The sequence below is a fragment of the Staurois parvus genome, unplaced genomic scaffold (genome assembly GCF_062004578.1).
Source record: "Staurois parvus isolate SC_StPar_1 unplaced genomic scaffold, SC_StPar_1.0 ptg000610l, whole genome shotgun sequence".
Taxonomy (NCBI): Eukaryota; Metazoa; Chordata; class Amphibia; order Anura; family Ranidae; genus Staurois; species Staurois parvus.
In genome coordinates this window covers 260596-404774 of record NW_028318406.1, presented here as the reverse complement: position 1 = coordinate 404774, position 144179 = coordinate 260596, and the positions used below count along the sequence as shown (strand labels likewise).

At 42.7% G+C, this 144179-nt stretch overlaps 1 protein-coding gene and 1 pseudogene across 2 annotated transcripts; one reads left to right on the top strand and one right to left on the bottom strand.

The window, feature by feature from the left end:
- Positions 1-2743: 2743 nt before the first annotated feature.
- LOC149449603 (uncharacterized) lies at positions 2744-3462 on the bottom strand (annotated as a pseudogene).
- Positions 3463-29511: 26049 nt separating this feature from the next.
- RMDN3 (regulator of microtubule dynamics 3) lies at positions 29512-141700 on the top strand. Of its 2 annotated transcripts, none has more exons than XM_089693018.1 (13): positions 29512-29585; positions 37665-37866; positions 38000-38156; positions 42211-42354; positions 79276-79546; positions 87341-87443; positions 94841-94901; positions 123762-123837; positions 124041-124118; positions 127938-128036; positions 130445-130498; positions 133680-133760; positions 134313-141700. In XM_089693018.1, the coding sequence occupies exons 2-13, from the start codon at positions 37674-37676 to the stop codon at positions 134379-134381; spliced, it is 1386 nt and encodes a 461-aa protein (XP_089549144.1). In that variant the 5' UTR covers positions 29512-29585; positions 37665-37673; the 3' UTR covers positions 134382-141700. The 2 variants fall into 2 exon arrangements, with proteins under 2 accessions (XP_089549144.1, XP_089549145.1); XM_089693019.1 differs by having other exon boundaries at positions 29517-29577.
- The last annotated feature ends 2479 nt before the right edge of the window (positions 141701-144179 follow it).

The window sequence follows — 144179 nt, the reverse complement described above, 5'->3', positions numbered from 1 at the left end:
TGTGCCCAGATTACCCTTGCCTGAACTGCCCCTATTGTGTGCCCAGATTACTGCTACCTGAACTGCCCCATTGAGTGCCCAGATCAGTGCTGCCTGAACTGCTCCTATTATGTGCCGGGATTCATACTTGCTTGAATGGCCTATTACGTGTCTGGAGTATCGTAGCTACCTGGACTGCCCCCGAGTGCTCGGGCCATCGCTACCTAGATTGCCCTATCGTGGGCCGGATTACAATTATTTTGGGCTCCTCCCCTCTCTTCCCCTTTTTTGGTACCTGGACACTACATTCCTACCGATTGAGTGCCTTCCATAGTTCAATAAAGCTTTGTGTGTTTACCATCTTCTTTGTGTGCTCTGTCCTGCCTACGCTTCCGTCACAATGCCAATATTCCCTCCCAGTCTAAGTCTTGGAGAGCAGCTTTCAGCCTTGAAAAATTATCTCTCTTAAAGTTGAGCATTTTATTTTTCCTGTATGTGCTTGCTGTTTACAGCTAACAATAAATTAAATCACGTTATGGTCACTGCTACCCAGATGTTCTTTTATATGGACATTCGTAATAAGCTCTGCATGGTTTGAGATTACCAGGTCCAGCAGAGCATCATTCCTAGTTGGGACCTATATGAACTGTACCATAAAATTGTCCTGTAGTAGGTTTATAAATTTTTGCCCTTTAACTATTCTTGCAGTACCATTACTCCAGTCAATTTCCGGGTAGTTAAAATTCCTGCTTATTATCACTGTCCCAGCCCTTGCACCCTTAACACAGCCAATATAGCCTTTGACAAATAATGCTCGTGAGTGTCGGAGTGCACGTCCAAAACCTGTTCTGGAGGAAAGGGAGCTTTCCTTCCCTAAAATGAGTTGCTTGCATGAATGCCACATCAGAATGTTTAATTTCAGATCAAGTAGCAGCATACGTCGTTTCTCGGGGACATTGAGTCCTTTTACATTACCAGATGTAAGATACAGAGTATCCATAGTAACACGGTGGGGAAAGGAAGGGAGGGTAGAAAAGAGAGAAGCGATCGAGACTAAAGGGAAGGGAAGAGAAGGGGAACAAGAAGAGGGGGGCGGGAGGAAAAAAGGAAGGAAAAAGAAAAGGAGTAAGAAAAGAAAGATAGGGGGAAGGAGGTGAGAAAAAGAAAGATGGAGAAGAAATGAAAAAAAAGGGGGGGTGTCAAGGGACTATCCCTGAAGACCCACTATTTTGGATCTAACAAGAAGTTTTGGAGAGCACTCACTATAGTATAACACAAAATGCGTGAGGGGGGAAGAGGAAGGATACAGCCAAGGAGTAGAGCCCTAAGCACTCCAGCAATAGTACATGAAATACAAGGTAATAACTATATATAGTGCAGCAATAAGTCAAGTTAGTAGGTATACAGTAGAGCAACAAGCTGTTCGGGGGAGGATTTCAGTACTCCTGCAGTTGATGGTTTTACTACAGCCCGTAAGTACCCACGCCGAGGTAGTGACAGTACTTCTACAGGTCCATCTGGTCATGGCAGACCCGGCATGTTGCCAAGGGTCCCCCATACCCAGATAGAGCTCCCCCAATGGGGGGGGACTATTCAAATAGATGTGCTAGGGGTAGATCAAGATTGCATTTAAGCGCACGAGCCGAAAGGGTGCCTCAAAAAGGGTATAATAAAACGATGCCTGTACAACAGTAATTCAAAGATGAAACCTAAAAGTAACTGGGTATAACGAGAACCATTAAATGGCATACATAGCTGAGGATCGTGAGTAAAGGAGCACATGTTAACCTGGGATCAAGTCTGGATAAACGAGGTCCTGAAAACAGATATGTGCTGATTAGAAATAAGAAAAAATTGAGCAGCTAAGCCCTCTAGGTAGCTGGTAACAGTGGTACAATCAGAGGGTATACAGTCCTGAAAACAGTCATTGGCTGCTTCTATGGAGGGAAAGAAAAAATTGAGGAGCTAAGCCCTCCAGGTGTCCGTGTAAATGTAAAAGAAAACAAAAAAAGGGCGCTCTGGCCTAGTGTTACCATAAAAAAATATTATTTAATGAAATGATAAAAAGTAGGTATCATACTCACAATGGACATGTAAAACACAGGCACATCACAATAAACACCGGTGTTTAATCCATATAGGATCCACAACAATGGAACCCTGAATAACCAACTGGCTAACGCGTTTCGAGGACTCAGCCTCTTCCTCAGAGCTCTATGGATTGAACACCGCTGTTTATTGTTACATAGTTACATAGTTTGGCTGAAAAAAGACAAAAGTCCTCCCAGTTCAGCCATAGAAACTTGTGATGTGCCTGTGTTTTATATGTCCATTGTGAGAATGATACCTACTTTTTATCATTTCATTAAATTTTTTTTACGATAATACACTAGGCCAGTGCACCCTCTTTTTGTTTTCTTTTGCATTCAGTGACTTTGGACTACCCCGGTCCATTGAGGGCAGCAAGGAGTGCATATTCTAGGATATTTATATTGTCACCCTAGCCTCTGCTGAGTCCATCCCCAGCACAGGAGTATAGAATTTGCTGTGTCCATGTAAATGTCACAGTGTCTCTGAGAGAACAGCAGCTAGACTATCGGGCAGGAGGAGGTATCACTCGTGCTTATCAGAAAGCTTGCAGCACCATCTGTGAGGGGTGTCAGGATTCTTGGCCCAAACACAAGGGAATAATATGGGAGCCACATCTACTTCTAGGAGGACGAGGAGGGAGACCCATGTATGTAGAGGCAGCCCATCTGGAGGATCAAGGGAGCGACTGCAGCCAGTTTGGGACTGGGATGATTTCTGTCAGGAACATGAACAGATCCGGTAGATCATCTGGATGTTGAAGGATGAAGGAGATGAACCCTTATGGACTGTGAGGGATAGGGGAAATCCCTGTGGTATGTGCAATTCCGATGCTGTAGTTTGTCCAGCAAGGGACAGAGCAGAGTCTGGTGTTGCAGGGTGGCTCTGGAAAGGTCTGGGAGTATTTTCACAGAGGCCCCATCAAAGTCAACCTCCCCGGCTTCCCATGCTTTACATAGGATGAGTTCTTTGTGGGAATAGCAATGGAGGCAGCAGATAATATCTCTGTCTGTTAGGGTCAGCGGAGCGGGAGCTGAGTACTCTGTGCACTTTACTGAACTTCAGTTGCAAAGCTGGGGTAGAGTCCAGGAGTCTGTGGAAAATTGCCAGGACCGTGTCCTGAAGGGCTTCCTTGCCAGTAGCCTCTAGGAGACCACGGAGCCTCAGGTTATTACAGCGGCTCCAGTCCTCATGGTCCTCCAGGTGTAGTTGCAGGGCTGTCATGTAGGTCCCCTGAGAAGCCTGTGTTGCCTCTAATTGAGTGATACGGCTCTCTAGGAATGTGACTGAGGACTCTCCGGTGGCAACCTGGTCCGCAAACTGCTGCACTTCTGTGCGGACTGAGTGTATGTCATGGCGATGTGCTACTTCTAGTCTGAGAAACAGTGCCTCCATGTTGACAGTAATTATAGCACTAGACTCCTGTGTAAATATAAATTGGTGACCTGTAAAAACTTTTAAAGCTTCGCCTATTGATATTAAAAATGTATGTACTTTGTCGCCATTGCACAGGCATGCTCAGTTTTAAAGCATGTCATGTTTGGTATCTATTTACTCAATATAACATCATCTTTTATATTTTATCAAACAATTGGGCAATATATTGTGGTTTTGTGCATTAAAATTCTAAAAAGTGTATTTTTCCCAAAAGATTTGCGTTTGAAAAATTGCTGCGCAAATACTGTGTGATGTAAAAAATTCAACACCCAATGTTTTATTCTCTAGGGCCTCTGCTTTAAAAAATATATAAGGTTTGGGGGTTCAATGTCATTTTCTAGCAAAAAAAACCCATTTTTTTCATGTGAACAAAAAGTGTCAGAAAAGACTTGGTCTTCAAGAGTGGGTGATGTGTGGCATAAGCTTCTAATGTTGGCCCTGAGATGCCAGGATAGTAGAAGCAACCCCCAAAATCACCCCTTTTTGGAAAGTAGGCACTCCAAGGTATTTGCTAAGAGGCATGGTGAGTACTTTGCAGATCTCATTTGTTGCCACGTGTTTTTGGAACACAAGGAAAGAAAACAAAAATGTACTTTTTGTTTTTCAAAACCCTGTGACAAAAATGATATCTGTAAAATACTCACCATGCCTCTTATCAAATTCCTTTGGGTGCCACTTTCCGAAAAGGGGTCATGGGGGGGGGGGGGTGTTTGTACTAGCCTGGCATTTTAGAGCCTCTGAAATTGTGATAAGTAGTAGGAAAGTGATATGAGGAAATATGCCCTTTGAAAGCCTGGAAGTGGTCATTGATTTTTGGGGGCCTGTATATAGCTAGGCTGCCAAAAAAGTCTCTCACATGTGGTATACCCATATTCAGGAGAAGTAGAAGAATGTGTTTTGTGGTGTTATTTCACATATGCATGAGCAACATATTGTTTAAGTGACAACTTTGTGTAAAAAAATAAAATGTTTCATGGATTCAACATGCCTCTCTGCAAAATCCTTGGGGCATCTACTTTCCAAAAAGGGGTCATTTGGGGGGGGAGTTGTACTGCCCTGACATTTTAGCACAAGTACAAACTTTAACTTCCAATATACAGTTAGGTCTATATATATTTGGACACAGGCACAATTTTAGATTTTTTTTACCAAAACATATTCAAGCGATAGTTATATAATTGATATAGGCTGAAAGTGCACACTCTCAAGTTTAATTTGAGGGTATGTACAAGTACATCCAAATTGGATTATTCCAAATGAATAAAATCATATATAAAATGTTCATTTTTAATATTTTGTTGAGAATCCTTTACTGGGGATGACTGCCTGAAGTCTGGACCCATGGACATTACCAAAGACTGGGTTTCCTCCTTTCAGATGCTTTGCCAGGCTCTAATTGCAGATATCTTCAGTTGTATTTTGTGGGTCTTCCTGCCTTAAGTATTGCCTTCAGCAAGTGAAATGCATGCTCAATTGGGTTGAGATCAGGTGATTGACTTGGCCATTTCAGAATATTCCACTTCTTTTCCTTCAAAAGCTTCTGGGTTGCTTTTGCAGTGTGTTTTGGATCGTTGTTCATCTGTACTGTAACGCACCGTCCAATCAAATTTGCTGCATTTGGCTGAATCTGGGCTGACAGTATATCTCTAAACACTGCAGAATTCATCCAGCTGCTTCTGTCTTCTGTCACATTATCAATAAACACCAATGACACAGTGCCACTGGAAGCCTTGCATGCCCATGCCATCACACTGCCTCCACCATGTTTTACAGATGACGTTGTGTGCTTTGGATCATGAGCTGTTCCAAGCCTTCTCCACACTTTTTTCTTCCTGTCATTCTGGTACAGATTAATCTTAGTTTCATCTGTTCAAAGAATGCTTTTCCAGAACTGGTCTGGCTTTTTTAGATGTTTTTTGGCAAAGTCTAATTTGGCTTTTCTATTCTTCAGGCTTATGAATGGTTTGCACCTTGTGGTGAACCCTCTGTATTTGCTCTCATGAAGTCTTCTCTTGATTGTAGACTTTCACAATGATACTCCCACCTCCTGGAGAGTGTCCTTCACTTGTCTGGATGTTGGGAATGGGGTTTTCTTTACCATAGAGAGGATCCTGTGATCATCCAGCACTGTTGTCTTCCATGGATGTTCATGCCTTTTTATGTTGCTGAGCTCACCAGTGCATTCTTCTTTCTTCAGAATGTACCAAACTGTTGATTTGGCCACTCCTAATGTTGCTGCGATCTCTCTGATGGATTTGTTTAGTTGTTGAAGCCTTACAATGGCCTATTTCACTTGCATGGACAGCTCCTTTGAAAGCATGATGTAGGTTCACAGCAATAGATTCCATATGCAAATACCACACTTAGAATCAACTCCAGACCTTTTACCTCCTTAATTGATGAAGAAATAATGGAGTAGCCCACACCTGGCCATGAAACAGCTTTTGACGCAATTGTCCAATTACTTTTGGTCCCTTGAAAAAGGAGGGATGGCTACTCTTAAGAGCTGTAATTTAGATGTACATACCCTCAAATTAAACCTGAGAGTGTGCACTATCGGCCCTTATCCATTATAGAATGATAGCTTGAATATGTTTTGGTCAATACCTGAAAAAAACTAAAATTGTGCCTGTGTCCAAATATATATGGACCTAACTGTATATACCATAGCTTGTAGACACTATAACTTTCACAAAAACCAATTAATATACATGTATTGGGATTTGTTTACCAAAGACATGTAGCAAAATACATTTTGGTCTAAATTTATGACTAACTTTGAGTTTACTGAATATTTTTTATAACCAAAAGTGAAAAATATAATTTATTTTCAAATTGTCAGTCTTTTTTTGTTTATAGCGTAAAAAGTAAACACCGCATACGTGATCAAATACCACCAAAAGAAAACTCTATTTGTGTGAAAATAAGTGCATAAATTCAGTTTGGGTACAGCATTGCATGACCACACAATTAACAGTTGAAATAGCGCAGTGCTGAACATCACAAAATGGCCTGGTCATGAAGGGGGGGGGTAAATCTTCCGGAGGGCAAGTGGTTAAAGCGATTCTAAAATTTTTTTAGAAAATAACAAACATGTCTTTACTCTCCTACTGTGTGCAGTAGTTTTGCACAGAGCAGCCTGGATCCTCCTCTTCTTAGGTCCCCTGCAGGCTCTCCTGGCCCCTCCTTCCTGCAGCTTGCTATGGGGGCCCGCCCTGCTCCGTGTGTCCATTCACACATGGAGCCCCCCCCTCCTCCTTGGCTGACTGGCTGTGATTGACAGCAGTGGGAGCCAATGGCTCCCGCTTGCTGTCTCAGCCAATGAGGAGGCAATGACCAGGATAGAAGAGGATATTGTGCACATCGCTGGATCGCGATGAGGCACAGGTAAGTATTGAAGGGGCTGGGGGCACTGCTGCACACAGGTTTTTTACCTTCATGCATAGAATGCATGAAGGTAAAAAACCTTGAGCATTTACAACCACTTTAACCGCTTCCCACCCAGCCACTGTAGATAAACAGCCAGATGGGACAAGTACTGATTTGGGAGGACATGCCCTTATGTCTTCCCACTTCTGGGGCTTACGTGAGTGGTGTGATCCTGTGATGGCTGTGTCCCGTGGATGCGCATGTTCAGCCCTGAGCAGCTCATGCCCAGGTTCACGTGGTTGGTTGGGGATGAAAACCATTGGCTCAATTGCTTAGTTTAACCAACCCTCTTACACTACTGAGGGCCAACTGTGCTTATGTTGTCAGCAGTGGTATCTTGGGCACAGCTCTTCCGCTGTGCTTTGTCCAGTACTGTGCTTTGGCACTCTGAAAGTCTCTTCCCTCACCACTGCAAGCATAGAAGGATTGTGCATTATCTGTCAATTTTAATTAAAGCGGAGTTTCAGGTGAATAAAAAAACTAAATAAGTCAGCAGCTACAAAAACTGTAACTGGTGACTTTTAAAATACAGACACTTACCTGTCCCTCAGTCCAGCGGTGTCCTCACCACGGCTGGTTTCCCTGGCCATCTCCTCTCCCTGCCACTGGCATCTTCAGCATGGGCACCTGGCTGTAACAACTTGCGGCTTCGTAGCCTGGTACCCACTGCACATGCGCGAGTAGCGCTGTGCTTTGTGAATGGTCCTGGAAGACTACAGGGAGGGGGAGGACAAATTCCGCTTCCGATTGCCTTAGGTGATCGCACCAGAAGAGGGAGAAGGTACCTGTCACATTCGGGGATCGTGGAACAAAGCCTTAAAGCAGAACTTCCCCTTTTGGGTGGAACTCCACTTTAAATAACTCTTACAAAATAATCCACCTTTAAAACAAGATTCAATTCACATAGCCTGATATAGTGCCATCTTCAGCGTACAGCACCACTTATCCAAACTTGCTCTTATGCATTTAGACCACTGGGCCCCTGACGATGACCAATTACCTCTGAGGAAGTTGTGAGGATGTAAAGTATAAAGCAGAGACAGGCATTGCACATACTCGAACCTGGTAGTGACGCTTCAGCGGGTGATGGCCCAGGGTGGTGTAAAGAGTTATCAGATAGTCCCATGGAGGCAAATGAGTGAGAGTTTCGGTTGAGCCATCTCTCCTGTGCACTGATCTTAGTGCCCTTTATTTGTGTGTTTTTAATATTGTTTTAATAAAGAAGTCTGATGGCTCCTGTTTGTGTTTCTTGGCCTCTGAGCGACCATTTATGAGAAACATAAGTATGTCCAACCTATCTTATCTATTCAGGATTCCTGAGGAGTGGAGAGTACCTTTGGGATCATCACCTCTGCCTGAAGGACTGGATGTACTGGACATAGAGCATGTATGTAAAAAGATTTGTATATGCGTACAGGGAATAATGAAATTGGATTGAGAAGATTCTAGAAAAAGAATAGCCTTGAATTACATTTCTAATTATATTTATGAACTTTGTAAATCCACCCACTGGACTGGCTTATTTTTATTATTTTACATATTTCTATTTATGTTGTACTTAAACTGGAACTAAACTGTATCTGAGTACCACAAACTGAAAACTCTATTTCTTTTTTTATATTCAAAGCAAACTCATCTATCCATCCATGTCTCCATGCTTTATTTTTTAAGAATTAACTCTGAGCCCTGGTTTACATATACAGTTGCAAGAAAAAGTATGTGAACCCCTTGGGATTACGTGGAGTTTTGCATGAATTGGGCATAAAATGTGCTCTGAACGTCATCTAAGTCACAACAATAGAAGAACACAGTCTGCTGAACATAATACTACACAAACATTAGATGTTGCCATGGTTTAATTGCACATAACATGTAAACATTCACAGTGCAGGGAGGAAAAAGTATGTGAGGCCCTAGCTTAATGACTTCTCCCAGAGCTAATTGGAGCCAGGAGTGAGCCAACCTTGACTCCAATCAGTGTGATGATATTGGATGTGTTGCTGACAGCTATCCTGCCCTTAAAAAACACACACCTGTTTTGTGTTTACTGGTTTCAAGAAGCACTGTCTGATGTGAACCATGCCTCACAGAAAAGAGCTCTCAGAAGACCTACAATCAAGAATTGTTGACTTGCATGAAGCTGGAAAGGGTTACAAAAGTATCTCCAAAAGCCTTGATGTTCATGTGTCCACGGTACGATAGACTGTCTACAAATGGAGAAAGTTTAGCACTGTTGCTACTTTCCCTAGGCATGGTCGTCCTGTACAAATTACTGCAAGAGCACAGCGCAGAATGCATGAGGTAAAGAAGAATCCCAGAGTGTCAGCTAAAGACCTAAAGAAATCTCTGGCACATGCTAACATTTTTGTTGACACATCTACAATAAGGAAAACATTAAACAAGAATGGAGTACATGGGAGGACACCACGGAGGAAGCCATTGCTGTCCAAAAAGAAGATTGCAGCACATTTGAAGTTTGCAAAAGAGCACCTGGATGTTCCACAGCACTACTGGCAAAATATACTGTGGACAGATGAAACCAAGATTGAGTTGTTTGGGAAGAACACACAACACTATGTGTGGAGAAAAAAAGGCACAGCACACCAACATCAAAACCTCATCCCCACTGTAAAACATGGCGGAGGGAGCATCATGGTTTGGGGCTGCTTTGCTGCTTCAGGGCCTGGACGGATTGTTGTCATTGATGGGAAAATGAATTCCAGCGTTTATCAAGACATTTTGCAGGAAAACATACGACCATCTGTCCGCCAACTGAAGCTCCGCAGAGGATGGGTGATGCAACAGGACAATGACCCAAAGCATACAAGTAATTCAACAAAACAATGGCTGCAACAGCACAGAATACGCCTTCTGGAGTGGCCCAGTCAGAGTCCTGACCTCAACCCGATTGAAATGCTGTGGCATGACCTTAAGAGAGCGATTCACACCAGACACCCCAAGACTATTGCTACACTGAAACAGTTTTGTGAAGAGGAGTGGTCCAAAATTACTCCAGATCGTTGTGCAGGTCTGATCTGCAACTACTTGAAACGTTCGGTTGAGGTTATTGCTGCCAAAGGAGGGTCAACCAGTTATTAAGTCCATAGGTTCACATCCGTTTTCCTCCCTGCACTGTGAATTTTTATATGTTATGTGCAATTAAACCATGGCAACATCTAATGTTTGTGTAGTATTATGTTCAGCAGACTGTGTTCTTCTATTGTTGTGACTTAGATGACGTTCAGAGCACATTTTATGCCCAATTCATGCAAAACTCCACGTAATCCCAAGGGGTTCACATACTTTTTCTTGCAACTGTAGGAGGTGGTATCAAAAAGTTTTGAGACTAGCTCTGTTTACAGAAAAGTACTTTATTTATCTATGTTTACACACTCTCACCTTCAAAATAAACACAGAAAAGTGGCGGCAGAAAAAGACCGAGTGGTCCATCGAGTCTGGTTTTTTTTGTGAGTTTTTTTGTTTTCTTTTTTGGAGGGGGGGTTTGTTAACTTTTTTGTCTGAGTATAGACGTGTCTCATATGCAACAAAGTGCCAGTACTAGTGCCGCACTACCTTTTGGTGAACTGTCAAGCACCAGCGGCCTAGTATATCCTGTTCTTTTTTATACCAGCACTATGGTATCACTTGGTGTCCCATAAGTGCAGAACAAGCTTGTGCGGTGGCAAGCACAAGTAGTGTTCCGCAGCCACCAAGAATTTGCACACAGGCCCGTAGAGCCCATAGTATCCTTTCGGATGTGCTTGCAAATCCTGATTGGCAGCCCACAGATTCTGCAGCACCCGTACTTCCCCCATTCACTGTCCAACCTGGAATTCAGGTGGAAACAGCAAATTTAACTCCCCTTGATTTTATGGAGCTGTTTTTCAGATTTGTAGAATTTGATTGTGGGCCAAATTCAAACCTTGCCAGACCATTTGCATGGAAACCTATTACGGTTTCCGAATTTAAAACTTTTTTAGGCCTAACCCTCAACATGAGCATTACAAAAAAGAATGAGTTGCGGTCGTATTGGTCCACAGACCTGATTCATCATATGCCCATGTTCTCTATTGCCATGACCAGGCAAAGATATGAGACAATATTGCACTTCATGCATTTCAGTGATAACACACTCTGTCATCCTCGGGGTGACCCTGCACATGACCGGCTCTACAAAATTTGGCCCCTTATAAACCACCTCACTGAAAAATTTGCAGATGTGTATACGCCCCAGCAAAATATCTGTGTGGATGAGTCCCTCGTTCACTTAACTGGCCACCTTGCATTCAAACAGTACATCCCCAGCAAGCGTGGCACATATGGGGTCAAATTGTATAAGCTCTGTGAGAGGGCCACAGGCTTTACGAACAAATTTAGGGTTTGTGAGGGAAGAGACAGTGAAGTAGAGCCCCCCAACTGCTCAGACTACATGGGGAGCAGTGGCAAGATAGCTTGGGACTTGGTGTTGTCTTTGTTCCATAAGGGGTACCACTTATACGTGGATAATCTCTATACAAACATGCCACTATTTAGACATTTGGACAATCTTGGAATTGGCTTATGTGGCACCGTGCGACCTAATCGCCGGGGCTTCCCCGACAGCTTGCAAATACCCGACTTAAAAAATGGGAGAAAGCCTGGTTGAGGAATGATGAATTGCTTGCAGTGAAGTGGAAAGACAAATGGGATGTTTTCGGCCTGCCTTCCATTCATGCTGACGTGACAGTGCAAATAAACATGGTATCTGACATTGTTGAGAAACCCCTCTGTGTCCATGACTATAACCTTAACATGGGAGGGGTGGACTTCAACGACCTAGTTTCCCAGAAAGCTTGACACTGGTATAAAAAGGTGTCTATTTCAATTGGCTATATATAACGCTTTTGTAATTTACAAAGCAACTGGATGAAGTGGATCCTTCCTGAAATTCAAGGAAGAGATCATCACGGCCCTTTTGTATCCAGAAGCTGCTGTGGCCCAATCCTCAAATCCACATACTTTTTCTGGCAGAGATTTCTTCTCTTTTTGTATGCAGCCCTCAGGGCCACAGGCTTTACGAGCAAATTTAGGGTTTGTGAGGGAAGAGACCTCAGGCTGCATACAAAGAAAAGAACATAGCATATACACCCAACAAGGACCAGTGACATACTGGTATATCACTGGACTTTGAGTGGTTTTACCAGGATGATGCCTGCAGCTGAAGGCATCAACCTGGTATCGTTTTTTTCAGCCAGCAATGGACGTTCATGTAAAAGCAATCCTAGTAGCTAATTAGCTGCAGGATTGCTTTAACAAGCAGTGGGACAAGATGCCCCCCTTCCCCCGCTGCCTTCCATGGCCTTCTCGGGCAGTCCCGTGCCTTCGGGGGAACCTGAGAATGCAGCCGGTGTTTCTGCCAGCTGACCATAGAGCTGATTGGAGACCAGAATGGTGCCAATCATCTCTATAGTCTAAGAAATTGCAAGCTACAAGCATTTCATCACTTCAGTTTCACAGGATATAAACAGCGTCATTTGTAAATTGGGAAAGCATCAGATCACACCGCTCCATTTCCGCCACCTTCCTCTGCCAATCCCTCCACTGGCTTCCGATTGCGTAACGGATCAAATTCAAAATCCTAACACTGACGTACAAAGCTGTCCACCATACTGCCCCGAACTACATCACTGATCTAATATCCAAGTACCGCCCAGCACGCACACTCCGCTCCTCACAAGACCTCCTTCTCTCTAGTTCCCTGGTCTCCTCCTCGCATGCCCGCCTCCAGGACTTCTCCAGGGTGTCACCCATCCTCTGGAACTCCCTGCCCCAACCCATCAGATTATCACCTACTCTCCTCTCCTTTAGGCGCACCCTGAAAACCCAACTCTTCAGGGAAGCCTACCCCACCCCCTGCTAACTTGCCGACCTCCTCCACTCTTCCTACCACTCCATCCCCCACAGCTATCTCCTCCTGTGCCACCATCCCCTCCCTCCTAGATTGTAAGCTCAAAAGAGCAGGGCCCTCGATCCCCTCATGTTTTGCATTGTATTGGTATTGTTCTGTCACATATTCTGTCCCCCTTTGTAATGTACAGAGCTGAGCGAACCATTGGCGCTTTATAAATACTGTATAATAATAATCTTGGTGAGATTAGATAATGTAAGGGCAGAGGAGATATCTAGAGTCTGATAGACCCCAGAAAAAGAATATATGACAATGCACATTGATCAAAAAAAAAAAAAATGAAAGGGACAGTATAAAAATAATTTGAAAAAATAAAACTTGGAAAAAAAAAAGCACCCTCGCCCCCCCCCCCCCCACGTGTGCTCGTGACCCTGTGTCGGTATGTAAACAGAGGTTGCACCATCCATGTGAGGTATCTCCACGAACGTCAGATCAAGGGCAGTAATTCTAGCACTAGAATCTAAAATGGTATCTTGTAGAGGCTTTTAAATCGTTACCTATGGATATTAAAAATGTATGCAGTTTGTCACCATTGCATGGGGCATGCGCAGTTTTAAAGCATATCATGTTTGGTATCTATTTACTCAGCATACCATCTTCTTTTATATTTTACCAAATAATTGGCCAATATATTGTATTTTTGTGCATTAAAAGTAAAAAAAAGTATTTTTTTTTCAAAAAATTTGATTTGACAAATCACTGAGCGAGTACTATGTGACATAAATAATTGCAGCACCCACCATTTTATTCACCAGGGTGTCTGCTTTAAAAATATATATATATATATATATATATATATATAATGTTTCAGAGTTCAAGGTAATTTCCTAGCAAAAAATACTGATTTTTTTTCATGTGAACCAAAAGTGTCAGAAAAGTTCTGGTCTTCAGGTGGTTAGAAGAGTGAGTGATGTGTGGCATAAACTTCTAATGCTGGGCATAAAATGCCCCCACCCCCCAAAATGACCCCTTTTTAGAAAGTAGACACCCCAAACTATTTGCTGAGGCATATTGAGTCAATAGAAGAATTTATTATATTACTGTACAAACGTTTTTATTTATTAAGGAATAGGCTGCAAAAACAGCATTACGTATAATATACAACAGAAACAAGGCACATCTGTAATATTCATTCCAATATGGTACAATCATGTAAGGCATAAAAGTAAAGTACATGAGTAAGGTAGGCAGAGCAATAAGGCTACCAACAGAAACTATCAATTAAATCATGAATATTCATTGGTCAGATAGTATATGTCTGAGTTTTCCAAACATCTCAATTTCTGTCAAATAAATGCATCCTATCCAGTAACGTATAATGAATATGTTCCATGAGCATCACCGCATCAACTCTTCATAGAACTGAGGCTAATGGTACCGTGGCGATTTCCAAAGAAGGGCAATGGCCCATAGGGTTTAAACAGATGGTGTGAATTAGCCTCATAGTCTCATTCCGTATTCCCGAGATATGGGCTCCCAGCAGGCAAGTCTGCATAGAGAAATGCACGGGGGCATCTGCCTTAGCAGAGGCAACTTCAGAGATTTTGTACCATACCAATGAAAGGTTTGGACAGGCCCAAAATATATACACAAGGGTACCAGCAAGGCCACAACCCCGGAAACAAAGGTGGGACGTCCCTGGAAACATGATGTGTAGTCTAGAGGGGTATAATACCAATGGGTTAATACTTTAAGGGCCGTCTCAAGGACATAAAGAGATCTAGACCTCTTTCGTATGTTATCCACCATGGAATCCCGGTCCTCTTCAGAATAGGTGACACCACTATCAGCCTCCCATTTCAGTCTATACAAGGGGGGGTGAGGGAAAGATAGTTACCAAAAAAAGGCGATACAAATCTGAGATAAGACCCCTACCCCTAGGAGAGTCACGGCTGATATGTTCAAAAAATTTAATTGGGGATGAAGGTATCAAACCAAAATGTGAATTGAAAAAAATGTCTTATTTGCAGATAACGATAGTATCCGCAAAGTGGGATATCCAAAAGTGTGCGTAACGTCTCAAAAGTGATAAAAGACCCCCATTTTTGAAAATCAGATAATCTGATAAAGGATCGATTGTACCACCAGCGGAATGCCTGCGGAGACGAAAATGTCGCAATGAAATTCGGGTCTCCAAAAAATTATGAACCCGGTGAAACAGAGGTGACAAGATCTAATTTAAATTTATAATGGGACAAAAGTATCAGTGAGTGGGCAACAATTGAATTATGGGTCAACAACGAGCAAGGGGGAATTTTCGTCCATAATAGACCCGGTAGATAGAACAGGCGTATAGATTGAGATTGAAATCTGATCCAAGGGACATGGGAGTAAATAGTCGCCCATTGCGATAGTTGTGAAAAGCAGGCTGAGAGGAAATAAAACCAAAATTTGGGGAGTCCAAGGCCACCCGCCCGTTGCGACTAATATAGGGCGGATGAAGTAAAACGAGGACGTTTATTACGACAAATACAATTATTAATCATCTGTTGAAAACGATCAAGGAATGTTTTTTTCGAGACCGAGATTGGGAGTGCTCGGAATAAGTAAAGTAATTTTGGCAAAACATTAATTTTCATCGCCGTGCCCAAAAATGAGATAGGGTATCCATGCCAGATCTTTAACAAAGTAGAAAGGCATTACACACATGGTGGGTAATTAGCTGCAAATAGTCCTGAGTAGCTGGGTGTAAGATTGATACCTAGATATAAGATCTGGTCTGTGGCCCAACGAAATGGGAAGGCGCTACATAGGGATGCACTCAGGGATTCAGTAACATTAATAGGCATGACAACTGATTTAGTAAAATTTACAGTGAGACCAGATATGGATGCTAAATCATTCAATAATGTGCATAAATTGGGCAATGATACTAACGGGTTAGTAAGGAAAAGCATAACATAATCTGCATACATACATTATTTGAATTGTGAGACCAAAAGTGGGTACCCTGAAATATCCGGGTGTGTTTTTATAGCAATTGCCAAGGGTTCCAAAACTAGCGCAAATAGTAAGGGTGAAAGTGGACAGCCCTGACGTGTACCTCTGCACAGTGTAACAAGGTTAGTTGCAGCCTGGGAGTCTAATTCTTGTTTGGGGGGAGGCATACAGAGCATGTACACCAGGTAGAAATTCGTCATTGAAGCCCATTTTCTGCAACAGAGAAAATAAATAGAGCCAGAGGACACTATCAAAGGCCTTATTGATGTCCAGGCTCAACAATAACACTTCTTTAGAATGTAGGTTAAGGTTAGTGTCCTGAATAACATTTAGTGTGAGACATATGTTTTTCGTGATAAGTCTGTCCGGCGGGATAAATCCCGATTGGTCAGGTGAGACCAAAGAGGAGATAATAGGGGCCAGAAGAATTTATTTTTCTACCACAAGTTTTTGGAAAATTACGAAAAAAAAAATGTATTTTTTTTTACACAAAATTGTCACTTAAATGATTTATTGCTCACACATGCCATGGGTATATGTGGAATTACTCCCCAAACTACATTCTGCTACTAGCCGAGTATGGGGGTACCACATGTGAGAGACTTTTTGGCAGTCTAGCCAAGTACAGGACCCCAAAATCCAATCAGCACCTTCAGGCTTTTAAAGGGCTTTATTTCCTCATTACACTTCCTTACTACCTACCTATCACAGTTTCGGAGGCCCTGAAATGCCAGGATAGCATCAAACCCCCCCCAAATGACCCCTTTTTGGAAAGTAGACACCCCAAGGAATTTGATAAGAAGCATGGTATTTTGAATATCTCGTTTGTTGCCACAAGTTTTTTGAAAATGAAGAATCAAAAACATATTTTTTATTTTCTTTTTTTTATATTTCAAAACCTTGTGAGGAAAAATGAGACCTGCAAAATACTCACAATGCATCCTAGCATTTCAGGGCCTCCAAAACTGTGCTAGGTAGTGAGGAAGTGAAATGAGGAAGTTACGCACCTTCAGGCTTTCAAAGTGGTCATTGAATTTCAGGCTCTTGTATGTGGCTAGGCTCCCAAAAAGTCTCCATACTCGGTAGAAGTTACAGAATGTGTTTTGGGGTGTAATTCCACATATACCCATGGCTTGTGTGAGCAATATATCATTTAAGGGGCAGCACAGTGGCTAAATGGTTAGCACTTCCGCCTAGCAGTACTAGGGTCATTGGTTCGAATCCCAGCCATGGCACCTCCTGCCTGGAGTTTGCATGTTCTCCCTGTGCCTGTGTGGGTTTCCTCCGGATACTCCGATTTCCTCCCACACTCCAAAGACATGCTGGTAGGTTAACTGGATCCTGTCTAAATTGTTCCTAGTATGTGTATGTATGAATGTGAATTCAGGACCCTAGATTGTACACCCCCTGAGGGTTAGGGACTGATGTGAATGTACAATATATATGTAAAGCGCTGCGTAAATTGACGGCGCTATATAAGTACCTGAAAAAAATAAAGAAAAATTTAAGTGACAACTTTGTGTAAAAAAAAAAAATGTTTTGTCATTTTCCAAAGACTTAAATAAATCTTCCATGGACTCAATATGCCTCTCCGCATATGGCTCGGGGTGTCTACGTTCTGAAAAGGGGTCATTTGGGGGTGTTTGTACTGTCTTGGTATTTTAGCACCTCAAGAAATGTGATAGGCAGTCAGAAAGTAAAAGCTGTGTAAATTCCAATATCTGTCCTCAAACTGCGGCCCGCCGAGGACATTTATCCGGGGCGTATCTGCCGTGAGGCAAATGACTAGGGTTTGGCAGGTTGGGAGAGCTCAGCAGGGCTCGGGCGGGAGGCAGGAGGGCGGGATCAGCAATTCTAGAACAGGGGCTACTAAGAGATGGCAGGAGGACACAGTATTCTAAATGAGGTCCTAACTAAAGATCTATAAGGGAATCAGAACCTCCTTCCTCCTGCTGGTGACCCCTCTACTGATGCATCTATTCGCTCATTTAGCAATCATCTGAGATAAGTACCTCCAAGTCCTTTTCCTCTGAAGTGCTGGCCAACACTGTACCCCCAATGTAGGTGGGTTGTTTTACATTTAGAAACATTGAACTGCCATTTCCACTTTTTTGACCAACAAACAACATCAGTCCCCTTGCACAGCAATACAGCGCTCCCAGCATTCCTGCTTACTCAAAACACCTCAAACGACTCAGCATTACCGTAAACTTGCCGAATCATGTCAAACGTCACTGTGGCAGATTTGCCCAGTTTCACACAGAATTTCACATTTGCTCTTTGTTCTAACTTGCTAATGTAACTATACATTTATAGGTAAAGTTGACCCAGGGTATATCCGATTGCCTCTCGGGGGATCAGGAAGGAATTTTTTTCCCAGCAGGAGCAAATTGGATTATGCTTTGCTGGGTTTTTTTTTTTGCCTTCCTCTGGATGAACGGTGGATATAGGATTATAACTTTTTTTTTTAATGGTTGAACTGGATAGACTTTTGTCATTTTTCAGCCAGACAAACTATGTAACTGTCCATGATGAAAGATAATGCATGTGATCAGAACAGCACAAGTTGCACAGCTCCCGATGTACACAGGATGATACCTTTCGGCAAACTGACATGCACACTTGACGTTTTTACAGCGGCTGCTTTTGGCGTTTGACGTGTTTTTCTACAGCTAGTAAACATTTTTTGGCTGGAAAAAAAACCCAAGACTAGTGGGTTTCTAGAGCAGTTTTTTAGCTGTAAAAACACTCTAATACTGCATAACGCGGTAAAACGCCACAAACCGGCATTTTTTGATGTTTTTTTTACCAAAAAAAATTATTTTTTGTAACAAAAAAATGCTATAAAACACAAACGCAGGAAAACACTAATTGAAAAACTCACGTTTTTAACGTGACTTTACACAGCAAACAATACCAGCGTTATCAAAACGTCCAGTGTGCATGAGGGCTAAAGGCCGGTGCTCCCTGTGACTCTGCGTGCATCCTTGTGCTGCCGTCTGTTGGTGTGTTACAAAACTAGTCTCTAAACTTTTTGATACCACCTTGTATACGAATTGGATGCGTTTTGAACTGCATCTGATTTGCATGGCATGTGAACCACAGGGCTTTTCTAATGAGCCAGTTCATATATGTGCGGGCCAGCTGCAGTGCAATTTTAAAAAGAATCCGGCATGATTTTCAGCCTGGTTCAGGTGCGATTTCCAATGTCATACACTTTAACAATTCAAGTAGGTGTGTGAAATCAGCGCTCAGCAAAGAAACTGTATAGCAGTTCACATTTAAAGTGTTACTAAACCCACCCCATAAAATCAGTCTGTATATGCAGTAAAGCATGCTGGCTAAACTCACTGTGGAACCTAAGGGGCTAATCCTCTGCATTGTGTAAAAAGGCCATTTGATCCTTTCTTCTCTGAACCACCTCTTGTTCAAATGTCCACGTTTTATCTCCTGATAAGACAAGACTGAACAGTAGGCATTCTGCACATGCTCAGTTTAGTGTGTATTGATGGAAAGTTTTTTGTTTTTCTTGGGTGAGTGCATGTGATCAGCACAGGGCCAATCAGCACTGTCCAGACAGAGGTCAGCGGTTTTGCATCCTCCTACAGCAGAAAGAAAACTCCTCCTATAAGCTTCAACCTGTGCTCTGCTGAACACTGATAGAATCACAAGACTGCTCATGATAAAAAGGTATTTAGCAGTTTATATTTATTAAAATAATTGCATTTCCATGTTGTGTGTACTGTGGGAGACCAGAAATAGTGAATGCAGGGTCCTGGGTTTAGTAACATTTTAAAGGTCAATATGCCAAACCCTTAAAAATAAATATATATGGTAGTGCAGCGCTCACAAAATGTGGATATAGTGCAAAACGGAAAGAACCATTTATAGAGTAAACCAGTAGCAAACAGGTTCTGTGATTAAATCAACAAATGTTTCTTAAATAATAGATGTTAAATTTGAAATCATTAATTACATAGTCTGGCTGAAAAAAGACAAAAGTCCATCGAGTTCAATCATAGACAAAAAAAAGTTATAATCCTATACCCACAGTTGATCCAGAGGAAGGTAAAAAACCCAGCAAAGCATGATCCAATTTGTTCCTTCTGGGGAAAAAATTACTTCCTGATCCCCCAAGAGGCAATTGGATATTCTCTGGATCAACTTTACCTATAAATGTTAGTATCCAGTTATATTCTGTGTATCTAGGAAAGAATCCAGGCCTTTTTTAAAGCAATCCACTGAGCTGGCCAGAACCAACTCTTGAGGGGGTCTATTCCACATTTTCACAGCTCTCACTGTGAAGAAACCTTTCCGCATTTGAAGATTAAATTTCTTTTCCTCCAGATATAAAGAGTGCCCCCTTGTCCTCTGTGATGACCTCAGGGTGAATAACTCTACACCGAGTTCACTATATGAACCACTGATGTATTTATACATGTTGATCATATCCCCCCTTAATCTCCTCTTCTCAAGAGAGAATAAATTCAGTTCCTCTAATCTTTCCTCATAGCTGAGCTCCTCCATGCCTCAGTTTAGTTGCTCTTCTCTGTACTTTCTCCAGTTCCCCAATGTTCTTTATGTGAATTGGTGCCGAAAACTGAATTGCATATTCCAGATGAGATATAACTAATGATTTGTACAGGGGTAATATGATATCTCTCTCTCTGGAGTCTATACCTCTTTTAATACAAGAGAGGATTTTGCTCGCTTTAGAGACCACAGCTTGGCATTGCATGCCATTATTAAGCTTGTGATCTACCAGAACCCCCAGATCCTTCTCCACCATTGATTCCCCCAGTTGTACTCCCCCAGTATGTATGATGCATGCATATTCTTAGCCCCCAAGTGCATAACCTTACATTTCTCAACATTAAACCTCATTTGCCACATAGTTGCCCAATTAAACAGTGCATTGAGGTCGGCTTGTAAATTGGAGACATCCTGTAAGGACGTTATTCCACTGCACAGCTTGGTGTCATCTGCAAGACTGAAATGGGATTTATAATCCCAGACCCTATATTGTTTATAAATATATTAAATATAAGGGTCCCAACACTGAACCTTGGGGTACACCACTCACACGACCCTAGTCCATTAAGAGTATGAATCATTAACGACTACTCTTTGAATACATACATACATACCAAAGTCCATAAAAAATAAAGTGATATCTATAACAGTTCAGGGTTGTGGGTGTTTTTCCTTTAACCACTTGCCATCCAGAGGATTTACCCCCCTTCCTTACCAGGCCTCTTTTTGCTACTTGGCGCTGCACTAATTCAACTGAAAATTGGTCATGCAATGCTGCACCCAAACGAAATTTACGTCCTTTTTTTCACACAAATAGAGCTTTCTTTTGGTGGTATTTGATCACCTGTGCGCTTTTTATTTTTCACGCTATAAACAAAAAAAGACCAAAAATTTTGAAGAAAAACGATATTTTTTACTTTCAGCTATAAAAAATATATAGTAAACTCAAAGTTGGTTATAAATTTAGGCTAAAATGTATTCTGCTACATGTTTTTGGTAAAAAAAAAAATCCCAATAAGTATATATTGATTGCTTTGTGTGAAAGTTAGAGCGTCTACAAACTATGGTATAGATATTGCAATTTACGCCATTTTTTTTGCTATACAGCGCTGCGCTAGTTTAATGGACAATTACACGGTCATGCAATATGGTACATAAATGAAATTTATGTACTTTTTTTCACACAAATAGATCTTTCTTTTGGTGGTATTTGATCACCTGTGCACTTTTTATTTTTGGCGCTAGAAACCAAAAACATTTTTGAAGAAAAAACATTTTTGTTTAAAACAACAATATTTTCTCATTTCGGTCATAAAAAATATCCAGAAAAAGCTAAAATTTCATCATACATTTAGGCCAAAATGTATTCTGCTACATGTTTTTGGTTAAAAAAATCCCAGTAAGTGTACATTTATTGCTTTGTGTGAAAATTATAGCGTCTACAAACTATGGTATAGATAATGGAATTTACACAGCATTTACTTTCTGCTTGCCCATCACATTTCATGAGGTGCTAAAATGCCAGGATAGTACAAACACCCTCAAATGACCCCTTTTCATAAAGTAGACACCCTAAGCTATCTGCTGAGAGGCATATTGAGTCCATGGAAGATTTATTTTTTTGCACAAGTTTCTGGAAAATGACAAAAACTTTTTTTTTTTTACACAAAGTTGTCATTTAAATGATTTATTTCTCGCACAAGCCATGGGTATATGTGGAATTACACCCCAAAATACATTCTGCTACTTCTACGGAGTATAAGGATACCACACGATACCAGACTTTTTGGGAGCCTAGCCACATACAGGAGCCTGAAATCCAATGACCACTTTGAAAGCCTGAAGGTGCGGAACTTCCTCATTTCACTTCCTCAATACCTATCACAGTTTCGAAGGCCCAAACATGCCAGGATAGCACCAAACCCCCCCCCCCCCAATGACCCCTTTCTGGAAAGTAGACACCCCAAGGAATTTAAAAAGAGGCATGGTGAGTATTTTGCAGATCTCATTTTTTCTCACAAGGTTTTGAAATATAAAAAAAGAATAGAAAAAATGTTTTTGTTTTTTTTTCTTCATTTTCCAAAAACTTGTGGCAACAAATGAGATCCGCAAAATACTTACCATGCTTCTTATCAAATTCCTTGGGGTGTCTACTTTCCAAAAAGGGGTCATTTGGGGGGGTTAGGTGCTACCCTGGCATTTTAGGGCCTACGAAACTGTGATGGGTAGTCTGGAAGTGTAATGAGGAAATAAAGCCCTTTAAAAGCCTGAAGGTGCTTATTGGATTTTGGGGTCCTGTACTTGGCTAGACTGCCAAAACGTCTCACATGTGGTACCCCCATACTCAGGAGAAGTAGCAGAATGTATTTTGGGGAGTAATTCCACATATACCCATGGCATGTGTAAGCAGCAAATCATTTTAGTAACAATTTTGTGTAAAAAAAAAATAATTTTTTTTTGTCATTTTCCAAAAACTTGTGGTAAAAAAATAAATTCTTCTATTGATTCAGCATGCCTCTCAGCAAATAGTTTGGGGTGTCTACTTGCCAAAAAGGAGTCATTTTGGGGTGTGGGGGTGTTTTATGCCCAGCATTAGAAGTTTATGCCACACATCACTCACTCTTCTAACCACCTGAAGACCAAGCCTTTTCTAACACTTTCTGTTCACATGAAAAAAATCTGTCTTTTTTGCTAGGAAATTAATTTAAACCCTCAAACATTATATATTTTTTTAACGCAAACACTATAGTGAATAAAATGGTGGGTACTACAATTTTTTATGGCACATAGTACTTGCACAGCGATTTTTAAAACCCAATTTTTTAAAATAAAATACACTTTTTTTTTTACTTTTAATGCACAAAACCACAATATATTGGCCAATTATTTGGTAAAATATAAAAGATAATGGTATGCCGAGTAAATAGATACCAAACATGACATGCTTTAATACTGCGCAAGCCCCATGCAATGGCGACAAACTGCATACGTTTTTAATATCCATAGGCAATGTTTAAAGCCTTTACAAGCTACCATTTTAGATTTACAGAGGAGATCTAGTGTTAGAATTACTGCCCTTGATCTGATGTTCATGGCAATACCTCACATGCATGGTGCAACTGCTGTTTCCATACTGGCACAGGGTCAACGCTCATGAACGCAGGTGCGCGCATGCACGGGGGGGCGAGGGTACTTTTTTTAAAAGTTATTTTGATTTTTTTAATTATTTTTACACTGTCCTTTTAATTATTTTTTTTTTTTATGACTTTTAATGCTATCACAGGGAATGCAAATATCCCCTATAACTTCAATGGGCATTGTCATAGATTCTTTTTTCTAGATCTCTCCTCTGCCCTTACATTATCTAATCAAACCAAAATCGGTGTGATCAAATGCTTTCCCAATTTACAAATGGTGCTGTTTATATCCTGCGAAACTGAAGTGATGAAATGCTCGTAGCTTCCAAATTCTTAGGATATAGAGATGATTGGCACCATTCTGGTCTCCAATCAGCTCAATGGTCAGCTGGCAGAAACACCGGCTGCATTTTTTTCAGGTTCCCCCTATGGCTCGGGACTGCCCGAGAAGGCCGTGGAAGGTAGCGGCCCCCCCACTGCTTGTAAAAGCAATCCTGCAGTTAATTAGCCACTAAGATTGCTTTTACATGAAAGCTGATCGCCAGCTGAAACAAATTATACCAGGATGATACCTGCAGCTGTAGGCAATATCCTGGTATAACCACACAAAGTCCAGTGATGTACCAGTACTTCTTTGTTGGGTATATATGCTACGTTCTTTTGTTTTATTTTTTTTATGCAGCCTGTGGACTGAATGAAAAAAAGAGAAGAACTCTCTGCCAAAAAAAAAGTGTGTGGTATGCCCACCATTAAAATATACCACCCTGCATCCACGCACTTCTAATGGTGGACACACATTAGGTCACACTTTGCCACAAGCACCAGTTCCAAGATTGTACAAATGTCTAAATAGTGGCACACTTGAATAAAAATTGTCCACGTATAAGTGGTACCCCATATGGAAAAAGGATGACACCAAGTCCCAAACTATCTTTCCACTGCTCCCCATGTAGTCTGGGCATCCGGGGGGCTCCACATGACTATCTTTTCCCTCGTAAAACCGAAACGTATAAGTATAGCCTCAACATACAAAATAAAAATAATATTATTAATGAATAATAATATTTAGTGCTGCGCTCCCGTGCTAAATTAATTATATAAAAAAACTTGCAACAGTGATTATCAGTTCATAATCAAACTATATACTCAAAAACATATTAAAATAACAAAAACAATCTAATATAATAGCCTTGATGCAAACAATTTCTATGTTAAATGAACAGTACTCTTGATAAATCCAAAAACTCGTGTCACCAAATGGGGAAAACCGCCGATGAATATTAATATATATTGCGCTCACCTCCAATTTTTGCCTAATATATAAATAGGCAAAAAACACTTTTTGTCCTGACAGGACAGATGAAAACTACTGCTCCAGATCTCTCACTGAGCTGGTTGCTTGTTGTTGTATGCTAATGATCCACCTGGTGTCTCTCCACAATGCTGCTTAATAAGATGGATATTGAAGGATTCCTCACTCTCACCTCCAGGGGTCTATTTGTCTATATATCCCCCCAGAACTCCACATAATGGTATCAAAAAGAAAATGAGAAATAGTGTCTTATCCTTTTAAACATTTTAATAATCAAATGAGCAATTGCACTCACATTAAAAACAATCAAAATGTGCCTGTGATAAATGCCTTTGTGTGTGGTCCTCACACTAACAATACTCGCCGTTAGCTAGCCGACAGAACGTGGTGACTTCAGAGCCCCTCCCCTACGCGTTACGCCACAGGGTCATGTGGCTTCATCAGGGGGTATAAGTATAGCCTGTTGCCCTCTCACAGGTCTTCTACATCTTGATCCCATATCTGGCACGCTTGCTGGGGAGAAATTGTTTGAATGCAAGGTGGCCAGAAAAATTAATTAGGGGCTCATCAATGCAGATGTTTTGCTGGGGAGTATAGACATCTGCAAATGTTTGGTTAAGGTGATTTGCGTGGGGCAGAATTTTGTGGAGCCGGTCAAATTCAGGGTCACCCCGAGGATGACAGAGTGTATTGTCATTGAAATGCATAAACACGTTATACTCTCATATCTATGCCTGGCCATGGCAGCAGAGAACTCGGTATATGATGAATCGGGTCTGCGGACCAATACAACCGCAATTCATTTCTTTTAGTAATGCCCATGTTGCGGGTTAGGCCTCCAAAAAAAGTAAATTTGGAAACTGTAATGGGTTTCCATGCGAATGGTCTGGCAAGGTTTGAATTTTGGTTGGCAGCGATAAATTGTTGTGCATATAAATTGCTTTGATCCACAATTAACGCATACAGATATTCCGTGAAAAACAGCTCCAAAAATCAAGGGGAGTAGTTAAATTTTCTATTTCCACCTAAATTCCGGGTTGGGCAGTGAACGGGGGAAGTACAAGTGCTGCAAAATTTGTGGGCTGCCAATCGGGATTTGCAAGCACAGCCGGAAGGATATTAGGGGCTCTACGGGCCTGTGTGTGAATTCGTAGTGGCTGCGGGACAATACTTGTGCTCGCCACCGCACCGGCTTGTACTGGACTTATGGGAATCGCCACGTCACCAAGTCATACTGCACTGCTGGTATTATTATTTATATAACGCCAACAGTTTGCTCAGCGCTACAATATAACGGGAGACAATACAGTTCAATACAAGAGGGTTAGGAGGGCCTGATCCTGGGAGCTTACAATCAAAGAGGCTGCATATGAGAGTCATCAAAATTTACCGGCAAGTGCTAACAGAGATCAGGCCTGATTCTGCCAACACTGCGGTTTTGTGTGCAATATATCAAGTGACAGGGACCTACTGACACTGCACTTGCTGGGGGAGAAGGGGGGGGTAAGCGTAGGGGCTAAACGTAGGTGCTGGCAGGTGTCAGGGCTGATCCCGTTAATGCTGCGTTTTTGAGGACGCTATACTGATGTGAACGCTGGTATAGTGCTGATCTGATCAAAGATATTGATCCGTTCAGACACTATACTAGCAATGGAGATTTATTGTGTATGAGCGTGTTCCTGGCAATCAAGGGGTTAAATGTGATGACTGGTGTACTGAGATACCGCTATCTGGGAGGGGCGTGAAAACCACGGGAGCACAAATCACGTGTGTGTGTGTGTATATATATATATATATATATATATATGTGATTTTGCCGCCCTATAGCACAAATTCTGGAAGCGGTTTGTGTTACATCGCTGCGTTACTTTGACAATTGCGCGGTCGTGCAACACTGCACCCAAATTAAATGTACGTCCTTTTTTTCCCACAAATTGAGCTTTCTTTCGGTGGTATTTGATCACCTGTGCAGTTTTTATTTTTTGCGATTAAAAAAAAAAGGCTGACAATTTTGAGAAAAAAAAAACAATATTTTGGACTTTTTGCTATAAAACATGTCCTATAAAAAAAATTTAAAAATCAAATTTTGTCATAATGTATTCTGCAACATGTCTTTGCTAAAAAAAAAATCCCGTGTAAATTAATTGGTTTATGTGAAAGTTATAGCATTTAAAAATGGCGGGAAAGATACTGGGAATTTTTTTTTAATAATAATTGCAGCAATCAGCGACTTAAGGCGGTGATCAGCGATATATGACAGTGATTAGCGACTTATGGCGGGACTGCGGCGGACATTTTTACACTGGGGGAGAACTGACTTGGGGTCACCGACATCCCCAGTGACACCAATACAGTGATCAGTGGAAAAAAAAAAAACACTGACAGTGTACTAATGGCACTGGGGAGGAAGGGGTTTTTTTATTGAATGAAAGAGTTAACTGTGTGAGGGGAGTGTTTTACTAGTGGGCAGGGGCTGTGTACTTCAGGGGGACACACTGTCCCAGAAAGCTAATCTCTGCTCTCCCTGACAGTGTGTTAGGAGCTAACAGGGAGCAGAGGTGCAGTGCAAACACTGCAGCCGTGCTCTCTGTCAGCGAGTGCTGCTAATCACCGGGAGCCGGCGGGTAATGACCCGCCGGGATCTGGTGATGGACACCCGCTGCCACGATCGGCGGCGCAGGAAGGGTGGACGCGCGCCCCCTACCTGTGTTGCTAGACGCTGTTTTTTTACGCGCTCTAGCACAGCGGTGCCGCCCTGCCGCAGGAGGCAAGTGGTTAAGAACATCCAGGTGATTAAAGCGGAGCCACAGTCCCCCTAATACATTTTTGGTAAAAGCAGATCCATGATAACCTTTAAAATAGCATTAACAATTGGAATAATTCAATAGTAAAAGCATTGTAATTACTTAGTAATTATTAAACATTTACCATGATCTCAGAAGCAGGCAGGCGCTATGATGGCTGTGGGCATCTGAAGCCCACAGGTATTTATTTCTGGGAATTGGTGCTGCTGGCTATCCCAGCATGCACCACTCGCTCTCACGCCTGCGCAGTACAGACACTGCTCAGCGCAATGTACCCACTGTGCAATTCCAGCATAGAGCACAGTGTAGGACGCAGCAGGATACATCATCCACATCTTCCTGTAATCTGGACTCCCATTCGCATCATTTCCGGTTTCCAAGTCCCGTGATTACAGGAAACCAAAGGACTCTTGGGATACAGGAAACGACATCCCAGGAGACCTTGCAAATTGCCTTATGACATCATCGCCTAGGCGGCCGGGACTGGAACTGCAGGCTTGCAGTGGATTTAAAGGTATGTATATTAAAAAAAAAATAAAAATACCCAACTTGTTCTTTATTTCATGGGGACAACATAATCAGGTAAAGAATGAAAAATGGGTGGAACTCTGCTTTAAGATATTTTTCACGTGTCACCATGACAACCACCAGAAGCACACTGCACTCACCAGAATGTATAATGGTGTAATGGCAGGCAGCATACAAGCTCAGTACAATCATGGTGTTGAAGGAGTATATGGAGCTTTTATGCTGCCTGTAGTTTACACCGGCAATCATGGAGGCTCAGCATCACATGTAGGAATACCGAGGGCAGTCTGCATGCAAGTACAGCAGCCTGCCGAGGAACGTCCACTCCACCAGACTGACATTCAGCCATCAAAGCATTTTGAGATTTCCATAACTGCTCCCAAGTAGAAGCCCATGACTTGCATCAGGGCTGGGGGTTCTTGAGAGGAGTACTGGGGCGGGGTACTGGGATGTTTTCAGGATGTGAAGTACAGCACCCGGCTATCCCTGCCTGCATACAGAAGCACAGAGACCCAGTTATGATATCCCTGCCCTACGCCTCATTCAAATACATAAATATGGTGAAATTGTGATTACTGCTGCTACATCCCTTGATTATTACTAAAGAACAACATGTCTCCCCTGGAACTTTTCAGCAGCCACAATGGAGTAAAAAATCAATATCAATCATCACAATTCCACCTAATTCAGATTAGCGTTGGTTTAGTTTCATTAGATCTGACACGTGCCACGTTCCAGAAGTTCCTATTTCCACCACTTTAAACTCAGTTTCTAGGGCTGCATCAGATTCATAAATAATTGCTGTCAGTTCTCAGAAAAGCTGACAGCTTGCAGCACAGGGCTTCCTGGTTGCTATGAAGCTGGCAGCTGCTGGTGTCATAGCAACCATTTACCCAGCTAAATGTAAACAAAGGGTGGGCTGTTGGCTGACATTATTACCCATTGGACAATGATGGTAGGCCACATTTGGACAATGACGGTAGGATGATTTCTGCTGCCCAGACAAGTGTCTTAGCCAAGGAGGGGCACACCAACGGCACGTGAACACCCAGCTAGGTGAAGGCCCGGGGTGCTGGAATCCCGCCCCAGTCCAGGCCTAATTATCAGAGGGCTCTTCTGGACTCAGCAAGTTTCAGGCTGCACCCGTCTGTACGACTATACGGACAGATAGCCATTCCTGACAACCACGCCGCTGAATATCTCTCTTTGTGTCATTCTGCTCGGATTTATCGCACACAGCACCGAGCACTACTAAAGTCCATCTATATCCACTCACTAACCGCAGATCGCAGCCCGGAAAAGGGAGCGCGCGTGCGCAGTGCCCCGGCATGTGTTCCTGGAGCCTGTGAGAGGGAGCTGCGCATGCGCAGTGTCCCGGCATGTGTACCAGGCTTGTGTGATCTCCACTTCCGCAAGGTTCGGACAGCAGCGGAGGAGGAGGAGGTTGGTAGGTCAGTGCTGGGTAGCGGGTGGTTGTCAGAGTGGAGTTGCGCGCCCCACTGTGTGACCTGTCAGGTGTCATCCTTCACATGTTCCTGGGGTGGGGGCTGTGATCCGGAGGTGACTCCATGGATGTTCTATGCTCTGGGTGACCCCATGTCCCTGGACTCCTAAGATCAAACACACAGGACAGGCTCTGCATACTTCCTGCCTTCACTATTCACATTGTGGAGACCTTTCTATGTGGATTTTGTGATTTGAGGAATCTGATCCTTCTCCTTCCTTCCCTCCTAATACAGAGTGTCCTCCTCTGTATTGACCAGTCTGATCCCAGATCCCCATCTCACTGATATGAATAATGGTGATCAGAGGATGGAAGTCCTTCTATAACCTCCTAATACAGAGTGTCCTCCTCTGCACTGACCAGTCTGATCCCAGATCCCCATCTCACTGATATCAATAATGGTGATCAGAGGATGGAAGTCCTATATCCTCCTAATACAGAGTGTCCTCCCCTGTACTGACCAGTCTGATCCCAGATCCCCATCTCACTGATATCAATAATGGTGATCAGAGGATGGAAGTCCTTCTATAACCTCCTAATACAGAATGTCCTCCTCTGTACTGACCAGTCTGATCCCAGATCCCCATCTCACTTATATCAATAATGGTGATCAGAGGATGGAAGTCCTTCTATAACCTCCTAATACAGAGTGTCGTCCTCTGCACTGACCAGTCTGATCCCAGATCCCCATCTCACTGATATCAATAATGGTGATCAGAGGATGGAAGTCCTTCTATATCCTCCTAATACAGAGTGTCCTCCTCTGCACTGACCAGTCTGATCCCAGATCCCCATCTCACTGATATCAATAATGGTGATCAGAGGATGGAAGTCCTTCTATATCCTCCTAATACAGAGTGTCGTCCTCTGTACTGACCAGTCTGATCCCAGATCCCCATCTCACTGATATCAATAATGGTGATCAGAGTATGGAAGTCCTTCTATATCCTCCTAATACAGAGTGTCCTCCCCTGTACTGACCAGTCTGATCCCAGATCCCCATCTCACTGATATCAATAATGGTGATCAGAGGATGGAAGTCCTTCTATATCCTCCTAATACAGAGTGTCGTCCTCTGTACTGACCAGTCTGATCCCAGATCCCCATCTCACTGATATCAATAATGGTGATCAGAGGATGGAAGTCCTTCTATAACCTCCTAATACAGAGTGTTCTCCTCTGCACTGACCAGTCTGATCCCAGATCCCCATCTCACTGATATCAATAATGGTGATCAGAGGATGGAAGTCCTTCTATAACCTCCTAATACAGAGTGTCCTCCCCTGTACTGACCAGTCTGATCCCAGATCCCCATCTCACTGATATGAATAATGGTGATCAGAATATGGAAGTCCTTCTATAGCGTGTCATAGACAGGAGAAGGTCAGGACAGCAGTTAGGGGCCGGATCACACCAGAGCGCATGCGGCTTTGTGCGTACGTAGACTAGAAAGCTAGGTTCACGTATCTGCAACCTGCATGTAGCCCATTCATTTCAATGGACTACCTTGACTCTTTTTTTTGTTTTGTAAATAGTGCCATTGGCATAGCACCTTGTGAAAATGGAGGTTATCTAGATCCTTTCAGTGCACACGAAAACATGCCGCGTTTGTCAATTCATAGGGATGTTATTAATTAATGGAACCTGTGCCTGTCAATTAACCAAAAGCCTACAGGGCACTTATACCCCCTTCCTGCCCAGGCCAATTTCCAGCTTTCAGCGCTGTCACACTTTGAATGACAATTGCGCGGTCATGCAACACTGTACCCATATGAAATTTTTAGCATTTTTTTGTGACAGATAGAGTTTTATTTTGGTGGTATTTAATCACCTCTGGGTTCTTTGTTTTTTTTTGTTTTTTTAAACCAAAAACCACTGAAAAGTTTGAAAAAAAACAAAACGTTTTTTCTTAGTTTTTGTTATAAAATTTAGTAAATAAGTGATTTTTCTCCTTCACTGATTGCGCTAATGAGGCTGCAGTGATGGGCACTGATAGGCTGCACTGATGGACACTGATAGGTGGCACTGATGAGGAGGCACTGGTAGGTGGCACTGATGGACATTGACAGGCATCACTGATGGGCACTGAAAGGCAGCACTCATATGGCACTGATAGGCAGCATTGAGTGGCGCTATTAGGCGGCACTGACTGGCACTGTTAGGCGGCACTGACTGGCACTGATAGGTTGCACTGACTGGTACTGATGGGAGACATTGAAAGGCAGCTCAGATGGGCACTGGCAGGTGGCATGGATGAGCACTGAGAGCTGGCACTGGTGGACACTGACAGGTGGCGCTGCTGGGGCTACACAGATCATCAGGACACACTGATCATCAGTGCTCTGATGATCTGTGTACATGTCCCCTCCGAGGAATGCCGATTACCGGCTCTCCTCTCCTCACAAGCTGTCAGCGTGACAGCTCGTGGGGAGAGAAATGCCGATAACCGGCATTTCCCTGTTTACATGTGATCAGCTGTGATTGGACACAGCTGATCACATGACCGAGCCGACATCTTCAGCTATTTCCGTGGAACAGTGATCCGCTGTGTCCGAGGGACACAGCGCACCGCGGTTAGAATGGGAGGATGTCATATGACGTCCTCCCAGAATGAGAGAAACACCTTGTGTCCGTCATATTACTATATGGCGGGCGGGAGGCGGTTAAAGAGTAGAGTGGGTTACCTGTGGGTCGGAGACTCGCACGATGCGCAAGCATTCCTGACCCACACAAGCTTGAACCTAAGGCAGGCAACATTTATAAAACTGCGCTGCCCCAGACGCCATTTTATTGCGGGGCCATGGGGTTTGGTGGCTGCAAATGCACCTGTGTTTATCAGTTACTCTGGGGTGCCATTAACAATAGCATCCTCACATGTCCAAAGAGGGCAGTTCATACCCATGTGGTGCAGGAAACGTGCGTTTCTCACACAGTGTGCACTGGATAGACACCTGTCATTACTAGGCCACACATAGATATAGAGATAAAAAAGACACAAGTCCATCTAACTCAGCCAATTGAAACAAACAAATAGAAAACATCCATGTACACAATCCTTTACCCACATTTTATCCAGAGGAAGGCAAGAAAAAACACAATAAAGCTGGTCATAGACAGAGTGATTTCCCCCCATCAACACAGTCAGTGTTAATGAGGTAATCCCTCCCTCAGAGCCACTAGCAATAATCGCATTTAAAACCTGACAGGCTGGTTGTACCCGAGTTGATCGATCGGTCAACTTGGGTACATTCAGCCTGCCCATACATGCTTAGAATCTTGGCCAGTCCCTGCTGAACCAGCTGAGATTTGAATCGTGTATGGCTGGCTTCCAATTCACTCCATTTGGGGGGAAAAATTCCTTCATGATCCTCAAAAGGCATTCGGATGTTCCCTGGGTCAACTACCCCTGATGTTATTTTCTGTAAATATTCATATCCAGTTATATTATGTGCATTTAGGAGTGCATCCAGGTCTTTTTAAAATAAGTTCACCTTTGGAACATATTACAGCTTCCACCCATTTTTAGGGTGGAACATACAACATGTTCCAGCATCTGCAGCCTCTCCCCCGCAATCCCCCTTCCCTGTGACAGCGGGCGGGGGAACTTCTACGTACATCAGCTGTAATAATTTGAAGAGAGCGCAGCCGTGTGGGTCTCCACCCGCACAGCAACGTCATTCATTCAGTTTCCTGTGAATGAATGCCTACAAGTACCATCAGCTTTGCAGCTGACAGCTTGGAGTTCTCAATCAGCTGCAAAGGCGCTGCAAAAAAATGTGCATTTTTATTTTTGTTATTTTTTTTTTTTCACAAGATGAACTTCTCTTTTAAAATAAATCTACTGAGCTGGCCTGGACCAACTCTGAGTTCACACTGATGCGGTGCAAAATTTGCAGCGTTTTCTGAGCGAATTCTGCACGCATCAGAATCGCACCCTGTCATGCAAACCGATGCGGGTGTGCATGTTAACCACTTCCAGTCCGGACACTTTTACCCCCTTCCTGGCCAGGGCAATTTTCAGCTTTCAGCGCTATCACACTTTGAATGACAATTGCGCGGTCATGCAACACTGTACCCATATGAATTTTTTATTATTTTTTGAGACAGGTAAAACTTTATTTTGGGGGTATTTATTCACCGCTGGAAATTTTTTTTTTTTGCTATGTAAATGAAAATGTCCAAAAATTTTGAAAAAAAGCTTTTTTTTATAAAATTTTGCAAATAATTAATAATTCATCATAAATTTTGGCCAAAATTTATTCCGTTATCTTTTTAGTGAAACAAAAAATAAGCCAAATTAGTTTATAACCAAAAATTATAATTTTAAAACATTTTTTTTTACATTTTTTTTTTTTTTTATATTATTATTTATGTTATTATTTTTATTTTTATTTTTTTTACATACTGTCACCCCAGCAGTACAGTATCACCATGGTGACCCTGTACTACTTTTGGGGGGTGATGAAGATTTTTTTTTTTTTTTTTTTTTTTACACTGATTGCTTTTACACCCATATAGGATGTAAAAGCAATCATTTCTCTTTCTGTCTGTCTGCATTCTTGCAGCCATTGAGAACTACTGAGTGAGCTGTGATTGGTCACAGCTTGTCACATGGTACAAGGCTGTTGTGAATAGCCTTGTACCATGTGACCTCTGTGATCATTCACAGATTTCACATGTAGTAAGCAATGATGTCAGAAGTGACATCTTGCTTACTACTTTGCATGTGATCACTGATTGGCCAATCAGTGATCACATGATCGGGACCTCGTACAGAGGTCCCGTCCGACGATCAGTGTTTCACTGTATCCGGAGGACACAGCGGGCACCGGATTGCGGTGCTGCGCGCTCCCGGGGAGCACGCACAAGCAGGGTGCGGGGAGACCGTTTATAAACGGCCACCTGACCCTGCACTGCCACCGTCCAACCGTTTATATACAATGGCCGGTCAGGAAGTGGTTAAGTTAACAACACCCAGAAATCGGTCCGCAAAACGAGGTGCGATGTGCAGAATTGGATCGCATAGGTGTGAATACCCATTCGATCCGATTGTAGTGCGGTCCTGTGCCTTTTTGGTGCAGATGCAGTGCGATTTGAGCCATACAAAATGTTTGAATTCAATCGCTCCGCACACAAATGGCATCTGATTTGCACAGGAATGCGGTGCGGTTCCTGTGCGAATCACATGCGATGTAATGCACTGCATTAGTGTGAACCTAGTCTTAAGGGTGTGCTTTCCACATTTCCCAGATTCACTGTATTTGTAAGGTAAATCTCATGGACATCCAGAACACATTTACTGAGGTCCCGGGAGAGCGCAGGAACAATGGTGGCAAGGGGCCATTTTCACTCCACAGTACCATAAACGCAGTGTGGCAAATCATTTTTACTTGACAGGCAGGAGTCCTGTGCTGAGCTCAGCTGTGTGCTTTTTTTTTTTTCTTCACAAAAGACATGGGCATATAGACTCAGTTTGCAGCCATGGTAGTAAGAACAAGGCCGTGAGCTTGTTTTAACCTCTTGACTACCAGGATGCTTATAAATGTACCTTGGTAGACAAAGGGTTAAAGCAGTTGTCTTATGAGCAATTGAATCCTAATGACTGGACTAATAATTTATGTTGTTCTGCTGTAAATGTACCTGCTATGTCCTGCCATTCTGACTGACATGCCCCCTCCACCTGCATGTCTAGTGACAGCGATTGTCTTGGGCTAGCGCCTGGTACCGAGATGAGCGCTGTCAATTCAAACCCCTTACCTATTCATCTATTTGAAAGCAGCGTGGTCGAAACAGCGGATGAAGGAGGGGGTGTCTGTCAACTACACTAGCTCAGCAGCCGGACCTTCTAGAAATACAGGACTAACTGCTCCTTGTTATTTTCCCCTGAGGAACAGGAGGAACTATAGACAAGTTAGATGAGACTTCAAGGAGATCTAGAGAACACTTCTAATAACAAAAGACATTGGCCAGTGAACATGTTTTCCAGAAAAGAGATCCTATGTTTATCTTTATAGCCCTCAGATATTAAGTGAACCTGGTTAAATAAAGTGTAAATTTGCCTTCAAGTGGATCTAAAGCTAAAAATGTTTTAGGACTTGCTGTGCCCCCATCCCCCTCTAAACACTGTCCTGACTCCTAGATCGATCCAGCGCTGTGCCCAGCTGCAGTCTTCTCTCCTCTCTTCCTCTTCACACAGGGACTGACAGGCTCCTGCTGCTTTCAGTCAAGTACAGTGAGGAAGGAGTAGAAGGTAGGGACAAGTCGCACTGTGTGTGTCAATGGAAACACACAACCCAGCGTAGGAGCGAACCTATAGGTGTGCCCCTATAGGGAGCAGCTTTCTTTGGGGGTATACTGAGAAGAGGAGGAGCCTAGAGTGCATGTGGGGGACCCCAGAAGAGGAGGTTCAGGGCCACTCTGTGCAATACAATTGCCCAGAGCAGGTAAGTAAAACATGTTTGTTATTTCTGTTCTGGCTTTTTTTTAAAGATACTTTTTAATTGGGGACTGGAGTTTACCTTTACTTTACCCCTTTGCCAGGTCCATACGTCGTGTGGACCTGACATTGGGGGTTTTACACACAATCCGGTGGTTGCAGCCACCGGGATTGTGTCTAAAACTGACAGGCAGACTTCTGCCTGTCAGGTGGAAACAGTCAGACGGCTGCACTGCTGCCCGATTGCTTCCACAGCCCCCGGTAACATGCGCTGTCGCTATGTGTTCCGGGCTGTGCTTGCCCATCTGTGGGCCCAGGGCCGACATGGCCGGGTCCAGCTTATGGAGAGAAGAGCGGACACACGTCCTCTCTCCTCCCCTTCTTGCTCTGACCTGGAAAGCGACGCATATGATATCTTTTCAGGATCACTGCTGTCACTTTCCCTGGATATTCTAGCATGCTTTCAGCCCTTTAAGGAGTTTGTGACACTGGGAGATGGGGTTTAGGGTCTCATGATTGGAATGCTCTTGACCGCAAGTAGGGATCGGAACCTTTCCATCTGGAACCTGTCCCCTATATGATGGAAAAAAAAGTGAAGTAAAAACATTTTTTTTTTTTTGGCAAAAAAAAGTTACACCCAAGTACAAAACACAGGCATCAAGGGCGCCTATGCGTGAAAACGTTGATTGCGATACACATGTTACATACTGCCGCAAATGCCGGAGTGAGAGCAATCATTCTAGAACAGCGCTAAAAGTGCTGTGTTTTTATGCGTTCCTTTGTTTGTTTTTTAAGATCTGAACGCAGTCCGTTACTTTTAATGGGCCTGTATACAAAGGAGGGTAAATATCAATAAATTAGCACCATGTTTGGTGTTTTACCTGTGTACACACATAAATCATACCTCCTCACTTGAATGGTAGAGAAAAGTACTTGAACATTTTGCATTCTGAAAGACATTGTATGCACAAATACAGGCATATATGTGTGTAAATGTGCGCACTACACAGCCGTGCTTTGTTCATACATCAGTATTGTGTGCAAATACCCCCAGCAATAGAGCTTTGTTTAAGTTAAATCTGGTTATCCATAGTAGGAAGATTTATTGTTTTTTAAAGAATATTTTTCCATGACAGCAGGCAGATGATCCAATGTCATACATAAACATTTGAAGGCTGTTTCTGTCAGGATCACCGGATGAAATTGGAAACGCTGAAGGACACAATAACAGAGGACGGCACACTGGTTATATAGAAAGGAAGCATCCTTCAATTAGATTTTGGGTCTAGATGCATTTATGTATCTGAAAAATCCCAAACTATGCGCAAGTCAGCCTCTTTTACAGCAGGTATCCTGGTGAGGTGCGCCGCTGCACTTCATTGAAGAGATGACTCTGGTTCCAGCTGAAGAATAGCCATCAGTATGCTATCATGCAGGATAAGTTTAGTGAACAAGAAATAAAATATCTCCTGCTGTAGTAATCTGGCACCATCTAGCGACAAAAGTTGCACAACATTTTTGTTTCTTGCTGTTATATATAAGATTTTTTTACTACAGTAATCATTTGTGGCCATTCTGTTTACTTTTTAGGAAGACAGTATGTATAAACTTCTTCTTGCATACCGAATTGGATTAGGATTGATCGCTGGTGTCACTGCTGGAGTTGTAGTGTACGTGGTGTATCGGAGACATCGGAAGCAGAATAAAAAGGTTTTGTCAAAGCAAAATGGATATCGTACACACACACTGTCCGAGCATGACAATGTTGCTACACCATCTAATTATTCACAAGGTATATATTTTATATTGTCCTATCGGGTTATATCACAGTTAAAAAAAAAATAAAAAATCTACCTAAAAATGAATGATGTTAGTGCTGTGTCATTTGTATTAATGTGTTTTGTGTTTCATTTTACCACTATCAGGAAGGGCAGACGTTGTGGTTGTATCTCATGGGGAACAGATGGAGCTGTTGAACCGCCTGGACTATGTTCTTGGCAGCATTACAGAAGTGAAGCAGGAGGTTGAATCTTTGCGGAACAGTCTTCATGGGTTAGCTGAAGATATTGTAGGAGAAGTTCGGTGAGTATTGTCATTCACATGAAAACAGATCTTTGTTGTCTCAGTAATGCTCCTGACTTTTAAGTGCGAAGCCATAGGTGCCATTCCCATAAGGATCATTTCTGAGTCAATGTTTTCAGGCAATTTAAAATAAAGAGCCATGGTGGCTTATTGAGAGAAATTCAGGTCTGGGGTTCAGACTGCTATTATTTTAATTATATCCTGCCTCTAATGGTAATACAAATCTGAATTTCTTTCCATACTCACCATCTTTTCAGGAATTCCTATCGGCCAGTCACATGGCTAAATGCCTAAGCATTTTGTCATTTGGTTTTTTTGTTGAAGAGAGTCAAAACTGCTTGATCCCCTGCTCCATCCTCACTGGCTCCCATTGCTGTCTCTGAGCCAATGAGGAGGGAGAGACTCAGGACGGCAGCCACTTTCATGCACATCACTGAACGGGGTAAGTATTAGGGGAGGCAGCATAGATTGCAATTTCCCTGCAGTTCTCGCACCCACAAACGCATTGCAGGTTGAGATGCATGGGGGTGCCATTAAGAATGACTGCCAGGCCTGTGTGTCTCTAAAGAGAAGCGCAGTTTGGCTGTGGGTGGGTGCGGCAATCGCAGGTGTTCCTGCAGCCACATCCACCCGATCAAGTACGAAACCTAGCCCAATGGTTTACGACTACTTTGTAGCTTGCAGGCTATGTTATTGGATTAGAATCACTTCTACTTACCATCACTGGTAAATGTAGGTCCATGTAATAAATCCACATTTTTGTTTATGATTATGAGAATGAATACACTGCTTCAATTTTTTGTGTCCTTTCTTAGGCACTGTTTGAATGAAGCTCTATTGTTTTCCAATATGTTGAAAACATCAGCAATTTCCTCAGAATCTTCTCACTTTTTCACATTTGATTTCCATTGCTACAGAGCCCTTGAACCTAGCTAACCCAAAGCTGTGCTTATTGATCAGTCTGGTTATGAAGCTATATTTGCATTCATGAAGATTTAAAGTGTATTTCCACTTTTGCAGCTACATTTGGGTAACACTTACTAGTGGTGCACCGAAATGAAAATTCTGGTGCCGAAACCGATACCGAAAATTCAGAATGCATGTGGCTGAAAACCAAAACAGAAATGTCTGCATATGTGGGAGTGGGGAGGCTCCAATTTTTTTTTCTACTTTCGTGTGTGTAATAAATATATATATTTATATGTGTGTATTTTAACTTATGATTTTATTGCTATCGCATAGGGGACCAATGGTCTCCTATGTGATGGCATATGAGTGACAGGTCCTCTTTGTAGGGGGGAGGGGGTGGGGGGGCAGTGTGTGCAAGGAGTGGGCAAGCGAGGAGCAGTTTATACAGTAAGGGAGCAGTGTATACAGAGAGGCTCCCTCACTGGCTGTCACTATATGTCAGTGCCGGTTTTTAACCACTTGCCTACTGGGCACTTATACCCCCTTCCTGCCCAGGCCAATTTTCAGCTTTCAGCGCTGTCGTACTTTGAATGACAATTGCGCGGTCATGCAACACTCTACCCATATATATATGCCACTGGTGGGTGGCACTGCTGGGCACTGATGATCTGTGCTGATTCGTCCTCTGACAATTGCCGGTTATCGGCAATACTTTCCTCACACTGTGACAGCATGAGGAAAGTGCAGCTCGTAACCGGTAACTGCATTTACTGGTGATCTGCTTTGTCATTGGACACGGCTGATCACTTAGTAAAAGGCTGCTGTGATTGGCCTTTTACCTCATCACGTGATCAGCTGTGTCCATAGGACACAGCCTTCACGGAGATCGCCGGGGGCACGCGGGAGGGCGCATTCTGGGAGGACGTCATATGACGCCCTCCCAGAACTGGACAACCGCGCTGTAGCCGTCATTCGGCTATAGCGCGGTTTGCAAGTGGTTAAATGCAATCGCTGGCGGTTTTTTTCTTCACTATATCTCACAGAGCTGTCACTTTCCCTGGAGCTAAAGGAAACTTTGTTTCTTTTATCTCGGGAAAGAAACTAAAAGGAAACTTTGTTTCTTTTAGCCGGGGGGAAAGTGACAGCTAATTCTGTGAGCTGCAGTGAAGAAAAAAAAAGGCTGGTAATTACATTTAAAACCGGCACTGACATATAGTGACAGCTAGTCACTGTATACACTGCTTCTCTCCTGCCTTTCTCAGCCTTCCCCCCTCACATCTGCAGTACACAGTCTCCTGTATCTGCTAAATTTTTCCTATCGGCAAAATGCCAATAGGGCTATTTTCGGACGATATGTTTCCGTGGCTGAAATTTCGGTGCATCCCTAATACTTACTTTATATTTGTTACATGTCTTAGTCACCTAGCATAACATAAAAAAAAGACAGAAACAATTGAGTACTGACGTGATACTTTTTTTTTTATTTGCGCTAACATACAATTTTGAGGACAAGCTCTAGTCTTTTTTTTTTTTTTTTTTTTTTTTCATCCCCCACATCTCTTCTAACATTCTGCTAAAACTTTGTGAAGCAGTACTGCCTGGACCTTGAAGAAGGGACATTCCCTGAAAGCTTGTCCTCAAAATTGTATGTTAGTGCAAATGAAAAAGTATCACGGACAGTACTCAATTGTTTCTGTCGCAAATGCACTAATACGGCTACAATCATCTCATAAAAAAAAGATAAAATTGCTGCTTACTGTTTTAGATGCTTTTTTTCTGATAACTAAAGCACTGAAAAATCCTACTTGGTTCTCTTTGTTTATGAGGGGACAGGGGAACTGTCTTTGCCATAATTAACCCAGTCTATACTATGCTGCGAATTTCTTGTACCAAGTTTTTGTATTTTTGTAAACTTTCAGTAAAAATTTATTGAACCAGAAAAATTGCCGTGACAGCAGTGTTAAATTTGCATGAAAACTGATATAAACTCCTGTCTCTGCAAGTGAAATCTATGCTGTTTTTCCATAATTTTTTATGCACGTACGGTGTGAATGAAGCCTTAAAATGGATCTTCACTCTCAATCAACTGCTAGCATTAGTAAATTACCGTATTTTCCGGCGTATAAGACGACTTTTTACCCCTTGAAAATCTTCTCAAAAGTCGGGGGTCGTCTTATACGCCGGTATACGGCATGCTGACACCCGCCGCCCCCCCTTCCAACGAAAGGAACACTAAGTACAGGGGTGGGCAGGGGCTGCTGTTTCTTACCTGGCTCCGGTCCCACGACGATCCAGTCCAGGAAGCGCGGCTGCTCCTTCATTCAGTTCGGCCACTGGATGTTCGTGCGGCTGCTCGGCTCCGCCTCCTCACCGGTGATTGGCTGCCAGAACTGTAGCTCAGGAAAGACACACAGGCGGCCAATCACTGGCGAGGAGGCGGAGCCGAGTGGCCCCGCAAAAATCGAGTGAAGGAGCGGCCGGTAAGTGTGCCGTGCAGAGGTGCTGCTGCAACCACATATGCTGGCTGCAGCAGCACCATACTGGAACAGGGGTCAGCAAATGTCAATTGCCCCCAGAGCAAACAACTTGCTATGGGGGCACCCAAGCAGGCTTGCTCCTGTATCGCTGCTCTGTGTGTCCATTCGCATACAGTGCGGTGGCCCAGCCCCATCGCGCCCCTTCTCTATCCTCATTGCCTCACTGGCTGTGTTGTCTGGTTGACGATGTCTCAGGGAGAGGAGGGAGAGTCCTCGGAGAGCTTTGGTTCTCGTGCACATCGCTGGATCGAGATGGGGCTCAGGTAAGTATTGGGGGGGGCTGGGGGGGTTGCTGCAAACAGAAGGTTTTTTACTTTCATGCATAGAATATATGAAGGTAAAAAACGTTGAGCCTTTAAAACCACTTTAACAATGAAAGGTAATAATATATAACACACCGATTTACATCTAACTATTAAATGAAGAGTAAATGAAGAATTACAATTTAAGGTAAGGTAGTGTATGAAGATTATTCTATTCTTTTGCATTCTATTTGTCATACTGATTCAGCGTGCGACCACAGTTTTAGCAGAATCAAATACCTTGTAAATGATTGGCAGAAGAAGAATTGCACAACAATGAAATTCAACTTCGTATTTCTTCTGCAGGTCACACCTGGAAGAGAACCAGAAGACCAGTCGGCGACGAAGAGTCTTACTCCATAGAGAGAGGACAGACTCTACAGGCTCCAGTTCTATTTATTTCACTACTAGTTCTGGGGCTACACATACAGATGTGGAGAGTGAAGGAGGGTAAGTTCTAACAAAAAGTCATGTTATTAGTTATGGGAAGTCATTCATTAGTGGGGCATATAGTGTACAGTATGTAAAGACAATTTCACCTATCTATCTGGCCTGTTGACCATTGTCACTGTGACAGAAAGTGAGAGGGGATCCAATCACTTCACCAGAGCAGGAAGAGAAATCACCGATTGTAAATAGGTGAATATAATACTGGTTTTGTTACAGGACTTTTCTTTAGAGCCTGACAGGGTTGCTTTAATCGGTTATAATGGACAAGTAAAACAATAATCTGTTCATTATGTTCTCCAGAGTAGGGAAGGTTTAGGACTTTAGTCATGGTCTTGTTGCTATCTGTGTTCCCAACAAGGAGACTTCTTTCCACTTCAGTAAGATGTAAGAAAATCTTGACAATCCAGCTAAGAAACCGTCCCAGTCCAGCTTAGAGACCGTCCCAGTCCAGCTTAGAGACCGTCCCAGTCCAGGCTAAGAGACAGCCCCAGTCCAGGCTAAGAGACAGCCCCAGTCCAGGCTAAGAGACAGCCCCAGTCCAGGCTAAGAGACAGCCCCAGTCCAGGCTAAGAGACAGCCCCAGTCCAGGCTAAGAGACAGCCCCAGTCCAGGCTAAGAGACAGCCCCAGTCCAGGCTAAGAGACAGCCCCAGTCCAGGCTAAGAGACAGCCCCAGTCCAGGCTAAGAGACAGCCCCAGTCCAGGCTAAGAGACAGCCCCAGTCCAGGCTAAGAGACAGCCCCAGTCCAGGCTAAGAGACAGCCCCAGTCCAGGCTAAGAGACAGCCCCAGTCCAGGCTAAGAGACAGCCCCAGTCCAGGCTAAGAGACAGCCCCAGTCCAGGCTAAGAGACAGCCCCAGTCCAGGCTAAGAGACAGCCCCAGTCCAGGCTAAGAGACAGCCCCAGTCCAGGCTAAGAGACAGCCCCAGTCCAGGCTAAGAGACAGCCCCAGTCCAGGCTAAGAGACAGCCCCAGTCCAGGCTAAGAGACAGCCCCAGTCCAGGCTAAGAGACAGCCCCAGTCCAGGCTAAGAGACAGCCCCAGTCCAGGCTAAGAGACAGCCCCAGTCCAGGCTAAGAGACAGCCCCAGTCCAGGCTAAGAGACAGCCCCAGTCCAGGCTAAGAGACAGCCCCAGTCCAGGCTAAGAGACAGCCCCAGTCCAGGCTAAGAGACAGCCCCAGTCCAGGCTAAGAGACAGCCCCAGTCCAGGCTAAGAGACAGCCCCAGTCCAGGCTAAGAGACAGCCCCAGTCCAGGCTAAGAGACAGCCCCAGTCCAGGCTAAGAGACAGCCCCAGTCCAGGCTAAGAGACAGCCCCAGTCCAGGCTAAGAGACAGCCCCAGTCCAGGCTAAGAGACAGCCCCAGTCCAGGCTAAGAGACAGCCCCAGTCCAGGCTAAGAGACAGCCCCAGTCCAGGCTAAGAGACAGCCCCAGTCCAGGCTAAGAGACAGCCCCAGTCCAGGCTAAGAGACAGCCCCAGTCCAGGCTAAGAGACAGCCCCAGTCCAGGCTAAGAGACAGCCCCAGTCCAGGCTAAGAGACAGCCCCAGTCCAGGCTAAGAGACAGCCCCAGTCCAGGCTAAGAGACAGCCCCAGTCCAGGCTAAGAGACAGCCCCAGTCCAGGCTAAGAGACAGCCCCAGTCCAGGCTAAGAGACAGCCCCAGTCCAGGCTAAGAGACAGCCCCAGTCCAGGCTAAGAGACAGCCCCAGTCCAGGCTAAGAGACAGCCCCAGTCCAGGCTAAGAGACAGCCCCAGTCCAGGCTAAGAGACAGCCCCAGTCCAGGCTAAGAGACAGCCCCAGTCCAGGCTAAGAGACAGCCCCAGTCCAGGCTAAGAGACAGCCCCAGTCCAGGCTAAGAGACAGCCCCAGTCCAGGCTAAGAGACAGCCCCAGTCCAGGCTAAGAGACAGCCCCAGTCCAGGCTAAGAGACAGCCCCAGTCCAGGCTAAGAGACAGCCCCAGTCCAGGCTAAGAGACAGCCCCAGTCCAGGCTAAGAGACAGCCCCAGTCCAGGCTAAGAGACAGCCCCAGTCCAGGCTAAGAGACAGCCCCAGTCCAGGCTAAGAGACAGCCCCAGTCCAGGCTAAGAGACAGCCCCAGTCCAGGCTAAGAGACAGCCCCAGTCCAGGCTAAGAGACAGCCCCAGTCCAGGCTAAGAGACAGCCCCAGTCCAGGCTAAGAGACAGCCCCAGTCCAGGCTAAGAGACAGCCCCAGTCCAGGCTAAGAGACAGCCCCAGTCCAGGCTAAGAGACAGCCCCAGTCCAGGCTAAGAGACAGCCCCAGTCCAGGCTAAGAGACAGCCCCAGTCCAGGCTAAGAGACAGCCCCAGTCCAGGCTAAGAGACAGCCCCAGTCCAGGCTAAGAGACAGCCCCAGTCCAGGCTAAGAGACAGCCCCAGTCCAGGCTAAGAGACCGCCCCAGTCCAGGCTAAGAGACCGCCCCAGTCGAGGCTTTGAGACCGCCCCAGTCGAGGCTTTGAGACAGCCCCAGTCGAGGCTTTGAGACAGCCCCAGTCGAGGCTTTGAGACAGCCCCAGTCGAGGCTTTGAGACCGCCCCAGTCGAGGCTTTGAGACCGCCCCAGTCGAGGCTTTGAGACCGCCCCAGTCGAGGCTTTGAGACCGCCCCAGTCGAGGCTTAGAGACCGCCCCAGTCGAGGCTTAGAGACCGCCCCAGTCGAGGCTTTGAGACCGCCCCAGTCGAGGCTTAGAGACCGCCCCAGTCGAGGCTTAGAGACCGCCCCAGTCGAGGCTTAGAGACCGCCCCAGTCGAGGCTTTGAGACCGCCCCAGTCGAGGCTTTGAGACCGCCCCAGTCGAGGCTTTGAGACCGCCCCAGTCGAGGCTTAGAGACCGCCCCAGTCGAGGCTTAGAGACCGCCCCAGTCGAGGCTTTGAGACCGCCCCAGTCGAGGCTTTGAGACCGCCCCAGTCGAGGCTTTGAGACCGCCCCAGTCGAGGCTTTGAGACCGCCCCAGTCGAGGCTTAGAGACCGCCCCAGTCGAGGCTTTGAGACCGCCCCAGTCGAGGCTTTGAGACCGCCCCAGTCGAGGCTTTGAGACCGCCCCAGTCGAGGCTTTGAGACCGCCCCAGTCTAAGGATCCATTCTAAGAGGCGAGGTCACTGGGTAACCCCACCCCTTAGTTTCCTTTAGCAGAGGGGAGATTGACAGCTCCTTTTTGGAGCTATGGTGAAGGGGAAAAAAAAGCCGGTAATTAGATTTAAAAACTGGCATTGTTTTTTACCGTCTTTTTTTTTTCTTCACTATAGCGCCGAGAAGGAGCTGTCATTCTCCCCTCCGCTAAAGGAAACTAAGGGGTGGGGTCACCCAGTGACATTACCCAGTGACCCTGCCCCTTCGTTTTCTTTTAGCAGCAAGGAGAATGACAGCTCATCCTATAGTGAAGGGAAAAAAAGCCGGTAATTACATTTAAAAACCGGCAGTGACGTTTAGTGATAGCTCACTGTGTACTCTGCGCCTTTCTCCTCCGCCCCCCTAAAGCAGTACACGCAGCCCCCTTTCGTCACCTGTATCAACTAAAATTTTCCTATTGGCAAAATGCTGATAGGGCTATTTTCGGCCGCCGAAATTTCGGTGCATCCATACACACAATATGCATCATGTGCTATGAATGGGCAGGGACGATTTTGTCTTTCAACTGTTCCTCCTCCATTTAGAGAAAGGAATGCCTTGAGGGAGAGTAGTAATACATGCTTTGTGAATAGCAGAAAAAAAGAGGGGGATGGGCGGGTGATACAACTTTACTCAGTAGCAGCCACTGCTGTTTACCTTCACATCGCTGGAAGAAAACCACTCAGGGCTAGTATTCTGTGCTGTGAAGGAGATACTGCAGGAATGATTTTTAGCAGAATTGACCACCTTCAGGTAAGAGGATACACAATATTACACCTATCTAATGTGTTTGGTGTTGTATCCCCCATCCCAACCCCCACCATCAAAAATATACTAAACTTCAGCTTTAAAGGTGAAAGGTCAACTCCAGGCTAATAAAAAAGCGCACGTGTAGCAGCACACTCACCTTTACTAAATTGTCCATTCATTCTGCATTATAATTTCTCAGGCACTACTATTAGTAAGAGCAAAATTGTAAATCTGTTGGATGAACTGTGGGTATTGGATACAACACTGCTGCCTGTACAAATTCCTTAAAGTGGTTGTAAAGGCTGAAGGTTTTTACCTTTATACTTTCTATACATGAAGGTAAAAAACCTTCTGTGTGCAGCAGGGCCCCCAGCCCCCTCAATACCTGATCTTTATCGCGATCCAGCGATGTGAATGACAACCTCAGCTGTTCCGGGTCTCTGCCTCCTCATTGGTTGAGACGATGGATTCCACTGCTGTAATCACAGTCAGTCAGCCAATGAGGAGAGAGAGGGGGGGGGGCCAAGCCCTGTGGCCAAGCCTTTGTATGTGAATGGACACATAGAGCAGTGGGTGCCCCCATAGCAAGCTGCTTGCTGTGGGGGCACCCGACAGGAGGGAGGGGTCAGGAGAGCCTGCGGGGGAGCTGAGAAAAGGAGGATGCAGGCTGCTCTGTGCCAAACCACTGCACACAGCAGGTAAGTATAGACATGTTTGTTATTTTAAAAAAAGTAAATAAAAAATGAAGCTTTTAGATTTGCTTTAATGATGACAGAGAGGTTCTCTGCCACCCTCTCACCGCCCCCACACTAGATCACAGCAACTTGCTCTCTAAACAGGATTACACTTAGGAAATCTGCAGTCAAGATGTAGAGTTCTAGACTCTGCCCATGCTCTATGATCAGTGCACAAGGGCAGATCTAGACCCAGCTAGCAATTAGCACCCAACACCTTATTAGATACGGCTCTGCTGGGAGTTCTTTGCTCCCCTGTCATTGCCCACTCCCAAGACACCACTCCCCCCCCCCCCCCCAGCTGCTACTGCTCACTACTCTTTCTGGCAACCTTAAATGACATCGCAACTCATACAAATAGGTCTAACTTTACTGTAAATGTATGCATTCTTAGTGTTAGGCTGGCAGACATTGTACAAAGCAGTAGAATCCTGAAGAGACCATGGTTCATGGTTAATAAGCAGACACCATCAGTTGCATGCACCTACCTTTTACTATCTTTTAAGAATTTTCAGAGGGCCTGAGAGCCCTGAATACCTGGGGGTGTGAAAATGCAAATACAAACTTGTCTCATCCCACCTTTCCGTTGGCTGTTCAGCATGATCAGCAGCCTCTTTGTCCATTACAGAGTTGCACCTAAGGCCGTCTGCATTTAAAGTGTTACTAAACCCAGGACCCTGCATTCTCTAAATCTGGTCTCCCACAGTGCACACAATATAGAAATGCAATTATTCTAGTAAATATAAACTGTTAAATACCTTTTCTCATCAGCAGTTAGAGCAGTCTTGTGACTTCAATCAGTGTCCAGCTGAGCACTGGTTAAAGCTTGTAGGAGGAGCTTTCATTCTGTTGTAGGACGATGCAGGACCCCTGACCTCTATCTGAACAGTGCTGATTGGCCCTGTACTGATCACATGCACTCTCACAAGAAACAAAAAAACCTCTCTAGCAATATATACCAAACTGAGCATGTGCAGAGTGACTCCACATGATATGTCTTATGAGATAAGAGGAGGGCACTGGATGAAGGGGAGGATCAGAGAAGACCGGATCAAACTGTGTTTTTTTTTGTTTACAAACGATTTTATTGTACAAGAGTAGACAGTAGAACAACAGCACATTTTAAAAGTAATATTGTCAGCAAAAACAAGGCACTTTTGAAAAGTACAATACATAAAGGTATATTAACATAACAAAGAAGATAAGAAAAAAAAGAGGAAGTTACAAGTGCATGAAGTACATAAACGACAAAATAGGTTAGGTGATACACCTGTCAATAGTACATGCCAGCCAACTTTTACTGGGGATGTTATTAAGCATGTAATAAGTGTCTGCAATCTCTCCATGACTCCCATTTTTTATCGTATAAGTGCAGCTTATCCAGTAGGGTATAATGAATGCGTTCCATAAGCATTATAGTGTCAATTCTGTGTAAAACGGAGTCTAAGGGTACAACATTGGACCTCCAATGTAGGGCAATAGACCATAAAGTGGCAATACATAATGTGTGTATCAATCTCAGATTGGCATCAGAGACCCCTGGGATATGGGCCCCCAACAAACAGGTCTGCATGGACAATCGTATCGGGGCGCCCGACAATAAGGTAGCGACCTCAGAAATCCTACGCCAGATCAAAGATATGGTCGGGCAATCCCAAAATATATGAACCAAAGTACCCGTGCAGTCACAGCCCCGAAAACATAGAGGGGACGTTTGCGGAAACAGTACATGTAGTCTTGACGGGGTATAATACCATCTGGTTAGAACTTTAAGGGCCGTCTCACGAACCGAAAGAGATCTAGAGCTCTTGCATATATTATCCACCATGGAATCCCAATCCTCATCCGAAAAAGTGACGCCACAATCCTCCTCCCATTTTCGTCTGTACAAAGGGGGAGCATGAAAAAGACAGATCAAAAATTGGTGATAAAGATTTGAGATAAGACCCCTACCCCTGGGAGAGTCACGGCTGACACGTTCAAAAAAGGAAATCGGAGAGGATGGGGCAAGGCCAAAGTGCGCTTTAAAAAAGTGCCTAATCTGTCTATAACGAAGGTACTCGCGAAGAGGAACATCAAACAACACGCGCAGCATATCAAAGGTAATATAAGATCCTCCTCTTTGGAAATCAGACAATCTGATAAAAGATCGATCATACCACCAACGAAACATATGAGGGGAAGAAAAGGCTACAACAAAAGTAGGATCCCCAAAAAATGACACACCTGGGGGAATAGAAGAGACTAAACCCAATTTAGATTTGTGTTTGGACCAAAGCGTCAGTGAGTGAGTCACTATGGAGTTATAAAAAACAGTCGATCGGGGGGAGATGTTAGACCATAAAATTCCCGGTAAATAAAAAGGGCGTATCGACTGAGACTCAAACTTGATCCACGGGATTTGAGAGTTAATAGTAGCCCATTGTGACAATTGCGCAAAGCGAGCCGAGAGATAATATAGCCAAAAGTTAGGAAGACCGAGACCTCCCGACCGTTGCGAGCGATACAAAATGGATGAGGCAAAACGTGGATGCTTATTTCCCCAAATAAAATTATTAATAGTCCGCTGAAAATGATCCAAAAAGGTTTTTGAGACCGGAACTGGAAGTGCTCTAAAAAGATAAAGCAATTTGGGCAAAATATTCATTTTAACCGCCGTGACTCTACCCAGAAAGGAGATATGATAACCGTGCCAGATCTTCAGTAGAGTAGAGAGACGCGATACACATGGTGGATAATTAGCCGCAAATATATCTGAGTATCTGGGAGTGAGGTTAATCCCCAGATAGGATATCCTGTCCTTGACCCAGCGAAATTGGAAAGAACTACGGAGAGATGCACTTAGGGAGTCAGGAACCAAACTGTGTTTTTTTACACAATGCGTAGGATTAACCCCTTAGGTTTCACAGTGAGTATAACAAGCATGCTTTACTGCATATACAGACTGATTTTACTGTTGTGGGTTTAGTAACACTTTAAGCGTATCCAAACCCAAGAGTAAAAAAAATTATACTGCTTATACTTTTATTTTATTTTAACCTGGTAATCCTGCCATTAACTCATTTCTTGTCCTAGGGTGACAACTATACTGCCACCATAGGACAGGGAGCGTGTTAGGAGTACATAACACCTCCCACTCTTCTTCATAACGGGAGGGGGGGGGGGTTTGTAGTCCGCTGAGCTAGCAGGGAACAATGCTAATTTATAACAGTCCACAATCAGTGAGAAGGCAGGAAATAATGCTAACTTGTAACAGTCCAGAGGCAGTGAGAGTACAGGAAATGATCAGTTCATAAGAACACTGGCTGGATGAACGAACAGCTATATTTGCACTTGTCGAACAGATATAATAAATTGCCTTCGATGGTATATTTCACAGACCAAAAAGAGCAAATAGGAAAAATGTTTTGTAACATTTACATATACTTTAAAGTGATTGTAAACCCTCGACTTTTGAAACAACCCATTCAGTTTAAAATAGAAATGAAAGGCAAAACATGTGTATAGATGTAAAATATTATAAATACCTTTTTCCCTTTTTTTTTTTATAAGTGATTACATTCCCTCTATTCTCAGCTGCATAAGAGCTGGGGGAGGAGAAGCAGCAGTACACTGATCTTCCCAGTGAATGGCTGCGTGGGGAGGGGGTCAGGATATCTCCGATCATTGGAGGAGAGCAGGCTGAGTTCCCAGCACAGCTCTAGAGCTGACCATGTTTTGCTCTCGTGCTTAGTATAGTCAGTTTTTCATAGAAAAGCAGAGGGATTTGCAGGAACACTAAGGATTTCACACAAAGGGAGCAATACAAAAAGAGGAGGATACCTTTCCATACAAGTACATGGTAGATATCAGGAATATGACATGTTGGGTTTACAGATTCTTAAAACAGGCTGCCTGTTCATTTAAAGGACAGAAGTGAACCTGCGCCTCGCTAACCTCCATTAGTGATTGTCGATTACCTTTGCAGGCACCCAGCATTGTTCCAGATAAGAAGAGAGTCTTCAGCCCCAAATAAATAGCAAGTTGCGCCTTGAAGCTAAAACTTTCTCTCCTCACTCTCATGGTCAGAGTGGTATTAAAATGAGCCTTTGATATGCATGTTTGCTTCCCTAAGGATCTACAAGGGCACCCCTTTTACTGTACGGCAGTGACCCTTGGTGGACAGGGTGTTCATGTTGAGAGGTGCTCTCAGAAGATGCCACCTAGCAGAGCTGCACAGTGATGATGCTTCTACAGGCGTCCTTTATTCTTGTTCATGTCATTAGTGATTAAATTCAGCCACTTACAGTGGACAAATGGGAAAACATGACAGTGTTCCACATTGTTCCTCAGCAGCTTCCCTGTAAAGCTCTTCTGTAGAGCATTTTGTGGAGCACCTCTTCATAATTGTTGTATATGGGGAATTATATAGGGTATGTACACTGGGACACCAGTCTGGTCCAGAGTTGCCATACTTCTTCATCAATACCATTTGGTCAAGCTAGGTATTGCCAGGTGTACTAGGAGTAGGAGGAGTATTTTGCTTTAGGTTGCTAGTCTGTCTGCAGTTTGATGCCCAGTACAATGCTTGGTTAAAGATTGGGCTATTTATGGCTGCCCTAGGACAGGTAATGAGCAGGTCCCATCCTTCACTGCTGCTCTGCACAGTAAAGCTGCTGAGGGATGACGCAGAGTCCTTGGATGCTTTCCTGAGGGCACTACCTGGTCTTGCTCATGAAACATCATAGATAATATGACCAAGCAAAGGCAAATGTTACTGCATTCTGTGTTTATACTTCAGAAATTGCCTTGTACAGCCCTGCAGGGTAGGATTGGACTTGCCCAGCTCACAGTGTTTACTGAATATGTTATTTTGGCAGTTCTTTATGGAGGGAGTTGGAAATGGGAGAAAAGAGGGGCGTAGGGACAAAATTTGCTTTGCTTCCCATAGACCTGTAAATATATTTACTAGTTTTTCTGGGTACCCTTTTAGTTGAAGTTTTTTTAGTAAGGCCCCTCTCACATGGGGCAGATTCTGTTCTGATCAGTAGCGGATCAGCGCATACATCTGTGTCCGCTCAGTTTATGCAGAGCGGACATGGATAGAGACTGCTCTGCTCTATGGGTGGCCAGAGTAAACAAAGTCCACTGTCTGTTTACACCCAACTACCCTCTGGACCAGGCTGCCTAAACAGAAGTGGACAGATTCCCTTACTTCTGTTTTAGCGGAATGGATCAGACCTGGAGTCAGTCTTCACCTGTCTATCCACAGGAGTGCTCAGACCTTCCGATCAGGTTCGCCTGAAAGACTGACAGGCAGACCTGATTGGATCGTCTCTCTGTGAAATAGGCCTAATAGCTATTTCTGTGTATTGTCTCATTTCTCACGCTTTGGCGAGATTGAATCCTGTGGCACACAGCTTCAAGCCAGCATGTCAGAAGACTCTATTGGCAAATGTGACAACTGTAGGAATGTAAAAGTCAAAAAGAGTGCTTGGCAGCATGTGAGGAGAGGAGAGCCGGTAATGGGCATTCCTCAGGGGAAATTACAGTAATCATCAGGGCACTGATCATCAGTGCATTGATGATCAGTGTAGCCCCATCAATGCCACCTGTCAGTGCCCATTGATGCCACATACAAGTGCACATCAAAGCCACATATCAGTGCCTACCAGTGTACATCAATGCCACGTATCAGTGCCCATCAGAGTTGCCATTCGGTGCTGCCTATCCATGTCTTTCAGTGCCATCTAACAGTGCCAGTCAGTGCCGCCTGTCAGTGCCGCCTAACAGTGCCATATATAAGTGCTGCCTTTCAGTGCCCATTGGTGATGCCTGTCAATGCCCACCAGTGATGCCTGTCAATGCCCCTCAGTGCCACCTATCAGTGCAGCCTGTCAATGCCCATCACTTCAACCTCATTAGCGCACATTAGTGAAGGAGAAAAATTACTTATTTACAAAATCTTATAACAGAAACAAAGAAAATATTTTTTTTAAAAAAATTTCAGTCTTTTTTAGTTTAATAAAAATGAAAAACCCCAGTGGTGATTAAATACCACCAAAAGAAAGCTCTATATGTCTAAAAATAAAAGATAAAAATTTTGTTTGGGTGCAGTGTTGCATGACCGTGCTATTGTCATTCAAAGTGCGACAGTGCTGAAAACTGGCCTGGGCAGGAAGGGGGTAAAAGTGCCCGGTAGGAAAGTGGTTAAATACTCAGACCAGCCCGTCAGGCACCAACAACCATGCCATGTTCCAAACCACTTAAATCCCCTTTCTTCCCCTTTCTGATGCTCGGTTTGAACTTGAGCAAGTCGTCTTCACCACGTCTACATTCCTAAATGCATCGAGTTTATGCCATGTGATTGGCTGATTATCAATTTGTGCTACCAAGCAATTGAACTAGTGTACCTAATAAAGTGGCCAGTGAGTGAAGATCCTTCTGGCATCTGGCTTTTAGGAAGAAAGTTTGTACACTGGCTTAATGTAGGACAAAGGGGTTGTTGCTTACTTAAAGAGTAAACACTTTTGTTGAGAGAAAAATCAATCCCGTCTGGGTGGTCAATATACATTCTAAGAGTTTTATTAAACTTTGTTGCAGATTCCTACCTGTTTCTGCTCTGAAGAAATAGCTATTTGTTGTGTGCAGAGTGAATCTGAATTGAAGTGGCTTTTTCAATATTAGCCAGATGTTGCACTTCCAGTGCTCCAATGAGAAAAGTTGCAGGATCTGCATCCCTTTAGAAGTAATTATGCTCTTGGGAGTATCTCGCCAAAAATAAAATTTTTGTTGTAGAGGATCAGAATTTATATCGCTCAATGCTTTTTTTTTAACCTTTAGCCCTGCAGCAGGGCTTACCACCTGAATGCCTCCACACACTCTTCTACAGTGTCAGCCTCCCCCGTCGCTATGTCTCCCAGGCTCTGCTTGCCCACCTGCAGGTCCAGGACCAGTTCAGGGGGTGCCAATGGGTATAGAGGAGAGAGGTGAGCGGACACGTCCGCTCCCCTCCCCTTCTTGTCCTGACCCGGAAGTGACGACGTAATGTCACTTCTGGGTCCCTGTTGACCGATTGCACTGCATTATATCCAGTGGAGTACAGGGGAGACATCCAGGGACTTTTAGACAATAAAGAGAACCTGTCAGCAAAAATCATCACATAGGGAACATTTTTTTTTTTTATTGTAAAAAAATTTTTAAGTTACACCCAAGCACATAACCCCCCCCAAAAAATTTTGAAGCACCCCCACATATATACGCGCATACAAACTTAAAAAGCACAAGCTGGGGCGCCTACGCATGAAAACATCGATTGCGATACACATGTTACATATCACCGCTTACGCCAGAATGAGAGCAATAATTCTAGCACCAGACCTCCTCTGTAGCATTATACTGATGACCTATAAGGGGCTTTAAAATCATCCCTATGGAAAACATAGGGTACTAAAGTCTGTCGCCATTTCACGAGCGCACGCAAACTTAAGGTTTGACATGTTGGATATCTATTTATTTGGCGCAACCTCATCTTTTATATTTTACCAAAAAAATTGGGTAATTTATTGCTTTTTCTGTGCTGGTAATTCACTTTAGTGTATTTTATTCTCTAGGGTCTCTGCTTTTAGAAAATATATAATGTTTGGGGATTCTGTGTAATCTTCAGGCCTAAAATTATTTTTTAAACGTGTACAAAAAATGCAAAAGTGGCTCTGACAGTGAAAGGGATAAGCACCCAATCGGTGCTCATTACACTGCAAGGTCTCTCGCCTCCCTGCTAATCCTCGGGTGCTGTGCTGGAGACAGGCAGGGAGATGAGGAGATAAGCAGCGCATTGTTAAAAATATTAAATGCTTAAATCGTCATAAAGCCCTTTTGTTTTTAAAACCCCAGACATTCCTAAAAGCGCCTCAGATTTAAATACGATGTTTGGTTAAAATTTGTTGTGTTTTTTTTTGTTTTTTTTAATCTGGACAACTAGATTATCATTAGGGACAAGTAGATTTGGACACCAATTTAGTCCCTGGACAGATTGGTTTTTTTTGTTTTTTTTTTAAATTTCCACACCCCTGAAGTTGTCTAAAATCTGACTTGTATTTTAATGCTAGGTGCTAAGGAAGCACCTGTGCGCAGATGCTCCTGAGCTGGGCTGTGTGCATCCAAAGACACACATCGCACCAGAGGGCCATATCTCCACTTGCTTATTATGGGAGTTTGACTGATTGCGCTGTGGTACTCCTGCGTCTCGCAAGAAACATGCCATGCAGCTGCGGGTGTGGGAACCAGGGGTGGGAATCATTAGCCTCCCCAATGCAAAAAGTGCAAAATTGTTATTATGTGTACTAGAGTTACAAATCTGATGAGTTGCATGGAATAGTTATGGCTGGTCAGTGGTGTAGTGTTCTCCACAATGATGGGCCGGGTAGTAGATAGGGACGTGGATTATGTTCACCCAAATGCTGCATTCATTTGTTTGCCCTTCACAAGGATTGGGCTGTTTGGGGTTGAAATACCAGTATATGTAAAATTTGCACATGCCTGTATTTCTCTTTGTATTAAAAAGGGAGATTTGAGTTTTGTAATATTAACGTGATTTTTTTTAATTGGATCTTGTATCTTTTTTAAGTGCTTTGTATGCTCTGTTATGTGGGGTACTAACATCCCTTCTGTTCAACTATGTTAATATGTATGATTACACTGAATGGTGTGGATATATATACAGTTACAGGCATACCTCGGTTTACAAATTTCATTTGTTCCGCGGGACTTTTCGTATTGCGAAAATTTTGTAAGCTGAAATGCGGTTTCCCATATAAATGCATTGAAAACCGTTGCGGAGGTCAGAAAAAAGTAAAAAAAAAAACTACATCTGTTCAAAACTCTTTATACAGTGCACTTTAAAGGCATAAATACTGTACAGGGACATGATTAAAAATTAATTCGTAAATGCATTAAAAAACAATCTGTTTGTATTGCGAAAAAAATTTGTAAATGCATAGAAAACCAATTAATCCATTCTGGAGGTCAGAAAAAAGTCTTATCTGTTCAAAACTCTTTATAAAGTGCACTTTAAAGGCATAGTACTGTACAGGGACATGATTAAAAAAAATTGTAAATGCATTGAAAACCAATTAATCCATTCATATTGCAAAAAAAAAAATCATAAACCGAGCCATTATTTTCAATGGATTTTTATTCATAAACCAAAAATTACATTTGTAATTCATTCATAAACTGAGGTGTGACAGCAGGACTGTAATTTTTCAGCGTATTCAAGCCTTCAGTTAGCTCTCATAGCAATTACAGTCCGTTTTCACATTTTCCTCAAAGTAAATGTTTCTCAATTGCAAGTTCTACCTATGATTCTTCAGTGTATTCCTGAGCATGGTTTTCACAGAACATCTACTGTATAATAATATTCATATATATTAAACTGAGTGCAATTTAAATCTTAACCTCACGGATAGTATTTCTGGGAATATTGCCAACAAATATAGTTAGGAACCATGCATTGTGGTTTACGGTCATCTGGGGTTTTTCTGCTGACCTCGCTAAGATTATTTACAGAAAGACAAAGGTGAAGGAAGAGAAGAAAAACAGTTAAGATAATAATGAAGAAGGAAGACTAAAAAATATGTTGGCTCCAGAGGAAACTAGCATGAACGTTTTTTTTGGCTGATGCTATGGCAGAGAGGTTAATTTTTTCTCCTTGCCTGTTTTACAGGATGGTCCTAGAGGATCATTTTGACAGTTTTAATTTTTTTTGAAGCTTAGCAAAAGCCAAAATCCTAAAACACACATTGTTTTTAATTCCCAAATCCTAACTTGAATATGGTACAAGAAATGCTGCCGTTCAGCATTCTGCAGGCCAAATTGGCTGCCGGACAATGAAGCAAGTAAGCCGTTCCAGATTGTGCTTTTTTTGTCATTGCCTGGCATGTACTAGACTATACAGACAATAAACCTTGAGACAAAGAGTGTAAGTAAGCATAAAGAATGCTGTACCTCTTTCTTGATGGTGGCTTTTGGACCAAATACTGATCAGTACAGCATCTGCTATCATGAAAACATAATCCTACATGGGAAGTCAATATTTCATATTATTAAACATGATGACCATAATGCAAGTGTCATGTAACTGGTGGTGGAGCCTGACGTGAAGAGGTAGGCTTTTCTTACACCTCCAGCTCATGGCTCTGCTAGGATAATAGAAGGCAGCAGAGCGCAAAGTGGCAGAAGTGCCTGACAGTCCTTGCGGTAATAGGTGCAGAAGAGTCATTTGTGCGTTTCCAGATGCAGGCTGGACCATGACTGCCGAGCAGCAGAGATGACAGGCTGCTGGTGTGTCGTAGAGGCTGGCAGTAAAACGACACACCAGCAGCCTGTCAGACTGTCGATAGCTGAGTACAGGTGGCAGGCACAGAGTCCAAGCAGAGCCAGGCAAGCCAGTAACTTGTGGATAGAGCAGGTGCAGATGGAAGGCAGAAGAGTAGTCTAGGCCAGGGTCAGTAACAGTGAGGCAGATCGGCATAAGGAGCAGGCAGAGACGTAATCCATAGACAAGCCGGGTCAGTGCAGGCCGAGTTCAGATGTAGTCAGAGGCAGATCAGATCAGCAGCAGAAGGTCAGATGCAGGAACGAGTAGCAGGTATACAGGAAACATTATAGACCATTTGGCAAGGATCCAGTGCATCAGTGCTTCTTAAATAACCCCCTTGGCCCCTGTCTTAGTGGTGGGTGCTTGTGCTGGTGTGTGTGCAGGTGTGCGCTTTCATATGCGCACAAGCACGTTTATTTGCATGAGTATAGCTCAAGGTAGTTCTGCACATGTGCACACTATAAAACAAGCAAAAAGGGGCTTTGCACATTACCTCAGCGATGGCTTTTAATTGCAATATTAAAATAGATATATACTCAAACACCAAGAATCACAAGCATATCAATATGCAGTGTCCTGGATGACCTGGGCAACTAAGCGAGTCCCAAACACAAGAAGACCCTTGAAAATGTTTGACGCGTTTTTACTTCATATCCAAGGGGAATCTCTGAAATGAGGCAAAGCTCTGCTTATTTCTTTCATCCAATCATGTGTAAGTAAAAGTGCTGTTTTTTTTTTCCCTTGCATGTTCCCCTCAGATCTAGAGCAACTGCACTTTCAATGCACTTCCAGTGCATTTCCGAGTGCACAGCTGGTAGTCCTTTAGTAAATCAACCCCAAACTATATGTGGTTTGTACTGAGGTCTCATTGGTGAATCATATTAACCCACCTGCGATGCCAGTAAGAGAAGCCTCTGGCTACCATTAGATGTGACCCATAAGGCATTTAAAGGTGGCTTGGTGTTTGTGTGTATACATCTGTTTTAAAATTCCAGTAAAAAGTTATTACTGCGGTAATGCACAAGCCTGTTGCACCCTCTTTTTTCTTGTTTTCTCGTATCTCTTGAGGGCTTCCCCGGCCCTAAGGTAGGTGAAAGGTTTTGCCAACAATGGAATTGCTGAAGATCCTGTCTTTTGAGCGCAAGAGATTGTTCTTTCTGTTTTGTGCATACTATACCTTTCCTGACAGCAAGATGGAGAAAAGGGATGTACGGTATGGCAGGAAAAAACCGAGTCTGTATCATTAGTTATATCCACAATACAGGAGGGTGGTACCCAGACTCTGCAACCATACCAGGTCATGAGGGTATGGTACACGTTGTACAAAATCAGTCCTTTATACATCATTTCTGAGTAGTGTGGTGGCCTAGACACTTTACTTGTGTACCAGTAAAAGATTGAGAGTAGAGATGAGCGAATCGAAGTAGGCGAAGTGGAATTCGTTTCGAATATTAGGAAAATTTCGATTCGCGTCGAATCCGAAAATAAGCAGACTTCGGATGCGCGAATCGAAATTTTTCCTAAAAGGCGGCGACATGTGCGGCGACGGAGCGGGGATGTCTGGGAAGGCGCGCAGACAAGGCGCGCTGACCCATAATGCATTCATTCATGACATGTGATCGCATTAGCCAATCAGCAGCCAGCCAGCCAGCACAGTGTAATGGTCGAGCTATAAATGGCGGCCATTTTAGAATTCTCCATTTGCCTCCAGTCATTCAACAGAGGCAGACCTGGCTGTATTCAGGGAGAGAGTTAGGGACAGAGAAACGTTACTTAGGGACACAGAAACGTTAGGGACACAGAAACGTTAGGGCCACAGAATCGTTACTTAGGGCCACAGAAACGTTACTTAGGGCCACAGAAACGTTACTTAGGGCCACAGAATCGTTAGTTAGGGCCACAGAAACGTTACTTAGGGACACAGAATTGTTACTCAGGGACAGACAGAATTGTTACTGAGGGATACAGAATTGTTACTGAGGGCCACAGAATCGTTACTTAGGGCCACAGAATCGTTACTTAGGGCCACAGAAACGTTACTTAGGGCCACAGAAACGTTACTTAGGGCCACAGAAACGTTACTTAGGGCCACAGAATTGTTACTTAGGGACAGACACAGAATTGTTATTGAGGGACACAGAATTGTTACTGAGGGCCACAGAACCGTTACTTAGGGCCACAGAAACGTTACTTAGGGACACAGAATTGTTACTTAGGGACAGACACAGAATTGTTACTGAGGGACACAGATTTGTTACTGAGGGCCACAGAAACGTTACTTAGGGCCACAGAAACGTTACTTAGGGCCACAGAAACGTTACTTAGGGCCACAGAATTGTTAGTTAGGGCCACAGAAACGTTACTTAGGGCCACAGAAACGTTACTTAGGGCCACAGAATTGTTACTTAGGGACAGACACAGAATTGTTATTGAGGGACACAGAATTGTTACTGAGGGCCACAGAACCGTTACTTAGGGCCACAGAACCGTTACTTAGGGCCACAGAACCGTTACTTAGGGCCACAGAACCGTTACTTAGGGCCACAGAATTGTTACTTAGGGACAGACACAGAATTGTTACTGAGGGACACAGATTTGTTACTGAGGGCCACAGAAACGTTAGTTAGGGCCACAGAATCGTTAGTTAGGGCCACAGAAACGTTACTTAGGGACACAGAAACGTTACTTAGGGACACAGAATTGTTACTCAGGGACAGACAGAATTGTTACTGAGGGATACAGAATTGTTACTGAGGGCCACAGAATCGTTACTTAGGGCCACAGAATCGTTACTTAGGGCCACAGAAACGTTACTTAGGGCCACAGAATTGTTACTGAGGGACACAGAATTGTTACTGAGGGCCACAGAACCGTTACTTAGGGCCACAGAAACGTAACTTAGGGACACAGAATTGTTACTCAGGGACAGACACAGAATTGTTACTGAGGGATACAGAATTGTTACTGAGGGACACAGAACCGTTACTTAGGGCCACAGAACCGTTACTTAGGGCCACAGAAACGTTACTTAGGGCCACAGAAACGTTACTTAGGGCCACAGAAACGTTACTTAGGGCCACAGAAACGTTACTTAGGGCCACAGAAACGTTACTTAGGGCCACAGAAACGTTACTTAGGGCCACAGAAACGTTACTTAGGGCCACAGAATTGTTACTTAGGGACAGACACAGAATTGTTATTGAGGGACACAGAATTGTTACTGAGGGCCACAGAACCGTTACTTAGGGCCACAGAAACGTTACTTATGGCCACAGAATTGTTACTTAGGGACAGACACAGAATTGTTACTGAGGGACACAGATTTGTTACTGAGGGCCACAGAAACGTTACTTAGGGCCACAGAAACGTTACTTAGGGCCACAGAATTGTTACTTAGGGACAGACACAGAATTGTTATTGAGGGCCACAGAACCGTTACTGAGGGCCACAGAACCGTTACTGAGGGCCACAGAACCGTTACTGAGGGCCACAGAAACGTTACTTAGGGCCACAGAAACGTTACTTAGGGCCACAGAATTGTTACTTAGGGACAGACACAGAATTGTTACTGAGGGACACAGATTTGTTACTGAGGTACACAGAATTGTTACTGAGGGACACAGAATTGTTACTGAGGGACACAGAATTGTTACTGAGGGACACAGAATTGTTACTGAGGGACACAGAATTGTTACTGAGGGACACAGAATTGTTACTCAGGGACACAGAATTGTTACTCAGGGACAGACACAGAATTGTTACTGAGGGACACAGAATTGTTACTGAGGGCCACAGAAACGTTACTCAGGGCCACAGAAACGTTACTCAGGGCCACAGAAACGTTACTTATGGCCACAGAATTGTTACTTAGGGACAGACACAGAATTGTTACTTAGGGCCACAGAAACGTTACTTAGGGCCACAGAATTGTTACTTAGGGACAGACACAGAATTGTTATTGAGGGCCACAGAACCGTTACTGAGGGCCACAGAACCGTTACTGAGGGCCACAGAACCGTTACTGAGGGCCACAGAAACGTTACTTAGGGCCACAGAAACGTTACTTAGGGCCACAGAATTGTTACTTAGGGACAGACACAGAATTGTTACTGAGGGACACAGATTTGTTACTGAGGTACACAGAATTGTTACTGAGGGACACAGAATTGTTACTGAGGGACACAGAATTGTTACTGAGGGACACAGAATTGTTACTGAGGGACACAGAATTGTTACTGAGGGACACAGAATTGTTACTGAGGGACACAGAATTGTTACTCAGGGACACAGAATTGTTACTCAGGGACAGACACAGAATTGTTACTGAGGGACACAGAATTGTTACTGAGGGCCACAGAAACGTTACTCAGGGCCACAGAAACGTTACTCAGGGCCACAGAAACGTTACTCAGGGCCACAGAAACGTTACTCAGGGCCACAGAAACGTTACTCAGGGCCACAGAAACGTTACTCAGGGCCACAGAAACGTTACTCAGGGCCACAGAAACGTTACTCAGGGCCACAGAATTGTTACTCAGGGACAGACACAGAATTGTTACTGAGGGACACAGAATTGTTACTGAGGGACACAGAATTGTTACTGAGGGACACAGAATTGTTACTGAGGGACACAGAATTGTTACTGAGGGACACAGAATTGTTACTGAGGGACACAGAATTGTTACTGAGGGCCACAGAACTGTTACTTAGGGCCACAGAAACGTTACTCAGGGACACAGAATTGTTACTCAGGGACAGACACAGAATTGTTACTCAGGGACACAGAATCGTTTAATTAAAGAGTATGTCAGACAACATGCAGAGGAGTGGCAGAGGAGGCAATGTTTTGGGAGTGAGCAGACGTGGCAGCAGAGGAAGGGGTCGAGGCAGCACTATTCGCAGCCAGAGGCCAGTGCTCCCGGTGTCATCCAGTACAGTGAGGAAGAGCTAACAGAGGGCGGTCAGGAACGGGGGGAGACATCCGCCTCTTCAGCAGCCAGGTGAAGAAGTAGTGGCGAGGAGAGTGGCTCGGTAGCCGGTCTAGAGACAGGTCTGTCTCCTGACCCACACGCAGCCGAGGGGGCTAGTAGTGAGGCGGAGACCCTAATTGATGATGATGAGGCTGATCGCACTTGGCAGCCTCGTCGTCATCAGGCTATTGCTTCCGCATCATCAGGAGAAGAGGGTGGCAGCTTGGCAGCGAGCAAAACAGTCGGTGGGTTGTCTCCATCGCCACACTCTGCCATGTGCCACTTTCAGGTCTCCTCACACACTGCTGGTGTTTTCAATTTTTTGTCATAGGGTGCTGGCAGATTACGGGCCTCCCATAGCTGCTGCCAGGCCCCTAATCTGCCATGGGCCCCTGTACCGCCTCCTCATGCTGCTGCCAGGTCCACAGTGTCTCATGCCATGTGCCACTCTCAGGTCTCCTCACACTGCTGGTGTGTTCCATTTTTTGTCATAGGGTGCTGGCAGAATACGGGCCTCCCATAGCTGCTGCCAGGCCCCTAAACTGCCATGGGCCCCTATACCGCCTCCTCATGCTGCTGCCAGGTCCAGAGTGTCTCATGGGTCCCTGTACGGCCTCCCATTGCTGCTGTCTCCATCGCCACACTCTGCCATGTGCCACTTTTAGGTCTCCTCACACACTGCTGGTGTGTTCAATTTTTTGACATAGGGTGCTGGCAGATTATGGGCCTCCCATAGCTGCTGCCAGGCCCCTAATCTGCCATGGGCCCCTATACCGCCTCCTCATGCTGCTGCCAGGTCCAGAGTGTCTCATGGGTCCCTGTACGGCCTCCCATTGCTGCTGTCTCCATCGCCACACTCTGCCATGTGCCACTTTCAGGTCTCCTCACACACTGCTGGTGTGTTCCATTTTTTGTCATAGGGTGCTGGCAAATTACGGGCCTCCCATAGCTGCTGCCAGGCCCCTAATCTGCCATGGCCCCTGTACCGCCTCCTCATGCTGCTGCCAGGTCCACAGTGTCTCATGGGTCCCTGTACGGCCTCCCATTGCTGCTGTCTCCATCGCCACACTCTGCCATGTGCCACTTTCAGGTCTCCTCACACACTGCTGGTGTGTTCAATTTTTTGTCATAGGGTGCTGGCAGATTACGGGCCTCCCATAGCTGCTGCCAGGCCCCTAATCTGCCATGGGCCCCTATACCGCCTCCTCATGCTGCTGCCAGGTCCAGAGTCTCTCATGGGTCCCTGTACGGCCTCCCATTGCTGCTGTCTCCATCGCCACACTCTGCCATGTGCCACTTTCAGGTCTCCTCACACACTGCTGGTGTGTTCAATTTTTTGACATAGGGTGCTGGCAGATTACGGGCCTCCCATAGCTGCTGCCAGGCCCCTAATCTGCCATGGGCCCCTGTACCGCCTCCTCATGCTGCTGCCAGGTCCAGAGTGTCTCATGGGTCCCTGTACGGCCTCCCATTGCTGCTGTCTCCATCGCCACACTCTGCCATGTGCCACTTTCAGGTCTCCTCACACACTGCTGGTGTGTTCAATTTTTTGTCATAGGGTGCTGGCAGATTACGGGCCTCCCATAGCTGCTGCCAGGCCCCTAATTTGCCATGGGCCCCTATACCGCCTCCTCATGCTGCTGCCAGGTCCAGAGTGTCTCATGGGTCCCTGTACGGCCTCCCATTGCTGCTGTCTCCATCGCCACACTCTGCCATGTGCCACTTTCAGGTCTCCTCACACACTGCTGGTGTGTTCCATTTTTTGTCATAGGGTGCTGGCAGATTACGGGCCTCCCATAGCTGCTACCAGGCCCCTAATCTGCCATGGGCCCCTGTACCGCCTCCTCATGCTGCTGCCAGGTCCACAGTGTCTCATGCCATGTGCCAGTTTCAGGTCTCCTCACACTGCTGGTGTGTTCCATTTTTTGTCATAGGGTGCTGGCAGATTACGGGCCTCCCATAGCTGCTGCCAGGCCCCTAATCTGCCATGGCCCCTGTACCGCCTCCTCATGCTGCTGCCAGGTCCACAGTGTCTCATGGGTCCCTGTACGGCCTCCCATTGCTGCTGTCTCCATCGCCACACTCTGCCATGTGCCACTTTCAGGTCTCCTCACACACTGCTGGTGTGTTCAATTTTTTGACATAGGGTGCTGGCAGATTACGGGCCTCCCATAGCTGCTGCCAGGCCCCTAATCTGCCATGGGCCCCTATACCGCCTCCTCATGCTGCTGCCAGGTCCAGAGTCTCTCATGGGTCCCTGTACGGCCTCCCATTGCTGCTGTCTCCATCGCCACACTCTGCCATGTGCCACTTTCAGGTCTCCTCACACACTGCTGGTGTGTTCAATTTTTTGACATAGGGTGCTGGCAGATTACGGGCCTCCCATAGCTGCTGCCAGGCCCCTAATCTGCCATGGGCCCCTGTACCGCCTCCTCATGCTGCTGCCAGGTCCAGAGTGTCTCATGGGTCCCTGTACGGCCTCCCATTGCTGCTGTCTCCATCGCCACACTCTGCCATGTGCCACTTTCAGGTCTCCTCACACACTGCTGGTGTGTTCAATTTTTTGTCATAGGGTGCTGGCAGATTACGGGCCTCCCATAGCTGCTGCCAGGCCCCTAATTTGCCATGGGCCCCTATACCGCCTCCTCATGCTGCTGCCAGGTCCAGAGTGTCTCATGGGTCCCTGTACGGCCTCCCATTGCTGCTGTCTCCATCGCCACACTCTGCCATGTGCCACTTTCAGGTCTCCTCACACACTGCTGGTGTGTTCCATTTTTTGTCATAGGGTGCTGGCAGATTACGGGCCTCCCATAGCTGCTACCAGGCCCCTAATCTGCCATGGGCCCCTGTACCGCCTCCTCATGCTGCTGCCAGGTCCACAGTGTCTCATGCCATGTGCCAGTTTCAGGTCTCCTCACACTGCTGGTGTGTTCCATTTTTTGTCATAGGGTGCTGGCAGAATACGGGCCTCCCATAGCTGCTGCCAGGCCCCTAATCTGCCATGGGCCCCTGTACCGCCTCCTCATGCTGCTGCCAGGTCCAGAGTGTCTCATGGGTCCCTGTACGGCCTCCCATTGCTGCTGTCTCCATCGCCACACTCTGCCATGTGCCACTTTTAGGTCTCCTCACACACTGCTGGTGTGTTCAATTTTTTGACATAGGGTGCTGGCAGATTACGGGCCTCCCATAGCTGCTGCCAGGCCCCTAATCTGCCATGGGCCCCTATACCGCCTCCTCATGCTGCTGCCAGGTCCAGAGTGTCTCATGGGTCCCTGTACGGCCTCCCATTGCTGCTGTCTCCATCGCCACACTCTGCCATGTGCCACTTTCAGGTCTCCTCACACACTGCTGGTGTGTTCAATTTTTTGTCATAGGGTGCTGGCAGATTACGGGCCTCCCATAGCTGCTGCCAGGCCCCTAATCTGCCATGGGCCCCTATACCGCCTCCTCATGCTGCTGCCAAGTCCAGAGTCTCTCACGGGTCCCTGTACGGCCTCCCATTGCTGCTGTCTCCATCGCCACACTCTGCCATGTGCCACTTTCAGGTCTCCTCACACACTGCTGGTGTGTTCCATTTTTTGTCATAGGGTGCTGGCAGATTACGGGCCTCCCATAGCTGCTGCCAGGCCCCTAATCTGCCATGGGCCCCTGTACCGCCTCCTCATGCTGCTGCCAGGTCCACAGTGTCTCATGGGTCCCTGTACGGCCTCCCATTGCTGCTGTCTCCATCGCCACACTCTGCCATGTGCCACTTTCAGGTCTCCTCACACTGCTGGTGTGTTCCATTTTTTGTCATAGGGTGCTGGCAGTTTACGGGCCTCCCATAGCTGCTGCCAGGCCCCTAATCTGCCATGGGCCCCTATACCGCCTCCTCATGCTGCTGCCAGGTCCAGAGTGTCTCATGGGTCCCTGTACGGCCTCCCATTGCTGCTGTCTCCATCGCCACACTCTGCCATGTGCCACTTTCAGGTCTCCTCACACACTGCTGGTGTGTTCCATTTTTTGTCATAGGGTGCTGGCAGATTACGGGCCTCCCATAGCTGCTGCCAGGCCCCTTAGCTGCCATGGGCCCCTATACCGCCTCCTCATGCTGCTGCCAGGTCCAGAGTCTCTCATGGGTCCCTGTACGGCCTCCCATTGCTGCTGTCTCCATCGCCACACTCTGCCATGTGCCACTTTCAGGTCTCCTCACACACTGCTGGTGTGTTCAATTTTTTGACATAGGGTGCTGGCAGATTACGGGCCTCCCATAGCTGCTGCCAGGCCCCTAATCTGCCATGGGCCCCTGTACCGCCTCCTCATGCTGCTGCCAGGTCCAGAGTGTCTCATGGGTCCCTGTACGGCCTCCCATTGCTGCTGTCTCCATCGCCACACTCTGCCATGTGCCACTTTCAGGTCTCCTCACACACTGCTGGTGTGTTCAATTTTTTGTCATAGGGTGCTGGCAGATTACGGGCCTCCCATAGCTGCTGCCAGGCCCCTAATCTGCCATGGGCCCCTGTACCGCCTCCTCATGCTGCTGCCAGGTCCACAGTGTCTCATGCCATGTGCCAGTTTCAGGTCTCCTCACACTGCTGGTGTGTTCCATTTTTTGTCATAGGGTGCTGGCAGAATGCGGGCCTCCCATAGCTGCTGCCAGGCCCCTAATCTGCCATGGGCCCCTGTACCACCTCCTCATGCTGCTGCCAGGTCCAGAGTGTCTCATGGGTCCCTGTACGGCCTCCCATTGCTGCTGTCTCCATCGCCACACTCTGCCATGTGCCACTTTCAGGTCTCCTCACACACTGCTGGTGTGTTAAATTTTTTGACATAGGGTGCTGGCAGATTACGGGCCTCCCATAGCTGCTGCCAGGCCCCTAATCTGCCATGGGCCCCTATACCGCCTCCTCATGCTGCTGCCAGGTCCAGAGTGTCTCATGGGTCCCTGTACGGCCTCCCATTGCTGCTGTCTCCATCGCCACACTCTGCCATGTGCCACTTTCAGGTCTCCTCACACACTGCTGGTGTGTTCCATTTTTTGTCATAGGGTGCTGGCAGATTACGGGCCTCCCATAGCTGCTGCCAGGCCCCTAATCTGCCATGGGCCCCTGTACCGCCTCCTCATGCTGCTGCCAGGTCCACAGTGTCTCATGGGTCCCTGTACGGCCTCCCATTGCTGCTGTCTCCATCGCCACACTCTGCCATGTGCCCCTTTCAGGTCTCCTCACACACTGCTGGTGTGTTCAATTTTTTGACATAGGGTGCTGGCAGATTACGGGCCTCCCATAGCTGCTGCCAGGCCCCTAATCTGCCATGGGCCCCTATACCGCCTCCTCATGCTGCTGCCAGGTCCAGAGTCTCTCATGGGTCCCTGTACGGCCTCCCATTGCTGCTGTCTCCATCGCCACACTCTGCCATGTGCCACTTTCAGGTCTCCTCACACACTGCTGGTGTGTTCAATTTTTTGACATAGGGTGCTGGCAGATTACGGGCCTCCCATAGCTGCTGCCAGGCCCCTAATCTGCCATGGGCCCCTATACCGCCTCCTCATGCTGCTGCCAGGTCCAGAGTCTCTCATGGGTCCCTGTACGGCCTCCCATTGCTGCTGTCTCCATCGCCACACTCTGCCATGTGCCACTTTCAGGTCTTCTCACACTGCTGGTGTGTTCCATTTTTTGTCATAGGGTGCTGGCAGTTTACGGGCCTCCCATAGCTGCTGCCAGGCCCCTAATCTGCCATGGGCCCCTATACCGCCTCCTCATGCTGCTGCCAGGTCCAGAGTCTCTCATGGGTCCCTGTACGGCCTCCCATTGCTGCTGTCTCCATCGCCACACTCTGCCATGTGCCACTTTCAGGTCTCCTCACACACTGCTGGTGTGTTCCATTTTTTGTCATAGGGTGCTGGCAGATTACGGGCCTCCCATAGCTGCTGCCAGGCCCCTAATCTGCCATGGGCCCCTGTACCGCCTCCTCATGCTGCTGCCAGGTCCACAGTGTCTCATGCCATGTGCCACTTTCAGGTCTCCTCACACTGCTGGTGTGTTCAATTTTTTGTCATAGGGTGCTGGCAAATTACGGGCCTCCCATAGCTGCTGCCAGGCCCGTAATCTGCCATGGGCCCCTGTACCGCCTCCTCATGCTGCTGCCAGGTCCAGGCGAACGTAGTCACACAGGGGAGGAACTTCTCAGTGTAATGAACAGAGAAATCGACAGATGGCTGTCTCCGCGCAAAATGAAAATCGGAACCATGTTGACCGACAACGGAAAGAACATGGTGTCTGCTCTGCGTCAAGGAAGGTTGTGCCATGCGCCATGCATGGCTCACGTGTTCAATCTGGTTGTCAAGCGGTTCCTAAAATCCACCATCCCACTGCAAGACATCCTTAAAATGTCACGTAAACTTTGCATGCATTTCAGCCATTCCTACAACGCAAAGCACACCTCCCTTGAGCTGCAGCGGCAGAACGGAATTCCACAGCATCGCCTGATCTGCGACGTTGCAACAAGGTGGAATTCAACCCTACACATGGTAGACCGCCTTTACGAACAGCGAAAGGCCATCACCGATTTCCTGATGTTACAAGCGGATAAAGGTACTCCCCTGTGTAACTTCGATGTCAGCCATTGGCAGCTCATGCGTGACACCTGCCGCTTGCTCAGGCCCTTTGAGGAGGCCACGCTATTCGTGAGTCGGCAGGACTATGGGATGAACGACGTTATTCCTCTGTTGCACGTCCTGGAACAAATGCTGTTAACAATGGCTGGTCAGGGTGCGGTAGACGTGGCGCACAGATCTCAACGCCACATGACCTCTGTGGGGGCAGGACAGGAAGAAGAGGAGGAGGTAGAGGAGGACATTGGTGCTCAGGATTTATTGAGTGAAATGGGTGGTTTTTCCACTCAGCGGACAGGAGTGGAGGAGCAGGAGCATCTGGTAGAGGAGGAGGAGGAGGAGACAGAGGACCCAGACGCACCGTGGCAGTATGCTGTGGAGATGGAGGCAGGGAGTCCCTCGCATTCCTTGGCACAAATGGCCCATAGCATGCTTGCTTGCTTGCGTAGCGACAGCTGAATAATAACCATCAGACAGAGGGATGACTTTTGGCTGTCCACCTTGTTGGACCCTCGCTACCGTTCAAAAATGGTGGCCTTTTTCACACCTGCTGAGAGGGAGGCCAAAATAACGTACTATAAAAACCACCTATGTAGTCAGTTGGTCTCTGCCTTTGTGCGCCAACGTCCATCTTCAGACACTGTGGGCCCTGTGCGCTCGCGTTCCGCTGCCATGGCAGCAGGGGAGGGGTGGGGTGGTAGGAGCAGTGGCAGCTCCACCAGCAGCGGCTGCCTCAGTCTGCAGTCGATGATGAGTAGCTTTCTTCACCAGCGCAGTGAGGAAACTACTAACCAGCCGCAGCAGCAGCAGCATCAGGTGGACCTGGAGCAGGACCTCAAACAACAGGCTTAGGCCTACTTGGACAGCACCTTGCCAACCGAGGTAGACAATCCCCTTGACTACTGGGCAACGAAACTTGACCTTTGTCCCCAACTAACTGAATTTGCCCTTGAAAGGCTGTCATGCCTGGCCAGTAGCGTGGCATCGGAGCGCGTGTTTAGTGCGGCAGGAGGTATTGTAACTCCGCGGAGGACACGACTGTCCACCCAAAGTGTGGAGAGACTCACGTTTGTGAAAATGAATCAGGCGTGGATTAGTCTGGATTTCAAACCACCAGTTCCTGACACAACTGACTAAATCCGCCATGAATCATGCCCCTGCCATGTGCCACTTTCACGTCTCCTCACACTGCTGGTGTGTTCCATTTTTTGTCATAGGGTGCTGGCAGATTACGGGCCTCCCATAGCTGCTGCCAGGCCCCTAATCTGCCATGGGCCCCTATACCGCCTCCTCATGCTGCTGCCAAGTCCAGAGTCTCTCATGGGTCCCTGTACGGCCTCCCATTGCTGCTGTCTCCATCGCCACACTCTGCCATGTGCCACTTTCAGGTCTCCTCACACACTGCTGGTGTGTTCAATTTTTTGTCATAGGGTGCTGGCAGATTACGGGCCTCCCATAGCTGCTGCCAGGCCCCTAATCTGCCATGGGCCCCTGTACCGCCTCCTCATGCTGCTGCCAGGTCCACAGTGTCTCATGCCATGTGCCACTTTCAGGTCTCCTCACACTGCTGGTGTGTTAAATTTTTTGACATAGGGTGCTGGCAGATTACGGGCCTCCCATAGCTGCTGCCAGGCCCCTAATCTGCCATGGGCCCCTATACCGCCTCCTCATGCTGCTGCCAGGTCCAGAGTCTCTCATGGGTCCCTGTACGGCCTCCCATTGCTGCTGTCTCCATCGCCACACTCTGCCATGTGCCACTTTCAGGTCTCCTCACACACTGCTGGTGTGTTCAATTTTTTGTCATAGGGTGCTGGCAGATTACGGGCCTCCCATAGCTGCTGCCAGGCCCCTAATCTGCCATGGGCCCCTATACCGCCTCCTCATGCTGCTGCCAAGTCCAGAGTCTCTCATGGGTCCCTGTACGGCCTCCCATTGCTGCTGTCTCCATCGCCACACTCTGCCATGTGCCACTTTCAGGTCTCCTCACACACTGCTGGTGTGTTCAATTTTTTGTCATAGGGTGCTGGCAGATTACGGGCCTCCCATAGCTGCTGCCAGGCCCCTAATCTGCCATGGGCCCCTATACCGCCTCCTCATGCTGCTGCCAAGTCCAGAGTCTCTCACGGGTCCCTGTACGGCCTCCCATTGCTGCTGTCTCCATCGCCACACTCTGCCATGTGCCACTTTCAGGTCTCCTCACACACTGCTGGTGTGTTCAATTTTTTGTCATAGGGTGCTGGCAGATTACGGGCCTCCCATTGCTGCTGCCAGGCCCCTAATCTGCCATGGGCCCCTGTACCGCCTCCTCATGCTGCTGCCAGGTCCAGAGTGTGTCATGGGTCCCTGTACGGCCTCCCATTGCTGCTGCCAGGAGGCAGCAGGGTCGCAGCAGTGTCAGTGGAGGCAAACGGCCACGGAGTAGAGCACCAGCTCCACTGCAGCCTACCACCACGGCCAGTAGTGGTGCCGGTGTGCACGGAGGAAGTAGCAGTCAGCCAGTGAGGAGTAGCGGGGGCAAAGTTTCCTACTCGGCGGTGTGGCAATTTTTCGTCAAGCCGCCCGAGGAAGTAAACGTAGCCGTATGTCGACTATGTGGCCAGAAAGTCAAGCGTGGCCAGGGGGCCCATGTTGGGACTACAGCGTTGCGTCAGCATATGCAGCGTCGCCATTCGGTGGCCTGGGAAAACCGTGATAAAGATACGGCGGTTCTGCCTGCCCCAGCCCAGGGTTCCATTTTGTCATAGGGTGCTGGCAGATTACGGGCCTCCCATTGCTGCTGCCAGGCCCCTAATCTGCCATGGGCCCCAGTACCGCCTCCTCATGCTGCTCCCAGGTCCACAGTCTCTCATGGGTCCCTGTACGGCCTCCCATTGCTGCTGTCTCCATCGCCACACTCTGCCATGTGCCACTTTCAGGTCTCCTCACACTGCTGGTGTGTTACATTTTTTGTCATAGGGTGCTGGCAGATTACGGGCCTCCCATTGCTGCTGCCATGCCCGTAATCTGCCATGGGCCCCAGTACCGCCTCCTCATGCTGCTGCCAGGTCCACAGTCTCTCATGGGTCCCTGTACGGTCTCCCATTGCTGCTGTCTCCATCACCACACTGTGCCATGTGCCACTTTCAGGTCTCCTCACACACTGCTGGTGTGTTCCATTTTTTGCCATAGGGTGCTGGCAGATTACGGGCCTCCCATTGCTGCTGCCAGGCCCGTAATCTGCCATGGGCCCCCGTACCGACTCCTCATGCTGCTGCCAGGCCCGTAATCTGTCATGGGCCCCTGTTGTCGCTTGTTGGCATATTCCGCTCGTTCAGATGCTCCTTCTCCTGCTACTCCTCTTCACGGATTCCGTCAGCAGTCTTTCTTGGAATCCGTTTCCAAGAGACAACAGTTTGCGAGCACGCACCCGACGGTGCAGAAGCTGAACGTCCTCCTGTCCAAGTTGCTGCTGCCAGGCTCGTAATCTGTCATGCGCCCCTGTACCGCCTCCTCATGCTGCTGCCAGGTCCAGAGTGTGTCATGGGCCCCCGTACCGACTCCTCATGCTGCTGCCAGGCCCGTAATCTGTCATGGGCCCCTGTACCGCCTCCTCATGCTGCTCCCAGGTCCAGAGTGTGTCATGGGTCCCTGTACGGCCTCCCATTGCTGCTGCCAGGCCCGTAATCTGCCATGGGCCCCCGTACCAACTCCTCATGCTGCTGCCAGGCCCGTAATCTGTCATGGGCCCCTGTACCGCCTCCTCATGCTGCTGCCAGGTCCAGAGTGTGTCATGGGTCCCTGTACGGCCTCCCATTGCTGCTGTCTCCATCGCCACACTCTGCCATGTGCCACTTTCAGGTCTCCTCACACTGCTGGTGGTTTCCATTTTTGTCATAGGGTGCTGTATGGCCTCCCATTGCTGCTGCCTCCACCGCCACACTGTGGCTCCACACTCTGGTTTTGGCCCCGTGACTGCCCAAATGAGTGAAGTGTGCGGTGATTCTAAGATCGACGGCACTCATCTGCATGTCATACTGACTGTCAGTATTATTTCTCTTCCCCAGCAGACTCCAAGGGCATTTAAATTAAAGGTACAGTGTTCTGCACTAATATAAAGGCTCTCTAAGACCTAGAAACACCCTTTTATAAGTTAAATTCGCAGCGAATATATTCGACTCGAATCAAAATTTTTCCACGAATTCGCCGAATCAGTCGAATCGAATTTTTGAATACTTCGCTCATCTCTAATTGAGAGTATCCTATTTTTCTGTTTTGACTTCCCATAACCTTTGGAAATATAGGCTGGGTGAAGGTTTTTGCATAGTTTCTTCATCATAGCCCCTAAAGTATCCCAAGTAAAGGTTCATGCTTGAACCAAAGGGGTCATTACCAATGCTGTGTTTTCTAGATAGCTATAACATTTGCTACACCGAGCTGTATATTTTTTTTTTTTTATATTTTAGTGTCCTCATTTTATTATTGTTCAATTACCAACACGTGCTCTAGAAACAAATGACTTAGTAGTATAAATCAGAGGATGAGGGCTGCACTCCTCACAGTGTTTGGCCTTGGTAACAGATGGCTGCTCATAGTAATGATAGCAGATGGTGAGGTGTAAACCAAAAACTGCCGCAGAAAAAAATGATGACATACTCACTAAAGAAGGCCATAAACGGGGCCAACATCGGCCGATTTTTTTTTAAAAAAAAGAAAAATCGGTCGTTCGATCAGCCGATGTTACCACCAACGTTAAAAAAATCGGTCGATTTTTGTCCCATCTATGGCTGGCATTAAGCCGCCTACAGCCGGCATTAACCCCATAACTTCTGTCCCTTGCAGAGACAGGGGAAAACACCATACAATGTGACAGCAATACATAAGAGGAAGAAGAATTCCAGTCCGCTATTATATTTTCTATTATATCCTCCTCCTCCCCCTCCCTCTCCCCCTCCTCTTCTTCCTCTTCCTCCTCTTTTTCCTCCTCCTCCTCCTCTTCCTCCTCTTCTTACTCTTCCTCCTCCTCTTCTTACTCTTCCTCCTCCTCTTCCTCCTCTTCTTCTTCCTCCTCTTCGTCCTCTTCGTCCTCCTCGTCCTCCTCTTCTTCCTCTTCTTCCTCCTCTTCCTTTGCTTCCTCCTCTTCTTCCTCCTCTTCCTTTTCTTCCTCCTCCTCTTCCTTTTCTTCCTCTTCTTCCTTTTCTTCCTCCTCTTCTTCCTTTTCTTCCTCTTACTCTTCTTCCTCCTCTTCCTATTCTTCTTCCTCCTGTTCTTCCTCTTCCCCCCCCAAAATCGGCCACGAATTTTCCAACATGTCCGATAAAAAAAAAAAAATGCGCAAAAATGGCTGACAAATTAACCCACTAACGGTGCGAAAATCGGCCAATTTTTGACCGTCTATGGCCGGCATAAGTCATAGTAAAACAACTAAACATCACCAGTACTCTTTGATGTGTAAATATTGTAATTTGTTCACCATTTAAAAAAACAGAGAAGAAACAGGTTTCTAATACTATCTGTAATACTGTGCACTATTTCATTGTTTTGCGTTGCTGGATAGTGATAGTTATAAAGAAATATATTCTGAAAATTAAAAAAAGAACAAACTTGCTTGATGAAAGCCAGAATGCTCCCCATTAAGAGAAATGCAGGGATTACCATTGTCTACCTCCTTTGGGAAATTATGGTTTCCTGGTTGTTCTGCGGTGACCCTCTGACTTCAGTTCTGTCCGAATCACTGAGCATGAACAAGCATGTAGATCAGGAAAGTCATAAGTCCTTGTTGGCATACTTGTTCTGGTTCAGTGACAGCGTAGCAATTGCAGTTCAAGAAGGAGAGACCAGTATTATCAGCTTCCATGTTTTTTTATGACCGGTTTCTTATAGGATCCCCAGGGAGTAGAGGAGCATACTTCAGTTAAAAATGAAACTTCACTATGGCTGTAATCTTATTATGGTATACCACTCTCATATTAATGGAAACTTGCTTAAGGAGGATGTGCACACAGTTCACCGTTTGGAAAAAAGAATAATAAATGCACATATTTCTGCAAAAAAAAAATGTGCATTTATTTTTTTCCCAACAGGAGCTTGGAAAACATTGCATCCATGATTGGTAGACCAAGGGTGCAATGTCATGCTTTTGCAGACTGTCAATATAGCTGTCTTCCCATACGGGCAGACAGTCACTGAAGAATAGGAAGATCAGTGAGTTACAAGAATGCTCACCAGCACCCTAGCAGTTCAGTGAGAACTACAAGTCTTCTGCTGCAGTGGCATACGGTACTTGTAGTCCATTCATTCACAGATCGTTATGAATGAATGATGCAGCAGTGTGGGCACAGCAGAACAGCTGGAGCATGTTACACCCTAAATATGGGTGTAACATACTCCCAAAGATGAAATTAATTATGTTCTGTTCTGAAGTTACCTGGAATGGCTTTCACCCTGACAGTTGACTTTATCTGTATCCAAGATAGTGGCTCAGAAATGTTTGACTCCTACTTCTATAATATATTGCATTATACACTAATATAGTTACATAGTTGGAAAAAGACTATCTAGGTTAACCAGTAGCAAAAATAAATAAATAATCTTCATATGCAGAATTCTATACCCTCAGCTAATCCAGAGGAAGGGAAAAAATTTATAAAATATGATCCAACTTGCTCCAGCAGGGGCAAAAAATATTCTTTCCTGATCCCCTGAAGGCAATCAGATATTCCCTGGACCAGCAGTCTCTGGCGTTATTACCTATAAATGGTAATATCCAGTTATGTTTTGTTCATTTAGGAATGCATCCACTATTTTTAAAACACTCTGGTACGATTTGGACAGGTATCGTAAGTCGCATGCTATTCTTTACAGTGCAATTTGCATCCATTAATGCAAATCGCACCGCAAAGTATCGGTACTCGGTATCGGTGAGTACTTGACTGAAAGTATCGGTTCTTGTATGATGCCGATAAAAGAAATGGTATCGGTGCATCTCTAGATGGAAATCCATAAGAGTGCAGCAAATAGTTAATTACTTGTGGGAGTATGTTGTAGGCCTCCTTACAAAAAGGATGAGGAGGAATCTCTGCTTCTTTCACAGACTGAAATGACTAGGAAGCAGGGTGATGTTATTATTATGGATGAGTTTAATTATCCTGATACTGACTGGGCTAATGGCTTGCCCTTTCTTCAACATATTGCAGGACGGTTTCATGAAACAGATGGTGTAAGCCCACACAAGGAAAAATGTTTGTTGGATCCATGGGATCTGAAGACTTGACAACCAATAATTTCTCTGTGATGCATGGGTTGATGAAAAGTTCATTTCTACTGTTAAACATTTGCCTCTAAACCACAGTAAGGCCTCATTCATATGGATGTACACCCATGCAAAGGGCCATCTTTGCCCACTTGTGATGCACAGGTCTTCCGGGCATCCACTGGTCCTATTTTGATAGCTGCGCGGGTGCATGTTCACAAATGCTGTCAACGTTGGACCACCAGCTGTGTCCAAGCAGCTGCCTTATCCCAGTAGACATGCAGTAAATGGGACTTCTTGCACATGGATGTATGGGGCACCTGTGTATCACCTGCGGACAAAGATGTACAGATGGGTACGCCCATGTGAATGAGGCCTAAAACATAAGAATGATTCCATTTAGAAGTAAAGCTTAATAAGAATGTTGGCCTCCATTCACACTTCTGAACACACAAGGTAAATTACACATGTAGGCATGAATAGGTCCTTATATTTTCCTTTAACAGCATACTAAATTGAAGCGCACTGATGTGAACCAGACACATAAGAATGTATGGCACTTTTCATGAAGCATTTTGAAAAAAAACAGCAATGTTTGAGTAGAGCTTTAAGGAGAATCTATCATGTTGTCCACGTATAGGAAAGCGACAGGTTTTCTTGCAATATAAACTGCTAATCAGTTGGAGCCCTCTGCAGAAACCTGATCCTATTGGTTATGGAGGAGCATGTGACTTCTTCCCAGACATCAGACCTGAACACTGTAATTTGAGGATGAAGACGATAACTCTGTATAAGCTTTGTGGATGACCCTGTTAGCACCTTCCCACTAACATCCTTCGGCTAAAAAAATCAACCGGGAAGAAAATTGTTGACTGAACAGTGGCTGCATCTAATCAGATGCAGCTGTTTGGGTATTCTGACATCCATCACTGTCAGCTGTCAGAATACAATAGCCCAGCAGGGAGATTTGTCCATTTGCACTGTATAGCTTGGATGAAGGAATCTATTGGGGCTTCTGTCCCCATATTATATGCCCCATTTTAGCATGTGTGTAGCTGTCGGTTTTATTCACACTGTGTTGAGTGGGCATCACACTGGTAACTATTTTTGATTTTCCTTTTTTTGTAAACTTTGAATTGTCAGCATGGTGCTATGCGGTGGCAGTCAGTGCACTGCGGTAAAATGATATGTCTGCATTTTACTGCAGCTCCTCCTGGCTGCATTGCAGTGTGAAATGGGCACATAGAAAACATTTCATTTCTTTGTGCCTTAAAGTGTTACTAAACCCACAACAGTAAGATCAGTCTGTATATGCAGTAAATATACTGGTTTTACTCACTGTGGAACTTAAGGGGTTAATCCTCTGCATTGTGTAAAAAGGCCATTTGATCCCGTTTTCTCTGCCCCTCTTCTTGTTCAAATGTCCACATCTTATGTCCTGATAAGACAGACTGAACCTGTAGCCACATGCACATGCTCAGTTTAGTGTGTATTGCTAGAGAGGTTTTTGTTTTCTTGGGAGAGTGCATGTGATCAGCACTGTCCAGACAGAGGGCCAGGGGTTCTGCATCCTCCTAGAGCAGAAAGAACTCCTCCTATAAGCTTTAACCAGTGCTCTGCTGACCACTGATAGAAGTCACAAGACTGCTCTAACTGCTAATGAGAAAAGGTATTTAGCAGTTTATATTTACTAAAATAATTGCATTTCCATGTTCTATGTACTGTGGGAGACCGGATATAGTGAATGCAGGGTCCGTGGTTTAGTAGCACTTTAATAGTGGCTGGCGTTTATTCAGTGCAGAAAAATGCCAGTCACTGCACTTTGTGTGAACAAGCCCTTAGAATTTTTTTTGATTTTTTTTTGCTTGCAGGGTGATTGAAAAAAATATATGTATGGCTCACCATGAATGTTACAATCTGACCATTCAGTCTCTGCGCAATCAACTTTCGATTTACAAAAATTATGTCATAAGAGAGATGACCTAAAGATCAAGTTCACCTTTCTGAATGTCTTGCATGGTACACCAGCACTTAGGGTGTAACATGTTCAGCACCCACCCCCTCTCCCCTCTCCTCTCGATCTTCCCCTCTCCCTTTGACAGCAGGCAGGGGAATCTTCGCCTGACACCCTTTGTCACTATTTGAAATTAGTGCAGCCATGCGAGACTCTGGCCACACTACCTTGTCATTCATTCACAGTTTCCTGTAAATGAATAGACTACAAGTACTGTCTGCCATTACAGCTGATGGCTTGTAGTTTTCAATGAACTACACGGGGGGTGCTGGTGAGCGTTCTCGTAGTTCATTGATCTTCCTGCAATCAAGTAACTGTCTGCCTGTATCTGAAGTAGGTGCAGACAGCTATCCTGAGAGTCTGCAGGAGCCTGGCATTGCAATCATCTGATTGTGGGTTGAATACTTTACAGGTTCCTTAGAAAATAATAAATGCACATTTATTACCTGTAAAAAAAAATGCATTTATTTTTTTTTCAAAAGGTGAGCTACAAGTATAGAATACAAGGGCATGTCTGATTGAATGTAAACTGTTTGGAGAGTTTAGGTAGATCCTAATATTACACAGATTTGGTAGATCTAAGCTTGATTGTACAGAGATTGTACAATCAGATTGTAATGTGTATGGTGAACCTAAAAGAGATTGTTCAATCAAATTTGAAACATGGACACATACTTCTATTTCTCTCTCTATTTGGGAGAAAAAATTGAAAGAAGAGTGTCAAGCAGAAAATGTGTTTGGAAATTACTTTGTAATGCAGAGGTAAAATCTGGATGTGTTCAAAAATAGGCACGTTTGTAAAGAAAAGCGGAGCTGTCGTGTAAATGATCTGAAACCACACTGCATATCTACACACATTTTTGTATCTGGCAGTTTTGGGTGGGAGCACTGTGCCAGTTATTTTCTTGATACCATAATGCAATTAGTTGGTGTTCTGTGATCCCGACTATTTGTTTAAGTGTTCTCATACTTGGCAAGGAGCTTGCGTTTTATGCTCAATTATGATTTATGCTAGCTTTCTATGCATGTCTCCTGTTTGTTCCTATCACTGAGTTGTAGTAATCACTGTAGTCTGCATCTTGTTATACAGACTCCAGAGGTTTTTATAATATGTCCAAACATGTTTTCTTTTTCCTGCTTTTATAGCTACACTACAGCAAATGCTGAATCTGATTATGACCGTGAAAGCAGCAGAGCGAGTGAGGAAGAGGAGGAAGATGAAGTGAGCTGTGAAACTGTGAGAACAATGCGGAGGGAATCGGTGGACCTCGTGACAGATGATGAAGCAACAATATTGGCCACTGACCCTGTAGATGGAGAGTTAATACTTCTGCTACAGAGAGCTGACCAGTTGCATAGTGGTGATGCTGAGCAGAAGCGGGAAGGATTCCAATTGCTGTGCAATAATAGATTACTGGTACATATCGTTTTTCTCACATTTGTAAAGCTGAAAAGCTTGGCCTTGAAAAACAAATATACAGCCCTATTTACTATTATGTTGAAGGTTTTTGTAGCTTAAAGGAGAACTAAAGTTTCACTGAAAAAAAAAAATCCAGGCAGGCTTTTATTACATTGCCATCAAAATGCCCTTACCTGCCTACTTGTTGCCTTCTCTGGCACTGTGTTGTTCAACACAGTGCTGGGATGACAGGATCGTGTGCATGTGCAGAAGTGACATCATCCTGTAGAGGGTCAATGAAGAGGCCCAAAGGCTGGCACTCATGAAAAGAAAATGTTGTGGAGGGACTGTTGGACAGGTGTTAACTCTTTAGAGCCTTAAGCTGGCCATAGACTGATATTCAGACGGTTCAGCAAGGATTGGTCAAACTTCGATCAATGTATGGATGTTTGCACTCGACAGAAGTCAATCTAATGAGCAAATTCTATCGAATGAGAATGTTGGAAAACTTTTTTTCGATCAGTGTTTCAGCCAGTCAGATGCAGCCACTGATCAGTGTATTCTGACAGCGGAGTCTTGCTGTCAGGATACAATGGCACAACATAGAGGATTTCTCCATGTGGATCCCGTTTGTATTTTTTTTTCCATGAGACCACTAGCTGATCAGGAAAAAAAAAAAAAAAAGGTAATATATTGCCAGCCTTAAAGCGATATTAAAGCTTCAGGGTTTGTTTTTTTGTAATAAGAAACATGTTATACGTACGCGCTTTATGCAATGGTCTTACAAAGAGCAGCCCCGATCCTCTTGAACTACAATGTGGTAGGATAGGAGGTTTATGAGCCCCAAAAGGTGAAAAACCAGATTTAGCAGAGGCGCCCAAATATGAAGGAGAAGCTGAGAAATGGATTCTTTCTTGATTCAATATTTATTGCTCACAGAATAATATAAAACACCGTCAACACGTTTTGTGGCACTACCTGTCCACTTCCTCAGGGTAGTGCATAAAACACTGATAAACAAAAAAATATATATAGATAGATATAGATAAAATCTGTGTGTTTTGTATATAAGTTATCTCTTACAATAGTTATCAAATTCAAATGATCAAACATCAATAATACTCCATAAGTTCACATGGTAGTCATAAGAACAGTCTGACAAAATATGATTAATATGTAAACGAAAAGGTAACATAATAATTGTAATAATAATTTACACTATATATGTAACTCTTTTTAAGTTTCCACATGAAATATAAAAATGTGATCACTCATAACAAAAATAAGCTTTAGAATATAAAATATCAATATAAATATGTGTGCAGCACAACATAAACTTCATTATATAGACCTTTTATATAGAAATTATAAAAATTAATAGATATCATTATACCAATTTTTTTTATTATTTCATAGTTCTTATTATATGTCTAAAAACAATATGTGATTGCATGTATTGTTAAATTCCCATGTTGCCAAAGGAAGAAAAGAAAAAAAAACTAAAAATAAATATAAATTCATAATAAAAGCAGTGTAAATATAGATTTATTTTACCAAACTGTGACTACGTAGATAGAAGTTCCGGTTACCTTTAAAAAGCTGTGATCTGTCTTTCGTGCTGTTTGTAAGTGTGTTTGTATGAATGCTTTGATATAACAATACGTTTTAATATCACAAATATTAACCCCAATACAAATTTATTTATCATTATTATTCTTTTTTTTTTTCTGCTCTTCCTTTGGCAACATTGGAGTTTAACAATACATGCAACCACATATATCTCCTTATTGGCTCACTGGCTGTGATTGACTGCAGTAGAAGCCAATAGCTCCCGCTGCTGTGTCTCAGCCAATGAGGAGAGAGCAACCCAGGACAGCCATTGGTCCTGTCCACATCACTAAATTGAGAGGGAGCTTAGGTTAGAATTAGCGGTGGCTGTGGAAGGAGCAGCACACAGAAGGTTTTTTACCTTCAGGCATAGAGAGCATGAAGGTAAAAAACCTTCAGCCTTCACAATCACTTTAAAGAGTAAGTTCTCTTCCCTGCATTTTTTCATTTTTAGCCCCTCTTACCTGTTGTTGTGCAGAATTGTCCTCAATTCACATACTCACCTCCTGAGGGGATCCAACATTGTCCAGTGAAAAGTCTGAGGGTCAACATGGTGAGGGTCCACCTTATGTTGTCTGAAAATACTCTGGGTCTCTTCCTAGCAAAGATGTGGGAAGAGGATTGTGGGTTATGTCTTTACCACCCCGCTGGCCTTGAAAGATTGTCCACGTCATGTTATTAGAAGGGGTTTGCATTTGATCAGTCGATAGAGTATCCCTTTGAAGTTCCAGGATCTGGCTGTCATTTGTGGCAGACTCAATGTAAGGGGAAGCTTGAAGTATTGTTCTTTGGGTGATGATGGTGGGAAGGTAGAGTCTATGAATAATTGTTGCTTCGGTGTCCCTTCAACATCTATAGGCAGATGGGCCCTGGATATCCCTTGTTTGTTTTGTGGAATGGGTGTACAGGCCATCTCAGACTCGTTTGGATTTCAGACACATTTTCTGGTTAATTTAGGTGTCCTTTTTCCTTTATGTGTTATGCATGGTGTCTGGGTTCCCTGTCCTTCCTGGCAAGGTGGTGGTATATGATATTCTAGGTGAGATCGAGAAAATTCAGGTTCTTAAGAAAGGCAGCAGGAGACATGGAGAAACATCAGGCCTTTGTAGTTGTTTTTATCTTGTGTATATATTGTAATAGTATTAAAATATGAATAGTAATTTAAAGATAACTTTGTTTTAAAAATTTTTTTTTTTTTTTGGACAAAAAGCTATTTTTTTTATTATGTATATATTTATTAGTTATTGTATAAATGGTTTTAATGAGCTGTTGATTGCAAGTTTGCTAGGCGCAAAGGATGAGGGTGGACAGCACCAGCAGGAAATAGTGCAATAGTCTAAGCATGCAAGCGGCAATGTTCCCAAGGGCTACCAAAACCAACAAAAAAAGCAGGAGATGCAGCACAGAGAGCGAAATGTATTGCTCAAGAAATTCAAATACAATTCAGCAACATTTCAGGCATCCCTGTCCTTTGTCACTTTATGCAATTGTATGGCATGCAAGGCATGAAAACTGGAAATGAAAAGGGCTACAATACAAAGAAGATACAAAGTAACAATGTTATGTAGCATGTGTGATGCTGATGCAAGAGCAGAGTCATTCTGGTATTCTCTATTCCAAAGAAAATCTGCACTGAAAAAAACATTGTAAAGAAATAACAGTGGATCAAATCATGATAAATGATTCAATTCAAAGATCCAGTATGGCCCTGTTCACATCTGGCTCCCACCAGATGTGAATGGGGCCTAACTGCTCCTTTTTGAAGCTCCTGCTCCTTTTTGGGTGACAAGCTTCGTGCAATGCGGTTAGCTGCGTTTTTATCGTGCGACATTTGTGGCAGAACCTCACCGCGTTTGAGTACCATTGAAAATGAATGGCACCCGAACATGTGTGGTGCGTTTTGCCATGATTGCAGTGTGATTTGGGATCGCAGACAGAATCGCAACAACTCTGCCCGTTGGATGTGAATAGAGCCTTACTGGATTTTTCAATTGATTAATTTATCATGATTTAATTTATTATTTCTTTAAAATGTGTTTGGTTTTTTCATTGCAGATTTCCTTTTGGTTAAAGAATACCAGATTGACAGTAATCTTGCATCAGCATCACAGCTGCTGCAAAACATTGTTACTGACTCCAGTCACAAGGAATAACCTCTGTCGGTGTGCTTTTTTTCCCCATAGTCTGCTTCCTCACTTTAAGACAATCAGGATCTTTAACGACTCAATTCAATTGATAAAACATATTCTTAGCAATAGATTTATAAATTGAAAGTTATCAAAAGGTGACCACTAATATCAGTCAGATGTTTTTACATAAAAATCTGTCACCAACTTAGAGCCATCACATTGGGCCATTGAATCCAAAAAAGTAACTCCATCCCACCCAGTCCAAGTCCGACATTTCTCTCCTACATATAAAAATCATCATTTTTTTTTGCTAGAAGATTACTCAGAACTCCCCAAATTTTATATATATATATATATATATATACACACACATTTTCTTTTTTTTTTTTCTTTTAAGCACATGCTCTAGAGAATAAAATGGTGAGTGTTTTATGTCATGCGGTATTTACATAGCGATCCAGTGGCTAATTAGCCGCTAGGATGGCTGGGAATTTACAGGGAATTGCTAGCTGGAAAAAAAAGGTTCCCAGGAGGATACCTGTAGCTGCAGGCATCATCCCAGTACAACCACTGAATGTCCAGGACATCATATGATCTGAAGTGGTTAATCACACAGTATGGGACACTAGCAAGTAAACTTTGCTAGGGCCACCCTACTTCATATAACCCCACCCACTCCTGGAGACTCCAGGTTTTTTTTGCTTTTATCCTTAGGTGATGGACCTCTTCTCTTTCTTTGGAGACGTTTTTGCTGGATACAGTTGTAAAACCAATTTGTGGATGAGCACTATTGATGTGTTGATTGATGCCAGGAGAGATTCAATGTCGCCCTGCCACATTGTGAACATGTTATTAATGTAGCCACACTGCACCACACAGTATGTGGCAATCACCATGTTTGGAGAAATAGGTCAAGTCTACTCTTGAAGGCACCGGCGTATGCCAGGGCAACATTGGATCCCATAGTTGTGCTTCTACACTTTACAATTACTCTCCAAAACAAAACTTCACAATTGTATTAAAAAGTCAGTCTCTGCCTTATACATTCCCGCAGTAATAGTCTACAAGCTCTAATACCAACAATGTGGGTAAAAGATGTATATTCGCTTGTAAAATCCCAACACCGGTGTACCCAATGTGGATAAAAAGTCACGGTATATTTCATACATGTTCTAGTATTCTGGACTAAAGGTGACAACACCCTGTCCAGTAGGGTAGCAGTTGGAACAAATAGACTATATTGCCAAACATATTGGTACACCCCTCCAAATCATTTTATTCAGGTGTTCCAGTCACCTCCAGGCCACAGGTGTATAAAATCAAGCACCTAGGCATGCAGACTGCTTCTACAAACATTTGTGAAAGAATGGGTCGCTCTCAGGAACTCAGTGAATTCAAGTGTGGTACCGTGATAGGTTGCCACCTGTGCAGTAAGTCCATCCATGGCATTTCCTTGCTACTAAATATTCCACAGTCAACTGTTATTGGTATTATAACAAAATGAAAGCAACTGGGAACAACAGCAACTCAAAGTGGTAGGCCACGTAAAATTACAGAGCAGGGTCAGTGCATGCTGAAGCGCACAGTATGCAGAAGTTGCCAACTGTCTGTAGAGTCAATAGCTAAAGACCTCCAAACTTTGTGTGGTCTTCAGATTAGCACAACAGTGTGTAGAGAGCTTCATGGAATGGGTTTCCATGGCTGAGCAACTGCATCCAAGCCCTACATCACCAAGTGCAATGCAAAGTGTTGGATGCAGTGGTGTAAAGCACGCCGCCACTGGACTCTAGAGCAGTGGAGACATGTTCTCTTGACTGACAAATCATGCTGCTCTATCTGGCAATCCGATGAACGTGTGTGGGTGTGGGTGTGGAGGTTACCAGGAGAATGGTAATTTGCCTGACTGCATTTTGCCAAGCGTAAAGTTTGGTGGAGAGGGAATTATGGTGTGGGGTTGTTTTTCAGGGGTTGGGCTTGGCCCCTTAGTTCCAGTGAAGGGAACTCTAACTCTTAAGGCGTCAGCATACCAAGACATTGTGGACAATTTCATGCTCCCAACTTTGTGGGAAGAGTTTGGGGATGGCCCCTCCCTGCTCCAACATGACTGCACACCAGTACACAAAGCAAGGTTCATAAAGACATGGATGAGTGAGTTTGGGGTGGAGGAACTTGACTGGCCTGCACAGAGTCCTGACCTAAACCCAACAGAACACCTTTTGGATGAATTAGCAGGGAGACTGCGAGCCAGGCCTTCTCGTTCGACATCAGTGCCTGACCTCACAAATGTGCTTCTGGAAGAATGGTCAAACATTCCCATAGACACACTCCTAAACCTTGTGGACAGCCTTCCCAGAAGAGTTGAAGCTGTTATAGCTGCAAAGGGCGGGCCAACTCAATATTGAACCCTACAGACTAAGACTGGGATGCCATTAAATTTCATGTGCGTGTAAAGGCAGGTGTCCCAATTCTCTTGACAATATAGTGTATATCTCTCACCCCTTCCACAATGGGACAGGATCATACAGTACATAGGTCTTCTATTCAAACAAAAAAAAATGGAACTTTGTACCCAAATATTTTTGAGAGGTAGCAACACTGATCCCAAGTTCATGATAAAAGATCAGGTTCCTGAACTGAGACACAGTGGTGATCATGTTACCGCTCTGAAACTAAAAGTTTACTGGATTTTTGAATGTAATAATTTATCCCCGCAAACATCATTTTGATTTATATCTATTTCTTTAAAATATGTTCTTTATTTCATTTCAGATTTCTTCTGGTTTAGGGGATACCTAACATTGTTACTTTGTATCTTCTCTGTATTATCCAATGAATACTTTGTAGTTTTTCTTTTTTTCAGATTTTCAAACCTTATGTCATCGAATTATAGCTTGACAAAGTGCAGGGATGTTTGAAATGTTGCTGGGTTGTACTAGCATTTAATTTCTTAAAACTTTTTTTGTTTTTTTGGTCAAGTAATACTGAAGTATTGAATATTAATATTGTGCCTTATTAATTAGCTCAGGTAGTACATTAGGCTCCTTCATGTATTTACAGACTATTGATACAACTATAGTTTTCATTTACCTTTGTTTGCAATTCTTTATATTTTCCCTCCTATGATTTTATATGCATTATTAGTTTCACTATGAACCTTCAACTGTAGAGTTGTATGTCTTTTTAAAATCTTATATACTTTAAATTTGATTAAAATAAAACTGGCCCACCTTATAGGGGTCTTTGTGCTTAACCACTTAAGCTCCAAAAGATTCTACCCCCTTCATGACGCCATATTTTGCTATGTAGTACTGTGCTGCTTTTAACTGGTAATTGCGCAATCATGCAACACTGTACCCAAATTAAATTTATATCCTTATTTTCACACTTATAAATCTTTCTTTTGGTGATATTTGATAACCCCTGGGTTTTTTATTTTTTTGCGATATAAACAAAAAAAGACTTAGAGCAGTATTTTTTACTTTCTGCTACAAAGCCTATGCAATAAAAAAAAAAAAAATCTTATTTGTTTATAAATTTTGGCCAAATGTATTCTGCTACTGTCTTTGCTAAAAAAAAATCCCGATAAGTGTATATTGATTGGTTTACGTGAAAGTTTTATAGCACTTACAAACTGTAGTATATATACTGGAAATGACTGCCACTGACATAACCAGTGACATTAATACAGTGATCAGTGATGTCACTGACTGGAAAGGGGTTAACATCTAGGGCAATCAAGGGGTTAAATGTTTGACTAGCAATGTTTACTATCTGTAAAGTGTACAATCACATATGTGCCCCCCCCCCCAGCCTGGAAGTCTTCAGCAAGTATGTCGCTTTGATTGTGTGAGCCGCCTGTATGCAGTACATTGTGGGGACCCGCAAGTGGTTAATGGTTTTTACTGAAGATTCACCCAATTTTATAATTAAATGTGCAAATGTTGATTGAAAGCATTGATAAATAGATCCCATAGTTTCCCTTTCTGTGCTGCAAGTCTCGGCTTCTCATGTGCTATGAGCATTATTAGTTTAAGTGAGACCCTTTAACAATATGTTGTGTGTCTTTATCCAACAGTATGGGGAACATCAAGACTTTCTCTGGAGACTAGCACGGTCCTACAGTGATATGAATGAGCTTACTGATGATTTAACAGAGAAGAAATCGTTTGCCTTGGATGGTGAGGTTTTTTTTTTTTCACTTTTATTTTTTGACAAAATAATAAAGCAGTATTAGCCATGCAAGACAACACAACGCCTGTGAATAAAGCAAAATATAATTATCATTGCAGTCAAAACCAAACCAAAAATTGGCATATTCCCCTTCCACTGGCTTTCACACTGCGGGGGGTGACATCACGCTCCTTCTGTAAGATCCTGAGGAATGCAGACTAGATCAAAGATCACAAGATGATGCCTAAATATAGTGCAAGAACTTTTGCTCTTGAGATTTTGGCTGCTGTGCATTCCCTGGGATCCCACCAGGAGACAGGGGTAAAGGTAAATGTGTCAATATTAATTAAATCACCCGCGGTACCACAATAGTTACAAAAAAAAGAAAAAACAAAACAACAAAGGTAACTTATATAAATGTGATTGCTGCAGTAACTGTCATGTGTTCCCACACCAACAAATCAAAAAATATGCGCAAAATGTTTTAATATATTTTTTCACTACATAGTTTGTGTTTTTAGCAGCATTTTGGTATGGGGGCACAGTAAATGGATGGACCTTGTGTTTTTTATAAAAGGTCTGCTTTAAAGTACAGCTATTATTTAAAGGGATTCTAAAGGTTAATTTTTTATTTTATGGTTTGTAAAAATAACAAGCATGCTATACTTACCTGCTGTGTGCAGTGGTTTTGCACAGAGCAGCCTGGATCCTCCTCTTCTTGTGTTCCCCGCAGGCTCTCCTGGCTCCTCCTGTCTGTCGGGTGCCTCCACAGTAAGCAGCTTGCTATGGGGGCGCCCGCTGCTCCGTGTCCATTCACACACTGAGCTGTGACTTGGCCTTGCCCCCTCTCTCTTTGTCTATTGGCTGACTGGCTGTAATTGACAGCAGAGGGAGCTAATGGCTCCCGCTTGCTGTCTCAGCCAATGAGGAAGCAGAGACCTGGGATAGCCGAGGCTGTCATTCACATCACTGGATCGCAATGAGGCTCAGGTAAGTATTGAGTGGGCTGGAGGAGCTGCTGCCCACAGAAGGTTTTTTACTTTCATGCATATAATGCATGAAGGTATAAAACATTCAGCCTTTACAACTACTTTACCTGAACAAGTCACAAATCTTTATCTGTACTATTAGGCTTTATGCTGTCATGAGCAGGGCCCTCCTAACTCTTTCATTGTAACTGTACTGGTTCCCTTTATTATATTATATTATAAAGCACTGAGCTAACTTTTGGCCCTATGTAAATAAAGGGGTATAATAAAAAAAATAAGGGGTATAATATAAAAATATCTGAATTAGTACCCTGAAATTTGTACAGTAGCTCAGGCATACTTCTCAGAAATTAAACTAAGTGAAACTAAACTTTGCACTCATTTCCCCTCCGATATCCGTGAGGTTCCTTGCTGATGCCGGCACCCAATCCCCCAGTTTCTTTCGGGTGCCAGCTGCAGTTGGTGAGATGAGATAACTCCTGCAAAAAACTATGTGACAAATGAGGTTTAATGTTGATAAATGTAAGATTATGCACTTGGGGGCTAAGAATATGCATGCATCATACATACTAGGGGGGGTACAACTGGGGGAATCAATGGTGGAGAAGGATCTGGGGGTTCTGGTAGATCACAAGCTTAATAATAGCATGCAATGCCAAGCTGCGGTTTCTAAAGCGAGCAAAATCCTCTCTTGTATTAAAAGAGGTATAGACTCCAGAGAGAGAGATATCATATTACCCCAGTACAAATCATTAGTAAGACCTCATCTGGAATATGCAGTTCAGTTTTGGGCACCAATTCACAAAAAGAACATTGAGGAATTTGAGAAAGTACAGAGAAGGGCAACCAAACAGATAGAGGCATGGAGGAGATCAGCTATGAGGAAAGATTAGAGGAACTGAATTTATTCTCTCTTGAGAAGAGGAGATTAAGGGGAGATATGATCAACATGTATAAATACATCAGTGGTTCATATAGTGTTGAGTTATTCACCTTGAGGTCATCACAGAGGACAAGGGGGCACTCTTTACATCTGGAGGAAAAGAAATTTAATCTCCAAACACGGAAAGGTTTCTTCACAGTAAGAGCTGTGAAAATGTGGAATAAACTCCCTCAAGAGTTGGTTCTGGCCAGCTTAGTGGATTGCTTTTTAAACAGGCCTGAATTGTTTCTTAGATACACAGAATATAACTGGATACTAACATTTATAGGTAAGGTTGATCCAGGGAATATCCAATTGCATTTAGGGGGATCAGGAAGGAATTTTTCCCCTGCAGGAGCAAATTGGATCATGCTTTGCTTGGTTTTTTTTTGCCTTCCTCTGGATCAACTGTGGGTATAGGATTATAACTTTTTTTTTTTTCTATGGTTGAACTGGTTGGACGTTTGTCTTTTTTTCAGCCAGACTAACTATGTAACTATGCACATAGGTGGCGTACAGTCAGGCCCTTGCACTACATAGTTGAAGGGAGATTGTACAATCAGATTGTATAGTGTATGTGAACTTTACAGAACCCAGAACACAATTCTTCTGTTTTCAATACTACAGCTCTATCCACATAGGCTGTTATCTGTTCACTCAGCACAAACTGCCAAAATGAATGATCTATGCAAGATGAAAGTTAAGGTGGAAAAATAAAAATTGATGCCTGTTTATTTTGTGAGAACAGTGATCATGGATTGATTGTCTTTCATTTAATAGTTGTGCACCTGGAAGTAGGTGGTAGGTAGGAGGATAGATGATGTAGGGTGTGTGCTAATGAGGTCAGCTGGTCAACTCCTTCCTGTATCATGACCTAAAATCTCTGCAAGAAATAAGACCGAAGTAATGGAAAAGCTTTTTCACACAGCCATCAGGACACTGACATAAAGGTGGGAAGAAAAAATGGAAAGCTTTGGAATGTCTGCAAAAGAAGTAGATTAATGCTATATTGGTACATAGGGGAGCTGGAATTTAAAAAAAAAAGTGAACATAGGTGAACTTATTCGTTAACCCCTTCATGCCGACGTAACACAAATATGCTGCCTCACGGAACTGGGCTTTTTTCCGTGGGGCTGCATATTTGCATACCTGTCTTTGTGTTGGGAGCGCGCTGCAAAGACTGGGGTTTCACTGAGAGCCCTGGGACTCCCGATTCCAGGTCACATGATCGCTGTGATAGCCTCTGATTGGCTATCACAGTGATCAGTCATTTTTTTTTTATTTTCCTCTATGAATGGAGGAGAGATATGCATTGTATCTTTCGCCTTGCAGAGAGGAAGAAAAAAACAAAAACTGTTTGTTAAACAAAAAGATAAATAAATATTTAGAAATAAACAAAAAATACATAGATCAAGGTTTGATCTAGTTCAGTGCCAGGGTTAGTGTTTGGGTCAGGGTCAAAGGTCAGCATTTTTTTTTTAATTGGTGTTATTGTCAGTGTGTTTTAGGTAAAAAAAACAAAATGTGCATTGTCTGGGCTGTACTGTGGGTACAAACAACAAATAACATACCACATATATGTTATCGCTGCAATCGTCAAGAGTTGGAGAATTTATTTTGAGTAGTTCTTTGGTGGTAGGGTATGGTAGTAACAAGAAACACACAGCTAAATAAAAAAAAAAAAAAAAGATTTTTTTTTACTATTTTGGGCCAGTATTCCTTTGATAAAAAATAATCAGGAGATATCCATTACCATTTACCACCAAATGAAAGTCCAATTTGTCCTGAAAAAAGGTATAATCCACCTGGATGTACAAAGTAGTTGTGATGATATGTACGGTTTTACTAACACATGTCAACGTTGCAAAATTGTGCTTAGGCATTATGATTTGTTTTACCCTTAAGCATGAAGAATGATTACTATTCCCACAAATACCCATTCTGGAATGAGTATTTGTCACCAGTTAAAGTGGAACTATTTGCAAAATAAAAAATGACAATTATGCAGCTATTGCTAACAATAAGTCCTAACTCCAGCTTTTAATTAGCTTTAAAAATTTGGTTTGGACCAAGTTTGTTACAAACAATTTACTTCAGTAACACCTGTGTTCCCTTTCAGTGCTGTATAAACTGTGTGTAGCATCAGCCACTAACATTATACAGTGCTGTGTTCCGGCAGCAGGATGGAAACTTCTATCCCATTTCTGGAACAAATCGAGCTGGGCTAAGCTTTGCTCAGGCATTCAGAGGAAGCTTTGTATTTTATGAATGAATACAATGCTTCCTGTGATTAACTGAGATAAAAATTGTGACTTCATCCACATGACTTTCAATGAAAATACAGTTCATACAGCACTAACAGGAAGCACAGGTGTTATATTAGGTTCACATATATGCTGCTCTACGAACCATTTTTTGCATGGGCACGGCAGCCCATTCATTTGAATGGGCCACCATGCGACCTGAAATGCAAAGAGAAGGTCCCTGCCACATTTTAGCAATTTCCAGTAATTAGAGTTAATGGTGCCCGCACGCAATCCAGCACATTTTTCTGTGTGGGTGGTGGCAGCTGCGGGAACAGGTGCGAACCTGCAGTGGGAACCAAACGCACAGATGTGAACCTAGCTTCAGTGCAGTAAATAGTTTGTTTGGACCAACTTGGACCTGTTGTTAGTTAGAGCCTTTTTACAGGTGCAACCGTGTTTGTTACATAGTTAGTCTGGCTGAAAAAAGTCCACCTAGTTCAACCATTTAAAAAAAAAAAAACTTATAATCCTATTCCCACAGTTGATCCAGAGGAAGACAAAAAAACCCAGCAAAGCTTGATCCAATTTGCTCCTGCAGGGGAAAACAATTCCTTCCTGATCCCCTGAGAGGCAATCGGATATTCCCTGGATCAACTTTACCTATAAATGTTTGTTGCCCGTCCTAAAAGTGATGCTTTTTTGAGAGGCATTTCACAGCAGCTCAGTGGCGCTATTTCTTCTTCCCATCATCTGTTAACCATTAAAAGCCTGCGGCGCCGCAACTGGATGCATTACACACAATTACAGAGCAGCTGCAGTGTGACCCTGATCACTTGAATGGATCGTGTTTGGTTTTATTAACCCTTACCTGCCTGTGTAAATGAGGCCTTTAACAGCTAAAGTCTTAGGCTTGGTTCACACTGCCGCGACTTGAGATCTAACTTGCGAGACCCCAAGTCGCATGACATGTGAAATCCCATATTAGTCAATGAGAGCTGTCTTAATTAGCACTACTTAAGTCGCTCCGACTTTAGAAAAGGTTCCTGTACTACTTCAAGGCGACTTCTATCTGACTTGTGTCCATATACTTTAATAGAAGTCGCCTCCAAGTCGGATCCTCGTCTATATTGATGAGATTTGGATTCGACATTACAGGAAGATTATCCATGCATTCTCTGAAAGTTGCTTCAGAGTAGTACTCAAGCTGCCTGGCAAAGTTGTGCTGAAAATCGTGCGAATTTCAGGTAGCAGTAGAGTGAATTGAGAGTTAAAGTCTTGATCTGTGTAACATAGCTGCTGTAAACAAAAAATTTGATACATCGTATTTTTTTTTTATAATGGACATTATTGAGTAAATCAAGGTACACAGGTATATGTTTTCCAATATCAACATGTTGAAAAGATTGTAACAAGTAGTTTGAAACATGTAGCATTGTCATCACTTAGAACTTTAAGGGTGTTTTTTTTGCTTTTCCTTTTATAGCGATAAGGTACATGAATTAAACAAGAAATAATAAGCAGTGATTCTGATCGGTTACAAAGCTTGTACTTATAGTAATGTTTTGATTTAAATCAATACAATATGAGACTTTTTTCTTATTTCAATACCGGAGTGTGGCGCCATATGTAAAGTGACATAAGGAAGGACATTATACAGAGTTGTAACCTTCAGGCACTACTCACTAAGACTTCAGTAGATGTACAATTTAACACTGTGCTTTTCCTGGCTTAAAATAGAGGTAGAAGACATATAAAAAAGTAAGCAATGTAAGAAAGCTGTCTTGGCAACACCATAGTCCATATCACAAAATATGCCAAGAAGGCACCACTTCAGATTGCAGATATTGGGGATGAAGACGTTATTGGAAATAAATTTGGTGACACCTGACCAGAGTGGGTAGACTTTGGGACATCTCCAGACCATACAGTATGTAAAATGTTTCCAACAGAGGGTTCCTGTAATAGGATACCTTAAATTCTGGAGATCTGTTGCATGTGATTGGGCTGGACCAAAACTGTATGAAAGACTACATAAGATAAGCCAGGTTGATGGTTAAAATGCTAGGTGTCTGGAATCTTGAGCTTCTCTTTTAGTAAAGGAGACGTACAACCAAAGCTCATTTGACTACTTCTTCTGTGGACCACAGGAGTGCAGTTCATTCTGCACTCCTGTGACCTGCTGTGGGCCATCATTGGGCTGAAGCCCATTGTCAGCTGATGTCACAGAGCTGGTCCAGGGTGGGGAAAGAACCCGACCATATGGTTGGGATCCACCCAGCAGCTTGGACCAGCACCTGGCTGAGCCTCTCAGTAATCTGAGAGCGTGTGAGGAAGGGGAGGTTCGGGGATGGGACAAAGCAGACAGCGGTGACTGACAGTCTCCAGCTCACAGAGCACTGAGTGATCAGCGGTTTGACAACTTTTCATAGGGGAAGACTATCGCTTCCTGCATGGCTCATCATGGGGACAAGGTGCTTTGGGAGGGGGATACCTATACCCCACCCCACAGCACCCCCTCCATATGTTGAGAATATGTGGCCTGGTAAGGTTCGGTGGGGGCCTGCTGGGCTGCATGCTCGGATAAGGGTCTGGTACAGATTTTGGGGGAACACCTTGCCAGTGTGGGGTTCCCCTTAAAATCCGTACTAGACCCAAGGACCTGGAAAGGATTGGTGGGTCCACGCATATTTATTTATTTTTGTTAATGCCAACATTCTTTTGTTTACATTCAGCTGTCAGCAGGGAATCCTGCTGACAGCTGATGAGTTATTGGTTGTTAAGATAACAGGCAGCCACCCGCTTCTAAACAACCTGCTATTCACTGGTAAATGCCGGCAAAATATTGATCATTTTTTATCCAGTGTTTTTCCATCATTTTTAAAGCTCCTAGTGTGCATGGGACTGGACAAGATGTTGTATCTTAGCATTTTTTGAGACAAAGGGGCCACTTTTGAGACCAAAGCAGCAGTCGATCAGCAGCACTCCACCATGCCTTTGCCTTCGTTAGAGCTACAGGTCTTCAATCAGCAACACTTGCTCTGACTGCTCAGAAAAAAGTAACACAGTCATGCTATGCTATAGGTTTCAAAGTTAAAATTAATTTCTGTAATCAAATAGTATGGTGTAATGCTTAGTTTATTTTTGTATGATACTTTTTTGTTAGAAGAAATGACCACTTTTGCAGATGATATATGTTTCCATACACAGTGTGTCAGTTTTTAATGGAGACTTATCGACTCTGTCTGCAGGGAAAGAAGAAGCTGAGCATGCACTTCAGAAAGGAGGCCAGAGTGCTGAGTGCCACAAATGGTATGTGTCTTCTGTGGGAGGGGAGATTCGCAGTCCTGTCCATTCTTCAGACATAACACAGCCCTGCATACAATAATATTCAAGTTCTGCCCACACAGATTTCTTTATTTTTCTTATTCTAGGATTTACTAGTTGGTTAGCAGACAACACGTTCAGATAAGTGTGTTTTACTTTGCTATGTCACATACATTGTAGTGTGTGCTGTAGATGAAAATATGTCTTTGTTATTATATAAATGCTATACCTCAGTCTAGTTATTGGCATGGGTGCCTAATACAATCAAGGAACTCTGGGCTTCCATCCATTTACACAATTCTTTAGTGGCTTTATGCCTTGGTTAATGACCATACTTTTCCTCAAGTGGAACTTTTGGAACTGATCAATGGCCATGATCCATCTAATGTAGTTATCACTGGAAAACCTCATATAATAATTTTTCCATAGCCATGTAAAATGGCACACTGATTCTATTGCTCACTATTCCACTATATTCTTCAGCACTTTGCGGGGACAATGTACCTTTTTGGGCTTTGCACTTGTGTTTTATGTACATGTTCTAAAGCCAAATAACCATCCCTTTGTTTTGCACAAATAGTAGGAAATACGTAAGGAAATGACTAGAACAGCTCTTCTATCGTTTAAACAAAAAGTCTTAGTGGACATTTGCTAGTTGCCCAGGGTGCACATCGAATAAATCTACTGTAGTACTTTAATACACCTGTTAAATGTTAGCCTCAACTATAGCCTTTCCATAGGAGTGAATGTGGGTCCTCTAAGCATGGGTGATCCAGTCAGAAAACTCAACAGCCCCACAGTGAATATCTCTGTGGATAATTGATAGTGGATTTCAGGGGTGTATTCAACATCAAGAGTAGGAAATCTAAATAAATGTTTGATCTATGTGAAAAATCCCTGTGATTAGTGTTGCTGTAAAGAATATTCAGCAAGGAGATAGGGAGGGTGGTTAGTGTCATGGCTATTAAGCGGATCTGATGCACGATCACTTGGTGCTTTGGGACACACAAAAATTGAGTGGTTACATGTTTTTGGCTTTTGATGAATAAAAAGGATTTTACACTATGTGCAGTTTGCTCTTCTGATTTTATTGGCACCTGTATGAAGGAGTTGTGTAATTAGGAGTGTCCAGCCATGGGAGTTTAACCAAGTGTGTTTGGGTGAATGGTGGTAAATTCACCTATGATTGGACATGCACATGGATATGAAATGTATTGAAGATTGATATAGCAGATCTCTTGTATTAAGAAATGTGTTGGCTTAACTTTGAATACTCTTTAACTTTTCATTCTGGAAAATATTTGGAAACACAGGATACATTGTGATTTCATTTTTTTCAATTGTTTTGTCACTATGGATTTTGGTTTCATTTATTTTGTTTATTTTATGAAGTGATACATATTTTCTTTTATATATTTTAAAGTGGTAGTAAAGTCCATTTGTTTGTTTTACCTACAGGTAAGCCTATAATAAGGCCTACCTGTAGGTACTGTAAATATCTTCTTAACAGGCACTGTTGTGTAGCAGCCGGTGATGTCACCGGTGCATGCGCTCTGAAGGTACGGCAAACCCATTGTTCCATCAGAGCTTTGTGCCATAAACTGTGACTCCCGCTTATGTTCAGGAGTGACATCATCACGGCTCGGCCATTCAAAGGAAGACCGTGTGAAGATAGAAACCTTGTCAGCGTAGACAGCGTGCTGCTGGAGGGCTTCATTATAAGGTCCATTTTTTACATAATGTGCTAGTATGCGATGCATACTAACACATTTATAACATTGCCTTTTTTTTTAATTTTCCAGTTTAAAACCGCTTTAAAGGTACCTGTATTAAAATTACAGAAAAAATATTTAAGGAAATTATTTTTCTGTGGGTATATAAATAAATATATAAGAAATAATGCATTTGATGTAGGCTTCTTCAAAATGAAAGGAAAACCTGCATAGCTTAATCTAGATGCAGTCTTTGCTTCTAAACTGAAACTAATGAATAACTGCAAAGAAAACACATTTCTTAAAAAGCAGTTATAGAACTGCCCTACAATATTATTATTCAGTGTACACAAATAGAAGTCACAGAAGACTTGGTAAGAACAAGGATAGAAATCTACAACCTACCAGGATTTCACATGCTCACCCTCTGAGACACTAAATCTCACAGTAGGAGGGTTTCAGCAACAGAGACCGTGCTGTCAGTGCAGAAGGCAGTGGGCAGGATTAGGTGTAGCTAGTTGCTGACAAGCTACGGGTTTGTTAAATCCGCAGTGAACATGAATGAGAGTGGTAACTCTGCTCTGGATTGTGGAGCAATGCAGCATTGTTTCCAGAGCATAACACAAAGGGAAAGGTGGCGCAAAACAGAACTTGATAGTGCAGGTTAATCACCTCCCGTTCGGCTGGACGGTGGCAGTGCAGGGCCTGGTGGCCGTTTATAAACGGCCTCCCCGCCCCCTGCTCCCAGGGAGCGCGCAGCACCGCGATCCGGTGCCCGCTGTGTCCTCCGGACACAGTGGAACACTGATTGTCGAACGGGACCTTTGTGCGAGGTCCCGATCATGTGATCACTGATTGGCCAATCAGTGATCACATGCAGAGTAGTAAGCAATGATGTCACTTCTGACATCATTGCTTACTACATGTGAAATCTGTGAATGATCACAGAGGTCACATGGTACAAGGCTATTCACAGCAGCCTTGTACCATGTGACAAGCTGTGACCAATCACAGCTCTCACGGTAGTTCTCAATGGCTACAAGAATGCAGACAGAGAGAATGAGAAATGATTGCTTTTACAGCCTTTATGGGTGTAAAAGCAATCAGTGTAAAAGAAAAAAAAATGGTGACACTGTACTGCCAGGGTGACAGTATGTAAAAGAAAGAAAAAAACAAATAATATAAAGAAATAAAAATGTAAAAAAAACTGTTTAAAAATTATAATTTTTGTTTATAAACTAATTTTGGGTTATTTTTGTTTTTTCTAAAAAGATAACGGAATAATTTTTGGCCAAGATTTATGATGAAATATTATTTATTTGCAAAATTTTATAAGAAAAACACTTTTTTTCAAAATTTATGGAATTTATATTTACATAGCAAAAAAAATAAAAATCCCAGTGATGAATAAATACCATCAAAATAAAGCTTTATCTGTCTCAAAACAAAATGCTAAAAAAATCATATGGGTACAGTGTTGCATGACCGTGCAATTGTCATTCAAAATGTGATAGCACTGAAAGCTGAAAATTGGCCTGGACAGGAAGGGGGTAAAAGTGTCCGGACTTGAAGTGGTTAAAGGAAATTATTCAACATCAAGGTATACAGATAGGTACATTTGCACTCACTCACAAAGTACAGAAAGAGATTAAGCAGTGTGATCATCTGGCTGATGCACAAACTCCAGGGAACCTGTCGGTGCAAGCATGAGGCTGCTTGTGTGCATGTGAAGGCAGCTCTGACACCACAGCCTATTAGTCCCGCTGTAATCCTGCAAGCAGCTGAATGTTCTCATCCACCTCTGTGTATGATGGTTAGAACATATTTTAGGGAATCACCCTCCCCTTTCTCTGCTTAGCCATACCCTACGAGCATTACCTCCGAGATCATTGTCACTTAAAAGGCATAAGACACAATCCTCTAATCAAAGGCACTCAAATGTACTGTATGTGTATATAAACTAAAATATTTACAGTGTACATATATTAAAAATGATGTAAGATAAAAATACTATAATAGACTTGCAAGTATGCCATATGTTAAACATTAGTAATAATTCCATTAAAACATATACACAGCAGTTCTTACAATTTTGGGGATAGATGCTGTTAAATCATTGTGGGGTATAGTGCACTCTATGTAGACATTTGGTCTGGATTCATTTATCCCTAGAGGAGAGAACCAGCTTTGGGCAATTTTCAAGGCAGTCTTCCCATTCCTCTATGTCTTAAATGGGAATACCTGTTTTCCACTGTTCCTATAACTTCTCAATATTAAGCGAGTCTATACAGAGAAGGAAAACAGGATCAGCTTGAAGTATAGGCAAATGTGGAGGCTGAGACTGAGCAGCATGGCATAGCTGATAGTACCTTAATAACATCTATCTAGGTAAGTGGAAATTAGAAGTTAAATTCTAAAATGTAGGTATAGTTCCACTGGACATTTATTTCTTGGAGGGTTTTGTTTTCAAAACGTGCCCATAAATGGGGGTCAGGAATAGTTTTAAAATGAGACAAAAGGGGTTCTCCCATAAGGGCTGAAAAGGAGACCAACAATTAAGTTTGTGAAATCTCCTAGTTGGACCTGGAAGCCTTGTATGAGCTATGACCTCTAAAAACTAAATTACTCCGTTCTGAGACGGATCTCAAAAAGACAGCTTTCAAACACACAGGAATGTTTGCTAAAGATTTTCAAACCACCATCTAACTTGTAACCAACACCACAGCCCAGAAGTAAGATTAAGAGTTTGGTAAGGCCAACCCTCCCTTTGGACAGGTAAATATAAGGTAGGTTTCACTAATCTCAGGAGGGCACAATTTCATTTGAATGTTTAAACATTATCCACATCTCTGAAGAATGCCCTTGGTATCCAGGTAGGACAGTTTGGAAAAACATAATGAAATCATGTATTATAATAATAATAATAATAACATTTAGGCAGGAACATTTATAGGAGTTTAACACGACCCATTAGGTTAAGTGAAAGATTATTCCAAGAAGCATGTTTCTCTTGAAGTTGCAGCAAAATAGGATGCAGATTAAGGGTATAGAGGCTCCAGTCACACCCGGATATCCATGTATTTTAATTTGTTAACCCACTTAAGTGGGTAGGAAGGACACCACAGCCTTTGCTTGGGGGTTTAATGGGGAAAGGACAGATTTAGACCAAGTAATATGTTTTCCAGAGAAGGCACCAACGACATTAAATATATCCAGTGTAGCTTGAAGAGAGGGGCATCATGTAGATATAAAAGGACATAATCTGCATAATGGGACAGTTTTTCCTCACTCATTCCTGTCATTAAGCCCTGTGTTGACAACGAGGCCCTCAATAGAATGGATAAGGGTGCATGTGTAATCATTTTTTCAATTTAAACCCAAAGCCATATCTATGTAATTCCTCCCAAAGATAGGCCCACTCTACTGAGTCAAATGCCTGTGTGCATTTCTGTGTTTTATTTCTTTTCTTCAATCAAGCCTTTCTCTACATCTCTGGGTAGGCATTGTCACTTTCATTACATACATCTGGCTTGTGAGTACCATGTCCAGTCCCTGCTAGTTTGGACATTGCGGAAATAGCCTGGAAATGACCTTTGGACACTCTGTACCATGTGGGGCATGTTCCAGACTCCGCTCTGCTTAAAGTTATAGCTGTTTCCAGTTCCAAAGCCTCTGGCATTGACTTAGCATTTTGCCCTGCCTCTGAAGACTTAATGAGTGGGCTAGTCAGGCCAACCATCAGGAGCTACCTAAATTGCATAGGTCAGTGGGCGCCTTAAATCCCTGTTCCTGTAATTTTTCTGCGAAAGGGTTTAACACTGTGGGCCCGAGAACTGATATAATCTGCTGGGCAGAGTGTTGCACATGTGCACTCTGCTTTCTCTTTCCTACCATAAGGCTTTCAGAAATCCTATCCCTGCTGCTTGTAAGAGCTGTGTGAAACTTTGATCTTCAGTTTGTTTCTGTTGCCTATCTACCATGATTTCGGTCACCTTCAGCTATCTTACTCTCACCTGCTGCCAACTATTTGAGTTTCCTGAGCATCTGAGACGTTGACTTTTACCTTGAGCCTATATGTTGTCATACTGCCACATGGTAGAAACTGAGGGAGCCATTCTGCTGTATCGGGTGCCCCCAGCTCACTTTGTACTGACAAGTCGGTACCCAAATCGGCAATCTGAAGTCATGTTGCTTTCAGCTCTTGGAGTCTATTCGGTACTCTAAGTCCTCTTGAGCTCTGTCAGTTGTAGCTGCATCCTCTTCACTTTCAGCTGAGGTCTATATCATGGTCAGTCAAGACTTATAGCCCAAATCACCCAGTTATTTACTTATAGTATGCTTCCATGCCCTCTCCTGCAGACCCTATATCCTAATCGCCCATTGCCTTTGCTGCTTCTGAGCCATCAGCCTCAGACCCTTTCAAATTCTGAGTCGCTCAATTGTTTGACCCCTAAGTAGTCATGGTCTACTGCTTTTATTCCAAATTAAAGGAAACAATTTAGGCCCTTTTTGATGCAGTACGCATAACACTTTTTTTCTTTGCACTTTTCCAACTATTTCTCTATGGAGATGAGAAGCATCCAGAGTTATTTTTAGTCCCCAGCAGTTTGTTCCATTTGCCCAGTTTCTGTCCAGACCTCTTGACTGCCAACATTCTGGAGTGGGACAATTCATTCCGATCTCTGGAAAGACTAATTAGTTTGTCATCAAGGACCAGGCTTGCTGGCTTGAGAATCTAGCCATGGAGTTGGAAGGTCTTCCTTGTCAACCTTGTGAGGATTCTTGTGGTGTATGCCACCCTGTTGCGCTGGGGAGGAGCATTGATGTGGAGGACTTGGTCCTCAGATGAGTCTCTTCCTCCTGATCAACATCTTGGAGCTTCGACTGATCGGTCAGGGCATGATGTGGTGTGCTGCTTGGGCTTTTTGTTGCCAGGCACCTGTTCACACATTTCCTAAGTTCTACCAGTTTAGACATTTTGACCTCATCAGATGCCAAGTGTTGGTCCTTCAAGTGGCTTTTTGAACAGCAAGTCATACCTGGTTCTGTTGAATTTTCTTGGGGCTTATACTGTTTGTTTACTGTGTTCCCACAGTTGGACTTCTATTAAACCAGAGATTTAAAGAGATTTAATTTGTCCTTCAATGGTCAAGAAAGAAAAATGGATTTTTATACTGGCTGTAAATATCATTACTCCCCCCCCCCCCCTTTAAAAGATTTCAGTTTGTTTTTCAATTGAGTTTTACAGTTTATAGGTCACATTAAATGTGTAAAAAGTTTTGAAATTATTTATCTTTGTCTCATTTTTTTACATCACAGAAACCTGACATTTTACCCGGGGTGTGTAAACTTTTTATATCCTCTGTATCTGTTTTGTACACATACACGTTTAGCTCCTACTTGACATACAACGTATTGCCCCTGTGTGAGCATGTTTTTTTTGTGATCTTTTGAGTCTAATCAATTATTATTATTTTGCACTTTTAATGTACGTAACGTTCTGTTGTTTTTGTATTTGGTGCCAGAACTTACACAGATTTTAAAAAAAGCTTGCACTTAAAGCAATATTAAACCGCAAACCCAACATTTATTGTATTGCAGCTTACCAGTTCTTAGATGTGATGGCTGCATTAGTTTTTTATTTTTTTTAGGCTTTCTTCTATATTCATCTGGTGATCCAAACAGTAAGCCTATTGTTTTCAAAGGAACAATCTATCTTGCAGTTACAGGGATGATCATGAGACAAACCATTGAATACTGTCACTGGTGCTTACAATGATCAGAATTTATTTAATTATGTGTTAAAACTGTATCCCAAAAAGGTAAACTGTCTACTTCAACTGCTTGTAAATATTACATTGTTGGTTTGGGGTTTATTACCACTTTAATTTGTAAATATGTTTGCATTGCTCTGTACCAGACAGGTGCACTTTTTTATCTACAGTTTTATTCACAGTTCTATCTACAGTTCATCAAACGGGAATTTCTTTTAAATGCCATTTTGTTTTTAGATTGTGTAGAACATGAAATAACTTTTATAAGAAGTGTTCCTAAAAGAAAGCCTTGTCTGTACTGAAAAACCTGAACAGCCTCACAGATACTTTGCATAGTTTTCATTTTCAAAGATAGATTTGGCTAGGGAATAAAGTCATAACAGGATTTGTCTGTCTTACTAACAGATCAACCAGACACGTTATGGTGAGGTAGGTTAAAATAAACCAAAAAGCCAAAAGGCAGGCCTTCTTAAAGCGGAAGACGTCTGTAGATCTCAATTCTAGCACAGATCCTACAAATAAGGGGCTTATTTCTCATTTTAGGATAATGGGTGGAGCCATGCAAATCATTCTTTATGATTCTTTGTGGCCAACTGCATATACACTCTGTCTTACTAAATACACAGCTTGATACCACTGGTACATATAACAGCCCAAAGTTCAACAGAGATTGTGAAAAGGAAATGCTGTTTACTAAACACACATGATTTTCATGCTGAGAAAGTGGTTCCAGTTTTATACATATACAGATGGGTATCCCTCAGTTTTATACATACTTTACACAGATGGATATCCTTCATTCTTATACATACAAACATCCTTCATTTTTATACATAGCCAGATTGATACCTTCATTGTTATACATACACTGATCGACATCCTTCATTCTTATACATACAAAGATTGATATCCTTCAGTATTATACATAGACAGTCGACATCCTTCACAACATCCTTCATTTATACGTAAACAAATTGATAGCCTTCACTTTTATACATACACAAAATAATATCTTTCATTCTCATACATATAGATTTATATCTTTCATTCTTATACATACACTGATTATTATCCTTCATTCTTATACATACAAAGATTAACATCCTTCAGTTTTATACATACACAGATTGATATCTGTCATTCTTGTACATACACTGATATCCTTCATTCTTTTATGTACACAGATTAATATCCTTCTCCTTTCTACATACACAGATTGAGATCCTTCCGTATTCTACATACACATATTGATATTTTTCAGTACTATCCATACACAGATTGATATCCTCCAGTTTTATACCTACACAGATCGACTTTCTTCACTCTTATACATAAACAGACTGATAGCCTTCACTCTTATACATACACAGATTTATATCTTTCATTCTTATACATACACTGATTAACATCTTTCATTCTTATACATACAAAGATTAATATCCTTCAGTATTATATATACACAGATTAATATCCTTCATTCTTATACATACGCTGCTTAATAACCTTCATTCTTATACATACGCTGATTGAACGCCTTCATTCTTTTATGTACACAGATTAATATCCTTCACCTTTATACATACACAGATTGAGATACTTCAGTACTATACATACACGGATTGATATCCTTCATTCTTTTATGTACACAGATTATTACCTTTCATCTTTATACATACACAGATTGAGATCCTTCATGCTTATACGTACACAGATTGATAATCCTTCATTCTTTTATGTGCATAGATTAATAATCCTTCATTCTTTTATGTGACAGATTATTATCCTTCATTCTTATACATACACAGATTAATATCCTCCACCTTTATACATACACAGATTGATATCCTTTACTCTGATACATATACACACTGATACACTGAACATTTCTACTAATCCAAATTGATGTTCCTTAAGTGAATGTAAATTTAATGTAAATGTAATCAGGATCTGAATTAATATTGCTCTTAATAAATATTCCAGGGCATCTCACAGATTCTCTGAAGAAAACATTTGCAGAAAGTTCCGTTCGACTCACACACAGGAATAATCACAGCTGCAATGTTTTCATTCTTGTAATACAGCCACAAAACAAGAGACTGCTAATGTAGAGCAGATGTGAACACCCAACTACTGCATGCAGGCTGAGCCTATATCAGATAAGAGCCAAATGTGTAGAATTTCTCTGAGATGTGGCACGAATTTTGGCTTCTGGATGTAACGATGAACCTACAATGGATGTTTTTGGCTGATTTAAGTGCCATATAGTGACCCGAGATTGATTCACTACATTTTAAAAGCGGGTGCATCTCTTTGATAACACAATTGTGTGACTGATGCCTTCCTTATTAGGATGTAAAGTGGTATTAAACTAAAAATTAAAAATGTAATACAGTACATTGCAGCCTACCAGTCATTAGATGTGGTGGCTTCATCAGTTTTATTTTCTCGGCTATTTTTCCTTGTTTTCACTTGGCGATCTGCCAGTAACACACCACCTCTATTAGAATGCCTATACTCTGGGCGAAGGAACAGCAGAAACACCTTTAGACAACATTGTCAGCCTGAGGAATGGACAGTGCTGGATGAGCTAGCAGATTTAGATACACTAACAAATTGAAGCCAATATTCAGCTAACACATTATAAACAGTTACAGCAATAGTTGTGTTTCTTTTGGAATAAAGGTTTTACACAGGGATTTTTTTCAGCTGGAACATGTTAGAGTTCCAGTAGTTTAGGTAACAAAAACATAGACAAAATGTTTGGGACTTTAAATATGGCTCCCAGGAGATCATATAAAGGAACAAGCATCAAACTTCTCTAAAAAGAATCATATTTTTATTATACAAACAATTATTTCACTCATTGAAATGTGTAGGGAATGTTTCCAGTCAGCAATTCAAAACATCAAATTGACATGCTTGTTGTAAGATGTTGTAACAGTATGCATCCTAATATGAAATGATCACACAACATCTCCAAAATATGCCTCTTCTTAACCAATGACACCACAAAGCTTCTGATTCACTCTCTGGTTATCTCTTGCCTTGACTACTGCAACTCCCTCCTCATTGGATTACCTTTACCTAGACTTTGCCCCCGTCAGTCCATCATGAATGCTGCTACCAGACTCATCTACCTTACCAACCATTCAGTGTCTGCTACTCCTCTCTGCCAGTCCTTTCATTTCACTCACCCAATGAATTAAATTCAAAATACTAACAATAATTTACAAAGCCTTCCATGACTCGGCCCCCAGCTACATCACTAACCTAGACTCCAAATACCAACCAAATCGATCCCTTTGTTCCTCTCAAGTCCTCCTGCTCTCTAGCTCCTATGTCACCTCCTCCCATGCTCACTTCCAGGACTTTTCCTGAGCATCTACCATCATAGGGAACTCCCTACCCCAATCTATCTATCTCCACTTTCAGGCGATCCTGAAAACCTTTTCTTTAGAGAAGCCTATTCCACTTCCACCTAACATCTGTATTACTACTTTCTTTATCAGCTTACCCCTCCCAGTTATTACCTTTTGTATCACTTGACCCTCCCTTTTAGGTTGTAAGCTCTAACAAACAGGGCCTTCTGATTCCTCCTGTATTGAAATGTATTGTAGCTGTATTGTCTGCCTCTACTTTAAAGCGCTGAGCAAACTATTGACCCTGTATCAATCCTGTATAATAATACTCTATGGTCTACGCGTTTCATATACCAAGCCGCCTCATAATCTTAGATGCATTATACATCACCATCAAAAAGGTATGCTAAATTTAATCAAGCAAAACATAATAAAATATCCCCAAGTATGCATTATATATATATATATATATATATATATATATATATATATATATAAATAAAAATTCAAATAAACACAAATTCTAAGAGAAGAAAAACCAAACAAGGCTCCATGCACACGGGGAGGTTTAATAACGCTAGTAACGTTAGCTCATTTAAAGTCACGTTAAAACGTGAGTTTTTCAGCATTTTTGTAATAGCCTTTTGCTGCATTTTTTCATGTTTTCTCGCGTTTGCGGTTTTTAGCATTTTTAGAGGGTTTTTTTACCCCCTAATTTTTTTTAAGTAAAAAAAAAGTCCAAAAATGCTGGTTTACCACGATTTACTGTGTTTTTCAGCGTTAGAGCATATTTACATCTAAAAAAAAGTCCTCTAGAAACCCACAAGCCCTGGGTTTTTTCCAGCCAAAAAATATCCCAGCCAAAAAACATTGATTACAGTCTGTGTGCATGAACACATAGGATAACATACTGGGGAGTTTACTGGCTGTAGAACCTCAAAAGCCAAAAACAGCCGCTGTAAAAACGTCCACTGTGCATGAGGACTAAGGCATATTTACTGAAAAAAATATGTGAGCCTTATATTATGTAATTTATGGATTTGTGGGGGATTTTTTGCCTACCCTCTATTGTATGTGACATCTTTAGCCAGCTCTCTGGTAGCGTGTGCCCACCATTGAGACGCAGATGTATCCCCCGACCCATGTCCAGGCATTCTTATCATCTTCTGGGAATTTCCTGTTCCTTCCTCCCTATGGACGGGTGTGGGTGACACTTCCTCCCTGGATTGGATAAATAGTTGGTGTCCTTTCTCCACTGCACTCCATACTGAAGTGCGTGATGTAAAGTGGATATGATATAATGCAATTTCCTGGCTGCCGTTACTTCGGCTTTGCGCTCCAGCTTGGTGTATAAGACGTCTATGACAAGATCAGTTCCTGTTTGTGTGAAAGGTACTGTTACATAGTTAGTCTGGCTGAAAAAAGACAAAAGTCCATCCAGTTCAACCGTTAAAAAAAAAAAAAAAAAGATGTAACCCTATACCCACAGTTGATCCAGAGGAAGGCAAAAAAATTTGCTCCTGCAGGGAAAAAAAATGTCTTCCTGACCCCCGAGAGGCAATCCGATATTCCCTGGATCAACTTTACCTATAAATGTTAGTATCCAGTTATATTCTGTGTATCTAAGAAAGAATCCAGGCCTTTTTTAAAGCAATCTACTGAGCTGGCCAGAACGACCTCTTAAGGGAGTCTATTCCACATTTTCACAGCTCACACCGTGAAGAAACCTTTCCGTGTTTGGAGTTTAAATTTCTTTGCCTCCAGACGTAAAGAGTGCCCCCTTGTCCTCTGTGATGACCTCAGGGTGAATAGCTCTACACCGAGTTCATTATATGGACCACTGATATATTATACATGTTGATCATATCCCCCCCTTAATCTCCTCCTCCTCAAGAGAGAATAAATTTAGTTCCTCTAATCTTTCCTCATAGCTGAGCTCCTCTATGCCTCGTATCAGTTTGGTTGCTCTTCTCTGTAGTTTCTCCAGTTCCCCAATGTTCTTTTTGTGAGTTGATGCCCAAAACTGAACTGCATATTTCAGATGAGGTGTTACTAATGATTTGTACAGGAGTAAAATGATATCTCTCTCTCTGGAGTCTATACCTCTTTTAATACAATAGAGGATTTTGCTCGCTTTAGAAACCGCAGCTTGGCATTGCATGCCATTATTAAGCTTGTGATCTACCAGAACTCCCAGATCCTTTTCCACCATTGATTCCCCCAGTTGTACTCCCCCGTGCTGTAAAATCCTTGACTACCTAATGTTCAAATTCTTAATCAAATTATGCGATTAGTGGTCCAGTATACCCCAAGTAAAATACTTGTGATGGAAGACGTCAGTGTAACGTGATACCTATGCAAAGGTGAACTCTCCTCAATGGGATCATTCTGACCTAAATAATGGGGTTCAAGTCTGTATTCTCACAGATATATGGCATAGAAATTACCCAGAGGCTTTGTAATACTTCTGTCTTTCATCATCTCATAAGCCTTTGTTTAGCACTGGCATGGAATTTGGCTCCAAAGATTTCTTGTCTTGATTCATGCAGTTAAAATCTTAACACAGGGTACAGCGGGTATAGAAAAGAATTGCTCCTCTGCATTAAGCCCATATAACAGTTATTATCAAGCAAGGAAAAGAACACCACTCTGTTCCTTCTATTGCTCCTTTTAATGTGGATGCTAAATTATTGTCGAAAAAACCTGGATGTAAATCCTGAAAGGTCATTAGCACAGCAATATATGTAGGTGAGTCGCTCCTGACTCAGTGTCAGGGGTCTGATTATGGGGTGTCTGCAGGAAAAGTTATCTCTCTATGCAGATGACACCCCTATGTACAGGAAACACACGTACGTAACATTGAGAGCTGTATAACAGATCTTTGACTTCTTCCCTGGATTTTCTGGTTTCAGGATAAGCTGGGATTTGTTACAAACTGACCCAGCAGCAAAGAAGACTGTCCTAAATCCTAACTGCACTGGGTTCACTGGAGTGCTAATCTCTCAAGATTCAGCTAGGTTCCTGGTTGTCAATCAGCTCACCCATACTTGCACCTCATTAAATAAATCTTCTTAAAAACTCTGTTTCCTCCCCCTCCTACCTATGTTGTATACTGCTGGTAAAAAATATTTTGTAAAATACCTTATTTATATCCGTTCCAGTCTGGTCATTTGATGTAGAAGCTCTGGGTCCCCCGTGTCATGAGTGGCTGCTGCAGGGGAAAGGAGGGTGCACTGACAATAGATGGAGAATGGAAGTTGGTGGGCAACATCACAGCTCCCATAATTCAGTCCAATTGTAGAGCGCTCCATGACATGAGACCCGGAGCTTTTGCATCACGTGACCAGATTGAAGTAAGTTATTTACACAGATCGTTTTGGTTTTTTTTTTACCAATGGTATATAGCATAGGTAGGAGCAGAGGGTAAGCAGTGTTTTTCAGTAGATTTATATAAATTTACTTCCCTTTTAAAGTGTATGTTTAGCCAAAAGGTCTCTCCTTAAGGCCACATTAACACCTGAGCGTTTTGTAGCACGAAGCTCTAAAACGCTTAGAGAGAAAAAAAAAATCAATATTACTCTATGAAGATGGTTCACATCTCCACTCCAAGTCACCTGAAGCAGAACGCCTAAAGCTCAAAAAAGTTTTGGAGCTACTTCTATAGCTCAAATCAAGCAGATATGCATGTTTTTGTCACATTTTTATTCCCATAGAAAAGAATAGACACGCGCAGTTGGCACGTTTTTGCATGCTACCTTGCGTATTAACGATTTTCTGCTCAAATGAAATAATGTTTTACAAAGGTAATAATATATGAATAAATAAATGTAAAATAAATCAAATAAATACACAAACAAATAAAAAAAATGATCATAAACAAATAACCCCTATCCTTAAGAAAGAAATACATTATTATTATTATTATTTTATTATTAATAATAATAAACACCCGAACAAAAAAATACAATAATAATTATAATAATAAATTATTATGTTATTACTTTTTTAGATTTTAGGGGGTTAAGGTTATGGGTTAATTATTATTAGTTTATTATTACAAGTATTTATTTATGATTATTTTAATAAAATAAATAGAAAAAAAACCCAAAATAATAAATGAAATACTAAAAATAAATAAATAATAATAAATAAAATATCCCAACCCAAACCCTAATCCTAACCCTAACCTAACCTTAACTCTAACCCCTTATCCTAATAAAAAACAAAATAATAATAAACGAATAATAAAAATAAAAAAACTAAAAACTAAAAAAACAGAAAAACCTAGCAACAAATGATGCAATAGATGATATTTTTCTCTCTACAGCTAATAAAAAAGCCAAAGCTCAAAAAGAGCTTAAAACACTGTATAAAAACGAGCAAAAATCGAGGTAAAATATGCATGAAAAAGCGCACTAAAAACGCTACGCTCAGATGTGAATGGAGCCTAAGGCTCGTTCACACTGCTGCAACCCCAGTGTCGTGCGATTTCCAGTGTGACTATGCATTGTGACTGGTTTGTGACTTTCATTCAACTCTGTGGCCCTCAAGTTTCATGAAAGTTGCATTAAACTAGTGCAGGAACCTTTAAACATCACTGCAGCTTGTGTCACATTGATCGGAACAGCTGCAATTGAAATAAATAAGTTTTCAATTGTCATGCAACTTTGTGTCGCAAGTCACAGCAGTGTGAAGCGGGGCTGATTCTTGTCCTTGTGACAAACTGGTTACCCTTACATCCTGTCTGTTAAAACGAACATCAATACAGAAAGAACTAAGGGAAGACTAGAGCATTCAGCTTTTTCTTGCTGTTTCTCTGTCTATTTATTTGGCAGATCCATGATGATTTCTCCCCATGCCCAGTCCTTGTTTGTATCACCACTATCACCAAAGTTGTCATACAGGTGTAGGACAGACATCTAGTGCACACTTGCTACTAGCCAGAGTGTTTTAATGGATGCTGCTGCTTACTTTATCATTGACATGTACTGGAGCGCTGTAGGTAGGCGGCTAGTGAGGAGGTCGAGGGGAAAAGTGATTTTACTACTAAGCGAGTATTGGATGGATGGATAGATAAATGGAATATGAAGATTGGGGGGGCTCAGATTATTACTGATATTGCTACTATGGTATGATGTATATTTTTTGTTTGTAAGAAACTAATAAAGAGTAATTTTAAAAAATCATTAGCTATAGTGTACATGTCTCAGTATGTAATATTTTCAGCCATGTGTTCTAATGTTCATTTACTGTAAGTAAAATGCTGTGGAGTGCGCCTCTAATAGGAGCCTGTTGAGGACATTGATTTACCAAACATCTACCCTTAAAACTTACATCTATGTTTATAAGAATTGTTCCTTGGGCTGTTGTTTGGTTACTGAATAGGCATGCCAGCAAATTCATACTGGCACAAATAAAACAAAGGCCCCCTGTGTCCTATGAAAATGTCAGTGTTCCATCACCTGTCGCCTCCAAACAGATGTGGAGCGTTTTGGGGATCCCACATAAATTCAGTTAATACCACCTGCCCAAGAGTTTGGTAACAGCACACACTTTATTACTAGCCTCTCTGCGGTGTTTTATGGGTACGAGGTCTGCAGCTTGTGTTAATATACAGTGATGAAGTAACTTCCCAATGCTTTGTTTTACCTTCCAGCCTTGGCTGATGTTGTCGAAACACACTTCAAGTATAGTGTGCTTTTCTGAATAAATTATAATTCATTCATTTGCAATAAAAATGATTAATCCATACAATCTAACAATAATCCTAATGTATGTTGTGACAAATGTTAAGGTGCAGTTTATCTAGGCTATTTTTTTTATTATATTCATTTATATTTAATTGTATTTGTATACAGTTGCAGTTCTTGTTATCAGTGCCCTGCTGTATTGATTTACAAATATAGAAGCTCTGCAAACTCTCCAAACACGGAAAGGTTTCTTCACAGTGAGAGCTGTGAAAATGTGGAATAGACTCCCTCAAGAGTTGGTTCTGGCCAGCTCAGTGGATTGCTTTAAGGCCTGGATTATTTCTTAGATACACAGAATATAACTGGATACTAACATTTATAGGTAAAGTTAATCCAGTGAATATCTGATTGCCTCTCGGGGGATCAGAAAGGAATTTTTCTTCCCTGCAGGAGCAAATTGGATCATGCTTTGCTGGGTTTTTTTCCTTCCTCTGGATCAACTGTGGGTATAGGATTAGAACTTTTTTTGTTTTTTTTTTATTTAATGGTTGAACTGGATGGACTTTTGTCTTTTTTCAGCCAGACTAACTATGTAACTGTCAGTATGAGTTAGGCCTTGTTCAGATGGGCGTACTATACTGTATGCCTGTGCGAGGGCCATGTTTGCCCACATGGGGATACACGAGTACATTCCTGTGTTGGCAGTCCCACTCATTTCTATTGGGACGCAGCAGTTGCTTCCAATTTAACATCCATATGGGTGCAGGTGTATGGCCCCGAACTCATGCTGTCTGCATTCAGGACTGCACACCCATACTTGCACTCCTGTCAAATTGGGAGCAACAGCAGACGTTGAATTGAAATGAATGGAGCTGCCTGCAAGAAGATTCACAGAACACCTGTGCATTGCTGTTTGGGCAAACATGGTCCTCGCACAGACATAAGCTATAGTACACCTGTGTGAACAAGGTCTTAGTTTAGGGCAGTGATGGCGAACCTTTTTGAGCCCGAGTGCCCAAACTGCAACCCAAAACCAACCTATTTCTTTCAAAGTGCCAACACTGCAATGAAACCTGAATATCGAGCTTTTGGTTTAGAAAAAACAACTCGTACAGTAGTGCAAACTAATTAACAGTACAGGGATGACCAGAGACTGCGGACAGTACAGGGATGACCAGAGATTGCGGACACAGTACAGGGATGACCAGAGACTGCAGACACAGTACAGGGATGACCAGAGACTGCAGACACAGCACAGGGATGACCAGAGACTGCGGACACAGTACAGGGATGACCAGAGACTGCGGACACAGTACAGGGATGACCAGAGACTGCGGACACAGTACAGGAGATGACCAGAGACTGCGGACATGGTACAGGAGATGACCAGAGACTGCGGACACGGTACAGGGATGACCAGAGACTGCAGACACAGTACTGGGATGACCAGAGACTGCAGACACAGTACAGGAGATGACCAGAGACTGCAGACACAGTACAGGAGATGACCAGAGACTGCGGACACAGTACAGGAGATGACCAGAGACTGCGGACACAGTACTGGAGATGACCAGAGACTGCGGACAGTACAGGGATGACCAGAGACTGCGGACACAGTACAGGGATGACCAGAGACTGCGGACAGTACAGGAGATGACCAGAGACTGCGGAAAGCACAAGGATGACCAGAGACTGCGGACAGTACAGATGACTGCTGACCTTTGGGGAGGGAGGGGGAGCGGGTACCTGAATTTGACAGGTACCCGCTCTTACTTCCGCAGAGTTTTTTTTTTTATCTTACCTGTTCCTTTATCCAGCCGCGCGCTGTCTTCCCGGCTTCTGTAGTGTGGGCGCTCGTTGGACAGCCGGATGCCCAGTGCGCATGCGCGAGAAGCGCTGCGCTTTGTGATTGGTCCGGCGGCTTCTGGGATCTGTCATGTGTCCCAGGTACCGCCTTACCATTCACAAAGAGCACTGCTTCTTGCGCATGCGCACTTGGGACCCGGCTGTCACGCACACTACAGAAGCCGGGAAGACAGCGCGCCGCTGGATAGAGGGACAGGTACGGTCCCACTGCAGAGCTGAGCGGCCGGCCCGGTATTCTGACACGGCGGCGGTGGAAATACCGGACCGGCCGCTCTATATTCGCTCCATAAGACGCACTGACATTTTCCCCCCTTTTTTGGGGGAAAAAAGTGCGTCTTATGGAGCGAAAAATACGGTATTCTCCTGGCGTGCCCACAGATAAGGCTCGGCGTGCCGGCTGTGGCACGCGTGCCACGGGTTCGCCATCACTGGTCTAGGGTCACACCTATGCGTTTTCCATTGCATTTTGCAGAAACGCACAGCAGTCCATTTAATATGATTTCCTATAGGACAGGTTCATGTCTCTGCGTTTTCACCCAGTGCGTTTTTTGGAAAGGGTCAGGGACTTTTTTAAATTGAAAACATTACGTTTGTGGTTCAATAGACTTCAATGGAGAAGCTGCAGAAAAGCATGTAGTGTGTTTTTATGTGTTTTTGATGCATTTTGCGTTTTATTCTACCCAGCAACAAGTTTGAAAAAAAGCATCAAAAACATGTCAAACACGTATGTGCAAAAAGGCAAAACGGACTGCAAAAAGCACTGCAGAAACGGATGAAACGCAAACTGTATAGGTATGAACCTAGCCTTAAAAAGGACATTTTCCCCTTTCACTAAACTTCACTACAGCATGCAGCTCTGCGTTCTGATATGAAATCCTCTTACGTTCGTTAGTTACAAGAGAAGTTTTGCCAAAGCTCCAGAGTCAGTTAGTAGTCGTCTAAAGCTTGCTGTCAGCTGTCATCACAGAACCTCTCCAGGTTCTGGAAGGATCCTGACCATATTGTTCGGATCTACCCAGCTGCCTGATTGAAGGCTGGTTCCAGCTCTCAGAGCGAGGCTGAGAGCCACAGCCAGCTGCATCCATCCCCTCACCAGTCCGACGCTCCAGTGAGCACTGCTCCAGTCACCACTTTCTGCTCAGAGCTGTCTGAGGACTGAGCAATCAGCGGTCATGTGATCACTCAATTCTTGAGCTTGGAGCTGGCAGGGGACAGCTTCAGCAATACACCAATGCTACAGAATGGAGTTGAGTATGTATGTTGTTTTGAAAACTCCAAACTTTTCCTTTAACAGCTTCCTGGCTTCCCTATAGCAGAAATACTGTTACAGGGCGGTATGGGTGTGCAAAATATAATATATATATGCCCCCACCCGGACCACCATTCGCGGCCACGGCGTTCAATCACCGGGTCCTGGTCTGGTTCTCCGACGGAGAGGAGAACTGTTTTGTTTACTAACAGTTCTCCTCCCTGTCAGCTCGTGCACACTGCTTTGGATGGCTGTGAACAGCACAGCCATCCAGAGCAGTGTGATTATAGTGAAGCACACTGACAGGGCCCCCTATGTAGAACACTCCCAGCATACAGTTAACCCTTTGATCGCCCCTCATGTTAATCCCTCTTTGCATACAGTTAACCCTTTGATCGCCCCTCATGTTAACCCCTTCCTCCCTAGTGCCATTAGCACAGTGTCAGCGCTTTTTTTTAGCACTGATCACTGTACTGGTGTCACTGGGGATGTCAGGGACACCAAGTCAATGCCCCCCAGTGTCAGAATGTCCACCGCAGTCCTGCTATAAGTTGCTGATCGCCGCCATTACTAGTAAAAATAAAATCCCAGTATCTATACCACCATTTGTAAACGGTATAACTTTCACGTAAACTAATTAATTTACACATATTGGGGTTTTTTTCTTAGCAAAGGCATGTAGCAGAATACATTTTGCCGTAAATTTATGACGAAATTTGATTTTTTACATTTTCTTACAGGACATCTTTAATAGCAAAAAGTCAAAAATACAGTTTTTTTCTCAAAATTGACGGTCTTTTCTTTTTATAGCGAAAAAAATAAAAACCGCTCAGGCGATCAAATACCACTGAAAGAAAGCTCAATTCGTGGGAAAAAAAGGACATAAATTTTAATTGGGTGAAGCGTTGCATGATCGCACAATTGTCAGTTAAAGTAAATGCAGCGCCGTAACCCAAAAAATGGCCTGGTCATGAAGGGAGGTAAATCCTCTGGAGGGCAAGTGGTTAAACAAATGTTCTTTGCTTTTACTTATAATTGTTTTGTTCCATATTTCTAGTTAAGTGGGGCACTGGTGATGTAACCAGGTCCTCACAGGTACATCCTGGGAAGACTACGTCACCAGTGCCTTCATCCTCAGATGATGTACGCTGTCACATGTCCCAGGCGACAGACCTAGAGTTCCAGGCAGAAGGGAAATGGATTCACCTGCCCTTAGTGAAAACAATCATCATGAGAATAATAGGAAGGAACGATAAAATAGGGTATGCAAAGAACAAAAAGCCAGCGATAATCTATATGTATCTGTTTGTAGAGTTCCTTGGGATGTACTAACCGGGACTTTTAATTTTCAAAGTTATAGAATTTTATTACATGAGCAGCATAGTATAGGAAATATGTAGGTATCACTATAATTTGGAATAATTCCTTTGTAGGTAACTGTCAGGCCCATACTCTTGTTATTATTCAGGATTTATATAGCGCCAACAGTTTGCGCAGTTTTGCTCCATTCTCTTCCTTGTGTGTCATGGCAGACAGCTGAAAGCCATGTTTAATGTTGAAGCATTTAAATAGTTACCTCTTTATACATAATCTGTAGTCTAAGCAGTTTAAAGCTGAACTCCAGGCATGGTCCAAATTTCATACTTACATTGGTCCATCTTGGGACTGGGGAGATCGCAGTGATCACTGTAGTAGCACCAACTACTACAGTGACGATCAAGCTGGCCAAATGTAAGGATGCAATTAAGATCATAACTGGAGTTCAGCTACAAGGAAAAGTAATTATTATTCAAACATTAAGCTCTTTTGTCTGTACATTGCTCATATTTTGAGCAGAACTTCATGTAAATAGTTTGATTTTATGAATTAGTTGAAGATTGCTTCTTTGGGTTTAATTTATGTAAGACTTTTGCATTAGTTAGTAGACTGAGAATTTCATTGCGTGAGTACTTTATGGATAGTATTTGTTTGCATGTCTGCTAACAACTGGATCCTCCCTCAGGAGTGCTGTGTAGGTTATGGGAAGATGAAATGTTCTGTGGGGTTGTTGGTTCAATCATTTCCTATGTGTGTCAGACCTTCTAGAGGCCACTAACATGGAGTTCACAAGGGGGAATGCAATACTTCAGGATATTTATGTACTCCGATGTAGCAGTGACATTTGTTACAGTTAGGGTATCTTCAAATGTTTCAATCGTTGTATCATACTGACAGAACTGCCGAGAAATAAATGGCAGTACAAGGAGCAACATAGTACAAGGCACATCCATCCAGTGCATGTTTTTATCATTCTGCTTTTTGTAAAAGACCATATCCATAATTCCATCAGGTATATCTGGTGTTTCTAAAACAGAAGAAGAGGAAAGCCTGTGATTTTAGGCTGGCACCGGTATCCAGCTAGTCTTGGCTTTCCTGAAATCTTTTTTACATGAATACAATATACACTTCTTTACAGATACGTTGAGGGACTTCTTTATAAAGCGTTGTAAATTAGCAATAATATATATCAACAGGGTTATATTTAAAGTAGATGGAAACCCTAACTGAAATACATGTGTTTGCTAAAGCACTACATATTAGAAATACATAGAATAAAAAATACATTAAAAAAAAAAGTTCACCACACTTGTTTTCCATTGAGAACTACAAGCCTGTTTGCTGCCGTCTCAGATGTTACTTGGAGTTCATTTCTTCACAGATCTCTGTGATTGAAGGACACAGCAGAGCCCCGCACAGCCTTGCCAATTTTAAAAGTGATAACTGCTGACGGGGAGAATAACCCCCACAAATGCTGTCACATGGGTGGAAGTGGGGGGGGGGTGCTCTGGGAGTGGGGAGGGTTACAATTACTGAGCTACATGTTACATGCTAAATATAGGTGTAACATGTTGGTAAAGCTTGTCAGCCTTGAATCACTATTGGTGGATTCACACAGTGGAAACACAGATTTAAAGGGGTGGCAATTTACATTTTTCAAAATATTTCTCTCTCTGTGTGTGTGTGTGTGTATATATATATATATATATATATATATATATATATAATCTCCACATACTAAATTTTTTTTTTTTTTTTTTTTAAATGTCTAAAATTATATGACAATTATGCACAGTACTATATTCAAAATACTAATAAAGTGATTGAAGGGAATAAAAATTCTTGTTTTTTTTTTTTTCATGGAGTCTGCCAGAGTTTCATGTGAGGGCATAGAGCGGAGCCCGCTCTGAGTAATCATCCCCAATCAGCTGTTTTCAGAACATGAGCTTAGCTCCTCCCCCTCTGTGGTATAAAGAGAAATTAAAACGAATAGAACATGCATGACCTCTCCCACCTAGACCTTTCTAGGGTTTTGTACTGCAACATTGACAGGTCTAGTTGGTGACCTGGGAGCCATATTTTGATGTGAAATTTTCTTTTTTCATCAGTGTCTATGTTCCCACTGCACATTGTCCCTGACCCATGTCTATGATCAACATGTATAAATACATCAGTGGTTCATATAGTGAACTCGGTGTAGAGCTATTCACCCTGAGGTCATCACAGAGGACAAGGGGGCACTCTTTACGTCTGGAGGAAAAGAAATTTAATCTCCAAACACGGAAAGGTTTCTTCACAGTGAGAGCTGTGAAAATGTGGAATAGACTCCCTCAAGAGTTGGTTCTGGCCAGCTCAGTGGATTGCTTTAAAAAAGGCCTGGATTATTTCTTAGATACACAGAATATAACTGGATATAACATTTATAGGTAAAGTTCATCCAGGGAATTCATCTGATTGCCTCTCAGGGGATCAGGAAGGAATTTTTTTTCCTGCAGGAGCAAATTGGATCATGCTTTGCTGGGTTTTTTGCCTTCCTCTGGATCAACTGTGGGTATAGAATTAAAACTTTTTTTTTTTTTTAATGGTTGAACTGGATGGATTTTTGTCTTTTTTCAGCCAGACTAACTATGTAACTTTATGCCTCCACTGCACATTGTTCCTTACCCATGTCTATATGTCACTGCACATTTTCCCTCACCCACGTCTGTATTCCCACTGCACATTGTTCCCTCACGCATGTCTATGTCCCCACTTCGCATTGTTCCTTCACTCATGTCTATGTCCCCACTTCACATTGTTCCCTCACTCATGTCTGTGTCCCCACTTCACATTTTTCCCTCACCTATGTCTATGCCCCCACTCCACACTGTTCCCTCACCCATGTCTATGTCCCCACTGCACATTGTTCCCTCACCTATGTCCCCACTGCACATTGTTCCCTCACCTATGTCCCCACTGCACATTGTTCCCTCACTCATGTCTATGCCCCCACTGCACATTGTTCCCTCACCTATGTCTATGTCCCCACTGCACATTGTTCCCTCACCTATGTCCCCACTGCACATTGTTCCCTCACCCATGTCTATGTTCCCACTGCACATTGTTCCCTCACCTATGTCCCCACTGCACATTGTTCCCTCACTCATGTCTATGCCCCCACTGCACATTGTTCCCTCACCCTTCTCCACAACACTAAATACTTTGCACACCACTGTGTTCCATTTCTCTTCTCAGAGGCTGTACTGGTGTCTGTTGTAGCTCCATGCTATCTGCAGTAGCTTCTCTAACAGCCCTCCCTCCACTCTCTTAATTTTGCTTCCCCACAATGCCCTCCATACTATGTTCTCTAACAGCTCCAGTGTCCATTCTACATGTCCTGACAATTCCCCTAATTTATCCACACTACTTTCCCTGCAAGTCACATCTACATTACATTCTCTGGAAGCTCCCGGTAACACTTCATGTAGCAACTCTTTGCCATTCATCACGGTGCTATACTTTTCTTTGATATGTTGTGTTTTGGATACTATCTCCACTCTGCCATTATGGATAAATACTCCAAAGCTAAAACAGCCACACCATGTCTTCACACATCAGGAGAAAGGGTCTGAAATTTTACTCAATCCAAGATCAGGTCCTCCACATATACCAGTAGAACACAACCATTTGTGGTTCCTCTATCTCTTCCACTATTCAGCAGGAGTCAGTTTTTGCTCTTCCTCCTCTCTCCGTTTCCATGCAGAGTTCCTGCTCACACCTCTCCCCCAGCAATAGTCCTTTTTTGTTCTTCCCAACCTTGCTCACATCTACTTTGCCTTTTCTACCAGTAAACCACGATTAGATAACACTAAAGCCATGAGAATACCAGACGAATGATCGTCCATTTTTTTTTTGCTTGCTAGTTTCTGATCATTTATTGTATTGTAATGTTTTTTTAGTTTCTAAGCATGTGTGGTCTTGGCCACTCAATATTTTACAGACAAATACTGTACTGATTACAGAAAAATCGTTTGTTCTGTTATCGTACGAGAACATTTTTCGTGCTTGTCCTTTTGGATAATTTTGATCAATTTTTTCATTGTGTGTACTAGGCATAAGCCTCCTCTCTTCCCTGCCCATGATAAGGTTTCACTACTTTCTCTCTCCCCAATTCATGGTGGTATTCCTAGTGCCTCCACCTTTTCATTTCCCACTTTAATCAATCACTTCACAGCTTTGTATCTCCCCTTGTGCACGATCATCTACTTTCTGCCTTTTTTTTTCCTCCTCTTTCCTCACCAGTCATCTCCATTTCTGCCACTACCAATGTTCTGTCAGCGGTTGCTCCTTTCTTCTTTCTCCCACTCTCTTATCAGCTTCTAGTCTGCCTCATTTGTACCACACTGGTCTACAACCAGATCCCATTCTGCCTCCTTTATCTCCCATTACACCAAGATTTTTGCCTTTTCTTTCTTTTCCCGTAGTCAGTACTTCTTGGTTTAGTAAATCTCCCCCACTGTGTGGTCAGACACAACACGTTCCTGTATCAATGGCCATTCAATTCATATCTGTAATCCATATGTATTTCAAACCTTTGTTTTTTGTTTTGAATTCCACATTTTTGTTTTCAAATCCTAATTTCCTTTTATGTTTATACAATGTCTTTGTGTATATATTTTGTAACCTGGTACTTTGGCTTTTAACCATGCCTGAAGATGAAATTTAAAGTGCTAGAGCAGATTTTTTTCAACCAGGATTCCTTCAGGTTTCTTCAGGGGTGCCTTGGAAAAATACCTAAAAACTGCCCAAAAATTGAATACCAGCCAGTGGGTGGATTAAGCCTGCCTTTCAGTTACACAAAAGCCATGGGTTTTCATTGTGCACCATTACATCATTAGTTGATGAGGAGGACGTTGGGCATCTGCACAGCATCCTTGTTTTTCCCTCCCTTGCCCCTCTCTGTCAGCACTGGGGTCACATTAGCTGAGTGAGGGAGAAGAGAAACATTGGAATACTAGTCAGTACCAGCCTGCAAAGGTGTATTTGCTTTGGAAGAATAAATCACCTCTAATGTTGGGTCTCGTACGTGTGTGGATTTTGCTGCATTATGTAAAACTATTAGTTTAGTTTTTTACATTTTAGAATGGGGTCCCTCAAGGTTGTGCAGAATTTTAAAGGGTGCCTTGACTGTAAAAAAGGTTTCTAAACACTGGGCTAGAGGATTGCATGTTGATACTTTGTGCCAGTTCACTTATATGCAGTTTGGATGGGGTTTGAACTGCATCCAATCCGCATGACATGTGAAATAACATTGCTTCCTATGGTGCCTGTTCATATATGTCCGATGCACTGGTGGTGCAGATTCAGTGCAGTTTGAAAAAGAGTCATGTATGATTTCTGAGCAGTGCCGTCAGGTTCAGGTGCGGATTAGAGGCTATTGACTTCTATGGGAATCCTTTCTAAACCGCATCTGTGAGAACAGGATAATCCTGACCTAATGCTGTCCTGAACCTGATGTAAACCTGACATGAACCTGTGAACAGCTACTGTATCAATTAGCTGTGAAACCTGAACTTCAATCCGCACTGCACATGTGTGAATCAGGCCTCTTGCACACTCTACTGATGTTTGAGCATCAGCATTTCTGGGTGTAGTTTCAGATGTTTGTTTTGCACGTATTTATGCGCATATTTGCGCAAATGTGTATTCACGTGTAAAATACACTCCTATGCAAAATCCATTACTAGTTATGCTTGCATGCACGTATTTGCATGCATATGCGTGTACTGAAGCAAAATACTGACCAGGAACACCAATTTTTCTTTTTTTTTTTTTGTTTACTCAAGAATACGCAGTGCTGGTTTATGAGCATGTGTGTGCAGGCATATTTTAAACAATGGGCTGCATTTAAAATCAGTAAAAAAAAAAAACCGCTGTACTGAGCCTTTTCTAGCTGCAGCATGCAAGAGGCCTTCTCCTACCTGCTTGTTTATTTTTGGCAAACACAATGCTGTACAAAGCCACCTTATCTACAGTTAGATTTGGTTTGCAGAGTCAGTATTTCTCAGTAGGCCGGATGTCACTTTCTTTTATTTGTGGGAGCCGAGTATTTAGTATTGGTCAGCAGACTTCTGTCTTGTCTGTCCCCCTACCCCATGGAGAGAGGAAATATATATTCTATGTTATCTGTTTTTGCATTTCTTCTCTCCCTTCATGGTGAAACCCAGTCTATTTTTTCAGCTGCCTGGGAAGGCCGTGGGAAATATATGTATTATCTTTACTTGTGGGCTTTGTGCATCCTTCCAATGTCTGTAGAAAAACCACATTCAGAGCAGAGTGGAGGCACAGCAATCCCTACACAGCAGGATTTCAGTGTGAATAAAAGGCAAGACAAATAGTTTGAGTTGTACTACAATATGGGGCTGATCAAGAAAAATACATCTTTATTCAGCTAAATGGGTGGTTGTATTAAGTTTCCCTTTCTGTAGCCTCCTTCCTATTCCCAGTGTTTGGCAATCCCCGATGGACCATACAGAGTACACACATCTGCAGATCTTGGCACATTCATATGGACCTCTCTATGGGGAAACCAATGCGGTGTTTATTACATTGAATTTCATAGACTGTATGTTTAAACATTTTATGAATTAAATATCAAAGATTTGCAACTAATTTATACTAAACTAACAGGATTATAGTATATATTCCATTTACATGGTATTTATAATAATAAAGAATCAGACTTCCTTGGGAAATATGTGGGGTGTGAGGTTTAGTACTGTGAAGGTACCAGTTAGTTTTCTTATTAGAATACCTTTGTGGTCATCCGGAGCGCTATAAGCAGATGGGCTGTTTGTTCCTATAGCATAAAATTGTCAAAAGTCGTGAATGGAAAGCTATTGTTTAAATGTTTAATTGCAAGTGAACAGCTAAATCCCTATATTTTGAAACCAATTTGTATGTGAACGTTTACTAGCCATAGAATTTACTATTCTGTTCAGCCAATCTTGTTATTCACATACATCAGGTAAGCAGCATAGTAATGAAGATGAGTTCACTATTTCCTGGTTCTACAATGAGGAGTCGGCGTTTATCATAGCAGTGGTATACATCGTTCCAGGACTCTGCAGATCGTGGGACACTCTGGTAACACCTATACGGCCATGGTTGCTATTGTGTCACATGGTTTTCTTAGGACATAGTGCCATGCTGGAGCACTTACCGCTGTAGCTGGTTTTAGCTGACTCAGAAGGCACAGATTCTTAATATTGTGAAGATTTTTACTGGAGGCTTTTTACACTTGGTGCGGTCTGGCACCTGTCACATGTGAGTGCATATTTTGTGTTAAATAAAGCTTTTTACAAGGTATGCACTATGTGACGTTTTTTATTTATGAGCAATGCTGCCGATGAAGGGTGTTTTTAGAGCGAGCCATTGGGATCCATTACTCATCAAGTTGATCTGCAGAGTCCATTATGGGACAAAAAGTGTGGATAAACCGAGCATAATATATGTGAGGTCACACTGCTGGAGGTGAGCAGACATCTGGTGGAGGAATTGTGCACATTTGTGTGGTTGGAGCACCAGGTATTCAGAGGAGGAACGATATGCAATTTTAGAAGCAATTTCTTTGGGACTCTTATATGATTATCACTTTTTTCACTATTTATTTTTTATATTGAAATTTTATGATTTGTAGCGCTGCACATTATTTTCATTTATTTAAAAACCTAATAGCTGTTCTAATCTCTCTCCACTCTGTCCAAAATTAAAAAAGAAAAAGAAAAAAAAAGGGTTTTGCCTTTAGTTATACTTTAAGGAAAAAGATGAGTAGCTGTTTTGTGATCATATCATTACAAGGCTGTGGTTTTATATTTAACATTAGTGTTTCTTTTGAAGGTTTGCCATCCTTTGTGGGCAACTATCTGAGCATGAAGGCATTCAGAAGCGCATTCAAATTGGATACATTTTCAAGGTAATTGAAACACATTTATATAAACATTGTGGTTAAGGATTGTTGATGGGGAAAGAAAGCATTATGCCAATGAGTGCTCATGCCATTTTGATAGTATATCTGTCATATTAGGTATAATTGACTATTTCATGTCTCATTCATTTACTGTTCATATTCGGGGCCTTGTCTTATTAATTTGTTTTGCTCATGTTTATCTGTTTCAGGAACACATTGAAAAAGCAATTGCTCTGCAGCCTAATGACTCAAAATGCTATTATCTCCTCGGCCGTTGGTGCTATCAGGTTTGTTCAATATAACAAGCTGTATATTTTATACTTCCAGTAAATCTTTATACATGAAGTTACACCCCAGGGAGAATTTTTGCAGACAACATTAGTATCAATATAGCTCTACAAGGGAATTAGGGGAGACCTATATTGCTGACCACAGGGGTTACAGTTTGCTGTTATTCTCCATTTATATAACATAGGATATCCTGTTCTTTCTGTACATGTTAAGCAATATCTCAAACCATCATTTACATCAATCCCTGCCCCATTGCAGCTTGCAGTATATCATTCCTTACCACAATACTAAAGAGACACATCAACTACTAAGGCCAACTAGACCAAGAGTGCTGGATTGTGCTGAAAAACTAGAGCAAAATCAGCACAAAGAATGATGTACTACAAGATCCATTCAGATAGCGCTCTACTGACAACTGAACCCGACATCCCATGATCAGGGCCGGTTCTTCCAGTAGGCAGACTAGGCAGCCACCTAGTGCACACTGCCTTCTAAGGGGCGCCTAGACGCAGCGCCACATCATGAATGATCCTTCAGCTGAGGGGAGGAAGAAAGAACAGAGGAAGATGGCGGGTGTCTGGGCCAGTGTAGCAGCTGAGCTGTCGCTCCTTCCAGTGTTCCTCTCAGACTCAGTACCTTAGTGCAAGCCTGCTGGTGGCTGCTGATCACTGTGGAGTTCCAGCCCTTCTCTTCCCATTTACCAGCAGAGGCAGAGCTGCACCTGCGGAGTAATATCTGACTCTGATGTCTCATGTCTGTGTGAGTGTGACCCGGCTGGCCATCCATCACATGTGCAATGTGTCAATGATTGATGACATCATCACAATCCCAGTTCAATCTAGTGCCTGTTGATCTGTCTCAGTGTTGGTGTGTTGTGCTGTGTCAGATCTGTCACTGTGTGGGATCACTCCACTCACTGAAACTGTCACCCTGCCACTGCCAGCCACAGATGCAGTCCATCCGTGACACTGATTTTGTCTTTAATATTGGTGCTGGTGGCATCTTATGGCACCTATTTTTGCAAATTAAATGAAACTTACTAGTTTCATGTTTAGTGGATTTAATATTTTCTACAGCTATAAAAAAAATCTTTTTCATTTTTTTTGGTGTGTGTGTGTGGGGGGGGGGGGCACACGTAGCTGACTGAAAATGAGAACGCTGAACACTCAACATTGCTGCAATGAAACTTGCACCTCTAGATTTTTGTAAGTGCATTGCTTCTTGATTTACATATTTGAAGGTTATAGCAGTTCTATTAAATGGTATATACAGTGTATATTGTCCGATTGCAGTCACTAATTTTTCCATCCAGTCCACCTATTTATTGATTTATTGATATCTCTTCATACTTTATCCGACCTTTTATGTATCACATCTGTATTTTGATATGTTTACAGGTTTTTTTTTTTTGCAATAATCCTACAATCCCTATTCCATAGGGATATAACTTTTATATAACTTTTCTTTTCAGAGAAGCTTGTCTTGCCTCCCTCCACCTAACAACTGTACTTTGATTTTCTCTATCAGCTCTTCCCCCCAGTTATTACCTTTTGTATCACTTGACCCTCCACTTTTAGATTGTAAGCTCTAACGAGCAGTGCCTTCTGATTCCTCCTGTATTGAGTTGTATTGTAACTACTGTTTTTCCTCACATTGTAAAGCGCTGTACAAACTGTTGGTGTTATATAAATCCTGTATAATAATAATCCCCATTTCAGCTCTGTGCTGAGACCTCTACAAGCCAAAATGGCAAGTCCATTCCTGGCTTCGGATGCCTTTTTACTTCTATTATATTTTGGTTTATATAAACCTGACCCTTAACCCTTACAATTGTTTTTTTTAAATCATTCCAAGTTCCATATTAAACCGTAAGATCAAATGCACCTGGTTTCCTGCTGTGTTTTATACTATTGTTCTCTATTGTTAGCAGGTTGCCCATGTTCACTGTGTACCATGTTTAAAGCCTAATAGATTATCATAGCGGAAGATAAATAAAGTGGTTTGTTGTTCTGGCTGCGGATAGTACACTTTTTAGTTTATGCTGGCAGTGCTGTTATTATTAATCACTTTATGTGGAGTGCTGGACATCATTAGAAGCAGTCAAAGGAAGCATCTCTGTTTTATAGTCATACTACATTTATCAAAGTAAAGTCCTATTTTTAAAAATAAATGTGGCCCTTTTTGTGTGCCACAAGCCATGCTGCTGATACTTTGTTATTGTTACCATAGATAGCCCTCAGTTTCAAGCATTGTGAGGGTTATTTACTAAAACCGGAGAGTATAAAATCATGTGCAGATCTGCAGAGAAACCAATCAGCTTCCAGGTTTCATTGGTAAAGCTTAACTGATCAAGTTAAAGTTAGAAGCTGATTGGCTACCATGCTCAGGTTCACCAGAGTGCGCAAGTTTTAGTAAATCTCCCTCTATATGTCATCATTGGTCTGTGTGGGAACTCCGAGGATGCTATAACATTTGCTTCTGGCTGTTGGAGTTGCTTTTTAACACACAGAAACATTTCCAACATTTCAAAAAGTTACCTGGAAGCTGGCCTAATCTTTCTTTGAGAAGTTTAGAAGTGTAAAGGATGAAGAGTAGCATGTGAACTGCTGTCAGCATCAGGCAACTAGCACAGTAGGTCTTCATTACACAACATACTCATTTCAGGATGGGGTGGATCTTCTCCTCCCATCATTTTCTGGTGAGATATTGTTTTTAGCTACCTCTTAATTAGCTAGTCAGATTTTAGTGTAATAGTTCTGCATTTGGGAATCATTGGTTAAAGATATGGAATGGTGGTGTTTGAAGTTTGAATTCTGTCTCATTCTCTCCTCCTTACTGCTGATTGGTCCAATGCTGTTAGGAGAGAGTGGGAAGAGAGTCCACACACACAGTCCTCTTTTGTGGTTAAACTGTGTCCTGTTGAGAGGAGGGGGCAAGGGAGGATCGGCTGTCCGGCCACAATGGTATATTATTATATTATACAGGATTTGTATAAAACACTTAATACTAATAAAGAATAAGATGGTTTAGTAAAATATTGTATTTTAGGTTCTTTGTGCTGTCTTGCACATGGTGATATATGATATATACTGTATATATTTCTTTATTGTGCCATGTGCTAAATCTGTTGATATGGGTATAATTTTTCCGTTATGTGTATATGCCTGTTTCTCTTATATTTTATATACTGCCTTTTTTGTAATCTCCCAGTGTACATTATATGTGTTTCTCAGTACTTTGTTCCTTTCACATGTTGGAATAGAAAAAAAATTTATGGCCAAACCTTTTTTTGCCTAATACTTCTCTTCTGGGTCACAATAGTGCACCCAGAAGAGAAGTAATAGCTGTAGCCAGCTGTCAGCTGGTGTCACAGAGCTGATAAAGACTCTGAAAGGGTCCTAACAATAATGTCAGGATCCTCCCTGCTGCCTGATTGACAGCTGACTTCATCTTTCAGCGCATGGCTGAAGGCCAAAGCCAGCTGCACCCACTTCATTTCCAGCCTGACTGTTCAGTGAGCAGGGGAAGGGCAGAGCAGGGAGAGGTGATGGACAGTCACTGCTTTCTGCTCTAGGAAGACTGAGAACTGAGTGATCAGCATTCATGTGATTGTTCAGTTCTTGGTCAGGTAACTCTGTGGGCGTTTGGGTTATGTGTTTTTTTGTGTATCCATACTTCTCATTTAAGGACAAATAGTCCAACCCCTAACAAGTGTATAAAATGTTGATTCTAAAGTAGAATACAGAGACCTCAGAAGATGGTGCCTGCTGCCTGTACTGAAACATGTATAATTCAGCCAACTCTTGCTTGTACAGGTCTCGAATCTTGGATGGTTGGAGAGAAAAACTGCTTCTGCCTTGTATGAAACTCCACCAAGTGCTACCATTGATGAGGCTTTGCAAAATTTCCTAAAGGTGAGCTTTAGCACACTTTCAGTACACATTTTCTTTTTTTGTTCCCTTAAAGTAGACCTATATGCAAATGTTAAAGGCTTAGATCACTATTATTTTTTGTGATTTAGAGATTAACTGTGTGCAAGTATAATACTGTAGTACCTCTTTGCCAGGCTTGGCAGTGTCATCACTGTGTAGGACCAGACCCACTGCAGCGATCTGTCTAGTCAGATCCAGGTTTACTGTGGTCAGAAAGGAGGGTATGTAAGTGAAATCAAAATCAGAATGGCTTGGGCACAAAACACTATACCAAAAGCCTAATTTCATTACAAAAGGTCAACTATGCCTTTAACTTAAAGTGATTGTAATCCCTTACACATACCCAGTGACATAACTGGCCTCAGATGACACATAGGGATGAAACAAATCCTCCTATATAAATTGTTCTTGTTTATCTGTAGTCTTTTCTTTACATCCTTTCAAAGTCCAGAATTTATCAATTCTGTCTCAAAAAAAGGGGGTTGAGAGCTGAAGTTACATTCTGCAGAGCTCAGTGAGGAGAGCTGAAATCTGATTGGAAAGAAGTGACACACTCCCCTCCACATAGCTCACAGGAACAGATCTGAGACTGTCACTCTGCTGGAGATCTCCCCCATCACCTTTTTTCTGTTGGTGTCAGGAAAACTTGTCAGAAGTGATTCATGCAGTTAGAAGAGGAACGAAGCAGCAGACAGAAATGACACTTGGTGCTCTCAATTGAGACAAGTACACACTATAGAGGGGTATGCTTTGTTCATGTCTCATGTCTGAGGTTTACAACCACTTTAAACTGAACTCTTCAAGTTAGATCTATTGATTTATGTTAGTAAAGGAATCCCTTACCCTAGCTAGATCTCTAAAGATCTTTTCAAACAGTGCTGCTTTCCTAAATCTCATTGAAAGGTATGCTCCAAATGGCTTACCTTCTGCAGTTTCTGTATAATACTGCTTGCTGCTAAATTTCTCCATGAGCTGGGGTACCAGGCTTTTCACCATTCCTCTGTAGTTCTTGCAGGGCAGTGCTGACATCCTTACATCCCCTGGACAATCCAGCCTGGAACCTCCCATCTCTACAGCACTTTATTGGAATTATATATTATAATTTCCAGAGAATTATGGGAGATGTAATTCTGTGTTTTGTGTAGTTCTAACTTTATGATATAAGGTGCTTCGTAGGGAGGCTCTAGAGAGTAAATAGTGTCAATGGGTAGCAGAGCACAACTAACAGACAACTACCGTCATGCTCCACCCACACGGGACCCTTCCCTGTACCTTTAAGCACTTCCCGACCACTCTATAGCAGAACTACTGCTACAGGGTGGCAGGGCTGTGCAAAGTCACGTATATATACGTGATTTTGTATTTCCGGGTAGGGGGCGCATGTGTGCCGCCCTAGGCGGCTGGAGTTTCCCTGCCGGCACCCAGCGATCACCGAAGAACTCTGATGGGAGAGAGGTCTGTATGTAAACAATACAGATCTCTCCCCTGTCATCTCCAGCTTGCTGCTTTGCAAAGCAGCATGCTTACACAGTAAAACACAACACAGCACACAGTTAACCCTTTTATCACCCCAAATGTTAACCCCTTCCTGCCCAGTGCCATTAGTACAGTGGCAGTGCTTTTTATTAGCACTGATCACTGTATTAGTGTCACTGGGGATGTCAGTGACACCAAGTCAGTCCCCCCCAGTGTCAGTCCTGCAGTTCCGGTTCAAGAAAATGGCCCACCGTGGATGGCTACATGTAAGGCCAGGAATGGAAGATGAGGAGACGTCTGACAGACACCCATGCCATTTCATAAACATTTTTTGTAAATACTGATGATAAGATATCACCAAAGGCCCATTATTCAACTTCCTTTTTCCAACCTAAAAATGCATTACAGTAATTTAAATATAGAAGCCTCAACTGGACTTTATGTACAGCCTCAAGTGGGACATGATCAAAACTTTAAATACATGTGGGTGTGAATAAGGTTCAGGAGGGCAGTATTTTCAATATGAAGCGAAGCTCAGGGACACAGGGAAAAGATCTAAACTAGCCAGAGGAGAATTAGAAACCAACTTTAGGGAGATTATTTTATCAAAAGGGGATTTTTGGAAAAGACTTTAGCAAAATAGCAAATCAGTCAACAGTAATTAAACTTTTAGCCCAATGTCATGTAAATTTAAAAATGCATATATATATACATTTTGGAAAATAAATCCTTTCCAAAGTATCCACAAAGTAGTTACTTCAAAATTTCAAAATCAAAATTTCGTTCAATCTGATAATATGGCTTTAAATGGCAAGCTTTTATGGGTAGAGTAAGAAAAAGGAAGCATTTGCATGTTGATATATAATTAAAATAGCATTTTTTTCTTTACATTTTCTTTCATTTATTTGATACAGGCTGAGCAGCTGTTCCCAGGATTTTCCAAAGCTGCAAGGGTCTATATTGCAAAGGTAATTCTTACACTGAGTTTTACAGCACTGTTGCTTTCTAGGCATGTACTTGTCCATGTACATGTAATGCAACATTCTTCATATAAAGCATAGGCATAAAATAAATATATAACTTGAGAACTGTGGTAACTTTGCTTCTGTATGTGAAATGATGTGAAATGGTATTTTTTGCAGTTCCTTTTTTCAACTTATTAGTATTCATATTTAAATATATCCTAAGAAATGCATCCGGTGTGAATGTTCCATTCTTCAGACACGCATTCATACCACTAGGAAATGTTTCAGGAATTTAGAATTTTATCTCATTCAATAAACTGGCACACTTTTTTGCTTCTCTAAATTGGAGGTATATTTTTACATAGAGTGGAGTGATAGCATGCTGTTTCCATATGGAATTCATTACCTTTTTTTTTAACTGGTTGAAGAATTTTTTTTGAATACTTTTAACAAGTTTTTGTAGAGCATAACGGGAAGTAATTGAGGAATTGGCTGTGTCCCAGAGAAAGGTGCACTAGGGGTGAGCAACTTATATTAACAAGTGCTATATCAGCCTGACACAATGGCTCTAGTGTGCTGTTCTGCTAAATGAGGTTTTAACAATCTCCACTTCACTCCTCTGACTTAATGAGGTAAAATATGGCTTTGAAACGGGATACAGATCACATCTGCACTGCTATCCTGCTTCATTTTTTGTTGTTGTTACTAAGCATGGCTGCTTGTACCGTGGCAAATAAAGGGTCATCCTTTACATGAATTTATCTGCTAATTATAAGAAATACATATTATGAATGTTGCACTGGGTAAAATATGCAAGAGTCATGTTCTGATTCTACAAGACCTTTTTTTTTTTATCATAAGGTTGACTATAACAGTGAAAAGGCTAATTCCTGGTTCCTCCATTTTTTTAAATTTTTTTTGAGGTTGTGAAACAAGATACATGGCAGTAAAACCTCTATAACATACATAGCGGTTATAATATGTTATCCAACTGATAGGCAATAAGTGGTATTGTGATCATAACAATGGGCAGTACAGCAGAAACAAAGTGGAAATGTCCTAGGAGACTTGGCACACACTCACATGAAACCGTCATAACATCTTCTGGTTTCTGCCGGAATGTCCTGAGCTACTTCCACATGAAATAAAGTAGATGTGCCATTGCAGAAAAATGGCTACTAGCAGTGCTGACCTTGTGAAAATGCTTACTGCCTGGGTTGAACTTTAGGAGTCATTGACGTTGAAAAAAGTCAGAAGTCGTTATCTCTATATGTCAGGCCCTTCAAGTGATTGTAAAGGCTTTTTTTTTTTTTAATTAAATAACATGTTATACTTACTTTCTCTGTGCAATGGTTTTGAACAGATCAGCCCCGATCCTCCTCTTCTCAGGTCTCCCAACCAGTGCTGTCTGCTCCTCCCCCTGCCGAACTCCCCCATAACAAGCCGCTTGCTATGGGGGCACTCATTCGTACTCGCTCACAAGTCTATTAACACACAGAGTGTGGCTTGGCCTCACTCCCGCTCCCTCCTCACTGGCTGTGATTGACAGCAGCAGGAGCAAATGGGGGGGGGGGGGGTAGCAGCACACGACATCAAAACTTGAAACTTAACACTTCCAAGAGGAGAGGTCAGTACTGGCACCATCTGGGAGTCTTGTAAGGGTTCCAGTGCCTGTCCTGATCCTAATGGTATTATTATTATTATTATTATTATACAGTATTTATAAAGCGCCAATAGTTCGCTCAGCGCTGTACATTACAAAGGGGGACAGAACATGTGACAGAACAATACCAATACAATGTGATACACGAGGGGTTCGAGGGCCCTGCTCTTTCGAGCTTACAATCTAGGAGGGAGGGGATGGTGGCACAGGAGGAGATAGCTGTGGGGGATGGAGTGGTAGGAAGAGTGGAGGAGGTCAGCAAGTTAGCAGGGGGTGGGGTAGGCTTCCCCGAAGAGATGGGTTTTCAGGGTGCGCCTAAAGGAGAGGAGAGTAGGTGATAATCTGATGGGTTGGGGCAGGGAGTTCCAGAGGATGGGTGACACCCTGGAGAAGTCCTGGAGGCGGGCATGGGAGGAGGAGACCAGGGAACTAGAGAGAAGGAGGTCTTGTGAGGAGCGGAGTGTGCGTGCTGGGCGGTACTTGGATGGTATGATATCTATTGAGAGTATGTGTGAGCACAGATCTGTATGAGATCTAAGTATTGACTTGTTTGCTGCATATTGGACTTCTTTTTTTACATTGGGTAAGCTATACTATGTTGTCCTAGTGTTTTGTCTTTGGTGATAGTTTGTGTTTCTTTGACTAGAGTATAGTTGTTCTCTTATGTCGGTATGAGGTCTTAAAAAGAACCTGTCTAGATAGTACTATGGGAGCTGCTAATGCTAAGGCAATCTGAGGGTCAGAGATCAAAGGACAGATACTTGTTACACTATCAAGTGCCTGTTCTAACATGCTGAGGTTAATTTACTAAAGGTAAATCTGCTGTTTTTGGTTACAAAGGAATTTTTACTTTACAAGGGAATTTCCACTTAGCTTAGTGAATGAGTGTGCTGACTCGCCACTCACAAATCACATGCAATCAAATTACTGTTTTGTTTTTCTTTTGCATGTGATTGAGTATTCTTTTCTAAGTGAATTTTCACCACATTCACTGCTAAGTGAAAATTCTATTTCAAAGTGATTAGCCTACTTGTCTTTGCTTAATCAATTCCAAAGTCTCCCATCTTCTGAAGGAGCAGTAAGCTGTCAAACATCTGACCCAGGAAACACCATCTAACGCAGACAACGTAAGTAAAGCTAAATAAGGGTGAAAACCATAAAGTTTGTATTTACAGCAACCTGTAGAGTTACAAAGACTGAATTTTCAGATAACTACATGAACGGTTCTCTTTAAAGTATCTCTTATGTATAATAGGAAGTGACCATACTTTATTTTCTCTCCAGGGAAAAAGTCGACATAAAAAGAAATGCCAGCACCTACTTTGCTCCAGGTGTATGTAGGGCCCTAAAATTGGAAATGTAACAAAAATGGACTTTTGTTGGTTATACAAATATCTTGGTGCTTAGAGAAATAGGATGCCAATTTGCAGTGCCCAGCTTTAGATTCTACTACGCATCTGAAATGTATTTAGTGGACTGACATTATTACACAGACTGCTAACCTCAGCTTTGAATTTTCAGTGTTACATGGATTTGGGTGACCAGAGTATGGCTGACCACTGGATGAAACTGGCAGTGGAGCTTCCAGATATAACAAAAGAAGTATGTATATTTCCTATCACATTTATGTAGACTGCTGAATTTGACTCAATAACCAGTAACCATACATGTAGATGCATACAGTTCATGGGAACTTATGCATTTAGCAAAATATGGAGAAGTTAGGGCTACATGGGCTTTTTTTAATCTTTTTTTTAATGACATATTTCTGCCAGGTTCAGAAATGACAGTTTCTGTCCATCATCCACAGAGTTGTCAACTTCTTGCCATGGACAGCCCAGTGGGGTTGGGGGGGAGCAGTGTCATAGCATATGTAAAGGGCTTTAGGAAAATGTGGCTGCACTTTATGTAAAGCTGACATGGCTTGGCAAGTGTGGTTAAAAAAGTATGATTTAGTCATAATAGCATGGATAGGGGCAGACTGGAGGCACTCAATTCAAGTGTCATATAAATCCTTTTTATAGTTGTAAGAGCGGGATTATTAATGGTGAAATAAAACATTTCTGGAGCTCTTTGCTTAGAAGTAATTTTTGACCGCTGTCGTCATGTGGGAGCTTGTATATGCATTGTAAACTGTTGTCTGTTTTACATCAGGATACAGAAAGCGCACCCCTCTTGGAGGAGCTGATGATGTCCGCCGCTACAGAAAGCGATATACTCTGACTACCTCTACATAATCATGTATAAGCTTTAACGATTTACATACTTGGATCCATGAATACTTTAATCTTAGGGCAAATAGTGCACCAGTATGAAATCAAATTTCAGATGTTAAAACATAATCTGAAACTGTATACACATACAAACATCAGGTTTTTGTTTTATTGTCATTATTCAGACTCCAGGGATATATCTACTTATGTGGAGAGAGCATAAACACTTAGTAGTAATATTGGTGAAATGCAGAGTGAAGTGGAAGGTGTGTCTGATATTCATAAATGTACAATTCCCTCAGCTTCAGGAGACCTTTCATTAAAGGTTTATGAAATCTTGATGCTGTTATTCCTGAAAATGTGAGTGTTTCTAAGGGACGGAGATCATCCAGGTGTGGACTTGTGTTTTAAATTCCAACTCCAGATAAAATGTTGGTTGTTTTGGGGAAGAGCTAAGACCTCTATGGGATTTTTATAGCTTTCTCCATCCCCTATGGGAAGCTTTCCCCTCATTTCTTGTCTCGGTGATGGGGGGGTCAGAGGGCAGGGAGTGATTGAAAATCTTTCCTATAGAGGCACGACAGCATTTCTGTCCTTGCTCTTTATATGTGAAACTATTAAAAAACTAAGTTTATGCTTTAAAGCATATCTAAACCCTAAATTCAAGTTCAGCTGCCTCACCCTCTCCCATTACGTTTTATTACCTGAAACTAGAACTGACTTGCGTAATATATGAACCTTTTGGGCAGGTCTGGTTTCATACTGATACAGGTCAGCAAGTGTTTCTGGTCCCTTCTTTTTTGACATTTTTTATTTAAGAAAGGGCAACATCACATACATCAAACACCAAGATGTACAAATTATAAGCAACAAGAAGAACATGGTACAAGTTGCATAAGTAGTATAAGTTCTAAAATCAAGTGGTACAGAAACAACTATAAGTGGTCTTAAGTGTCACAAAGTGATTGGAACCACAGGTAAATAAAAGAATACGCTAGATGTTGCGATGTTACCCGACCTTTTAACCAGAAACACAAGAGACTTAACTGGAGAAGGTTCCCCAGAATAACAGGGGAAAAAGGAGGGAGATAGGGCTATAAGGAGAGCACGGCTTGCCCTTCGGGGGGGAGGGGAGTCGGTCCACTAATGTGGGAAATGGAAATAGAAGGGAAAAAAAGGAGGGAGGGTGAGGGGTAATGGAAAGGCATAAGATTAAAGACTAATGGGACAAAGAGGTATAACAGGGGGGAGATGGAAGTCATAACTTAGTCCCATCTACTGGTAGGTGTGTATAGGGGTCAAGATACCATCCTACTGAGTCCCATGCCACAATAATTCTGGTCCCTTCTTGATCACAGCCATGGTGAGGAAGTGGAACCAGTGTGAAGCAAAGGCACAGGGCCACAGTGGGGCCAGAGAACTTGAATGTAGGGTTTAGGTCCATTTTAAATTCCACTAATGGAACATATTTCTTGTTCCTCTGTTGGCTTGTGCTTTGACCATCTGCATGCATTTGTGTTGATATTCTTAATGTGAAAACCAAACGTGACCAAGCTACCATATTAACACTTGTCTGTCTGTTTTAACATTTTTTAATTTGCAAACACATAAACATTAGATTTTTATTAACCAGTCTCTGGCACATTCCTGCTGGATGTTTAATTGTATGTAAACATTGCTTTAGAGGATATGTATTCAAAGTAATGTATTATTTTTGTATATGCTATGTTTTTGTTGCTTGGAAATGACCATTTTACATCTTTTGATTATGATTGCCAGATAGTAAACTAACCACTGTAAAGTTTTCTTAAAAACTCAGAGTTTCCCCTAAAAGCAGGTTTTCAGTTATTCAGTGATTACGTTCTTTTTTTTTTTTTTAGTAAAATACAGCAGAAAATATACATGAAAATGCACCCGGAGAAAAAAAAAAGAAAAAATAACACATAAAGCTTCCTACTTCAAAATCATATTCAGTAGATCCTGCCTTAAAGTAACCCTGTCACTACAGGCCAAAAGTTAAAATGAATTATCAGCACGTCATTGTAACAAAACAGCGATTAATTTATGGTATGTGGTGGCAAATAAAAGCATAAGCATGCTTTATGTGGTGAGGAATAAAAGTTTAATGGCTGTTTTATTACAACAATGTGTTGATCATTATTTTTAAATGTTTAGTAATGGCGCCATCCATCAGTAGGCAAAAGTTTTCTGGCCCCTACTGATACTGGACACTTCTGTGTGTCAGATACCTGCTCCCCTGCCGCCAGCTGAATTTTCTCTCAGTGACTCATATGTCGTTAATGATGTATAATCCAGTAGGAGAAACCACATTGCACAGCGGGGGAGCAGGATTATTATTATTATAAAGGTTTATATAGCGCCAACAGTTTGCGCAGCGCTTTACAATATAAGGGAGACAGTACAATTACAATACATTTCAGTACAGAAGGAATAGGAGGGCCTTGCTCGTGGAGCTTACAATCTAAAGGAAGGGGGAGGTGATACAAAAGGTGATAGCTGCGGGGGATGATTCGGTGGAAGTGATTCAAGTACAGTTCTTAGGTGGAGGTGGGGTACGCTTCTCTGAAGAAGTGAGTTTTTACAGATTGCCTAAAGGCAGACAGGGTGGGGGCTTACCGGACATGCTGTGGTAGGGAGTTCCAGAGGATGGGAGAGCAGGATGTATTTATAGAATAATTGAACCCGGAAACAAAAATGTAATATATTGCAACCTTCAGTCCTTAGATGTGGTAGCTGCATTTGGTTTCTTTTTTGTTTATGCTAAGAACATTTTAAGCAAGTACAGAAAATGCCTACTGATCTTGCCAGAAATGCCATGTCTTTATCACTTCCTGTGACTAGCACCAAAATATATATTTCTAGTTTTCTTCTGTAAACTACCCATTGCTCTGTCCCCTATGTAATGGAGTGGAAAAGATACAGACATGTCTGCAGTTCTTATCAGGAGAGAAGTCCAGGGTGACAACCATGGCTCCCTCTGTACATACAGTGGAGGGGTGACATAGCCACCCAGGGACATGAAGTTTGCAGGATTACCAGGTTAAAATTAAGCAAAAGAAACGTTTAAAAAATGCTGCCACGACACCAAAGACTATTAGGCTGCAAATGTAGTACGTTTTTGGTTTTGGGTTTAGATGCCTCAACATACCCAGAAGTATTGGATACCTTCAGAGACAGAAAAAGAGAGCCACACAGACCACCATACAGTTAAGTATAATGTATCTTCTTTTATATAAATAAATAAGAGTGCAGCGCTTAAAAAAGTGACAAATAATCATAAGAAAACAGTGAAAAGTATGTCAAAAAATAGTCCATCCAAAAATGAAAGAAAAGTCCCAGAGGCTGTGATGAAACAAAAGAAATCCAAGGACAGTTGTGTCACCAACCACTACAACAGAAGGCTTACCAGAAAGGCATGACCCCCTGTTAAGAGTGGTCAGTCCCGCTTTGTTAAATAATCCAGAAAGCCAGTCACTTGAATCCTCCTCCAGATCTCCAAAAGAGCAGATAAGGATCTTCCAAACAATGGACCTTAATTAGGATAGCTAAACCATTCAGGTTAAGGCTTGGACTCCTAGTGGAAAACATGCGAAGAAAAAGCGCTCCACATAGTGTAAAACCATAATCACAACATTTATTTGAAGTATGGTTGCACTCACATGTAAGCAAACATCATTAGGCATTGATTTCCAAAAAAAATCAAAAATTTCCAGTTTCCAAAATGTTTGCACATGCGCAGTAGCATGTGTGCGTGGCTCCACCCACACCGCTAAAGAAAGCATTTTATAGGTAATGCTTTCTTTAGCTGTGACCCTGTAGTGACAGGGCCACTTTAAAGGGAATCTGTCATGGAAGAATAATGGCTGCTTCCGTTGCTGACTTAGTTTTCTTTTGTTTCGTTCCTGGACACATAGATTTCTATTTTATTCAAATATAGCTAAACTGGCTGCACCTAAACTCCGGTAACCACTCAGTGTGACTAGCATCATTGAAAAATCATTACCTGCATTTCTATGTTCTCTAAATTAATTAAACACAGGTTTGACAGTCAGTGAAGGATCACAAAGGAGAACTCTAAGACCTCACTCACACTGGCCACCAACTCTCCTAAGATAGATGGGCAGATATATTTGCAAGAGAAGCAGATAAGGAGATATCTGCCTATTCCGCATTGTACTTTTATCTGCTCCTTTTTCAGAGAACTCAAAAGTATAGGTCTGCTTGAAGGAGGAGGATAGAACATTTTTTTCCAAACAAATTTCTAACCGTGAAGGTGGTTTTCGTTTGGGAAATACCATTCATTCCAATATCGAATGCTAAAAGCAAACTAAATGTTGAGGTACTTTAGAATAACATCCATCAAGTCATTAAATTTATTGAAAATTTTTAGTTGAAGGTCAACCTTAGCTGAAGCTATTTTAGGTTTGGAACTTTGATGTAATTCATCAAAACTAAATGCAGATGTATTTTTTTCTCTTAAATTCCTAAAAACTAATGATACATAAGAATCATCTGCTAAGAATAGTTATACTGCAGTGAAAAACTGTACTGATATTGGTTTTTTTTAACCACCTCCCGTCTGGCCGTTGTATATAAATGGCCGGACGGTGGCAGTGCAGGGTCGGGTGGCCGTTTATAAACAGCCTCCCCGCACCCTGCTTGTGCACGCTCCCTGGGAGTGCGCAGCACTGCGATCCGGAGCCCGCTGTATCCTCCGGACACAGTGAAACACTGATCGTCGGACTGGACCTCTGTACGAGGTCCCGATCATGTGATCGCTGATTGGCCAATCAGTGATCACATGCAAAGTAGTAAGCAAGATGTCACTTGTGACATCATTGCTTACTACGTGTGAAATCTGTGAATGATCACAGAGGTCACATGGTACAAGGCTATTCACAACAGCCTTGTGCCATGTGACAAGCTTTGACCAATCACAGCTCACTCAGTAGTTCTCAATGGCTGCAAGAATGCAGACAGAGAGAAAGAGAAATGATTGCTTTTACATCCTATATGGGTGTAAAAAGCAATCAGTGTAAAAAAAAAAAATAAAAAAAATCTTCATCCCCCACAAGTAGTACGGTGTCACCATGGTGACACTGTACTGCTAGGGTGACAGTATGTAAAAAAAAAAAATAATAATATAAAAAAATAAAATAGAAATGTAAAAAAAAATGTTTAAAAATTATAATTTTTGGTTATAAACTAATTTGCCCTTTTTTTTTCTACTAAAAAGATAACGGAATAAATTTTGGTCAAGATTTATGATGAAATATTATTTATTTGTAAAATTTTATAAGAAAAACACTTTTTTTCAAAAATTTGGGACATTTTCATTTACATAGCAAAACAAATAAAAATCCCAGTGGTGAATAAATACCACCAAAATAAAGCTTTATCTGTCTCAAAAAAATGGTAAAAAATTCATATGGGTACAGTGTTGCATGATTGCGCAATTGTCATTCAAAGTGACATAGCGCTGAAAGCTGAAATTTGCCATGGACAGGAAGGGGGTAAAAGTGTTCAGACAGGAAGTGGTTAATATAGAATGGCACTTAGAGCTGTATATGTACTCCCATATTTCTGCTGCCGATGGTTTGCACTTTAAACACCCATACTGTATGTGAAGAAAACCGTACTGTGTTCTGTGTCTTTCACCATGATATTGTATATGATTGCATAGCTGGTTTCCAAATATAAGTCAACATACAAGAGAAGGAGGCAATTCCCTGTACAGCTCATTTACCTCAACGGTCATCCAGCAGAATTCATTCTTATCTGCTAATTCTTTAGAATTTAGACATTTTAAATAGCCAAGGCACATATTTTTTCCTGCAGAGATTTTTACAGACCTTTAGCGTGGCCTTTACGTTTAGCTCAGTTTTTCAGGGGGACCTGACCGGAAGCTTCATGCAGCTCTGTATGGAGGCTGATGTAAACAGACATTTACACCCGCGGCCTCCGAGTCATTTCAGGTTCGAAAAAAAACTGTGTTCTTTTCCGTTTTTCCAGACTTAATCATGGCAGATTGTAGGTAGTATGATGTAAACAAACACAAGTCCTTTTACATCCAGCTGCCCATAGAGCTATTACAAGTCCGCCCGTGTCTGCTGTGTAAATGCAAATACAAATTGAATGGGCACGGAAATAAAAAAAAAACAGATATCTGTCCCGTTCAGCTGTGTTTCATCGGGATCGGGTCACGGGTCCTATGCTGAACAGGGAGAAGTGGCTCATTGTGAACGAGCCCTTACTGGCTGCAAGATAAAGGTTTAGATCTGCTTTTTCCCACACAGATAACACTTATAATGAACCTTAGAACATCTAGGCACATTGATTTCAGTCACAGCATTCCTTCTATTTATAACGTAAAGCTTCATTCACACTTGTGCAATGCATGAATGCACCTAAAATCCTGCACTTTCCTGTAGCACACAAAAACATTTTTTTATTTGCAGGTGCACAAAAATGAATGGCACCCCAGCGCACCTTGCTAAAGTGCACAGGAAGTAACACAACAACACACGTAGTAGCACAGTATCATGCTTTTTGGTGTGGCGCAATTTAATAAAGGGTAATGAACATTGCACATATGTAATCCTGGGCTTATGCTGGCCATACATTATCCAATTTTCTTGTACCAAAGCCACATAATATGAGGTCAAAGCTAAACACTTTCAATTTGTATCCAATCAGGCAGACCTTTGCACTATACAATAAAAGGTACATCTAAAGGAAATTAAGTCAGAAAATTGTATAATGTATGGCCATTTGAAATCCCATTTGACTTTTACCAATGATACAATTTGATTGTTTAGTTTGTAAATTGTCAAAATGAGCAAAGTACAGTAATCTGCAGCATCCATTCAAACACATATTGCACTGAACTAAAAAATAAAACACAGAAATCTGAATTGATTGTTTTTTGTTTTTACAAATGGATACTCTTTCAGCAGCTATCACATAATGTGTATTATTGGACCAGTAACAAGCACAGTTTTGACCTGAATAAATACTATGTTGTTTGTAAATTATTTTTTTAATTGTATTACTAATGTAATCTAGAAAAGGTGCAGTAAACAAACTGACATTATGTGTTTATTTTCTGTATTTAAAAATGTGGATAATAAAATAATTTAAAAGCTTGTGATTTTTTTGCCAAGTTTTGTAGTTGTGACATGTTTAAATAATAAAACATCTAACATGACTTGTCTGGGGACATTAGGAGAATTCACCTCCTGTGTGACACTTTGGTGAATATCTCCCACATGAGCAAGAATGGCAATAAAAGCACTTGTTTTAGTACAACTGTTGAGTTAGAAGCTTTTTTGGATTCAACATTTTATTAGATATTACAAAGTCCATAACATGGCAAATTGACAGCTAAAGTAGGTAGTAAATTTCTCCGCACAAGGAGAGATACGGAGGAATACACTTTTGACAGTTTGGATTAGAACACCAGCACATTTCTGGATGATGAAAATTGGTTTTGCAAAGAGGATCCGATTTTAACAACATTTTAAACTCCCTAGGGGTTGGAAGAAGCAAGAGAGCTAACAATTGGATGGTCCACCGCAGCCATAGCCAGGGAAGTAGAAAGGGTCAAGCAGTGTCAGGAATGTGTGCCTTATATATCCAGTAATCCGCTAGAACGGAATAAGAAAAGGAAAGGGAATGATTCTGGGGTTTGTGGCGGCAACAGTCCCAGGGGCTCAAACAGGTGACAAAATGATGAAATTGGTTAAGGCTCCAAAAGGGAGGTGTCAGTATTCAGAGGTAAGTACCTATTAAGCCAGGGTTGCTCAATTTTGCCATACTACCTCACCTGGTCCGTAAGTGTCATCTCATATCTTGTTTCCAGAGCCGTAATTTTTTGTGAGACCTCCTGGGTTGTTTGCCAAATGACCATACAATCTTCGAGTGAAAGGTTCAGGTCTAGATCAGTAGTCCACATGGCTACATGGGCTGGGGGTGGTTGTGGGTTAGATAGCAGTGTTGTGTAGAGTTTGGATATAACTACCTGTGCATGCAGATCAGGTGCATATCGGATGAATATTTAGCAGTGTAGAAATGTTTTGAATATACAGTACCTAAAAAGCTCAGAATTGGGCAGCTTACTTTGGGCTTGTAAAGTCGAGAAAGACTTGATACTTTTAGACGTCATGGGGGGTGTAGCTGGATAACCTGCAAACACATCCAGTGGTGGAACATGGTTGGGGAGGCCACTGTCGAGTAGAAGGTCTGGTTATGAATACCAAAAATAGGGGAAGAGAGGCTGAGATAAGATTGGTTTCGCGTTTTACTCTGTCCCAGATATATAAGGTAGTTGAAAGAAAGGCCTTGCTCCCACAGCTTGATCTAAAGTTAGTTATCTCAAGTCCAACTCAAAGGAGAACTTCCTAGGTGGCACAGTATTTGAGGAGAGGTGCCAATTGGGCTGCCTGGTAGTATTTAAAGAAATTAGTTTTTATTGCTGCCTGTGTCTCTCTTGACATGATTTCCTTATTGGGATAGGAAGTTAAAGGAACTTTTTCCAACAGGGAGGCAGAAATGCAGTAAAAACTTGACAGAACTTCTAAACCTTTCTCAATTAAATAAAGAAAAAAATGCTAGTGTGCTAATAATAGAGATTTGTCATCACTTCTGTGTTTCTGATAAAGAAAATGAGGGAAATCCATCCTATTGAGAAAAGCAATAAAAATTACACCAGTTCTAACCCTTTCCTACTGTATCTAAAAGTAGAATATTAGCTGGAATCCTGATTTAAAGCCTAACTCCAGGTTTTAGTGAACTGTATTTGATTTAGACCAAGCTGGTCCATGCAAACTATTTTCTTCTCTTAACAGATGCAGCAGTTGTGTGTCCTGCATAAAATCTACTTTGCAACAGCTAATACAGTATACAGCCTGTGTTTCGGCAGCAGGATGAGAAATTCCCGTCCCGGATTTTTGTTTGTTCCCACCCTCTGCTGAGCCTCCCTATAGGTCCTTTAATGAGATGGATGGCCTCAGAAATACCAATAGAGAGACTCAAGTAAGATGAACTGAGCCAGCTTAACCTTTTTTTTTTAAAAAAAGATGTGATTTGCATATAACATCAGCTGCTAATATTTCAAATCTGTTGATCATTTTGATGTGGTTTTCTATGTTTCTGGGCATTTATTGAGGGACCTAATGCAGCAAAGGTTTAAGTCTGTCCCTTACACAGTTCACTACAGTAGGCAGAAAGACTTCTTTTTTTATGAAAGCATGCTCATTATATTTACTTATAGTTGTGAATAAACTATTTATTGCAACATTCCCATTACCTAAGAGGAAACAATAGACTATTTTTAATGTGCTAGATAGAAAAGGGGGTATATGGCGCAATGAGTGTTGTGTGTATACTGATGATATGAGTTCAGCAAAAAGTCCATTTGGAACATCTGGGGTGACTTCTTGCTGGCCTCAAACACTTGATGCAGACAATTGCCAACTTACGCAAACCGTTAAAAGAATTTGCTCATCAATAAGTTGGTGATAATGTTAAGCATCACAGAATAGCTTGGTACAAGCCAATTGGATCATGCTTTGCTGGGTTTTTTTGCCTTCCTCTGGACCAACTGTGGGTATAGGATTATAACTTTTTTTTTTAATGATTGAACTGGATGGACTTTTGTCTTATTTCAGCCAGACTAACTATGTAACAAGCGAACACACAAGATGGGCTGGTGGGTAACCTGTAGAGCCAGGAAGACACCCCAGGGGGCACCCTAAGTGCAGACAGTTATATGCAGTATTAGGTTCAT

What these genes read in the sequence shown, in the direction of transcription:
- RMDN3 (XM_089693018.1), top strand. Translation starts at nt 37,674, where the DNA reads ATGTATAAACTTCTTCTTGCATACCGAATTGGATTAGGATTGATCGCT. An exon ending in ACCATCTAATTATTCACAAG is followed by an intron (nt 37,867 to 37,999) that starts GTATATATTTTA and finishes TACCACTATCAG; the next exon opens with GAAGGGCAGACGTTGTGGTT. An exon ending in CTTTGCAAAATTTCCTAAAG is followed by an intron (nt 128,037 to 130,444) that starts GTGAGCTTTAGC and finishes TATTTGATACAG; the next exon opens with GCTGAGCAGCTGTTCCCAGG.